The sequence below is a fragment of the Salmo salar genome, chromosome 12 (genome assembly GCF_965601325.2).
Source record: "Salmo salar chromosome 12, fSalSal1, whole genome shotgun sequence".
Classification (NCBI taxonomy): Eukaryota; Metazoa; Chordata; class Actinopteri; order Salmoniformes; family Salmonidae; genus Salmo; species Salmo salar.
In genome coordinates this window covers 61,792,014-61,913,789 of record NC_138302.1, presented here as the reverse complement: position 1 = coordinate 61,913,789, position 121,776 = coordinate 61,792,014, and the positions used below count along the sequence as shown (strand labels likewise).

General features: G+C 43.2%; 5 protein-coding genes across 5 annotated transcripts; 2 read left to right on the top strand and 3 right to left on the bottom strand.

Moving 5' to 3' along the window:
• Nucleotides 1–7,215: 7,215 nt before the first annotated feature.
• LOC106565389 (transmembrane protein 233) lies at nt 7,216–11,361 on the bottom strand. Its single transcript, XM_014132448.3, has 3 exons — nt 10,742–11,361; nt 9,083–9,217; nt 7,216–8,820 (listed from the first exon to the last, which is right to left on the bottom strand). Exons 1-3 carry the CDS (start codon nt 10,946–10,948, stop codon nt 8,809–8,811), a joined length of 354 nt encoding a protein of 117 aa, XP_013987923.1. The 5' UTR covers nt 10,949–11,361; the 3' UTR covers nt 7,216–8,808.
• A 2,205-nt stretch (nt 11,362–13,566) lies between these two features.
• On the bottom strand, nt 13,567–37,735 carry LOC106565386 (RNA-binding protein Musashi homolog 1). Its single transcript, XM_014132445.3, has 14 exons — nt 37,606–37,735; nt 37,074–37,114; nt 36,017–36,098; nt 35,762–35,846; nt 26,760–26,801; nt 25,986–26,078; nt 20,074–20,122; nt 18,946–19,028; nt 18,712–18,829; nt 18,201–18,281; nt 17,518–17,574; nt 16,717–16,773; nt 16,440–16,594; nt 13,567–16,106 (listed from the first exon to the last, which is right to left on the bottom strand). The coding sequence occupies exons 1-14, from the start codon at nt 37,665–37,667 to the stop codon at nt 16,065–16,067; spliced, it is 1,047 nt and encodes a 348-aa protein (XP_013987920.1). The 5' UTR covers nt 37,668–37,735; the 3' UTR covers nt 13,567–16,064.
• Nucleotides 37,736–52,320: 14,585 nt separating this feature from the next.
• LOC106565385 (protein unc-119 homolog B) lies at nt 52,321–62,102 on the bottom strand. Its single transcript, XM_014132443.3, has 5 exons — nt 61,690–62,102; nt 61,305–61,418; nt 61,037–61,136; nt 57,151–57,323; nt 52,321–55,307 (listed from the first exon to the last, which is right to left on the bottom strand). Exons 1-5 carry the CDS (start codon nt 61,922–61,924, stop codon nt 55,192–55,194), a joined length of 738 nt encoding a protein of 245 aa, XP_013987918.1. The 5' UTR covers nt 61,925–62,102; the 3' UTR covers nt 52,321–55,191.
• A 5,343-nt stretch (nt 62,103–67,445) lies between these two features.
• On the top strand, nt 67,446–110,944 carry LOC106565491 (uncharacterized). Its single transcript, XM_045691583.2, has 8 exons — nt 67,446–67,635; nt 69,763–72,674; nt 105,144–105,259; nt 106,136–106,235; nt 106,337–106,493; nt 106,991–107,124; nt 107,487–107,653; nt 107,904–110,944. Exons 2-8 carry the CDS (start codon nt 69,816–69,818, stop codon nt 107,977–107,979), a joined length of 3,609 nt encoding a protein of 1,202 aa, XP_045547539.2. The 5' UTR covers nt 67,446–67,635; nt 69,763–69,815; the 3' UTR covers nt 107,980–110,944.
• A 1,944-nt stretch (nt 110,945–112,888) lies between these two features.
• On the top strand, nt 112,889–117,837 carry LOC106565490 (beta-crystallin B3). Its single transcript, XM_045691585.2, has 6 exons — nt 112,889–113,042; nt 113,571–113,652; nt 114,386–114,504; nt 116,467–116,599; nt 117,108–117,250; nt 117,407–117,837. The coding sequence occupies exons 1-6, from the start codon at nt 112,903–112,905 to the stop codon at nt 117,648–117,650; spliced, it is 861 nt and encodes a 286-aa protein (XP_045547541.1). The 5' UTR covers nt 112,889–112,902; the 3' UTR covers nt 117,651–117,837.
• The last annotated feature ends 3,939 nt before the right edge of the window (nt 117,838–121,776 follow it).

Sequence of the window (121,776 nt, the reverse complement as noted above, 5' to 3'; positions counted from 1 at the left end):
CCCCTTGGTGTTTTTCCTCTTTTGTTGCATTACAACCTGTAATTTAAATTGATTTTTATTTGGATTTCATGTAATGGACATACACAGAACAGTCCAAATTGGTTAAGTGAAATGAAAAAAATAACTTGTTTCAAAAAATTAAAAAAAATGCCCCTTTGCTATGAAGACCCGAAATAAGATCTGGTGCAACCAATTACCTTCAGAAGTCACATAATTAGATTTCACTCAGGTGGACTTTATTTAGGTGTTACATGATCTGTCACATGATCTCTGTGTATATATACACCTGTTATGAAAGGCCCCAGAGTCTGCCACACCACTAAGCAAGGGGCACTACCAAGCAAGCGCCACCATGAAGACGAAGGAGCTCTCCAAAAAGGTCAGGGACAAAGTTGTGGAGAAATACAGATCAGGGTTGGGTTATAAAAAAATATCAGAAACTTTGAACATCTCACGGAGCACCATTCAATCCATTATTAAAAAATGGAAAGAATATGGCACCACAACAAACCTGCCAAAAGAGGGCCGCCCACCAAAACTCATGGACCAGGCAAGGAGGGCATTAATCAGAGAGGCAACAAAGAGACCAAAGATAACCCTGAGGGAGCTGCAAAGCTCCACAGCAGAGATTGGAGTATCTGTCCATAGGACCACTTTAAGCCGTACACACCAAAGAGCTGGGCTTTATGGAAGAGTGGCCAGAAAAAAAGCCATTGCTTAAAGAAAAAATAAGCAAACACATTTGGTGTTCGCCAAAAGGCATGTGGGAGACACCCCAAACATATGGAAAAAGGTACTCTGGTCAGATGAGACTAAAATGTAGTTTTTTGGCCATCAATGAAGTGCTATGTCTGGCGCAAACCCAACACCTCTCATCACCCCGAGAACACCATCCCCACAGTGAAGCATGGTGGTGGCAGCATCATGCTGTGGGGATGTTTTTCATCGGCAGGGACTGATGGATGGTGCTAAATACAGGGAAATTCTTGAGGGAAACCTGTTTCAGTCTTCCAGAGATTTGAGACTGGGACGGAGGTTCACCTTCCAGCAATGCAATGACCCTAAGCATATTGCTAAAGCGAAACTCGAGTGGTTTAAGGGGAAACATTTAAATGTCTTGGAATGGCCTAATCAAAGCCCAGACCTCAATCCAACTGAGAATCTGGTAGGACTTAACGATTGCTGTACACCAGCGGAACCCATCCAACTTGATGAACCTGGAGCAGTTTTGCCTTGAAGAATGGGCAAAAATCCCAGTGGCTAGATGTGTCAAACTTATAGAGACACCCCAAGAGACTTGCAGCTGTAATTGCTGCAAAAGGTGGCTCTACAAAGTGGTGACTTTGGGGGGATGAATAGTTATGCACGCTCAAGTTTTCACTTTTTTGTCTTATTTCTTGTTTGTTTCACAAGAAAAAATATTTTGCATCTTCAAAGTGGTAGGCATGTTGTGTAAATCAAATGATACAAACCCCCCAAAATCAATTTAATTCCAGGTTGAAAGGCAAGAAAATAGAAAAAATGCCAAGGAGGGTGAATACTTTCGCAAGACACTGCAAACAATATAGCGAAAAGCACTGCAATCTCGCTCTGGTTCTGCACATAAACGGGACCCACCCTTGGCCCTGCTCTACTCTGCCGATCCCCGTTAACACACTACTGCCATAGGACAAAATAAGGAGGGGAAAAGACAGGCAACATACAGAAAGGGTCGGGATAGGTTTTAGATTTCTAGGGTCTGACAAGGATCATATCCCCACAAAATAAAATAAACGTCTCTGTATGGCGATATCCAGATCCGCACAGCACCCTGTCCTGTTACAGGACAGGGTGCTGAGACTTGGTGACGTCACCAATGGAACCGTCTCCAGTGCTAAACGAAAGTAAGACAGACGGAAGGGAAACCACTAGACATTGGTCCAGTGTGATTACAGCAATGGTCCAAGACATGATCCCTTGTATAGGGTCTGATCCCCACGGATAGGCATTCTCCGCTCAACTCCCAGCCTCGAACACCACAAAACACACGACTTTTAATGGAAATGACAGCCAATCCCCAGCTTCTGATTTGCTAACTCGCTGGATGTGTGTCTGATCACACCAGCCCCGCCACCCACTTATCCACTTATCTACCAATCCATCTCGTGACATACATACAGTATGTACAAGCAAACATTTTGTTTGTACCCTTTGTTGGCACCATTATGTAATCCAAAAGCACCTATAACTTGTAGCAAAACACTTCTTGGATAACAATTTGTTTGATAAAATAGACAAGAAATGTCGAACAGAGAGATACCCCTTAGTTTTGTAAAAACATTTACATTTTAGTCATTTAGCAGACACTCTTATCCAGAGTGACTTACAGTAGTGAATGCATACATTTCAAGCATTTTTTCTCCATACTGGTCCCCCCTGGTAATCGAACCCACAACCCTGGCGTTGCAAACACATTGCAAACACCATGCTCTACCAACTGAGCCCCACGGGACCGTGTTTTCTTTTCCATAAAGCAAAACATATTATCGTACTTTACTCCACTAGGCTCTAATTTGAAACCACACTACCATAAAACATATCAGTATGTCTTATTTTCTGGTAGCTTGTGAAAAGATGATCCTACCCCAGCTTTCCTATATCTACCCTCCAGATTAGTCGGTGTGTGAGGTCTTAGCAGTGGCATCTTGAACATCCACAGACGACCGGGGATTTCTGTGACCAACTACCCAAAATCCACATCTTACGACTCTTCTGACAGTCTCTAACGATAGGAGATGGATATGCACTGATGACATGCTATTTTAGGTCAAGCAGGGAATGTGCCTGGGCAGTGTATTCCAGCGCATCTTATTACCAAAGGTTCTGTCAAACTATCCGGCCACAGACCATCATTGACCGTCTCCAGTGTGGCTCTCAGGCTTAAGCCACTGACTGCCTGTGTGCCCCACTTGTCTTAACACGTTCTCAGGACTATCCTCTTTCCCTCATCATCATCACCGTTAGGTTATAATGCTGCGTTGCGTGAGAAGCATGATATTGAGAAGTGTCCAGTGAAACAAACACTCAAGTGGACCGAACAGGTTACAACAGTGAAACTTGGTTGTGTGGAAACAGAAGCCTACATCAGTTTTGACTTGTGTGATTATTTCATGCATTAACTCATTGGCCAATAGAAAATAATTTGCACAGACCATCAACTTTCACTAGCCTGTTATAGACATTGTCATCCTTTACAAGGCAGACACTTGTCATTGCAATGCCATTGGCTGATATCCCGTTGACATACTGTTCCCCTGTTACTAGCAGAGGCCCATAACTGAACTCCATAGAAACCAGGCCTCCCACAGCAAAACAAGCGGAAATTTAGCCTCACATTGAAGTGTTTTACCATTTTATTTTCAGGACAACCAGGGCTACAAGTAGAATACAAAATAATTTGACATAAACAGTTGCATTTAGGAGTTTTATTGACAAATGTCAAGAAACAAATAAGGTCTGCTAAGCAAAAACCGAATAAAAAAATTAATTTATAAGAATGCCGTAAGTACAGAAATTGTTTACTCGGTGGGTAATGAATGTCCAACTAGTCAGTGACAACTGTGTGGAGTTTGGAGTTTGTTACAGCAAATATGTGAGCTTATTACAATATTATAGACATTATTTCCTGGGATTTCCTATGATCTTCTATGTAGAAGAACCCCTTACCTTCTAACGACTCTTGTGTAGCTTGTGAGCGCCATAGAGAAAAACCGTCAGAGTCTCAGCTTTTCATAGATGGTTCATAATAGTTTGTCGTTCACCATTCGGACTCTACAGACGTTTTGGTGAGAAGAACTGCCCCTTGACCCCGCCTCGGACCCCTTCTGCGCTTGTCTCACAAACACTGCTCTAACTCAGCCCCCGTTAATCACACATACTAATGGTTGGTATCAGCGGATACAGAAGAATAGACAAATCCAATGGTACAACTAGAAGACTGTAGCTCAAACACACAATGTTTAAAAGGTGTTAGTCCAAAACGCGCCAGTGTGATAGTGGGACTCAACAGGTAGTAGCTGAGTCAGCTCTTGTCCGTGTGAGCTACATTTGGCAGAACACAGCAGGCTAGCGTGTCATGCAGCCCAACACCTGCACACAGGGGGACATCTGTCCCTATATTTAGCCAGTGATGGGTGATACTGTTACATATCAAACTACAGGATCCTTCCAACTCAGCAGATTGCAGGGGACTAGGGGAGAGCCAGGGGGAATGGGAGATGGGTGAATGAGGGCCAGAGTAGGTTGTGGGCAGTAATTAAGACCATCTGTGTTCAACCTGAGTTATCTGAGCTACCAAAACTAAAAAACTCTCAGAACAACTCCTAAACCCTTCATCTTACTATGCCCTGTCAATGGCAAACATGAACATAAACCCAACTCTTAGGTTTTTTTAAAGACATTTGTTACTAATTCATCTTTATTATGTTGCTATTCAAATATATTACATTCTGTCGGTATAAAGTTTTTATTCCTGTATTGTCATTCTGGGGGGGTTTTTTACATGAGAAGAAAACACTCCTACACTTACAGTGCATTCGGAAAGTATTCAGACCCCTTGACTTTTTATACATTTTATTACGTTACAGCCATAGTCTAAAATTGATTCAATCGTTTTTCCCCCTCATCAATCTACACACAATACTCCATAATGACAAAGCAAAAACAGGTTTTTGCTTTTAAATTTGTAAAAAATTAAACTGATATCACATTTACAGGAGTATTATTTACTCAGTACTCTGTTAAAGCACCTTTGTCAGCGATTACAGCCTCAAGTCTTCTTGGATATGACGCTACAAGCTTGGCACACCTGTATTTGGAGAGTTTCTCCCATTCTTCTCTGTAGATCCTCTCCAGCTCTGTCAGGTTGGATGGGCAGGGTCGCTGCACAGCTATTTTCAGGTCTCTCCAGAGATGTTCAAGTCTGGGCTCTGGCTGGGCCACTCAAGGACATTCAGAGACTTGTCCCGAAGCCACTCCTGCGTTGTCTTGGCTGTGTGCTTAGGGTCATTGTCCTGTTGGAAGGTGAACCTTTGCCCCAGTTTGAGGTCCTAAGCGCTCTGAAGCAGGTTTTCATCAAGGATCTCTTTGTACTTTGTTCCGTTCATCTTTCCCTTGATCCTGATTAGTTTCCCTCTCCCTGCGACTGAAAAACATCCCCACAGCATGATGCTGCCACCACCATGCTTCACCTTAGAGATGGTGCCAGGTTTCCTCCAGATGTGACTCTTGGCATTCAGGCCAAAGAGTTCAATCTTGGTTTCATCAGACCAGAGAATCTTGTTTCTCATGGTCTGAGAGTCCTTTAGATGCCTTTTGGCAAACTCCAAGCAGGCTGTCATGTGCCTTTTACTGAGGAGTGGCTTCCGTCTGGCCACTCTACCATAAAGGCCTGATTGGTGAAGTGCTGCAGAGATGGTTGTCCTTCTGGAAGGTTCTCCGATCTTCGCAAAGGAACTCAGGAGGTCTGTCAGCCTGACCATCAGGTTCTTGGTCACCTTCTTGACCAATGCGCTTCTCCCCCGATTGCTCAGTTTGGCTGGATAGCCAGCACCAGAAAGAGTCCTGGTGGTAACAAACTTCTTCCATTTAAGAATGATGGAGGCCACTGTGTTCTTGGGGACCTTCAATGCTGCAGACGTCTTTTGGTGCCCTTCCCTAGATGTGTACCTCGACATAATCCTGTCTCGCACCTCTACAGACTATTCCTTCAACCTCATGGCTTGGTTTTGCTCTGACATGCACTGTCAACTGTGGTACCTTATATAGACAGGTGTGCGTGCCTTTCCAAATCATGTCCAATCAATAGAATTTACCACAGGTGGACTCCAATCAAGTTGTAGAAACATCTCAACCTGAGCTCAATTTTGAATCTCTTAGCAAAGGGTCTGAATACTTATGTAAATAAGGTATTTCTGTTTTTTGTTTGTAATACATTTACAAAAAGAAAACCTGTTTTCGCTTTGTGATAGTGGGGTATTGTGTGTAGATTAATGAGGACATTTTATAATAAGGCTGTAACATAACAAAATGTGGATAAAAGGAAGGGGTCTGAATACTTTCAGAATGCACTGTACATATTTGGCAGAAGTAATATCAAGTAAAAAAGCGAAAGACATTTATGACAGTAAACACTCGACAGTTACATGATTGACACATCAAACATCCCAAGTTGCACAATAATGCCACGTTCAAAACAACTGGGTATTTGGAAATCTCTGACTTCCAACTTCAGTTCAGTGCATTCAAGACAGCTGGAAAAAAAGAGCTCCGACTGGGAAAATAGTTTTGAATGGTCATCCAACTCGGAATTCCAATTCGGAAACTCGGGCATCCTTCTAGAACTCTGACTTTCCGACCTGAAAATCCCTGACTTCATGTTTTGACCTCTTTTTTTTCCAGAGTTCCCAGTTGTCTTGAAAGCACCATAAATACTGTAATTGTCAGCATGTTAGTGCTACAGTGACCACACAGTTACCGCTGCAAAAAGTAATTGTTCACTCGTCCAACAGCCCACGTTATCAATCAACGCACACAGGAATGGGCAGGTGTTTCTTCCTCGTGTGTGTGTGTGTGTGTGTGTGTGTGTGTGTGTGTGTGTGTGTGTGTGTGTGTGTGTGTTTAACTATCCTTGTGGGTACCAGAAGTCCTCACAAGGATAGTAAAACAAGGAAAATTCAGACAAGTGGGAACATTTTGCCCGTCCCCACGAGGAAAAACGCTATTGTAGGCTTAGGGGTTAGGTTTAGCTTTGGGGTTAAGGTTAGGCTTAGGGTTAAGGTTAGGCTTAGGGTTAGGATTATATTTAGAAGTTAGGGAAAATAGGATTTTGGATGGGAATCAATTACACTGCTCAAAAAAATAAAGGGAACACTTAAACAACACAATGTAACTCCAAGTCAATCACACTTCTGTGAAATCAAACTGTCCACTTAGGAAGCAACACTGATTGACAATAAATTTCACATGCTGTTGTGCAAATGGAATAGACAACAGGTGGAAATTATAGGCAATTAGCAAGACACCCCCAATAAAGGAGTGGTTCTGCAGTGGTGACCACAGACCACTTCTCAGTTCCTATGCTTCCTGGCTGATGTTTTGGTCACTTTTGAATGCTGGCGGTGCTTTCACTCTAGTGGTAGCATGAGACAGAGTCTACAACCCACACAAGTGGCTCAGGTAGTGCAGATCATCCAGGATGGCACATCAATGCGAGCTGTGGCAAGAAGGTTTGCTGTGTCTGTCAGCGTAGTGTCCAGAGCATGGAGGCGCTACCAGGAGACAGGCCAGTACATCAGGAGACGTGGAGGAGGCCGTAGGAGGGCAACAACCCAGCAGCAGGACCGCTACCTCCGCCTTTGTGCAAAGAGGAGCAGGAGGAGCACTGCCAGAGCCCTGCAAAATGACCTCCAGCAGGCCACAAATTTGCATGTGTCTGCTCAAACGGTCAGAAACAGACTCCATGAGGGTGGTATGAGGGCCCGACGTCCACAGGTGGGGGTTGTGCTTACAGCCCAACACCGTGCAGGACGTTTGGCATTTGCCAGAGAACACCAAGATTGTCAAATTCGCCACTGGCGCCCTGTGCCCTTCACAGATGAAGCAGGTTCACACTGAGCACGTGACAGACGTGACAGAGTCTGGAGACGCTGTGGAGAACGTTCTGCTGCCTGCAACATCCTCCAGCATGACCGGTTTGGCGGTGGGTCAGTCATGGTGTGGGGTGGCATTTCTTTGGGGGGCCGCACAGCCCTCTATGTGCTCGCCAGAGGTAGCCTGACTGCCATTAGGTTCCGAGATGAGATCCTCAGACCCCTTGTGAGACCATATGCTGGTGCGGTTGGCCCTGGGTTCCTCCTAATGCAAGACAATGCTAGACCTCATGTGGCTGGAGTGTGTCAGCAGTTCCTGCAAGAGGAAGGCATTGATGCTATGGACTGGCCCGCCCGTTCCCCAGACCTGAATCCAATTGAGCACATCTGGGACATCATGTCTCGCTCCATCCACCAACGCCACGTTGCACCACAGACTGTCCAGGAGTTGGCGGATGCTTTAGTCCAGGTCTGGGAGGAGATCCCTCAGGAGACCATCCGCCACCTCATCAGGAGCATGCCGAGGCGTTGTAGGGAGGTCATACAGGAACGTGGAGGCCACACACACTACTGAGCCTCATTTTGACTTGTTTTAAGGACATTACATCAAAGTTGGATCAGCCTGTAGTGTGGTTTTCCACTTTAATTTTGAGTGTGACTCCAAATCCAGACCTCCATGGGTTGATAAATTGGATTTCCATTGATTATTTTTGTGTGATTTTGTTGTCAGCACATTCAACTATGTAAAGAAAAAAGTATTTAATAAGATTATTTCATTCATTCAGATCTAGGATGTGTTATTTTAGTGTTCCCTTTATTTTTTTGAGCAGTATATTTGGTCCCCACAAAGATAGCAATACAAAACTGTGTGTGTGTCTGTGTGCGTGCGTGCTGTGGGTATCATGTGATCCAGAGGTCAGTGTTCCATACAGTCTTTCAAAAGCAGAGTCTTGCTTCTTAAGTGCTTCTCCCAGATAGAAGAGTAGGAAGGCTGGGTGTGGAGGACGTGTGACGGAGAGAAAAGATGGACACCACACCTGGGGTGGAGTCCCGTTCTTGAGGATGGAGATCCGGCACCCCAGAACCCTTGTCATAGTCCATTCAGAGGTGTCCATAGTCCATGTCTTTGAGAGCGACATTTACTTTGTTTCGCTTTCTCAAGGCATACTGCGCAACTCTTCTAAAATTTATACTAGAATAGAGAGAAAGATAAACACACAGATGAGACATAGGCATAGAAGTATGCAAATTATATTTATATATGGTTGAATGCCTGTTTGAATGTTTGTCTCTGTTTAATATTTGCATGTACTTTATGTCTGTTCAAATAGTTGTTGTTTTCTTTTAAATACTTTGAGCTTTTGATTGAGCCTGCCTGGAGTGGCAGATGAGCGGTGTTAGCACTTTATGGGATATCCCATTGGTTACATTGTGGGGAAAGGCTGCTGCATTACCGTGGTGAAGTGAACGATGATAAATATGGCGATGATGAGGAGGCCGATGATGATGGAGGCGATGGCCACTTGGAGAGCTTTCTGACCCAGTCGTCGCGAGCCGTCATAGTCTTGCAACTCATAACTTTTCCTGGACTGCATGGGGACAAGAGGGAAAACACTTCACTAAGACAGCGTTCAACTTCACCAGCAGCCATGGACTAAAATGTGTTGCTTTACCATGATCCTTTAAGGAGAAACATGTTCATGCCACATACCTACCTCATACTGAAGTAGACCTGTATTTGGAAAATAATTTGGAGTAAAAGAAACGTGTCATATTTACATGTGATACTCACATGTGAAAGCGGTACGGTACACGTAACACCACACATGGGTTCAAATAGTATCCGTTTTCTTTCTAATATTTTGAGTGTTTGATTGAGCCTGGCTTGAGTGCCAGATGGGTGGGATTTGCACTTTTTACTATTCCATTGATTACATTGCACCAGACAAGCTCAATCACGGGCTGTTTAGAAAAAATACTATATGAACCCAGGTCTGCATGACATTGTGTGATTGTGTGTTCGAGAGTGAGAAAAGAAAGGTGGGAAAGAAAGTAAAGGGAGTCCAAACCCTTTGGATGGGAAAGTGTGTCAGTGACGTGGTGTTTTGAGAGGTGAGAGGAGCGAGCGCGTTAGGAGGGCACATCGAGCACGTCAGAGGGCACTTCGATGAAACCCTTCCCTACCACAGACACATCTGTTCCTCTCATCAGACACATTTGGCCATTTTTTTCTTCCTCAAACACAGACACGTACACAGACAGACAGACCGACAAGCCATGCACATACACGCACGGCCACACGCAGATATTAAAGTAAATACGGGATTACCGGTAGACTCCTTCCCATATTACCAACACCACTTCTCTTTCTTGGTCCCACAAAAACACACACACATCGTGAGAAAGTTGGGGCAGAGATCCTAGTGTGATCAGCCAGGTCTCAACACCATATCTTATGACCTGACATGTAGCTTAAGAACATGTGAGAATTGCAACGGAGAACTGTTGTCCTGGCAAGCATTCAAAGCTGGTGCACCAGATATTTTTTTTACTGCTTGTTGCTAGAATCCCAGAATAGGATTTTTGTCCTTTAGAGAGGCAGCCAAAAGCTAGAGCAGAGCTGCCTTCCGCTCTCCTCCACTTTCCCAATGCTTTTGAATAACCGCTAACGGACACAATCAGTTTCCACTAGCATTGCTATATTTCATAAAATGCTAGCCAGATTATTCTGGACATTGCTAAATAATTAGCTAATGATTTTAAAAAATGGTTTGGAGGAAACAACATCCTAGGGAAGTTGAAAATCAGGTCAACTTCAAAAATGTGTACTGTCCCTTTATTACTACATCAACAGAACGTGATTAGGATTATTAGGATTATTTTATAATTGCAAAAATGGTGAAATACAACTGGCCGTATGTTTACAATGTATTCATCTTGCAACATTTCACTCAGCATTGGCTTTTTCCTTCATGGAAATTGACCTGAGGTACTTTTCACACAATTTTCTATATATTTTTCATTCAGTATTCTATACATTTATATCAGCTTTAAGACATATATTAGTCAGTGAGTAAACCGTTTCCCATATGCCTGTGATGTCCCTTACTCACCAGTACTGAAAAGACCAGAGCTACAATGTTGACTGGGTACGCGGGGCAGAAGCAGGTGAGGATTGTTAGCCACAGGTAACTGTGAAGGGGAGGTGGAGGATGCTGTTCCCCCATAAAACTAAGTCTGTCAAAGTCTGCACTCCCATTTAGGGAACTCTTAACACCCAAATGCCCTCTTATCGGCTCCAGAGCCAGAGGACGGGCCATGGTGTGGGTAACAGACGACAAGAGCGAAAACACAGCCAACGAGAAGAAAAGAGAGACGAGCCACAAAACAACCAATGGAGAAAAAGGGAAAGTTAAAACGGATGGAGATGAAGAAATCTCAGGCCAAAAGAAAACAGAAAGAAAAAATAATGGCCAAATGACAGAAATTCAGCCAATTGTAGGAATGGTACACAGCACAGGAAGAACCCCACTCAGAAGAGGAAAAAAAGGGGCGAAAATCTGACTTGGAAAAAGGAAGGATGGAGTAGCCAGTGAAGAAGTAGAGTTGAGCAAGCTTTCCGGAACTGTCCAGAACTGATTGAGGGGTCTGAAGAAGGGAGGCTGGTGTGGAATGGGGACGTCGAGAACTGTACCCTCGCGTAGAGCTGACCTCATTTTCTTTAGGGTGCGCAACATGACCACCCCGTCTCACACACCCCTCCCCAGGCAAGAGAAAGGAGGGAGACGAGAGAGACCAGGATCTGACCTCATATGCTGTGGCTAACATTAATCTCCCCCCTTCACACACACACACACACACTGGCAGCCAGTCCTGGCCAACACTGAGCAAAGTGTGTGTGTTAGTGGTGGGGGTCACTGTTTACCACTGGGACTTTGAACATTCCCAAATGAGTTTGTTAAGTGTATAACACTGTATTTCCCACGCTCACAAACAACATTTACTCACACTGCAATCAATTCATCAATAAGACAAGGGTGACTAGCCAACCCTACTGCTTCTGTTTGAGCAACACCCTGAGCACACCTGGGTGGTGTTCAGTAGGCATGAAGTGGGACAAAATGTACTGTACCTAGGAAAATAAAGGTGACGTATTAATATGTGCTTTGTCCTGCCGAGGTCAGGAACGGTGCTAGAGTCCTTCCAAAATATGTGTTGATGCTTCCCCTACATTTAAGTGTCCCCCACTATAATAGGGCTTTCCAGAGGCTAGTCCAAATGACATCAGTCACTGGGAGTGACGACACCGTAGCTAAGCACATGATGACATGTCATCGCATCGGGTGGAAGTACCTGTCCTGTGGGATTAAGTTTACATCAAATCTCAAGACATACAAAAAAAACTGAGGTAACACTGTGGCCTAATAATGCATTGTATGACTTGCTATAAGGCATAAGTAGGGCTATTATAAGACAAATAGGCCAAATAGGCCAGTAACCCTCAAAATACATAAAGGGTATAAAAGCTTATACAAACAGATAAATCAAGAATGTTTATAATTTAATGTATTTCTGTTATACCTCAATTTATGGAAGTAGATTCATGCCCCAAAAATATTGTATTGATTTGGCATGAATCTGCTTCCAAGTCATCTCTCAACCCTCTAGACTAGAGTCTAAACCGGAGGGGGGGGGGGGGGGGGGGGGGTCTAAGCTAACATGTAGAATTGTTTTAAGAAGGTCATACCATTTAGCTATGAATTTTAAGACCCCTTAAGGTATTAAAAAAATATATAAAAAATTATTGGCTAAAACATTGAATTTGGCATTACTGCTATTAGCCAATAGAAAAACATTGAATAACAGATTCACTACATGAAACAACAGATAGTCCCAAAAAATTGTAAGGAAGTTTGTTCTGAAGTGTCTGTCCTATATCTGAGTTAAGAAGCTTCTTAAGAAAAAAAATAACAATATCTTATGATTTTCTTACGAACTTCTCAAATATCTTTAAAAAACTTCTTAAGATGTTTGTTGCTAGGCAGACGTTTTAGCTATCTTTCTATATTATTATCTATCTAGCTAACAATGGCAATCAAGTTCACATATTTTTTACTAAGATTACAGTTCTAAAACATGTTCTTGGGTTTAAAATAATAAATACTGAAACTTTCAGATGTTTGTGAGTGAATTAAACATGTTCCATTGCTTTCATGAGCTTTTTCTGATTTTTATTTTTTTTAGTTTAAGACAAGGGTTTAGCTGTCTTATAATTAAGAACATTTCAATAACTTTATTTTCAAGAATCTAATTTCTTAACTTTTTGCTTAAGGAGAAACATAAGAAGTAGTGCAATACAATTTCCAATAACCTTTTAGAGGAATAGCAACGTTGCTTATCTTTCTTGTTAAGTCTATAGTTAAGATATCAGTTAAGAATACATTTCTTAAGAAGTTTTTGTGAATCTGTGCCCAGGAAACCATTTTTATTTAATCCTTTAATGTATTTATCCCCTTATTTTAGGCACTAAACTATCTCCATATATATACTTCCATTATTTTTTAAATGGTACCGGGACCTTCAGAAGAGTCTTGTGAGGCTTGTGGGCGTCCTAGAGCAAAACGGAGCATGCCATCATGTTTGAGTGTCTCATCTTTCAATATAGAGGTAGGCCAAACCGTTCGGACGCTACAGACGTTTTTGTGAGAAAACCAATTTTCAGGATGTCTCATGGTCTGACAAACACTGCTCTAGCTCTGCCACCTTTGACCAGAGATGCGGAAGGGCTAAAACGGCAGATGTGGTGGATTGAGACGCAGCCCAGATATCTCTAGCTTAAACAGACTGATTTTAATTGGGATTTTTGTATTATGTTAATTCGATTTCCGCTGGGCCTAAGAAATTGTAGGAGTAAAAAAAAAAAAACAGAACCACAATCTCAGTGGAATGCTTTAAAATAATTTATTAGGAATTTTAAAATGGACATTTCCAGAGGAGAAAAAAAAGAAAGAAAAAAAAGAAATACAATAAGATAAAGCGGGTGGGGAACAGTCCAAATAAAAGTTTAGTTACAGTGTTGGTCAAGACCTTGGAGTTGGAGCTTTAACAACCAAGGCCTTGCCCCTTTTCCGACCCTGAAGAAAGCGTCAACATAAACAAACAAAAAACACCAGCATCTTAAAAATCACTGAATCATTATTGTGCACCGGGAACGATATCGGACAAGAGAAAAATATAATTTCCTTTTTGTTCTGAAAAAAAGTCTTAATGCCATGGAATTATCCATACTCCCATTGCCATTAATAGCAGTATTAATATTCCTAAAATAAAAATTACGTATTGCTTTTTGTAAGTTAAAAAGTTACAGTGTTCGTGTCCAGCAGTAGTTTTGTGTAGTGCCCCAGCCAGTTTGAGAAGGGCAGTGCTAGCCAGTATAAAATGCGAGATTCCTGTTCATGTTTAGTGGAAGACTTTGTGGAACATCAACAAAATTCATTTGATTTTCATTGAAATAGCTCTGTCAAAAGAAAGGGGACAATTCAACTATGTCTCCTCCTCCATTCCAGCTACTGGTCTGTGTATACCTCTTTTCTGCACTGACTGGGACAGAGGCTGCATTCCATTTCAGTTTACCTAGCCCCTAGTCCCTAGATGTGAAAGGACACATAGGATACGTGGTGTCAGACCAAAATGGAACCAGCCAAACATATCAGTACCAAAATGGCAGTCAAAAAATGCATGTCATGTCAACTTTCGAATCTAGCTAATTCCATACGTCAGCTCACTATTGTGCGCGCACACATCACACACAAACAAACACACCTTCACACATAATGACACAATCACCTTCTAAGGTCATCAGAGGACAAATACAACCATGATGTAACCGTTTTTTTAAGAGTCAATTGCTTTGTTAAATATGTCCTTCATTTGTTTCTACGGTCCGTATGACCGTACATATAACAGCAAGAAAGAAACAAGAAACAAAATAAAACATAATGAAGGAAAATAGAGCAAAAATATATATACTTTCCCCCCCAAAACGTTGTATTAAATCCCACCCAATCCCCCTTAACCCCGACCATGCACCCTCACCATAGCCAATTAAAAATCCCCAGGGCCTCACTTCAGTTTTTCCTTATCTGTCAGGGATACATGGATGTCATGTCCATAGAAATAAAATGACTAGAACAGGTACACCCATTCAAGTAACTATATTTCTATGGTTATGTCACGTGGTAAGACCGTGCCTTTAAGGGGTCCAATTCAGCAGAAATCAGTTACTGGCATGTTCACAGTAAGAAACCAAATGAAAGGGAAAAGGACTCAACTGTGTGAGAATTCAAGCATGTTCTCTTTTTGATACCAATTTCTAATGAAAAGGGTCTTATCATTTCGTCTTATTTACAAATATCATCTAGTCTTCAACCCTGCTAATGCATGTTGTTGGCCTAAACACCAAACAAATGCTGAGGGGATAGCCACTTTCAAATAGAACATGACCTGCCACTGTACAACAGGTTTGTTGTAGTAGTTAAGCAGACTTCCAGTTAAATTGGCGCCGAACGATTAATAGTAACCCCGCCTGCCGATCAAAGTTCAACACCCCCTCCCTCCTCCCCTACACCACCCTCCCCTCAAAATCTATATACAATATTTTACAGGAAGAAAATAAAACATTCCTTTCAAAACCAATTACGGAAGAAAAGATCTAACCGATTTATCATCATTATTATCATTGCGTTCAATATTAATAACAATATTACAAATGTTTTGTTTTAAAAACTATCAAAATATACATTTTAGTTTTCTTTTCATGTTTTCTGTGACACGTTTGTTAAAAATGGAAATGACATCATTTCTTTGTTCTTCCTCTGTTTAAAGGGGTTAGGTACCCCTTTTTGACAAGGAGACCCATCCCACACACCAGTTCATCTCTCTCTAATCCTCCCTCCTCCTCCATCTCACCTCAGCAACACATTAAAGGGAGGTCAACGGAACAGACAATACATCAAAACATTGCGATTAAATAAAAAAAATCCTCAAATATAAAGCAAAACAAATCTGACAGAATCTGTGTGTTTGCCTTGAGCGTAACCCACAAATGTTATTTTCTCACTTATTTTTCTGCCACAGCGATATAAAAAAAAAAGAAACAGCATTGGGATCTAATTAAATAAACCTACGTGAAGGTAAAGGGTAGGGGAAACAAGGGATTGAGAAGAGGGAGTGATATTAATACAGGAAAACAGGATACAGAAGTAAAAAAAAAAAAAAAAGATCTTCAGTCAGTGGGTGGAGTCAGGGGGAGCCAGGGGGTGGGGGGTTTGAACTGTGGCCGCCAATCGGATTGTGCCATGGGTAGGCACACAGCAGTTTGATTGGCTTGTCAGCAGAAGGGACCTCCTCCCGTGCCTGGTGATTTTCTAAATCTGCTCAGTGGTAACCGTTGGTGAAGGCAGTAGCGATAAGAGGACCCTGGGATAAAAAAGACACACTGACTATTAGAGACAGAGCAGCTGGTAGATAGTTTGAAATGAAGAAAGGATATGGTTTACAAAATTGCCAACATTTTATTGATTTGTCATTATATAATTTACACTTCCATATTAAAAACTGGTAAGCAAATCCCTGGTTTCCCCTAGCATCAGATACATGCCACATAGCGGGCTCCTTTAGCTGTCTCTTATAGATCCCTCTTCACGATATTCCAACCATGGGTCATATTCATTAGGCACCAAAAGGAAGACAACAGACTAAAGCTGGGAGAGACTACTCAAATTTCCGTTGTGAAACATGATAGTGACGTACCCCGAGACCGTGGCCGAATCCTGAGTTGGGGCCAGGACTGGCTGCGCTGAGATAGCTGCTGAGTGCTGAGTCCTGACTGGCTGCCGCATACAGGTCAGCCATTGGCCCAGGGCTGCTGGTGCCCAGGTAGCCTGCGTTACGTGACTGGGTGGAACCTGAGAGCGAGAAAGATGGAGAGAGACAGAGCGAGAGAGTTGAGAGAGAGAGAGACAGTCAATCAGTCAGTCACATACACATAGACAACTGACAGACAGAATGATGAAGGAGAATGATCTACCTCTCATAGCCGCCGCTGCTGCCGCTGCCATTGGTCCGTAGGCTGACAGTGGAATGGCTAAGGGACAGAGGAGAGAGGGACAATTTCAGATGTCTTCTTTTACTTATACCAGTACGTCACCTTACAAAACAGTGTTTGCCAGTGTGTAAATTAAGTTCGGCAAACATTTCATTGGCAGGTAATTTCTCGTTTTTTTTCTTCCCAATTTCAATCTTGACTCATCACTGCAACTCCCAAATGGGCTCGGGAGGTTAAGGTCAAGTCATGCGTCTTCCGAAACATGATCTGCCTAACCATGCATTTTAACACACGCCCGCTTAAGCCAGAAGCCAGCCTGCAGACGTCAGCCTGCAGGCGCCCGGCCTGCCTCAAGGAGTCGCTAAAGCGCGATGAGCCGAGTAAGGCCCTCACAACCAAACCCTCCCCCAACCCGTACGACACTGGGCCAATTGCACGCCACCCTACTGGACTCGGTTGTGATACAGCCCGGGATCAAACCCAGGTCTGTAGTGACACCTCTAGCACTGCGATGCAGTGCCTTAGACCGTTCTGCCACTCGGGAGGCCGGTAGTTTACAGTTTTAAAGATGGTGAAACCGTGCCCAAAATATCCAATCGTAACATTGTTCGGGTCAATTCCATGATTCATCAATTTTATTTTATTTTTTAAATCAAAGTTAGGATTGAACCCTTCCAGATTGGAAAAAGGAGGGCCATTACACCATTCTGCCACAGGTTGGCGATGTTGCCTAATAAAGGCAGAGATTGTGAGCGACCTGTAGATCTTAGAGGAGTGACTGACCTGTGAGCTCAGATGGGTGGGATGATGTCAGAAGGGTGGTCCTCTCTAAATGGAATTCTAGAACAGAAATGTCAAGAAAGCGCTTTTTTAATACCAACACCATCCACGTGCCAATCGACTCACACACACACATACACACACACACACACACACACACACACACACACACACACACACACACACACACACACACACATACATACATGAACATGTGCACACACAAGCAAGCAATTTAGAATGGGTATGAGAGACTACAGGGGAGAAGGGTGGTAGGGGGAAAGGAGAGAAAGGAGGAGCAGTGAGGTCAGAGTCGAAGAAAGAGAAAACGGGGAGATAAAAGTGCAGCAGAGATTATTTCTCACGTGAGAGAGGAGGGGAAGTAGAGAAAAGGACTGGGGAGAGGAGCAGGACGTCAAAACCAAAATACAACTCTCTGAACTCTACAAGCAGCCAGACTCTGCCATATGCGTTTATACATGGAGTAAAAAGTGTAGGCATGTCTGTGTGTTTGGCACCTAACGTAAAACTAACGTCAGTATGTATCTGACATGATCACTAGGCCAATGCATTGTTTCTGTTGTCAGACCTAGTCAGTTCTTTGGATAATTAACAGACTCAAGTCGCCTGTACGTCTGTAACTCATACTCTACATAAGTGTGACAGAGAGAGCGATGCTCATATACCAGGGAACTGGTAGGTGTATCCAGGCGTGATGCTAGGGTAGCCACGGCTAGCATACGTAGCTGCTTGGAAGCCTGGGTAGCCTGTGAAGAGAGACAAATAAATACCCATCGGGATACAGCTGAACACGGTTGAAGGAGATGATGCTATTGCATTCATATTAAACCTCATGTAGCATGTAGCAACTAGCACCATAACTCAGTACCATGCTGTTGCCATAACTGACCTGTAGGTGGAGCAAGATACTATGACTTCACTGCGGGCCATAGCCTACTTGAATCCCACTGAAGCACATCCCCCTCTACATCTCCTCCCATCTCTTTAGCCCTGCTCTCCAGTACTGGCCACGAATTCATAAAGCGTCTCTGAGTAGGTCTCCCTGTTATATACTGTAGATCATAGTCATTGTTAAAAAGGCAAAACTGATCCTAGATCAGCACCCTTACTCCGAGAGGCTTTATTATGGTTCCAGAGTGTTTAGAGGCAGCTAAATGACAGTGTTATTGTTCTTACCAAGCATGCCGATCCCCAGCATGAAGGCGTCCATGCCATAGGGCATCACCCTGGCACGACCTCGAGCCGTACCCGTCGGTGACATCACTTCCTTGGGCTGGGCTTTCTTGCACTCCACCTGGAGTGGAATGCAATTGGTTTGAAATATTCTGCACATAGACACACACACTCCTCACTAACAACACTGACACACACATTCGCACATACATATGCACACACTGCCTGCCTACATACCATTTTGTTGTTGATTTCGTGGAAATGGATCTCACACACTTTCTCCACCATGTCTTCATTCTCGAAGGTCACAAAGCCGAAACCTGAGGGACAGAGGAACACAGACTGCTTTACCTTCCACTACGGCCCTTTGTTTCCATTTTCTATTAAACTGAACGCAATCATGACTTCACATGTCCAGTCCTTCCAGGTTAGGGGCCACCAAGGAAGAAAAGGAGATGAGGGAAGGAGGCGAGGAACGAAACAAATGATTGGGACACAGCCCACGTTTAATACTCACTTTGTCCTCTTTCCTATCCTCATATCCTGTACACTTCTTTCCCCCATCCTTCTCTCCCTCAAATCATATTATAAAAAAAAAATAGCTTACATCTATTCAATCCCTTTCAGATGACAGAAGATAAAGGTAGCAGAGACTCCATCAAAGTATTGAGACTCACCTGGTCTCTCCCCCTTTCTCCCCCTACTCCATTACATGTTCCGTCTCCCTTCCCTCCCCCACACCTCAAAAGGCTGTGAGGGGATTTAGCCGGGTTTGCGTGCCCTAACTGTCAATCTGTCGTCGTGGTAAAGGGGGATGGGGTAGAGTATTAGCTAAGGTTTTAGCCTGAGCCCTGATTAAACGAGCTGACCAATTAACCCTTCTCGCCTTCCTTTACTCGTTCCTCCCTGACTGATTCACACTATAGGGCCGACATGAACTGTACTCCGTTGGCTCAGATACTTTGTTTTCACATTGTCCTTTCCAGCATGGTTCCAACAACTACCAGGTCAGCCCAGTACAGCTCCTGCACATTAAAATACTGTGCATCAGCATGAGTGTGTGTTTATCTAAACAATGTGTGAGAGTCTGATAATGTGTGTTAATGTGTGTGTTATTTGTTTCCGCATAACATTACTTACACTACAAATCAATGTGTGCTATGCTGCCATTCCATGCGTGGCTGAACCAAGGATCAGGCTCTTCAAGACCTTCACAATGCAAGAGGTTTACTTTTGCACCAACAAACCAGCTAGTGTGGTCTGCCAACTGATCTGAGAGAAGATTATCACAATGAATTTTGTTTCTGTGAGTGTGTGTGTGTGTGTGTGAGTGTGTGTGTGTCGGCTGGTGTTTCGAGGCAATACCTCTGTGTCTGTTGGTGGTTTTGTCGAACATGAGCATGGCGTCATCGACCTATGAGAGAGAGAGAGAGAGATCGAGAGAGGTAGAGAGAGAGACAGAGAGAGATGAGCTTGGACAAACACACACAGGCCATTACACAGCATGGGGCTTCATTGTCCCTCCTTCAGGTCCTGTGCTTTGGAGCAAGAGAGGAGAGGGGGCTAACAGATGGAGAAAGAGGAAGGGAACGAGGGGGGTGACAGGTGACAAAGGAGGAGGAGAGAAAGAAGGGGGTACAGGGGAGAGGAAAAGAGCGTGGGAGAGAAAAGGGGAGAAAGAAGAGGTAGTCGTTCTAACTCTGGAAAGTTAACAGTGTCTCACTCCCCAAGTTCTAGGAGGGAATATTTTCTCTCTCTCTCTCGCACTCTCTATGTAAATATATATATATATATATACACAGAGAGAGAGTGAGAGTAATATATATATATATACACTGACTGTACAAAACATGAGGAACACCTTCCTAATATTGAGTTGCACCCCCTTTTGCCCTCAGAACAGCCTCAATTTGTCGGGGAATGGACTCTACAAGGTGTCGAAAGTGTTCCATAGAGATGCTGGCCCATGTTGACTCCAATGCTGTATCAAGTTGGCTGGATGTCCTTAGGGTGGTGGACCATTCTTGATACACACGGGAACTGTGAAGTGAAAAAAAAAACAGCAGCGTTGCAGTTCTTGACACAAACCTGGCAGCTACTACCATACCCCGTTCAAAGGCACTTAAATCTTTTGTCTTGCCCATTCACCCTCTGAATGGCACACATACACAATCCATGTCTCAATTGTCTCAAGGCTTAAAAATCAGTCTTTAACCTGTCTCCTCCCCTTAATCTACACTGATTGAAGTGGATTTAACAAGTGACATAAATAAGGGATCGTAGCTTTCACCTGGATTCACCTGGTCAGTCTATGTCATGGAAAGAGCAGGTGTTCCTAATGTTTTGTGCCCTGTATGTTTGGTGGGGGGGGGTAAGCTTTTGTGTCCTGTTCTCTAGCTCTTTGTTCTCCTCTCCACAAAGTTTACTATTCCCATGGAGACCCTGGAAATAATTTCAATTAGGAGAATTTACCCTCCTCTCACTACTCTCACTATGAATAGAACTACAGAGAGAAAGAACTGTGTGAGAAAGAGAGAGAGAGAAAGGGTGAAAGGGGGAATTGAGAGAGAGGGACAAAGTTGAAAAAGGGCTTACTAGAGGGAGAGAAAATGAATTTTGCGTGGCGACGCAGAAAAGAGAGGAGGCGAGAGATAGTTCAGGACAGAATAAGGATGGGAGGGGGATTGGTGCATACGAAAGAGTGGGTCGAGAGTGAAAAGGATAAAAGAGTTTGGGGGAGAGAGAGAGTGAGGGTTGGATGGACAGAAAGACAGACAGAAGGAGAGGCAGGGAGAGAGAGAGAGAGAGAGAGAGAGAACAAAGAGAAGTGGGGGCTTTGTCAACACGCACCCCTTTCATTCTTCCTTTCCCTCCGCTTTTTTTCTTTTTCTCCCACTCTTCTCCCTGCAGCCCTATTCATGCTGACCCCATCCTCTCATTACTCTCCTTTGCTGGTAAGAAAGTTAGCACAAACTCCTCTAATAGAGGAACTGGGAAACTACTCCATGTTCTGCCAGTGAGAGACATCATCAGTATAACTATTGCTTAAGACACACAGCATGACTGCATTCCTATTTTCATTACCTATCGGTGTAATGAAACTTAACACAGGGTGAAATGTGAGTGGAGGAAAGCTCTGGACTCCAGCTTGATGTTTAACCTTTGAGATCATCTGATGGTGTCATAATGAAAGCAGTACATATAACTAAAGTACTAAAGTACTTAAGAAAAAATACTTGAAAGTACTACTTAAGTCATTTTTGGGGGTATCTGTACTTTACTTTACTATTTCTATTTTCACTGACACCCATAAGTACTTGTTACATTTTGAATGCTTAGCAGGACAGGAAAATGGTCTAATTCATGCACTTATCAAGAGAACATCCCTGGTCTTCCCTACTGCCTCTGATCTGGAGGACTCCCGAAACAGTGAGAGTGTTGGAGTGTGCCCCTGGCTAGCCGTAAATAAAATAAAAACCAGAAAATGGTGTCGTCTGGTTTGCTGATTATAAGGAATTAGAAATTATTTAAACTTTTACTTTTGATACTTAAGTATATTTTAGCAATTACATCTACTTTTGATACTTAATTATATTTAAAACCAAATACTTTTAGACTTTTACTCAAGTAGTATTTTACTGGGTGACTTTCACTTTTACTTGTCATTTTCTATTAAGGTATCCTTACTTTTCCTCAAATATGACAGTTGGGTACTTTTTCCACCACTGGCAATATATTTTGTTTATTTGAATGATCTAAAAAACAAAGTTTACACAAGCTGTGCTAGTGAGTGTGTGTGTCACTGCGTGTGTGCATGGAATATATAAAAGGTCAGGGTTGGAGACCCGTTAGTCCAACAGAGCTATGATCTCGCTATGATCTCTCTCTCTCTCGCTCTCTCTCTCACACACACACACAAACACACAGCCCACCCCCCCACTCAGTCTACCCTCTGTCCTTCATTCAGTTTTTATCTCCCCCCCTCCCACTCTTCACCCTTCCGGTCCTCCAAGCCAATGACACAGCAAAGTCGGGACAGGGAGAGTAAGTGGACAGCTGCAGCACCAAAGACATGTTATCATAAGTGTTGTGTTACATGGTCAAGTAGGCAAGTAGACTCCAGTTAGCATTAGCGCTACTTATTCTAGACGCTAACTATTCGTTAGTATTAGACTGACACATGAAGGTGTGAACACAAAACAGTCACCTTTAGCCGTATTCAGTGAGGGTGGCTAACTGTGATTTATTCTAATTCACTTGCTAGCTAACATCTTGAAGTACGTGAGCTTTATTGTCTTCAGTGCTTAAAAACAAAAACTACCGGGCACAAACGTCAAATCAACGTCTATTCCACGTTGGTTCAACATAATTGAATTGCCACGCTGTGGAAACAACTTTGATTCAACCAGTGTGTGCCCAGTGGGAAGTGTTAGACCTACTGTTACAGAGCCTCCTCGACACAATCAGCAGGGAAACAACCTGTTGTCCACTGTGTCCAGAGAAGTGTAATACAATCTGGCTGAACTATAGCGTCTTGTATTTACCTCAGCACGGCTCACACTCACTGCCCAGCACCTTTACAGGACGTCACATAACAGTCTCATTTCGTAAAAATTGACAGGGAGCTTTTCAGGAACATTCTGAGAACATTTTCAGTCACAGAACTTTCTGGGAATGGTTTCAGAGAGCTGCTGGAAATGTACAGACAGACAACTTTTTCCACACAGAATGTTCTGTATCCGGGAATGTTCTCTTACCGTCAATTTCAAAGAAACTGGACAAACCAATAATATTTTTGCCGCCCTTTGTAAACATCCAGAGAAGAAAACTCTGTTCACTGTTTGCTGCTACGTTGGCTACGAGACAGTAGAAACCGTGACCTATTTGCAATGAACATGTGGGCTTCAATCCCTCAGTTCAAACACCCAAACACAGTCAGTGTCTAATTCACCTCAACCGTCTTCCTCTCTCACCTCTGTTTAACTCTTCCTTCGCTCTCTTTCCCTCCCTCTCTCCACCCATCTCTCCAAACAGGCCGGCAGACAAAGTGTCCAGTGAAGCCCTCTAATCGCCAACTCACATGGCTGACTGGAGCCCAACTTGTTCCTTTCTGTCCTATCCACCCCCCTCTATCTCTCCCTCCCCATCCCTCTTTTCATCCATTTTGGAAGGATGAAGATAGGCCTATAGTTTGTTGACTCTTCGAAGTGAAGCACCACTGCTGTGTTTTTACACTGTACTTTGAGGCAGGGTGTTATCCAATGGCTTCCCAGTACTGTTTGGGAGAGCAGGGCTGGGAAAAGGATAGTGGGAACATCGGGATAGAGTGCAGGGGAGCACAGCGGACCTCTGGCCGGGCACGGCGGGGGCGTAAATCGAGACTTGTCTCTGTGGGATACTGACCTGCTTCCCAGACAAACATGGCCGCCGGTGAGCGGTGGGATCAGCTCGTTTGGGGAACCCGTGTACGGTTACATCCGGTTGGTCAATCACACCAAAGAAAAAAAGGCTATCGTTTTGCACTAGACTGACATTGATGCCCATTTAAGCCCAAATGCTCACAGAATGCTAATCTGATTTTGAAGTGAACAAAACAAAATGGTAAGAAATCGTCAGTTCTCTCTGTGTGTGTGTGTGTGTGTGTGTGTGTGTGTGTGTGTGTGTGTGTGTGTGTGTGTGTGTGTGTGTGTGTGTGTGTGTGTGTGTGTGTGTGTGTGTGTGTGTGTGTGTGTGTGTGTGGCCGGATGATTTCACGAGACTGCCCATTTCTAAATCAAGTGACAAACTCTCTCCAAGACACTCTGCTGTGGAAATCAAATGCTGGAAGCGCAATGTGGAAATCTGCAATGATATAATTTGGCCCAAGCATCTCCTATGTTGGGGGGTTGATACTTCACAAGATCCAAGCCTCCATCAGAACGCTTTCCTCTAACCCTTTTCCTCTCCTTCTCTTACACCCAACGGTTTCTTCCTCTCTCCGCCCTCAAAGTGACATCATCAAGTCCCATTAAGGGGATGGTGATTCTGTCTTTCTAGAACGTTCTCTGTCCACTGCTGCTCAAGACAGTCAGGAATGTCGGTGAATGTTAGACCTGTGCGACTGCCCGACCAGTATGTGCGTTTGTGTTTATGTGTATAAGCCTCACACACATTATATATTATTATTTTTTGGGACGTAGATTGCTAAATTACCAAGGGACAAAGGCTAAAAGCAGGTCACCAAGGCAACAGGCTGAGAAGGATGCAGTGGATAAGAGTGTGTTTTGGGATGGGGGGGGGGGGGGGGACAACGAACTGAGGTTGGTTGTGTGTGTGCAGGGGGGGATCTTGTGGCAAGAGCAGCTGTTGCATTAGATTAGTTCAGAATTACAGACCCCCCTCCTCCTCCTCCTCCTCCCCTTCGCCAAGGTCCTCCCTCCCTAACTACACCTCTCTTCTAGGTCAAACTTCTTCACTCGTTCTCTCCCTAATACCTCTCCCTTGAAGAAGAAGAACCTCCTATTTTCCTTTTCCCATTGATTCCAGACAGTTTGTCAACTTTTTGGGGGGTCAGTTCAGATCTTCATCCCGTTACAATACTTTTTCTTCTGCCATCACATTTCCCCCCCTCCCTTCGCAGTTCTACGAGTTGGTTCTTCTCATTCTCATGCATTCCTCTCCTCTCCTGCAGTTTGAAAACACTTCCCTTCCGAGTACACCTCTCTCTCTCTCTCTCTCTCTCCCCAGGAGGTGCCTCTTCACTCTCTTCACCCCTCTTTCTCCCCCCTTCCCTCTTTCTCTCTTTTAAGCCATCCCTCTGTCATCCCAGCATGCGTTTGCCTTTCACTGCATTTCATTCAAATAGGCTTAACTGGCTTGAAGAAAAATGGAACAGACGAAGCAACTCAAACAACAGCAACGGGAGCAAAATGGAAGACAGAAATGCTAATATCGATTACAACTAACGCTGTTGTGTTCCCTCCCTCTTTCCCTCTTCTCCTTCACCCCTTTCAACTCTTCCCTGAAATTAGCCACGCTTACTGTGTCTCTTACCCAAATGTGGAATGAGAGAAACAGAAAGAGAAAAAAGAGAGAGAGAGAAACAGGGAGACAAATAGGCTGAGAAAACATGAGGGGACATTGAATGAAAAAACACAGAGGGCACTTAGAGAAACTTTGTCTGAAGTTGATCGTGGCAAAATGGAGAACAGCTCCCGATTCGAGATATAGAGTACATGTAATGTCATTTGCAGCAACAGCATGTCAACAAACGTGTCTGAACACAGTGCATCGTTTACCTTTCCAAACTGGTCAAAGTACTGCTTGACGTCTTCGATGGTTGTGTTCACTGAGAGGCCTCCCACAAAGATCTTCTTTGTCCTGGTCACCAACTAACAACACAGAGGAAGAGTACACACTATCATTAACAGCACATTGAAAAGGCTAGATGACTTAAGATAGTACTGTTAAGCAGTACAAATATATATATTATTTTTTATTTAACCTTTATTTAACTAGGCAAGTCAGTTAAGAACAAATTATTATTTACAATGATGGCCTACTTGTAAAGCCCACACGGCCAAACCCTCCCCTAACCTGGGCCAATTGTGCGGCGTCCTATGGGACTCAAAATCATGGGCAGTTGTAATACAGCCCGGGATCAAACCTGGGTCTGTAGTGACACCTCTAGCACTGCGATGCAGTGCCTTAGACCCCTGCACCACTAGGGAGCTAGGGAGGGGGTTGCCAGACACTCGGAACCACATAGTACAGAAATAAGATCATTTATTTCAATGCAAATACAAAATGTGACTCTGCAGGAAGACTTAATATTAAGACTGTGTGCGTCTGTCTATATGCGTGTATGTGTGTCTTTAGGCTGGCAGAGCCCCCCCCCCCCCCTTTCTTATGTATAGGGGTCGTATAGAAGTCGGCTGAGTGTGGGGTGGGGGGGATTGCTGCCCTTGTTGCCCTAAATCTGGTGCGGCAGGCGGGCCTCCCGTGATAGGACATGACGGCTGTGACGTCACCTTGGCCTCCAGGGGTAAACCCCATTAAGGATGAGAACTCACCTTGGGTTGGGCTCTACGAGGAAATGCCACCTTGGGATCAATCTGGAGAGAGGGGGGGGGGGGGAGAGAGAGAGAGAGAGAGAGAGAGAGAGAGAGAGAGAGAGAGAGAGAGAGAGAGAGAGAGAGTTAGAAACTGGTGGACAAAAACATTTGGAGACCATACTACCACTGACGAGTAATAGTGACTCACAGTTCAAGGCAACGGACCACAAACTTTAAGGATACAAACTTTTCCGGTATTTGAGAGTTATTCCATTCCATTTCTATGACAGCCCCCAAACCTGTGATACACTGGAGACATATTACTTTCTCCAATGCAGTGGCAGACTACACACCACTAGCCTGGTCCCAGATCTGTTTGTTCTGTCTTGCCAAGTCCTATGGTCAGGCTATATGAGTTAAAAAGACAGCATAAACAGATCTGGGACCAAGCTAGCATACCGCTGTATAATTGCAACACAACAACACTTTAAATTCATACAGTATATCAATGAATAGACTCATGTCGACACTGATATTCACAGGCGCTGTAATTCTGACTGGAGAAAAAAGCTTCTGTGCACAGCATCGTAAGCCATGGAGGATTTGCATAAAGGCTCAGGTTTCTCACGTGTCTTTCTAGTCAAATCATGGTCCGCGGTCTTGGAGGCTCAGTTGGTATGAGCATGGCTCAAGCAACGCCTGGGTTGTGGGTTTGATTTCTGCTGGGGTTACATAGTGTATACTAAAATCGATGTACTCACTGTACTGTAAGTCGCTTTGGATAAAAGTATCTGCTAAATGACATATATTATTTATTCGATATTATGGTGACAAGCTGAGGAGCAGCAATGGCTGCCGTTTGAGTGAGACGGAAGAGACTCCTCCTCACCCCGCGGTGTTAGACGGAGAGGAGGACTGTCCTCTCCAGCTGGCTTCAGACTTGACGAAGGAAGGTGACTACAGAGAGCGGCACAACAGCTCGATTGTGAAGCACCCAGCACCTTTCAAATTCTGTTCCCGTGTTTACTCCAAACACTGGGACGAAACCATGAACTCAACTGATTATCTCATCCTTGTCATGCAATACATATGTCTATAATGAGACTTATTGGGTCAAACAAGAGCCCGAGCATCCCAATAGTTAAGTGGCATTTTATTTTCAAAATATTCCTGTGTATGCACGCTCATGTCCCCTCTACTGCTCAGAAATCAGTAAAACAAAGATAGAAAAATACAACAAAGAGCCAAGGACCAACACCCCTAAATAGGTATATTTTGAACAAAGTGTTGACTACTACAGTAGAGCGCTATAGGCTACATCATGCCATGCTGTTTAGTATCATCACATTATAAAGTAACGACGGGGTACAGATCTACAGCACTTAGAACAGACGGTAGTCCAATGAAGAAGAGCACAGGTATAGATAGTACAGTGAACGTAGGCCTACAATATGGTCTCTATAGAAGACTCAGCATGCTACTCTTTTACTTCAGCCCAAATGGGCGTATTCCACAAACCAGGAGCAATGAGCCAGCTGACGTTCATAAATATTCAGAAACAACTCTGCATGTCCTTGATCGCGAAGAACGACAATGGTACAACTGACTTTTAATAGCTCATATTGAACGTTCTTTCTTCATAATAACTGATGTTAATATCGTTACAATGGAGTGTTTATAAATGTTAGCCGGCTGGATTGTTACATCCTGCTTTGTGACATACAACCCTGATGGGTTTCAGAGAGCAGAGAAGGATCCCATCAAGCCAGAGCCTATTGGTTTAGTTGTCCCATCAAGCCAGAGCCTATTGGTTTAGTTGTCCCATCAAGCCAGAGCCTATTGGTTTAGTTGTCCCATCAAGCCAGAGCCTATTGGTTTAGTTGTTTATGTTTAAGACAAGACCAGACTACATCCGATAGTCACCTCAAACTGCCAAACCCATCCAGACATGTTTAAAACTGAAACAAACAAGCAAAGTGAAGGCATTACAAATCATCATTAGCACATGGTCGCCAACACGTCGCGTCGCAAAGCAGAGAACCAGGAAAAAAAATGGTAATCTTACAATATTCACATTATACTCTCACAGCACTTCTGTTAGGCTACACTTTTGGTTTCCTTCGTTTAAAAAAAAAGTATTTTCATTGTGTGTATGTGCGGTTTTTAAGGAAAAGGGATGGGGGAAGAGATTGAATGAGCAAGAAAGGAAGAATGAGCTAAATAAAGACATAGTGAAGACGTAACTAAATCAAAGAGAGGAGTTTGATTAAGTGAAGGAGAGGGCGAAAAAGAAGCAAAGAGAGAAGGAGCTAGGCCTAGACCGAGGGAGACGGGGAAAGACAGAGTGAGAGAGGAGAGAGAGAGTGGCTATTCATTTTAAAACAAAAACTCCACATGAGAAAGTGGGCCGCCCATTTGTGAGCAGGGAGTCCTGGCCCAGCGGGCAGCCCCTCTGATTTCATTAATTAACAGGACAAAAGGGGACAAAACAGATGGACCCGCCGAGGAACAGGGGCTCGGCCAACTACTCCCCACTCACACACCCTCATCGTGCGGTTAAACACATAAAACACACACACACACACAACATGCACTGCTTTTACACACACAACACATTCACTCAATGAAAATAATGTGGCCAGGAAAACACAAACGCACACAAATAGTTAACGAAAGTGTGCTATTCTATCCTATCCTAATTCAAAACTTTATAAAATACACCTGTTTAGAAGCAACCGTACTAAGAAGTTTGGAAGGTAAGCTAGGCTAGCATGTCACTTTGTGGATGGCAATTTGATTTGGGTCTGGGCCATTGGGGTCAATCTGCACAGCTGAACAATTGCAGAGTAATTAGTTAACGAAGTCCACTAATGAGGCCCCCTACTCGACACAAAGTCTTGGCTAGGACAACCAATGTGTGTGTGCACGTACGTGTGTGCGACTTATCACTTCCTTCAGGAGGGCAGGTACACACTCAGGGATGAGGCTATACTTCGGAATCGCAATCCAGTTTGTTTCCTTCAATCCGATTAGGTGCCTTTGAGATCCACACTAATTACAGATGTAGTTTCTTAATTTGATCACCCTGTTGAAGGGGAACCTTCCTGCTGCAATGCAGGAAATGTAAAACTTGTACTATATTTGAGGTTTAAAAATACTTTTTTTTCTCTTACGAAAAATGTATCAACCTCTACAAAAATGTCCATTAATTAGAATTAACATGACAGGTTTTTTGAATCTGCAGGATTATTTTCCTGCTGTAGCAAACTGGCTCAAATTAAGATCCTACACCTGTACAGACCAGGGTTGGGACTCTCTCTTGCTTTTCCTTTCCATCTTCTCCTCCACCCCCCTCTCATCTCCTCTGCCCGTCAGCACCAGAGAGCTAATCTCCATAGAGCCATGACCTGGGACAGCGCTAACCGCTAATGCTAACCTAGTTCCCAACCCATACGGAGTCCAATCAATATTCAGTCCGTGAACAGACAAACAGTCCAATTCAATGATCAGATTTGAATCGTTGCAAAGTGTGGGTTTTGTTGACGTGCTAAATCTCTATTCTTGCTCTGAGTCTGGTGATGAGTTTTCCGTTGTGAAAAAAAAAGAATTATTCTCGGTGAGCCATTTAGCATTGCTGCTAACTAACTTTAAACAGGCCTAGCACTGTTAACAAGGCCTGTGGTTTCACTAAACTGGTCTATAATTGCTAACCATCAGTAAACTACCTATTCATGTACAGTACCAGACAAAAGTTTGGACACACCTACTCATTCAAGGGTTTTTCTTTATTTTTACTATTTTCTACATTGTAGAATAATAGTGAAAACATCAGAACTATGAAATAACACATGTGGAATCATGTAGAAACCAATAAATTGTTAAACAAACTTTTTTTGTTTATATTTCAGATTCTTCAAAGTAGCCACCCTTTGCCTTGATGACAGCTTTGCACACTCTTGGCATTCTCTCAACCAGCTTCATGAGGTAATCACCTGGAATGCATGTAAATTAACAGGTGTGCCTTGTTAAAAGTTAATTAGCGGAATTTCTTTCCTGCTTAATGCGTTTAAGCCAATCAATTGTGTTATGACAAGGTAGGGGTGATATACAGAAGAGAGCCCAATTTGGTAAAAGACCAAGTCCATATTATGGCAAGAACAGCTCAAATAAGCAAAGAGAAACAACAGTCCATCATTACTTTAAGACATGAAGGTCAGCCAATATGTAACATTTCAAGAACTTCGAAAGTTTCTTCAATTGCAGTCGCAAAAACCATCAAGCGCTATGATGAAACTGGCTCTCATGAGGACCGCCACAGGAAAGGAAGAACCAGAGTTACCTCTGCTACAGAGGATAAGTTTATTCGAGTTACCAGCCTCAGAAATTGCAGCCCAAATAAATGCTTCATACAGTTCAAGTAACAGACACATCTCAACATCAACTGTTCAGAGGAGACTGCGTGAATCAGGCCTTCATGGTCGAATTGCTGCAAAGAAACCACTACTAAAGGATAACAATAATAAGAAGAGACTTGCTTTGACCAAGAAACACAAACAATTGACATTAGACCGGTGGAAATCTGTCCTTTGGTCTGATGAGTTCAAAATTTTTATTTTTGGTTCCAACCGCCGTGTCTTTGTGAGATGCAGAGTAGAGTAGGTGAACGGATGATCTCCGCATGTGTGGTTCCCACCGTGAAGCATGGAGGAGGAGGTGTGGTGGTGCTTTGCTGGTGACACTGTCTGTGATTTATTCAGAATTCAAGGCACACTAAAGCAACATGGCTACCACAACATTCTGCAGTGATACGCCATTCCATCTGGTTTGCATTTAGTGTGACTATCATTTGTTTTCAATAGGACAATGACCCAACACACCTCCAGGCTGTGTAAGGGCTATTTGACCAAGGAGATTGATGGAGTGCTGCATCAGATGACCTGGCCGCCACAATCACACGACCTCAACCCAATTTAGATGGTTTTGGATGAGTTGGATCACAGAGCGATGGAAAAGCAGTCAACAAGTGCTCAGCATATGTGGGAATTTCTTCAAGACTGTTAGAAAAGCATTCCCTGTGGCTCAATTGGTAGAGCATGGTGTTTGCAATGGTGTTTGCAACGCCAGGGTTGTGGGTTCGATTCCCACAGGGGGCCAGTACGGAAGAAAAAAAAAACGTATGAAATGTATTCATTCACTACTGTAAGTCGCTCTGGATAAGAGCGTCTGCTAAATGACAAAAAAAAAATGTAAATGTAAAAATTCCAGGTGAAGCTGGTTGAGAGAATTCCAAGAGTATGCAAAGCTGTCACCAAAGCAAAGGGTGGCTACTTTGAGGAATCTAAAAGCAAAACATTTTGATTTTTTAAAACACTTTTTTGGTTACTACATGATTCCATATGTGTTATTTCGTAGTTTTGATGTCTTCACTATTATTCTACAAAATAGTAAAAATAAAGAAAACCCCTTGAATGAGTAGGTGTGTCCAAACTTTTGACTGGTACTTTCTGTATGAAAATAAGTAAATACATGTATGTATAAAGCAATATTACACAGGCCAGTAATCTGCCTCAAGCATAACCAACATTATTATGTATTAATCTAATGCAATGGTTAACTATGTACATGTAATAACATTCATGAGCAGGTTATGACCAGACCTTCAAACAAAATAATAAGTGTAACCAAAGATCTTTCTCACACTCTTCGTGAGGTATATTCAATGCAGCAACACGAACATACCCAATCAGCTGATTGGTAGAATTGGCTATGTTGGGCTAGAACAAAAAATATGATCAATTCTAAATAATTTGTGTATGCTTGGAATGTGACTACGTGGATAGGAAATCCATTCAATCCAAACTCACTTTGTACTAGTGACGCTGATTTGATGTGATAAAGTCTATTAGTAATAGACTAGATTTGTTTTGCATAGTCAAAATGGAACCAGGGCCGTGTTCATTAGGAACCAAATGGAAGAAAACTGACTGAAACAGGGAGGGTCTACCTGGACTATTCCAATAAGAAATACAAATGTTCCATTGCAAAATATTTAAAAACATTTTCCGCCGCGTGCCCTAATGAACACGACCCTGGATTGTTCTAGACCAGACGAAGCACCACATCACACTGCTGCCATATTCACTACATCACACTGCTGCCATGTGGTGAAGGCCTCTGAGGCAGCCAAACAAGTAGAACTCTGTCTTCATGCTCAAACAACATTACCAATCTGCCCCGCTCATAAAAAAAGCATACATTGGTCAATACTGGCATTGTCAATAACAACATGAAAGTTGTCTAGATGTTGGCTTCTGAGATCTCTAACTTGAGATATGGGCGAGTAACTCACATTTTCCCGCAAATCTCCCCTTGGCATCCCTGTATATTTTATTTAATCAAATATGATTTATCCGCAGACATCCTGGCCTTATATATGATTAGACAGTGCTATATTTTCCATCCTCATTACAAACAGTAACACAGACTTTCATAATCATGTAGTTGGTCAAAATAAAGCACCCCTCTTCTGTTTGTCCCTAGCTCTTTGTATTTACTGTGTCAAGCATTTTGTCGCCGCTTTTCAGAGTGCTTACACTTGGCCCAAATTCCTACTGCCAAAACCTCTCATTTACCTTGTCCTTTCTCTCGCTCTCCGTTTCTTTCTCACCCTCCATGGGGTGAGCATGAAATTAATTCCAGAAAGGAATTTCACTCTCCTTCTCATCTCATGCTGGTCAAACAATAGCCATCGACAAGGGGAGAGAGAGAGAGAGAGAGAAACGGTTTGGAGGGAGACTGTTGGAAAGGTAAAGGTTAATGAAAAAAGGAGAAGAGACGGTACAAGGGGACAGACTGAAAGATGTGAATAGTCTGTGAGAGAGAAGGTGAGAGTCATTGAGAAATGGAAAAAAATGTAAGAGAAAAAAGTGAGAGATAGAAAGGGATTTGGGAACAATGAAATGGAGTACACAGTGCCATAACTTATCAATTGACGTATTATATGTTATGCTTTTCCAATACTTAAAAAAAAAAGCAGCACACTGGACTATTTCAGCACACCAAACATAACGCTGTGAGCTGCAGAAAAATACTGTAATCTATCAAAAAACAATGGTATTTATCAAAAACGATGTCCCTGCCTAGTTGACCATTCAACCCTTAACACGGCCACAAAAACCTTGTTTCAAGATGTCCCATGCTGTGATTCCAGAGGCGTGGCCTCCTCCCACCCACCTACAGCCTAGCATTAGCATCAGACGCCCCGCTCATTCTCAAACATTACACTCTGCATCATCCAGACACATTAACACACTTATTGACCATCACACCTTTACACATGCATGCGTACACACACATCGACATAGTGGAGGCCAGGTCCTCAAAGCTCACCTACCTCATAAGATATTCAAGAATCAGACTTCTGACAATACAAGACCTACTGTAACTAGGATCCACAGATATATTGCCACGACACCCTACTTCTGCTGATTTCAAACCAGCTCTGAAGTGTAAAATACTAAAGGGTTACACAAAAAACACATTGCCACCTTGGTAAAGTGTACAAGAAAATATAAATGGTGCGATCTATTTATAGGATATTTAACTTAATAGTATTTGTCTTGAACAGGTGATACATTTGGAGTAGTGGTTTAGTCGTAGGAATCAACCTCAATGTCTTCACAAACATACTTCTATGTTCTGACAATATGTTCACTGTAAAACTAATTTTACTGTAATTACTCTAGAATCCAGATTGTAGCTATAACATCAGTGCATTTGCTCCTTTCTGAAACATCCTCCTAGGGGTTTTATTAGATCATAAAACGGGAACAACATTTAAGAGACTAATTGTAACTGAAAAACTCAAGTCCAATGCTATATAATGAAGGACCTGTAAAACAACGTACTACAACCACTGCTCTAAGTTATCGCCCTAGTTGCTATTGTCCATGGGTTGACTTTGCATTGTTGGTGGCAGTACATTCTGCATTCATCTTCAAATGCTAGAAGAGAGTTGTTATGGAGACATAAGTCCCACAAGGCTGTGGAGTCACCATAATATCCCCTGTGACTGATTTCACCCAGGGCAACAGACCTGCTTCGTGTAACCAAACTAGCCTTCCATGCTACATCCTCCCCCACTCGCTCTCACCTTTCACTGTCAAATGTTGTCCCTTTAGGGCCAGGCAGTGTGTGTGTATAACAGTACTGTGTGCGCACATATGAGAGTGTGTATTGAGGGGATTGGGGGATGGAGACACACCCACATGGCTGACAAAGCTGTATGCTGTAAGCTTCATCAACGATTATGTTACTCTATGTAGCATCACCAGTATGCTTCAGAGACTACAGTGTTATGCGTTGAATTAGAATGACATTACCATTCAAATCAACATTCTAATTATACGTTTTTCTTTTTTTTCTTCTTAAGTTATTCCATGCCCGGGACTGAACTCAGGGACTAGTTTACACCAATCTTCAGGTTCAACTTTTTTGTTGTTGAATTAACTTCATCTAAACAGTTCTTTACTTTTGATGACCCCCTCAAAACTTAATTTAACAGTTTTACAAGCGCACAACTCCAACTTCTTTAATATGTTTCACAGCCCTAACGTTTTTTCACTCTTCTTTCTTTTTGGTGTGAGAGAGAGCCCAGGCCTCTTCCTCCCCGTCTCGGTCCCCAGGTAATCATGGCGATGAACAGCAAGAAAGAACGCTTTCATGTCACGCACCCTAAACCAGGATTTGGTGGGAGGGGAGGAGAGGGAGGCGGCCATAGACTCTCCTAAACTTTCCTACCAGGCCCAACCTTTTCATACATCACATGGTGTATAACATTATGGCATAACATGGCAGAAGAAAAAAGACTTACCAAGAAAAACTGCATCCATATCAAATATTGACAATGTTATAGATGTATGCCATAACAAAATTATTTAGGACTATTATATATAGCATGTGAACAATTTCCCCATATGCAATAATAGTTCTTGTGCATTTAGGTGCAAGCATAAACTTACTGTTTTAGAATCCAGCTCATGTCTGTTTTGTGCCAAAACTTTATCCACACCAGCCTGGTCTATGTATGTTACAAACCCGAATCCCCTGGGGGGGGGGGGGGGGGGGGGGGGGGAAAGCACAATGCATTGAATTATAATAACAGTCCGAGACAACAAAACTCAACCTCTGACGGCAAAATCATGTTATTTTTAAAGAAAATAAACCCGTGAGTGCGCGCCTATGATAGAGATGCTGAGGCGCGCACGCCTCCTTACCTCGATCTCTTCGTAACGGGATCTCGCATCACCATACACTCCTTCACCTCGCCGAATTTACAGAAGTATTCATTCAATCCCTCTATAAAAAAAAAATATGGTCAAACACTTTTCCAAAGACGAAATGTCCTTTGAATGTATACTATAACAACTGATTTAGATAAACGAAAACAGACAACGCAAATGAGCAAGACCGCGATGTTGTTGGTCTGCCGCGACGTCATTCATTGAAAACAGGATAAGGTGGTCTTTTGCCTGCTAATGCCTGCAATGCAGTGAATAAAACGATATGACAACAATAACGTCTAAGGTAACTGGCCCCTCTAACAGTACAACTGGCCCCAGCTTGGCCCCCCCAGTTGAAATGGTCTAGAACCGCCACTGAAGGGTAGATTCAACTCTGCCTAGGTTGATAGTCCGTGCCTATAATATGATGAGACGACAATGTTTACTTTACAATTGCGATAACTTAGGGTATACAAATAAGATGAATATAGCCTATAATTTTACATCAACCTATAGGCAACACAGTTAACAAACACTGTGTTTTAGACAAACTGTATTCTTTTGAATGAATGGCGTTATTAACGCTGTAACAAGCATGACACCGCGATATCTCACACAAAAAAACCCGAAAGAATTGCAAAAGCAACGAAGTTCTGCTTCAATCAAATATCAAAATTTAAAAAAGTTGTTACATCGGGTAACAGACCCCCCAAATAACATACTATGATTTCAAAATAAAGCTAAATGATTTTATACTAATTTAGAACGTTAATCGCATATTGTCTAGGATCTCTGTTTGAGCATACAGTCTAAATCATGCGTAGGCCAGGCCTACTGATCCTCGTTGAATGAAAGCTTTGATTTCGGCAGCATATAGGCTAAACTATCAACTGTCTTTTTTTTAACAAACTTCCGGAAGCTTCACATAGTAAACAATGGGATTACTGACTGTATAAATAGAATATAAGCGAGTAATAATAACACTATACGTCTATGTAGGTATTATAATTGCATCCAGGGACTTTGAAAAGTCGCTCGCGGGACAGCTCACCTTGTGTTGTCTGCCAACTGAGACCCCCGATGAACATTTTGCTGAATAGGAGATAGAGGCGAGAGTAAGTGGTGTAGAACAACATATTCCCGTAAAACAGGCATCAGAGATTAAATGCAAACTACAATTAATAGATATATATAGGCCTACAAAATAACATAAATAAAGTAAAAAGAAAATCGGCCATGTTGTGAAGGCACGAGTGGTCAAATTGGGCCGTTATAATTCCTACGAGAAGATACTGAAACCAGCCGGTGCTCTCCAAATGGAAAGGAAAAGTTGTTGCAATCGTAGCCATCTCCTTACTCAAAAGAAAATCGGAGAAATAAACAAGAGATAGATCCTGCGCGGTTGAGCGGCAGTAATACACGGTTGAGCGGACCGCATTGGAGAGGTAGAGCACATCAGAACAAGCATGCTTGTCTTTTGTCTCCGCGCTCGGGTGGGCTCCACACAAACCAAACTCCACGGTTATCTCACATATGGAAGCAAGTAAGGCCGAGACGCAGGTGAGACGGTGTGGGAGCTTTACCAGGGGTCGTGGGGGGAGTTGTCCACGGAGGACAGGCTGATTTGGCTCCCTTCTGTATCCATTCCGTTCCTCTGTTCCCGACTGTGAGGTGAGGAAAGGCAGTGAGAGTTGCAGACTCAGTGGCTGAGGGGGGTGGTTTGTCTAGAGGAGGAGGGGCGAGAGAGCGCCCTGTGCGCGCACGCACGAACACACACGAACACACACACACACACGCCCCCCCCCCCCCCCCCACACACACACACACACACACACACGCACACAGAAAAGCAGGCCCCGCCTCTCCCTCGCTTTTCCGGTACTCCCGCCCCTCACTACACCGTCTTCTTGGCGCTCTCTTGTAGCGTTTCCCCGCTTTAGGACAATGATGTGTATAGCGGACGTTTTCTGGAAGTCTATTCAATAGGAATAAATTATTAGTAGACAGCATAGGCCTACTAAAATAAGGTCCCTGTCTTTCCTTATAATTAAGTAATTATAAAGTACATTCAATACCTAATTCGGAGAGTAGGGTGAATAGCCTACAGTGGAACATGGAAGGTATATTCTGATGCTTGGGAGAGAGGATGGAGGGGTATCATGGCAATTCTATGGATGTGATATGGGGAAATTCCTAGGGATTCATGACAACACCTTACAGACAAAGATACATATTTGTTTACACTATTGCGTTTACACTGCTGGCACATATAGTACCAGTCAAAAGTTTGGACACACCTACTCGTTCAAGGGTTTTTCATTATTTTTAGTATTTACTACATTGTAGAATAATAATGAAGACATCAAAACTATGAAATAACACATAACCAAATAAGTAACCAAAAAAGTGACCAAAAAAGTGTTAAACAAATCAAATTATATTTTAGAATTTAGATTCTTCAAAGTAGCCCCCCTTTGCCTTGATGAAAGCTTTGCACACTCTTGGCATTCTCTCAACCAGCTTCATGAGGAATTATTTTCCAAGTGCCTTGAAGGAGTTCCCACATATGCTGAGCACTTGTTGGATGCTTTTCCTTCTCTCTGCAGTCCAAATCATCCCAAACCATCTCAACTGGGTTGAGGTTGGGTGATTGTGGAGGCCAGGTTTTCTGATGCAGCTCTCCGTCACTCTCGTTCTTGGTCAAATAGCTCTTACACAGCCTGAAGGTGTGTTTTTGGTCAGTGTCCTGTTGAAAACAAATTATAGTCCCACTAAGTGCAACCCAGAAGGGATGGCGTATCGCTGCAGAATGCTGTGGTAGCTATGGTGGTTAAGTGTGCCTTGTATTCTAAATAAATCACAGACAGTGTCACCAGCAAAGCACCCCCACACCGTCACGCCTCCTCCTCCATGCTTCACGGTGGGAACCGCACATACGGAGATCATCCATTCACCTATTCTACCTCTCACAAAGACACAGCGGTTGGAACCAAAAATCTCAAATTTGGACTCATCAGACCAAATGACAGCTTTCCACCGGTCTAATGACCATTGCTTGTGTTTCTTGGCAAAAGCAAGCCTCTTCTTATTATTTGTGTCCTTTAGTAGTGGTTTCTTTACAGAAATTCGACCATGAAGGCCTGATTAACGCAGTCTCCTCTGAACAGTTGATGTTGAGATGTGTCTGTTACTTGAACTCTGTGATGAATTTATTTGGGCTGCAATCTAAGGTGCAGTTAACTCTAATAAACTCGTCCTCTGCAGCAGAGGTAACTCTGGGTATTCCTTTCCTGTGGCGGTCCTCATGAGAGCAAGTTTCATCATAGCACTTGATGGTTTAATGGACTGCTCTTGTAGAAACTTTCAAAGTTCTTGAAATTTTCCATATTGACTGACCTTCAAATCAAATCAAATGTTATTCGTCATATGCGCCGAATACAACAGGTGTAGACCTGACAGTGAAATGCTTACTTACGAGCCCCTAACCAACAATGCAGTTAAACATATATACAGTGGGGGGGAAAGGTATTTGATCCCCTGATGATTTTGTACGTTTGCCCACTAATAAAGAAAGGATCAGTCTATTATTTTAATGGTAGGTTTATTTGAACAGTGAGAGACAGAAGAACAACAAAAATATCCAGAAAAATGCATGTCTAAAATGTTATAAATTGATTTGCATTTTAATGAGGGAAATTAGTATTTCACCCCCTCTCAATCAGAAAGATTTCTGGCTCCCAGGTGTCTTTTATACAGGTAACGAGCTGAAATTAGGAGCACACTCTTAAAGGGAGTGCTCCTAACCGCAGCTTGTTACCTGTAAAAAAGACACATGTCCACAGAAGCAATCAATCAATCAGATTCTAAACTCTCCACCATGGCCAAGACCAAAGAGCTCTCCAAGGATGTCAGGGACAAGATTGTAGACCTACACAAGGCTGGAATGGGCTACAAAACCATCGCCAAGCAGCTTGGTGAGAAGGTGACAACATTTGGTGCGATTATTCGCAAATGGAAGAAACACAAAAGAACTGTCAATATCCCTCGGCCTGGGGCTCCATGCAAGATCTCACCTCGTGGGGTTGCAATGATCATGAGAACGGTGAGGAATCAGCCCAGAACTACATGGGAGGATCTTGTCAATGATCTCAAGGCAGCTGGGACCATTGTCACCAAGAAAACAATTGGTAACACACTACGCCGTGAAGGACTGAAATCTTGCAGCGCCCGCAAGGTCCCCCTGCTTAAGAATACATATACATGCCTGTCTGAAGTTTGCCAATGAACATCTGAATGATTCAGAGGACAACTGGTGAAAGTGTTGTGGTTAGATGAGACCAAAATGGAGCTCTTTGGCATCAACTCAACTCGCCGTGTTTGGAGGAGGAGGAATGCTGCCTATGACCCCAAGAACACCATCTCCACCGTCAAACATGGAGGTGGAAACATTGTGCTTTGGGTTTTTTTTCTGCTAAGGGGACAGGACAACTTCACTGCATCATTTGACGGGGCCATGTACTGTCAAATCTTGGGTGAGAACCTCCTTCCCTCAGCCAGGGCATTGAAAATGGGTCGTGGATGGGTATTCCAGCATGACAATGACCCAAAACACACGGCCAAGACAACAAAGGAGTAGCTCAAGAAGAAGCACATTAAGGTCCTGGAGTGGCCTAGCCAGTCTCCAGACCTTAATCCCATAGAAAATCTCTGGAGGGAGCTGAAGGTTCGAGTTGCCAAACGTCAGCCTCGAAACCTTAATGACTTGGAGAAGATCTGCAAAGAGGAGTGGGACAAAATCCCTCCTGAGATGTGTTCAAACCTGGTGGCCAACTATAAGAAACGTCTGACCCTTGTGATTGCCAACAAGGGTTTTGCCACCAAGTACTAAGTCATGTTTTGCAGAGGGGTCAAATCCTTATTTCCCTCATTAAAATGGAAATCATTTTATAACATTTTTGACATGCGTTTTTCAGGATTTTTTTGTTGTTATTCTGTCTCTCACTGTTCATATAAACCTACCATTAAAATTATAGACTGATCATTTCTTTGTAAGTGGGCAAACGTACAAAATCAGCAGGGGATCAAATATTTCCCCCCCCCCCCCCCACTGTATATGAATAAGAATAAGAAATAGAAGTAACAAGTAATTAAAGAGCAGTAGTAAAATAACAATAGCGAGACTATATACAGGGGGGTACCGGTAGAGAGTCAATGTGCGGGGGCACCGGTTAGTTGAGGTAATATGTACATGTAGGTAGAGTTATTAAAGTGACTATGTATAGATGATATCAACAGAGAGTAGCAGCAGTGTAAAGGGGGACACTGCAAATAGTCTGGGTAGCCATTTGATTAGGTGTTCAGGAGTGTTATGACTTGGGGGTAGAAGCTGTTTAGAGGCCTTTTAGACCTAGACTTGGCGCGCCGGTACTCTGCGGTAGCAGAGAGAACAGTCTATGACTAGGGTGGCTGTAGTCTTTGACAATTTTTAGGGCCTTCCTCTGACACCGCCTGGTATAGAGGTCCTGGATGGCAGGAAGGTTGGCCCCAGTGATGTACTGGGCCATTCGTACTACCCTCTGTAGTGCCTTGCGGTTGGAGGTCGAGCAGTTGCCATACCAGGCAGTGATGCAACCAGTCAGGATGCTCTCGATGGTGCAGCTGTAGAACCTTTTGAGGATCTGAGGACCCATGCCAAATCTTTTCAGTCTCCTGAGGGGGAATAGGTTTTGTCGTGCCCTATTCACGACTGTCATGGTGTGCTTGGACCATGTTAGTTTGTTGTTGGTGGTTTGTTCATGTCTTAAAGTAATGAGATGGATTGTCGTTTCTCTTTGCTTATTTGAGCTGTTCTTGCCATAATATGGACTTGGTCTTTTACCAAATATGACTATCTTCTGTATACCACACCTACCTTGTCATAACACAATTGATTGACTAAAAGGCATTATGAAAAAAAGAAATTCCACAAATTCACTTTTAACAAGGCAGACCTGTAAATTGAAATGCATTCCAGGTAACTACCTCATGAAGTTGGTTGAGATAATACAAAAAGTGTGCAAAACTGTCAAAGGCAAGTGGTGGCTACTTTGAAGAATCTCAAATATAAAATATATTTTTATTTGTTTAACACTTTTTTTGGTTACTACATGATTCCATATGTGTTATTATAAAATGTAGAAAATAAAGAAAAACCCTTGAATGAGTAGGTGTGTCCAAACTTTTAACTGGTGCTGTATACTTTCTTTTCACATCACAGTTCCAGCAACTTATGGATGTCTAACCAGGCCAGCGCAGTACAACTTGGATTGGCTCAACTCAGTACACTCCCCTTAGAACTCTTCCTCCTTGCAGAGACCCATCTAGGTCATGGCACCAATGGTACTGACTGGGTTCGAAACCTTCAACCCGGGACTCTTGCACACCACAAGACTGTGTTACCCTGCTGAGCTAAAGCCTATAGTAGGCATTCACTTTAGGAACCTCTGTGCTTGCGGGGTGCCAGAGGCTGGGATGTAAGCTACACAGTACTCTGCCTCTGCTCATTTTGAACTGTTTGAACTGTACATGCCTGTACTCAGTCGCAGAAGCAGCAGTTTGCTGTGTGTCTCTCTCTCTCTCTCTCTCTCTCTCTCTCTCTCTCTCTCTCTCTCTCTCTCTCTCACTCTCGCTCTCTCTTGTCAGAATTACAGCGCCTGTAAATATCAGTGTCGACATGAGTCTATTCATTGATATACTGTATGAATTTAAAGTGTTGTTGTGTTGCAATTATACAGCGGTATGCTAGCCTGGTCCCAGATCTGTTTATGCTGTCTTTTTAACTCATATAGCCTGACCATAGGACTTGGCAAGACAGAACAAACAGATCTGGGACCAGGCTAGTGGTGTGTAGTCTGCCACTGCATTGGAGAAAGTAATATGTCTCCAGTGTATCACAGGTTTGGGGGCTGTCATAGAAATGGAATGTAATACCTCTCAAATACCGGAAAAGTTTGTATCCTTAAAGTTTGTGGTCCATTGAACTGTGAGTCACCATTACTCGTGAGTGGTAGTATGGTCTCCAAATGTTTTTGTCCACCAGTTTCTACACTCCTCACTCACCACTCACTCACTCACTCACTCACTCACTCACTCACTCACTCACTCACTCACTCACTCACTCACTCACTCACTCACTCACTCACTCACTCACTCACTCACTCACTCACTCACTCACTCACTCACTCACTCACTCACTCACTCACTCACTCACTCTGCAAATGGCTGGGGGTTTAATTCTCCCAGAATGCATCCCAAAAGGTACCCTATTCCCTATATAGTGTACAATTTTTTACCAGGGCCCGTAGGGCTCTGGTAAAAAGCAGTGCACTGTGCAGGTAATAGCGTGCCATTTGGGATGCTGAACTTGCTTAGTCCTTATATCCTCCAGCCCTAGTCCTGTCCATGCCCCACACTCCATGCCCATGTGACTGCCTTAACCAACTAAGTGGAAGATTACCAGCTTTTCCCCTAAGTAGGCTACCCTCTTGGCTGGGCCAAGATGGTCACCTGAGGGCTTTAAACACATTGGTTGAACTGCTCCTATGGTAGAGTGAGGTGCACAATAAGCATGTACTACCCTACCAGCTATGTTTAATGTATTAACTGAACCTTTAAAAGTTTACTGGTCAGAACTGCAGTTTGTTTACTGCTAGTTACTGAGCAGTAATACTAGGTGCAGTTTACAGATGGCATCTATATCAATTGCAGAACACAAAGGAGGTGGGGTAACTACAAGTATGAAATAAGTTGTGCCACAGTATGTCCAGCTTGTCACTGTGAAATGAATTTGAAAGGTGGACCTTGAGCTGTAGCCTACAATATGTGCATTATGGAGACAAGTCATGGCAAGCTACCTTTTGCCTTTGAAATAGGCAACATCTAATGCATCAAAACACTAAATGGGCGAGAGAGAGGGAGAACGAGAGAGAGAGCGCGAGCGAGAGAGAGAAAAAGGACAGCGAGAAAGAGATGGGGCTCCAACAACTAAACATTCTAGTCCAGACTCTCTCCTTTTCCACACACAAACGTGTGTGTTTACAATACCCTCAATGCGTCGAACTGCACTGAATACACACACACACACAATAATGAGTGGTGGCTGTTTGTGTGCAGCCTCACGAGATGTGCTGTGGGGCGTATGTGTGTCAAATGGTTGCGAGAGGGACTGAGTGGCGGGCCCGGGAGTGGGGGAAGGGGGGCAGACGGGGGGAGTGGTGGACCATGGCGAGACAACAGTATGTAGGACAGAGCCTAGCTAGTGCCCTTCCTATTCTGACTGACTGGAGCCATGGGCCTGCTGAATTTCTGCATGCATGATCAATGGGGCTGAATAAAAAGAGAGAGCAAGATGGAGGGAGAGGGGGAGGGGGAGGAATTCGTTTTTTGGCCTTGGAGACTTAGAACAGTTGAATCAGCTACTTTAGTGATATGTGTGATTCAGTAATTTGGACATTTCGACGTACTCTGGTTTGTTAACCTCAACAACCCAAAATGGCTTCAGCTTTGATTAAAGAAGCTACGATCTCTCTCTCTCTCTCTCCCTCTCTCTCCCTCTCTCTCCCTCTCTCTCCCTCTCCCTCTCAGGAATAGTTTGTCCAATTTGACTTTTCTTTCTCTTTGTTTCCTTGACCACAACTGACCCAGAGTGGGAAGCCTATTGTTCAACCATGACCTTTGACCCTTTAGGTCCTGGGACCTGCTCAGAGAGAGCCTCAAGGGAGTTTGGGGTTGCTACAGTGGCAACTTTTGGCCATCTGAAAAGATTCACTGGGAGTGGTAGTGGCTAGGCCACAGGTTTTATAAGTTATACGGCTTTGGGTGCATCTTCAATTCAAATGTTACGCAGGCCAGAACAGATTGCAAGATCATTTGATCATATTATAGAGAATTTGGGGGGTATCCCTGACCGGGACTTGAACCTGGGTCCCGGCGACTGTCAAGCCAACACCTTAATCGTTACACCAAGAGGTTTGCATCTCTTGACGAGGTTGCTAGGTGTTGTGTTAACGTCGCGACATTAACCATATTGATGTGGTTGAACTGAGATGTTCCAAACTTCTCAAATCAAATCAAATGTTATTAGTCACGTACACATATTTTGCAGATATTATCACAGGTGTAGCAACATTCTTGTGATCTTCAAATCCACAAAATAAAAAGAAAGGAAAAATATAAATATATACAGTGCATCCGGAAAGTATTCAGACCCCTTCACTTTTTTCCACATTTTGTTACGTTACAGCCTTATTCTAAAATGTATTTTTTTTTAAATCCCTCATCAATCTACACACAATACCCCATAATGACAAAGCAAAAAGTGATTTTTAGATTTTTTTGCAAATGTATTAAAAAACAAAACAAGGAAATGTTACATTTACTTAAGTATTCAAATCAAATCAAATTGTATTATTAGTATTATATTCAGAATGTTTTCTCAGTACTTTGTTGAAGTACCTTAGTCAGCGATTACAGCCTCATGTCTTCTTGGGTATGACGCTACAAACTTGGCACATCTGTATTTGGGAAGTTTCTCCCATTCTTCTCTGCAGATCCTCTCAAGCTCTGTCAGGTTGGATGGGGAGTGTCGCTGCACAGCTATTTTCAGGTCTCTCCAGAGATCGGGTTCAAGTCTGGGCTCTGGTTGGGCCACTTAAGGACATTCAGAGACCTGTCCCGAAGCCACTCTCCTGTGTTGTCTTGCTGTGTTCTTAGAGTTGTTGTCCTGTTGGAAGGTGAACCTTCACCCCAGTCTGATGTTCTGAGCGCTCTGGAACAAGTTTTCATCAATGATCTCTCTATACTTTGCTCCATTCATCTTTTCCCTCAATCCTGACTAGTCTCCCAGTCCCTGCCACAGAAAGGCATCCCCACAGCATGATGCTGCCACCACCATGTTTCACCGTAGGGAAGGTATTGGCCAGGTGATGAGCGGTGCCTGATTTCCTTCAGACGTGATGCTTGGCTTTCAGGCCAAAGAGTTCAATCTTGGTTTCATCAGACCAGAGAATCTTGTTTCTCATGGTCTAACAGTCCTTTAGGTACCTTTTGGCAAACTCCTTTCACTGAGTAGTGGCTTCCGTAAAGGCCAGATTGGTGGAGTGCTGCAGACATGGTTGTCCTTCTGGAAGGTTCTCCCATCTCCAAAGAGGAACCCTGGAGCTCTGTCAGAGTGACCATCGGGTTCTTGGTCACCTCCCTGACCAAGGTCCTTCTCCCCCGATTGTTCAGTTAGATCTAAACACAATCATACCACAAAGCGACTTTTGTGCGTCTAGACCCGTCTTTTCAGTTCAATCTTGATATTCTGACAGCAGAAGTTGCATGTAAGTGTCAAGTTTAGACACGACCTCAGTCTCTCGGTCCCAGCTTCGATGCACCTGTTCTGTCTCTGCCTACTAGATGGTAGCGGGGTGAAGAGGCCCTGGCTCGTCGGCTGGCTGAGTTCCTTGATGATCTTCTTGGACTTCCTGTGACACCGGGTGCTGTAGATGTCCTTGAGGGCAAGCAGTGTGCCCCTGGTGATGCGTTGGGCTTACCGCACCACCCTCTGGAGAGCCCTGCGGTTGCGGACGGTGCAATTGCCATAAAAGGTGGTGATACAGCCCGACAGGATGCTCTCAATGGTGCATCTATAGAAGTTTGTGAGGGTCTTAGGGGCCAAGACAAATTTCTTCAGCTTCCTGAGGTTGAAGAGGCATCTCTCCAGGTGTTACAAAGATCTGGGCCCGGTTTCCCGATAGCGATGGAACTTAGGCTTATGATGCATCTTTCCTACAAAGGCCGGAGATGTAATGTTTCCCAAAACACCGCGCAGTGTGAACAGTCACTAAGTGCGTCGTTGGAGCATGTGTTATACATGATAGAATCGAAAGAAAGGGAGTGCTGCTCTCGGATCTTTCCTTAACATTAGAATTATTTCACAATACTGACGACAGATCAGCTTCTCGAGAGATATTACCACATACGGCTGCAAATATTGAGGTGGCTTATTACAGTATAATGTTTACCCAATGAAATGCACTAACTCATGAAAATATATATTTCACATCATGAAATATATTGAGACAAATTACAGACAATAACCTACAAGTAGCAACATAGAACTCAATTGATTGAACATGAAATGTGATTGAAATAGGCCTATAGCCCACGGTTTATATTTTAATGCAGTCATCTCGGTTTTCATTTCATGTTTGTATCTATTGCAAAGACATTGGCAACTTTGTATTTGTAGTCAACTGTCTTCTGAAGTTATCGGCAGTCACAGAGACGGATAAACCATGTAATTCTATGTTTAGCGGGGATTTTCTGTGTATAAAGTGACGCGGGAGGGCAAAAAAGCATTGAACGACGCACTTAGCTGTTCTACGAGTGGTCTGAGGCAAGCATTATTTTACGAGTGATTTCAAGTGCAGCTTGGGAAACAGCTCAGAGATTTATCGATGTTCTTACGAAGGTTCTAACAATGAACTTAGCCTTGAAGATGCTTTTGGGAAACCGGCCCTGATATTCTGTGCAAGCCTTTCTCAGGATTTTGTACCTTTTGCCGTTTAAATAAACAGAAGCAGGGAAATGCACATTTTTTTCTGAGTGAGCGATTTCCCTCCCAAATCACTTGGCTAATTCCACTGTGTTGTACGTTCACCGCACGTCAGGAAGTCTCTGCCTGCTTTGGGTACCTGGGAGGAAGCCAATAGACCAGGGTTACCCAAACTAGGTCCTCGGGTCCCCAAGGGCTGCACGTTTTAGTTTTAGCCCTAGCACTAGCACTACACAGCTGATTCAAATAATAACATAATCATCAAGCTTTGATCACATGAATCAGCTGTGTAGTGTTAGAGCAAAAACCAACATGTGCACCCCAAGGACTGAGGACTGAGTCCCAAGGACTGAGTTTGGGAAATGCTGCAATAGACCAAGAAGACAACAAGAGGAAACAAGCCATTCCCTTTGCTCAGGGTATTTTCACCTGGCAGGTGGCAAGAGGAGGAACTGAAGAGTAGGCTTTAGGAGAAGGAGTGAAGTAAACAAGCACACCTGTGCTGCTAGCGCAAAGAGCTCCACCTCTGTTCTCCTGCTATCACAATCCCTCCATCCACAGGGGAAGGTGTGGCAAGGGAACGAGACAAAGGGAGGAGAGAAAGACAGAGGAAGGGTGAGATTAAGAGGAAGGCTTCAGACAGCTTCAACGGTTGGTAAAGGTTTAATCTCACCAGTACAATATTTATAAACTGGATTGATATGGGGAGGGAAAGAAAGGGGTTGTTCGCACATTATTTTACAACTAGGTGGTTATTTTAGTTGCCCATTCTTTCAAAATAAGAGACTGGGAGTAACACACACAAACACACACTCCCACACAACCACACACACAACAGAGGCTTCCAGTTACAATGCAGCACAGCCCTAACATTTACCTTGAATATATACCACAAAGACAATGGTTATGGGAAACAAGGCACCATTAGGGAAACGTTGTATCCATCATTGTCTTACTTATTGCATTATAGTCACTCCCAACCAACCAACCAACCAACCAATAATGTAATTTCTATACATTGACCAACCTCATTTGCACTATTAGCTGTCCTAGGAGCATGTTGCACTTGAGCAATAGGCTTGCTATCAGCTACATTATCTTTGGAAAAGAAGACAATGTCAATAGAATGTGTTTGCTTGTTGAAAAAGGATTTGACATATCCTTAGTTGTGTGGTTCATGATAACTTTCAGGCCTGGGCACGTATCTACCACTAAGGCACCGGCATCTTCAGGTTAAGCAAACATTATACATCAGACCATTTACCTTTGGTTAACCATTGTACTAGAGCAGGAAATTCCCGTTTTCTTGACATAGTAATAACCATGTGCAATGTTGCTTAGATGTTAGCCCATCATTATGTACTTGACATTACAACAATGTCTTTGGTCATTGGTCACATGGTCAATGCAGTCTCGAAATGAGAATATTGGGAAGTATTGGTCTTGACCAATGAACAAGTGACAGATCAACCACCAAACAATGTTAATAATCGGTCAGATCAGAAACTCCACCCATAGGGACCTTCAGAGGAAAGACTTTGCCCAGTGGCAAAATCCACACTGCTCATCTACAAAGCACCTTTGCCAAAGACACACACACACACACACACACACACACACACACACACACACACACACACACACACACACACACACACACACACACACACACACACACACACACACACACACATACACACACACACACACACACACACACACACACACACACACACACACACACGTGAAGTCGGAATAGGGCCCTGTATCTCTTTTAATCCTTTTTCCACTCCCCCCCCCCACTTCCATCCACAGGGCCCATCAACGCCATTCCTCCCTTCTATTTATAGGATACGACTGTCCCCTCGTCCGCTTCACTGCAAAAGCAAAGACATGGGGGTGTATCTCAATAATCAACAGTGGCTACCTCTCCTTGTCTCCTCTCCTTTATCTGCACTGATCCCAACCAGAAGGAATAGGGTTGAAAGCAATGGCGGATGCCTATCAGGAACCATAATAAACAAACCCTGCATAGAAGCCCATGGTTATTGATTTATGGAGAAAGGGCAGATTGAGCTATCTGATTCAGAAGCCTACAGTTTGACTGTGTCCTGCTTTGTTGTTTGATTGATTGTGTGTGTGTGTGTGTGTGTGTGTGTGTGTGTGTGTGTGTGTGATACAGTATGAGAGCGAGAGAGAGAGAGAGATGGCATTTAGAAGAGAGCAAGAGAGGTAACAAATGCTGTAAATGTTGTGTATTCCAACATGTAGCATGAGCTTGTATATTTACATCTAACCCCTCTTACCTTTCACCATGGTAATGTGGCCCTCAGGCAAAGCCTTTTGTGTGACCTCACCAGTCAGGAAATATCAGATGGCAAAATCAAACAGGAACAGAAATTGTCTGGTAATATCACTGACGATTGCAGAAACTCTTCTGCAGTTTAGGTTTTGGTCACTCATTTGGCAAAATGCAGTAATCATATCTATGACCACATTTCAATATTAACAGGGGCAGTTCAGCTGGAGGGGCCATCTTGTGGACCGAACCGGAAGTGCAACATGAAGTTTAATAACTTATCAAACAGACAGAACGAATGTGTGACAATTCACACACACATACTAAAATGAAAATAAAACCATTCAACAGAAAGTGACATGGGAGAGAGTGAAAGAGAGATGCAGAAGAGAGAGAGCTGACAGAGGGAGGTAAAGAGACTAGGGAGAGCTCCATTGTGGGGATTTTGTGAGGCTCAGATTGTCTTCTCTGGGAAAGTGGAAACTCAACACTCCTCTCCAGAGGTCTGGTTACCAGGTGAGAGAGGAAGAAAGAAAGGAAAAACAGAGCGAGAGAGAGAGGAGGAGGGAGGGAGGAGCAAAGAGGTGTGGAGAGAGGGCTGGGAGATGAGGGAAGAGAACGAATGAGATTTGGACATGAGTTAGTGAAGTGGAAAGAGATACAAAGAAAGAGAGAGGGGAACGGAGAAAGGGGAAGATGTAGAGCCGTACATACAGATAAGAAAATAAAGAGTGAGAAAAAGGGAGGTTTTGTTTAAAGTCCCAGAGGACTAACATAGCTGGGGGTAACTGTTCCACAAAATCACAGAATAGGATACTCTGTTTTGTATTCCAAAATGTGTCACTTTACGAAATCCTCCTGTAACACAATCTGTATTTGCCATCTTATAATAATAATAAGCTACATCTAAATAAAATGTGTACAACCATACAGTTTGAGTTATGATAGAATCTCGCCGGAGGGGATGGCTGCTGTTTTACAGGCTGCTGATCACCAGCTGTTCCGGACAACTGTGTGATTACGTCTCCGTAGCCGATGTAAGACTTTTAAACAGGTTAACATTCGCAAGGCCGCAGGGCCAGATGGATTACCAGGACGCGTACTCAGAGCATGCGCTGAACCAGCTTCACTGACATTTTCAAGCTCTCCCTGACCCAGTCTGTAATACCTACATGTTTCAAGCAGACCACCATAGTCCCTGTGTCCAACAATGCCAAGGTAACCTGCCTATATGACTACTGCCCAGTAGCAGTCCCATATGTAGGCCATGAAATGCTTTGGACCTAAGGACCTATCATGGTCGAAACACACCAACTGAGTCGTGAAGCGCGCACGACAACGCCTATTCCTCAGGAGGCTGAAAAGATTTGTCATGGAACCTCAAATCCTCAAAAAATTATACAGCTGCACCATCGAGAGCATCCTGATTGGTTGCATCACCGCTTGGTATGGCAATTGCTCGGCATCCGACCGCAAGGTGCTACAGAGCGTAGTGCGTTCAGCCCAGTACATCACTGAAGCCAAGCTTCCTGCCATCCAGGACCTCTATACCAGGCAGTGTCAGAGGAAGGCCCTAAACATTGTCAGACTCAAGCCACCCAAGTCTAGACTGTTATCTGTGCTATTGCAAGCCGTACCGGAGCGCCAAGTCTGGGACAAAAAGGCGCCTTAACAGCTTCTACCCCCGAGCCATAAGACAGCTGAACAGTTAATCAAATGGCTACCCAGACTATTTGCATTGACCCCCTCATTTTTTGCACTAACTCTCTTGCACAGGCTTGATGTACATGCACTGGACTCTAACCACACACTCACACATACTAGACTGACACTCCAACACACACATTCCTTCACAGACGCTGCTGCTACTGTTTATTTTTTACGCATAGTCACTACCTACATGTGCATATTACCTCAACTAAACCGTACCCCTGAATATTGACCGGTACACCTTGTATATAGCCTTTTTATTGTTATTTTATTGTGTTACTATTTTTTCTCTAGTTTATTTAGCAAATGTTTCTTAATGACTTTTTAAAAACTCTGCATTGTTGGTTATGTGCTCGTAAGTAAGCTTTTCATGGTAAGGAATACCTGTTGTATTCAGTGCATGTGGAAAATACAATTTGATTTGATGGTTATCAATGGTTATGTTTCATTCATTTAAATGACATTTCAACAGATTGTGCCTTTAGTAATTGTTCTTGTAGTACAGTATGTTTCCATTCGCCAAAACAGACGTCTCCCTTGTTTCTTTCTTGTCCCATGACTCCCCCTCGTGGCCAACACCAGCCGTTACACTACTCTCTCCCTAGAAAAGGGTGCTTACACAATCTGGTAACACACATCTTACAGGTTGAAGGAATGAATGGCATTGCTGAAGCACTGCTGCACCTCATCAAATACATTTGAAAATGCACATACAGTATATTTGTTTATTTATTTTTGACAACATTTTTATTTCATACAACTACACACTTTATCCTGGACACCAGTAGTTAACAAAATACACAATAATACACCATTTGATTTCTATCTAACAAAGATCAATCACCAATTCCTTTAAATTTCCACATATTTCACACATTTTTATGCCACATGTGCTTTTGGTGTTTCTAGAGGAAACAATCCAAAACACTACAACATTTTACTTTAAAACATGATAAAAGTATTAACCTGACATATTAATACAATCAAGAGTTGAGTAATACACTGTATCCTACATGACTGCATATCTAATTATTGACTGTGAAAAAGATTTTTGATCAGAGCTGTCTTCTCAGTTTATATAAATAAAATAAAGGCTATGGATTTTTTAAGTCCCTTTCAAAACAACCAAAGACACAAAAAATAAAGGACATATTTGTGTACATAAAAATGTAAGTTCTAGTTATTTTACAACCTGTGACTTTCACTGCTTTAGATTTTTTTTCTTGATTTGAATGTAAACGTACGAGTACACATTCTGATCACCTTGTTGTGAAGCAGGGGTTGGAACCAAAATAATTTTCCAATGGTTTCGTTCTGAACAGAATCCACATTTTTTGGGGGTCCGTTCCACTATTCCGACCAGCAAAATAAAGTTTGAACCGGTTCGAACCCCAAAAAAGCACCGGGTTATATAGTTCCTTTCTGATCTTTTATTTCGACATCAAATTACTTCACCAATCAGTGTGGATAGAGCAGCTTGCAATGGGGCGGATAAGCTATTTCATCTTTATAGGAAAGTCGTTAAAAGCAAATTGTCTTTTGTCGTAACAGCATGGTTTAATCATAATGAAAGACAAACACACACACTGTGCTGCCAGTCACTATGGACAAGTGTAGGAGGCCTGGCTTGAAGGGCATCTTGTCATGACATGCATTATCTGAATTAGGCCCACAGAATTATACCTACGCAGGAGGTATAATTATACCTACGGAGGGGAACTTTGAATGACTTTGAACTTCAGAGAGTTGGCTTAATGTTGGACCAGAAATAACATTAGCTAACAAGCTTGTGTGTGCAGAGCAGCACTAGAATTAAAAACACGTCTTATCTTTTGTAATTAATAAATCCAATGTGAAACGGTATAACTATAGTATCCTTAACCAGCATTGAAAAGGTTAATCCATTCTTCTCTAATAAAAAAATCTCTCTCCCTAATTTCTGAATCACGCTTATAACGTCGTAAGTAGGCTACAGTAACATATGCTTCGGTTGGGAAGGGGCAGGTAGCCTAAACATGCACACAAACTGGCAAAGATTTCCAGCTGGCAGGCAGACTCTGGAATACGTTTCTGAGTAACAGAGTGAGGGCTTTGCATAGGCGCTTTGTTGCAATTTTTGTAGGAATGGAAAAAAATGCCCGGAACAAAGAAGAATGTTATTAACCAGTTCCCATGCGTTTCAATTAATGGTTCTATTCCGGAACAGTATAGATCACTTTCGTTCCTGGTTCTGATTCTGTTCCTCGAATAATTACAGTTGAAGACGGAAGTTTACAATAACGTTAGCCAAATACATTTGAACTCAGTTTTTCACAATTCCTGACATTTAATCCTAGTACAAATTCCCTGTCTTAGGTCAGTTAGGATACCACTTTATTTTAAGAATGTGAAATGTCAAAATAATAGTATAGAGAATGATTTATTTCAGCTTTTATTTATTTTATCACATTCCCAGGGGGTCAGAAGTTTACATACACTCAATTAGTATTTGGTAGTATTGCCTTTCAATTGTTGAACTTGGGTCAAACGTTTTGGGTAGCTTTCCACAAGCTTCCCACAATAAGTTGGGTGAATTTTGGCTCATTCCTCCTGACAGAGCTGGTGTAACTGAGTCAGGTTTGTAGGCCTCCTTGCTTACACACGCTTTTCAGTTCTGCCCACACATTTTCGATGGGATTGAGGTCAGGGCTTTGTGATGGCCACTCCAATACCTTGACTTTGTTGTCCTTAAGCCATTTTGCCACAACTTTGGAAATACGCTTGGGGTCATTGTCCATTTGGAAGACCCATTTGCGACCAAGCTTTAACTTCCTGACTGATGTCTTGAGATTTTGCTTCAATATATCCACATAATTTTCTTTCCTCATGATGCCATCTATTTTGTGACGTGCATCAGTCCCTCCTGCAGCAAAGCAACCCCACAACATGTGTATTTGACAGTGAGTGTGTGAGTGTGTGGATGTCTTCCCCATTCTCATCTTAATTATATTTCCAGAGTGGAGTGTGGGCCTGAGCACAGCAGGTTACGATAGAGAGAAATAGAAATAGGGAGAGAAAGAGAGAAAGATTGTTTGTCTGCCTGCCTGTGTGTGTGGTCATTGTTGGGTCCTTTACGGGTATGACTCACTCCTAAAAAGCTGAATTTGGTGGGAAACTAGTGCTTCTCATGGTTCAACAAAAGTGGGGAATATGCTTTCCCCTAAAAGCCAAGGAGGGCACAGTACATCAACTGTTCAACTACACACTAAAATCAACCATTTGGTTCGTTGAGACACATCATTGGGGTTCAACCTGCTTCCTTTTGGTGGTACAGAGAAAGCACTATTGGCAGAGTTTTGCCATACTACTGCCAGTAGTCTATGTGGCTCTATGCGGCTCTGTCCTGCTGTTTTTAAACTTTTCCATACTATACAGCTATACCATGACAATAACGGCTTTTTAACTTACAGTAATCAACACTCGGGGGAGAGTCTGTTTGTGTGAGTATAGGCTTGGGCACAGCATGCATGCACGCACACACACACACACACACACACACACACACACACACACACACACACACACACACACACACAAACACACTCAATGCCTGCCCCCGTTATAAGCGTAGTCTGCCTTGTTGTGCATGACCAGTCTGTTGTCGACAAAGTAGAAGCTGTCCGATCTCGTCTCGTAGGGATGTTCCACCATCTGACGAACTGGAAGGGAACATTTATTATTCTGTATTTCACATGTTATTCCAATGTCTGGATAATGTATTCAAAAGGTGATGTGCATTTCCTTCAGTAAATGATTGCATTTCCACATACAGTTGAAGTCGGAAGTTTAAATACACGTTAGCCAAATACATTTAAACTCAGTTATTCACAATTCCTGACATTTAATCCTAGTAAAAATTCCCTGTCTTAGGTCAGTTAGGATCACCACTTTATTTTAAGAATGTGAAATGTCAGAATAATAGTAGAGAGAATTATTTATTTCAGCTGTTATTTCTTTTATCACATTCCCAGTGGGTCAGAAGTTTACATACACTCAATTAGTATTTGTTAGCATTGCCTTTCAATTGTTGAACTTGGGTCAAATGTTTCGGGTAGCCTACCACAAGCTTCCCACAATAAGTTGGGTAAATTTTGGCCCATTCCTCCTGACAGAGCTGGTGTAACTGAGTCAGGTTTGTAGGCCTCCTTGTCGCACACGCTTTTTCCAGTTCTGCCCACACATTTTCTATAGGATTGAGGTCAGAGCTTTGTGATGGCCACTCCAGTATCTTGACTTTGTTGTCCTTAAGCCATTTTAACACAACTTTGGAAGTATGCTTGAGGTCATTGTCCATTTGGAAGACCCATTTGCGACCAAGCTTTAATTTCCTGACTTGAGATGTTGCTTCAATATATCCACATAATTTTCCTCCCTCATGATGCCATTTATTTTGTGAAGTGCACCAGTCCCCCTACAGCAAAGCACCCCCACAACATGATGCTGCCACCCCCGTGCTTCAAGGTTGGGATGGTGTTCTTTGGCTTGCAAGCCTCCCCCTTTTCCTCCAAACATAACGATGGTCATTATGGCCAGTTATATTTTTGTCTCATCAGACCAGAGGACATTTCTCCTAAAAATTACGATCTTTGTCCCCATGTGCAGTTACAAACCGTTTTATGGCTTTTTTATGACGGTTTTGGAGCAGTGGCTTCTTCCTTGCTGAGCGGCCTTTCAGGTTATGTCGATATAGGACTCGTTTGACTGTGGATATAGATACTTTTGTACCTGTTTCCTCCAGCATCTTCACAAGGTCTTTTGCTGTTGTTCTGGGATTTATTTGCACTTTTCGCACCAAAGTACGTTCATCTCTAGGAGACAGAATGCATCTCCTTCCTGAATGGTATGACGGCTGTGTAGTCCCATGGTGTTTATACTTGCGTACTATTGTTTGTACAGATGAGCGTGGTACCTTCAGGCATTTGGTAATTGCTCCCAAAGATGAACCAGACTTGTGGAGGTCTACAATTATTTTTCTGAGGTCTTGGCTGATTTCTTTTGATTTTCCCATGATGCCAAGCAAAGAGGCACTGTGTTTGAAGGTCGGCCTTGAAATACATCCACAGGTACACCTCCAATTGACTCAAATTATGTCAATTAGCCTATCAGAAGCTTCTAAAGTCATGACATAATTTTCTGGAATTTTCCAAGCTGTTTAAAGGCACAGTCAACTTAATGTATGTAAACTTCTGACCCACTGGAATTGTGATATGGTGAATTATAAGTGAAATAATCTGTCTGTAAACAATTGTTGGAAAAATTACTTGTGTCATGCACAAACTAGATGTCCTAACCGACTCTTGTTAACAAGAAATATGTGGAGTGGTTGTAAAACCAAGTTTTAATGACTCCAACCTAAGTGTATGTAAACTTCCGACTTCAACTGTCAATGTAATGTACACATTCTACTTATTTACTTCTACATTATTTCATTATGTAGCACTTTTCAAAAAAACATCAGTAACAAAGTGCTTAATTGACTAATGGTTGGGATGTAAAACTCACCCAAGCTCTCGGACAACTGAGGGAACTCGTAGATGTGTTCGCAGGTATTGCGGCTGTTTGGGATACAGAAGCCGAAGTCAAAGTCAAAGCTCTTCAGGAGGTGATCCCTGAAGTAGTGCCTCTCAATCATCCTGAAGCTGTTCAGAGGCCGGGTGCCAACTGTAAACTCCACTCTGACACACAGACAGAGAGAGAGAGAGACAGACAGACCGACAGAAAGGGGGTAAACATGCAGTAGGTACTGTACGTGAGTAAACGTGTGGATAGAAAAACTATGCTGTCTGTGCTGTGTGTGTGTGTGTGTCTTACAAGAAACATGGTATAGAGGAGATGGACCCACTGGTTGCCCTCTAGGTTACAGAGAGCTGGTAGTCCCATCCAGCAAACTACCAGGTGTGAAACAGGGAAGGGACTCAGGGGTTATGCTAATTTGGTTTAGAGCAGACCTAACTCACTCTATGAAATTAATCAACTGAGGAACATTTTATATTTGGCTAGAAATTCGAAAGTAAGTTATCTCAACAGAGAAAAATGTTCTCCTGTGTGCTACCTATATCGCCCCACTAGAATAACCATACTTTAATGAAGACAGCTTCTCCATCCTGGAGGGGGTAAATCAATAATTTCCAGGCCCAGGGACATATACTAGTCTGTGGCGACCTAAATGCCAGAACTGGACAAGAACCTGACACCCTCAGCACACAGAAAGACAAACACATACCTGGAGGTGACAGCAAATTCAAACAGAAAACTGAAGAAAATTAACAAAAATTACAAATGGTTTGATGAAGAATGCAAAAACCTAAGAATGAAATAGAGAAACCTATCCAACCAAAAACATAGGGTGGGTTGCACCAACATGGATTAACTCTTAAACTGGGTTAAATCAAGGTTTATCTATTAATCATGTGGTACCAAATTCTAAACCTAGTTTTAAATTAAATCCTTCCTCTAATCTTAAATTTAGTTTTCACTTTAAACCTAGATTAATTTTAAGCATGATTAAAATGTAATGACAATATATATACATGACAATATATATAAACTTAGATTGGAGATTAATTCTAAACTGCCACTTGAGGTTGTTTAACTGATAAAATGGCAGACCAAAACAAGTTCCTCCGAGAATAATTAGAGACAGGTTGAATCCTGTTGAGTTTTATGATAATTAACTAATTATTAGCAGGCTATTTACATGCCCATTTTGTACAACAATTGAATGGGGGCTTATGATATGTCCAGCCTTGGTACGAATGATGATGTTATGCAACATGCTGTAACGGGCCTGATAACGGTAACATTGTAGTGAAGTAGCATTAACATTAGTTTTAACGTGCATTATAGGCATTGATATTTCAAGTTGTCCGTCGTTATCATAGGGGTTATGGAGAGAGGCAAACTGCTGGGGAATCATCTCGCATATCTTCTGGGTGATAGGATCAATTCCCTTGGACGGAGGCCCCCCTCCGGCTCCGGTCTGAAATAGCCCCCGACTCTCCTCTGCCGCATCCTTTTTGGCTTTCGCTTTTACCTTTTTTTCCAGCACGCTTTCATCCGACTTGGGTCCCTCTTCTCTTTAATCCGTGTCGATCCATTACATTTGTCACATAAAATGGCCCAGGTGTCTTCCTTGTTTTTGACAGTCGTGTTGTCTGACTTTTTATCCTCCAGTACGTTACTAAATTCCTCCATCAGCTCCGGCAATATATATATATATATATTTTAATTTTAAGTTCTTTGACGTGCCATGATCAGGTGGCTAGCGGACAAATAATTAATGGCTAAATAACGTTAAGTAATGACAATAATGAATAATATTGTATGCTAGCTAGCTTGTTTTATAAACTTGCTAGCTACAGTAGCTAACAAACTAGTTTTCTTTTCTAGTACTGGCAAATAACGGATTTTATTTCAAATCAGCCAACCCATGAGAACCTTTCACGATGGAGTTGCAGTAGTTCTAACGTTGTTATTATTTTATCAAGGAACAGCAACTTTGTGGCCTCATTTGTCAAGTAGGCTAGCTACTTCGTTTCAACTCACGAAATACCCCATATATTGGTGTAACATGTCACTAATCATAGTTTAATTCCGGTAATCATAGATTTACTGATCCAGATTTAAAATGAAGTGGTGCAACACATCTCTGATTAATTATAAACCTAGATTTACAATACATAGATTTGCTCTAATCCTAGGTTAATTTAAACCATGTTGGTGCAACCCACCCATAGAGACCCAGAAAACCTGAGCCTACGCCTTCACTATGGTGAATCACTAAAACAATACAGAAATACACCACGGAAAAAGAAGGAACAGCAGTAATTGAAGAATCCATAGACTCTAACCACTTCTGGGAAAATTGGAAAACACTAAACAAACAACATGAAGAGTAATCTATCCCAAATTGAGATGTATGGGTAAACCACTTCTCTATAACAAAGAACAAACAGCAAAAACATATACATGATCAAATACAAATCTTAGAATCAACTATTAAAAGACTACCAGAACCCACTGGATTCTCTAATTACATTAAATTAACTACAGGACAAAATACAAACCCTCCAACCCAAAAAGGCCTGTGGTGTTGATAGTATCCTCAATGAAATTATAAAATATACAGACCACAAATTTCAATTGGCTATACTTAAACTCTTTAACATCATCCTTAGCTCTGGCATCTTTCCCAATATTTGGAACCAAGGACTGATCACCCCAATCCACGAAAGTGGAGACAAATTTGACCCCAACAGTGGGATATGCGTCAACAGCCACCTTGGGAAAATCCTCTGCATTTTCATTAACAGCAGACTGGTACATTTCCTCAGTGAAAACAATGTATTGAGCAAATGTCAAATTGGCTTTTTACTAAATTACTGTACGACAGACTACATATTCACCCTGCACACCCTAATTGACAAACAAACAAACCAAAACAAAGACAAAGTCTTCTGATGCTTTGTTGATTTCAAAAAATACATTTTTTTTTTTTTTTTAAGCCCGGACATAACGAGAATGCTATTTGGCCCTAAAGAGAGAGTACACAGTGGCAGAATACCTGACCATTGTGAATGATCCAAACTTAAGGAAAGCTTTGACTCTGTACAGACTCAGTGAGCAAAGCCTTGCTATTGAGAAAGGCCACCGTAGGCAGACCTGGCTCTCAAGAGAAGACAGGCTATGTGCACACTGCCCACAAAATTAGGTGAAAACTGAGCTGCACTTCCTAACCTCCTGCCAAATGTATGACCATATTAGAGACACATATTTCCATCAGATTACACAGACCCACAAAGAATGTGAAAACAAACTCAATTTTGATAAACTCCCATATTTATTTATTTGACCTTTATTTAACTAGGCAAGTAAGTTAAGAACAAATTCTTATTTACAATGACGGCCTACCGGGGAACAGTGAGTTAACTGCCTAGTTCAGGGGCAGAACGACAGATTTTACCTTGTCAGCTTGGGAATTTGACCCAGCAACCTTTCGGTTACTGGCCCAACGCTCTAATCACTAGGCTACCTGCCACCCCATTTGAGTGAAATACAAGTGTGCCATCACAGCAGCAAGATTTGTGACCTGTTGCCACAAGAAAAGGGCAAAAGTGAAGAACAAACAGTATTGTAAATACAACCCATATTTATATTTATTTATCTTCCCTTTTGTACCTTAACTATTTGCACATAATATGACATTTGAAATGTCTTTATTCTTTTGGAACTTTTGTGAGTGTAATGTTTACTGCACTTATTTTTTTTTTTCTTCTCACTTTTGTTTATTATCTACTTCACTTGCTTTGACACAATGTTAACATACGTTTCCCATGCCAATAAAGCCCTTAAATTGAAACTGAATTGAAAGAGAGAGAGAGTAACGCACGTGGCTCCCACTGTCCTCAGTTGTAGGAATGCTGCTGTGAACTGGTAGCGTACGAAACGTCCGGCACTCATGTCTCCCTCTCCATTCTCCTCGTCTTCCTCTGAGGTCAACAGACACAACACACACCAGTTGTTTTTACACCAATGGCACGGTGATGATTTCCAGTACATACAACAAACACAAACACATGATCATATTAGTCAGACATACTACAGTGGTAATACACAGACACACACACACACAAACTGAGAGAGAATATGGACTGTACCCGTATGAGGTGGTTTGGCGATTTCAAACAACACAGTCCCTGTCTCCAGGTCTCTGATTTTAAAGCGAATGAAATCTATGTTGAAGATGTTGTCCTCTGGTTTACACAGGTACCCTGGGATGGACATACAGATTATGGGTGTTCAGTGGCTGTTTTACAAGATCTAGAGTGCAATAAAATGATCTATCTTCTGATCTATCCATCTATCATAGCGACTAGGCAGGTAAATAGACAGACATTCGTGTACCAGTTTTACTCAACGCCACACTCAATGCTCAACGCCACACTCAATTACTCAATGCCACACTCAATTACTCAATGCCACACTCAATTACTCAATGCCACTGTATATAAATGCATCGTTCAGAAAATAGATGTAGCCTACCCCGTGTAGCAACCCGCAATCCTAGGACCTCTTCAGGGGTGATGTGGCCAACTTGTGTCCGCAGATCGTCTTCTGTGACGGGCCTACTATCAACCTGGCTTCGCCGAGACTTGAGTCTCTTCAGAACCCCTCCATTTGTTTTGCGCTCCCGCGCAGGAGCCGCGGAACTGTGCCCGGCGCTCGAGACATTCTCAGCAGCAACAGGCGGGTCGATGCGGGCTTTAGCTCCGCTCATAATTCCCAGCTATGATGGCAACCTTGTCTATCTGTCTCTGTCTCTCTCTACCTTAAAGCAATAAGATGGCGTCGTAGTTGTCGACTGACGAACCTCCGCTTCTCGTTGATGGGTCAAGCACTTGTTTTTTTAGGCACATGCTGTACAGTTGTCATGACAACTGTTCAGAGCGCAAGTGCAGGTGAAAGGGGGACTTTCAAAGGAATAACACTAGGTGGCAGGATGTTTACCACACCTGGCATAGGTTACACATGCGTGCTTAAACGCGCACTCCGATTTTTATGCGCAAAGGTCTTTTGGAGAGATTGCGCCAAAATGTATTTACGCATGTGGTGGGCAAAGGCACTCAACCAAGGCGACTACAGGTGTTGTTTTTAACCACCACTGATTCACAGTCCCTCAATATTTTAAAGTTACAATCAGTATGATGTATTGCTGTACCAGCATTGATTCAGGCAGATCGAGCCTCAAAGCGAATGTATGCTTTATCTGCCTATGTGGTCAGAGGCTCCGTATGGAGGGGTATGGGGTGTGTGACGCAATTGCGGAGCCTCCAGAGGCATGCAGAGGACAAAATCAGAACTCATCACCCATGTGCCTCCCAAATTTTGTAACAATGCAGAGGGATCCTTATAGCGCAGTATAGCTCCGCATTGACATGATTGGTTGACGGTAGGTGGGGACAGGAGGTCCAGTATAAGCACAAACCCACTTCCTTGACAACTTCAATCACAACAGGTTTGTTCAACAGCGCTGCGCTGCTCCTGGAGGCGCACAAATTCTGATGCCATATGTCCACCAAATTCTTATAGTTTTGCTGTATGTTGTTTTTGCCAGATGTCTAGTCCACATTTTCCGTACTTGACTCAAGGCTGCAGAAAGGTTTGCAGCATGGAGAAGGTAATGCTCGCTGTCTCTGGGTTCCCTGCAGTGTTTGACCAACGCGCTGATTGCTACCTGGACCTACGTGCTAAAAATGTTGCATGGAGACATTGCCTATACGATTGGATTACCTGGTCAGTTGAATTAGCTGGAAAGTGGAAGCTAGGTGCTGGCAATGTCTTAGCTAAGCTATCTAGCAAAGTGGTTCACTTCATAGTTAGATAGCTAGCTAACTGGCTTGACTGTTTATGAACTTATGTTTGTACCACCGCAATATAAAGCAATGCACGACTTGAAAATATTGAACGTATGCGGTACACAGAACGCACCGCAGTCTAGTGTGGCATTCCCAACGCAGCGCTGCGGACTGCTCCATTGAAAATGATTGACTTCTGTCGGAAGACAGAGTTCATCTGGTGGACATAAGGCTTGAAAGCCCTGACTTCTGCAAAGGCCATATCACCGTAAATGCTGCACGGCCAATGCAAATGCCAGATGGACCATGCAGCTTGCCTTTTCTGATTTTTAGGATGCTGTACTGTTTACATTAGCCAAAAATCGAAGGTTTTAGGCTATTAGCCTACTTGGCTAAGTTTTTTTTGCCTAGGCATAGGCCTACCAATTAGAGTTTCAAAACCGCAGCTACTAGCCTTCTTAATAGCAAATTGTGGTCAGAGGCAGAGGAAGTATACCAAAATCACCATCAACCCAGAGGGATTTGAGCGTCTTGAATTGTGAAATGAACCCTTTCCCTAAGTAGACTCAGAGGACTAATTTCCTGAGCCATTTCAGAAACTTTAGTGCCAAGGAATGTGTTTCTGCTCATATGGGAGTACTAATGCCCAGTTCACTGATAATATATATATATATATATATATATATATATATATATACATACATACACACAGTACCAGTCAAAAGTTTGGACATACCTACACATTCAAGGGTTTTCTTTATTTTTACTATTTTCAACATAATAGTAATAATAGTGAAGACATCAAAACTATGAAATAACACATATGGAATCATGTAGTGACCAAAAAAGTGTTAAACAAATAAAAATATATTTTAGATTCTTCAAAGTAGCCACCCTTTGCCTTGATGACAGTTTGCACACTCTTGGCATTCTCTCAACCAGCTTCACCTGGAATGCTTTTTTGAAGGAGTTCCCACATATGCTGAGTACTTGTTGGCTGCTTTTCCTTCACTCTGGGGTTCAACTCATCCCAAACCATCTCAATTGGGTTGAGGTCGGGTGATTGTGGAGGTCAGGTCATCTGAGGCAGCACTCCATCACTCTCCTTGTTAAAATAGCCCTTACACAGCCTGGAGGTGTGTTGGGTCATTGTCCTGTTGAAAAACAAATTATAGTCCCACTAAGCGCAAACCAGATGGGATGGCATATCACTGCAGAATGCTGTGGTAGCCATGCTGGTTAAGTGTGCCTTGAATTCTAAATAAATAACTGACAGTGTCACCAGCAAAGCACTCCCACACCATCCACCTCTTCCTCCATGCTTCACGGTGGAAACCACACATGCAGAGATCATTCGTTCACCTACTCTCCGTCTCACAAAGACATGGCAGTTAGAACCAAAAATCTCAAATTTGGACTCATCAGACCAAAGGACAGATTTCCACTCGTCTAATGTCCATTGCTTGTGTTTCTTGGCCCAAGCAAGTCTCTTCTTATTATTGGTGTCCTTTAGTAGTGGTTTCTTTGCAGAAATTCAACCATTAAGGCCTGATTCACACAATCTGCTCTGAGCAGTTGATGCTGAGATGTGTCTGTTACTTGAACTCTGTGAAGCATTTATTTGGCCTGCAATTTCTGAGGCTGATAACTCTAATGAACTCATCCTCTGCAGCAGAGGTAACTTTGGGTCTTCCTTTCCTGTGGCGGTCGTCATGAGAGCCAGTTTCATCATAGCGCTTGATGGCATTTGCGACTGCACTTGAAGAAACGTTCAAAGTTCTTGACATTTTCAGGATTGACTGACCTTCATGTCTTAAAGTAATGATGGACTGTCGTTTCTCTTTGCTTATTTGAGCTGTTCTTGCCATAATATGGACTTGGTCTTTTACCAAATAGGACTACCTTCTGTATACCACCCCTCCATGTCACAACACAACTGATTGGCTGAAACACATTAAGAAGGAAAGCAATTCCACAAACTAACTTTTAACAAGGCACACCTGTTAATTGAAATGCATTTCATATGACTACCCCATGAAGCTGGTTGAGAGAATGCCAACACTTTTTTGGTTACTACATGATTCCATATGTGTTATTTCATAGTTTTGATGTCTTCACTATTATTCTACAATGTAGAACATAGTAAAAATAAAGAAAAACCCTTGAATGAGTAGGTGTTCTGAAACTTTTGACCGGTAGTGTATGTATGTATAAAGGAGAGCTAGAGAGAATGGCGGAAACGGATACCGAGTTAGCTAAAACGAGATTGAGAAGGAAGGTGCTGAGAATACTGGATAGACTAGAGTTGCTAAAAGATGAATAAAGAGTGCTAAAATCACATTTAAAACGCTGTCTAGTAATCCTACTGCTCATGGCCCAACTACTTCACAGTTTGTATTAGGAGTGGGGTTTGAGGATAAGAAGATGTACTTGGGAGATTTGTTTGATGTTGCCAAGATGGTGAAGAAAGTGTTGGGTACTGTGGAATCTGTGAGGGTGACCAGAAGTGTAATTTTGTAGAATTGTTCTGTGTTGGGAGAAAAGGAGAGCACGTTCGCCTCACTAGAATCAAGGAGACAGATTTTCGTAGCAGTGCACCAATCAAGGGCGTGATTCTGGAGTCTCTGAGAAGACCAAGATACAAATTCCTGGAGTATTTGGGGGCATGACGATTGAGGTGTATGTTCAATGGAAAGATGATATAGACTACGTCTGTGTTGGTATTTTTGGATGAGTCATCTCCACACATGTCAAGATGGGATATGTGAGTTAGCCTGGGAGGGCATTTGTCCCCAGGTTACTGCAGTGTTCCAACTGAAAAGCATTTGGACATGTGTAAAATGTTTGCAAAGATAATGACTTGAGTGATTATTTTGCTCCGGAAGATGATGGTGTTGAATGTCGTAATTGTGGTGGGAAACATGCACATGAGTTCCCTGAATGTCCTGTAAGGGTGAAGGAGGCTGAGATTGCTAAGATAAGAGCTGTTCAGTGTGTCTCCTATGCCGCGACTGCAAGAAAAGGTAAAGAATGTTCTAGTGGTTCTGTTGGAGTCACCGCAGTCCAGTGCAGGGGCTGCTGTTCGCAAGGTGCAGGATCCAGATACCCTTGTCGTGAAGAAAGTAGATTTGTTTTGGCATTTATTGCTATGGTGATAAACTGCCCTGCAGGAGTGGATAAGCACTCAATATCAATATCATCGTATCTGCAGATGAACGCTTCTTGGGAATGCAGGATGTAATGGGTGAGGAGCTGCATGGTGTACTGTGGTTCCGTCATCTCAGGTCAACCAGATCTGAGTAGGGCTCTGAGTGTATTTAGGGCAAAGTAAAAAAAAAAAAAAACCCAGATGTTTTAGTGGATTAAATGTTTTAGTTGATTTCCCTTTTTGGATTTCTCATTTTTTTTATTTCCCGCATCCAGTAGTGGGTGGCGATACTGTAACGTGCGTCGTATAGAGGGGACCAAGGCGCGGCGTGTTGAGTGCTCATGATTATTCTTTAATGAAAAAACTTAAACAAAGAAAACAAAACGACAGCAAACAGTTCCGTCAGGCAACAGACAACAAAACGGAAAACAACTACCCACAAAACACAATAGAAAAACCCCCAACTTAAATATGATCTCCAATTAGAGACAACACGAACCAGCTGCCTCTAATTGGAGATCATTCCAAAACTCCAACATAGAAATAGAAAAACAAGAACTAAACATACAAACAGAAAACATAGAATGCCCACCCATATCACATCCTGACCTAACTAAACAGAGAAAAAACAGCTCTCTTAGGTCAGAGCGTGACAGATACACTGTTTCCAGTGAAGTCTGCCCTAAAACATCACTGAAGAAGAAGACGAAACACACACAGTTTGGCACAGTTGGTGTGCACGAGGCTTGACTGTCCGGACTGCCGCTCTAGGGACTGTCGAGGACCATCGTTCGCTGTGGCACAATAGTGTTCTTGTGTGGGATCTGTGTTGAATGACTTTGGAGAGAGACAAATTTGTCAAACAGTCTCTGTTCCACACATGCTGTAATCTGGAGATCCTGAAGTTTAAAGTCTATTCATATAAAACATCTGACTTGTCAGTTGGTCACAGCTATAAGTAACAGCAGCGTTGTCATTAAGCGGGGTAGAATGGTCCTTTTGGTTGAAATGTTTTCAAAGTGAAAGACTTATAGTCATTATCAAAACAGGTAGATTCTAAGTATATGATCCTAAAACGCTTTTCCTTTGTCACTATAGGCTAGGGATATGCAACAAGGAAAAGGGCTATTTCACTACCAGGAGTCCACATAGCAGGAAGTCATTCCAGGACTTTTATAATATGATTGTTATTATAGCGCCTTTATGGTTTTGATATGCCTCTATTTATCCGCTCTCTACCTGCTGTGAAGGAGAGATTAGACTACGTGAGTTCAACCACAGTGAGGTCATTGTGTGCTGCATTTATTGGTCACATATTAACACCAACTGAAGGTTACAGAGTCGAACAAGGGGTTTGTTTCGTTGGTTTTTCTTACAGCCAACCGTTAATTTCCAAAAGGTTTAGCACGTTGCTAAACTTTGTTATATGTTCTGTATAAAATAACACGTCTTCAACATCAGTCTGCAAAGGATAGACTCGGGCAGGTAAAGTGTGTTTTTTTGTATTTTCTTTTGTGGACTGACTGCAAACACATAATACACTATGTATTATACTAGGGGACGCTGAGTTGCAGGTGTTTTTGGAATTGCAAATACAGCAAGTATAAACAACATTTGACACAGGCATATTTTGGGATCTATTACACGGGGTGGAAGAGACCACTAGAACATTAGAGGCTGCTGCCTATATACATAGACTTCACTGGCCTCTTTAATAAATGGGACACTAGTAACTTTAATAATGTTTACATATTTTGGATTACTCATCTCATGTATGTACTGTATTCTATACTATTCTACTGTATCTTAGTCGATGCCGCTCTGACATTGCTCGTCCATATATTTATATATTCTTAATTCCATTCCTTTACTTAGATTTGTGTGTATTGGGTACATGTTGTGAAACTGTTAGATGTTACTGCACTGTCGGAGCTAGAAACACAAGCATTTCGCTACACCCGCGATAACATCTGCTAAACACGTGTATGTGACCAACACAATTTGATTTGATTTGATCATAGATAATGGCAATATCAGAATTGGCTGCTAGGTATTTGTCAGAAAGTGGTGACAGTCACCATTTGTTTGCAACAACAAGTGATTATGTTGCAAACATTTACCAATAGATCGTATCTAACTATGTGACATGCCTCCCAGTCAGACCTTGGGGCTCCTCACATGATTTTAAAGTGCTTCCTATATGGAGCAGTGGTATGTGGTTGGACTGGTTTATACTACACTCTGACAGCTGACAGGAAAAACCAGACAGGATGTACAACATGCAACTGGGACACATTTGTGTTTTGTTCCATTCAAATTTAGATGACATCACTCACAAATCAACCAAACAACCTGGCTTGACTCACTAGTGTCAATCTAAGTATGGTTAGAAATAAGAACAGCTTCCTGTAAACAACTCAAACAACTTTATAGTATAGAGATTTTGCGCAATCAGCTATCGTAGTATCAATCAGAGATAAAAAAAGCTATTTGGATTTGAGATTAAGGGCTCTATTAAATCCGTATCATGGAAGTTCAGCATTACGGCGTGATTTAAATTTAAAGGCAAAGTTCTTGAGTTAGCGAAGACTGCATTCACTGTAAACGCTGCATATGTCAGCTCAATCGGAAATCAATCTGTAATTCTTTAGTTCACAGATTGAATAGAGCCCTAGATCATGAATATCAGGCCAAGGAACAGTATCTCACTGGGCAAAGATGTCAGTTCAACGTCTAGTTTTGATTTACATTTGGTTGAGTTGTCAACTAATGTGAATTCAACGTGAAATCAACAAAAAATGACCATGACATTGTATTTAGGCTAAAAGTTGGGTGAGAAAAAAATACTAAATTCCCTTACATTGATAACTTTTAGCAAATACAATCAGTTTTCAACATTGATTCAATGTCATTACATTGATTTTTATGTTGTTGAAATGACGTGGAAACAACGTTGATTCAGCCTGTTTTTGCCCAATGGGATGTCACTGTTTATTTGAGCATAAGCAACAGCACTTTTTGTAGACAATCCCCGTATTTTAAGGGATGATAAGTATAGGATGTATCATCTTTAAGTGAATATAGTGCTAAAGGTTTGCATTTGGTGGCAAATCCCTCGCAGAAATAAGTGAGTTGTTCTACATAATGTAGAATTGGATGTCAAACAAAATGCAAACAACAGTCAGTCCGTTGACATTTATTTGACTGACATAACAATAATACTGTACAGTTGCGGTGTAAGAGGTAGCTTGTAGTATGTCTCACTTTGTTTAGTTTTAGAGGTAGGTATTTTTCCTCTGTAAAAATCTAATCCAACCAGCCTCTTCTAGCTTGGCCTTAGAGAGCCAAACCGACTGGCTTTTAACCCAGAGTATCACCAGAATATGTGAAAGTGATACGTTATGGTGAAAGTATTTGTCAGAGAGCAGAGTGACAGCTAAATGTGAAGTAAAGGAAATGATTTGTTTTCTACCTGGCTTCATGTAGCACCAGTAGCCTAAAATAGCCTTTCTTCTTCTCGCCTCTCTGTTCACTTCTTCCTCTCCCTCCCCTTCTGTCCCTTCTCCTCCCCTGCTTACCTCTCCCTTTTTCCCCGCCATTCACATTTTCCAGCCATTCTCCACTCCTCCCTTCGGTTTTTCTCTTCTCAAGAACGAAGTGAGGGCATGGCAGCTCGTATGGACATGGCGTCTGGTGAGGTGGGCCAAGCAAGAGGGGCTGGCGTCAAGCCTGCGCCCGGCCCCAAACCTCGCCTGCCTCCCAAACCCTTCTCACTGCAGAGGAACACCACCCTACGCTCCATCCTAGCCCCAAAGACACTCACAAGGACTCCACAGCCGTCTCAGACCCCACCCACTACACCCACTACCTCCAGCAAACCGGAGCCTAATCAGCCTATTAGTGGCCCTGTGTCTGACTCAAGCGGAGCTGTGAAACGCGATACAGTGAGCACCATGACACCTGAACCGACCAATGCTCTCAAAGCTCCTTCAACCATAACACCCCACACTGACTCAACCCACACCACTGAACAAAACCAAGCTGCTCTTTCCACATCCAGCTCCCTTACTGCCCCAACATCTGAGCCACCGGCTAGTACCATATCTGACCCCACTGGAACCTCGGAGGCAAATCAAGTCAGTGAATCTGAACTGGATGAACATGGCGACTCTGATTCAGGCCACTCCGCTACTGGAACTGAGGCTATACCATTACCATCGGTCACCTCGGCTCCCCTTCAACCCCAGTCTGAAGACACTGTGAGCGAGCCCACCTCTGCAATCGTCAGATGTCACGCTGGGGAGGATCAGGCAGCCCGCTGGGGAGGATGCAGGAAGCGGCTGTCCATGGAGCTCACCTCCAGGTTTGAGTCGGCCGGCCTCTCGCGCCCCTCACAGCCACCAGCCAAAGACAACAACCAGAAGCAGAAACCGGCGACCAAGAGAGAGACTGCAGTCCTCAAAGTGTCTGTCCTCAGGACCAAGGAGGAAGAGAAGATAACAGATTCACCAGAGACACCATCTGACCCAGAGTGCAGACTCAAGCACTCAGCACCGCTGAAGGAAGAGAGGGTTGGAGAAGGGGTAAAGGAGGCAGGAGAAGAGAAAGTGTGCAGCATACAACGGAGGATCAGTTTGCTGCTGGACTCCTCCTCGAGGCCAGAGCCTCTGACCAAGAGGGAGGAAGTACCTGGTCCAATTAAACAAGCAGACGGTTCTGGGGGTGTGAAACAGCGAATTAAAGACTGGGCATTAGACACACCTCCTGTTCAGGCATCCAATCAGAGGGTGGATGTTGCCCCTCAACCAATCCCTGGCAGAGTTCACCCTGCGTTGGGTGTCACTGGGGGGTCATTGGCGACGAGCGAAAGCGTTCAGCTAGCTCCCCGAGAGGACAAGGCTTCCACCCTATGTCGCTCAGGATGTTCTGGGATAAAGGTTAGTAGTGAGGAGATAGAAGATGAGGAAGAGGAGGGAGAAGAGGAGGGAGAGGAGAAGGGGGCCCAGGTGCCACTCTACAAACCAGTAGGAAGACTTCTTCGGATGGAAGATGGAGGGAAAAAACAAGAGCTAGTGATTGATCAAATAGAGAAAGATATGGAGACCAAGGTGCAACAGGAGGAAAAACTTAAACAGCTGGTGCTAGAAGAGAGACAAGCAGAGAAGGAGAGGGAGAAAGAGAGGCAACGAGACGTTGAGTTAGAGATAGAAAAACAAAAAAAAGTGCAGAAAGAAGAGGAAAGGGAGAGACAGAATGAGGAAGAATGGGAGAGGGAGAGACAAAAAGTTGTGGAGAGGGAAAGGGAGAGACAGAGCGAGGAAGAAGAGAGAAAGATGAAAGAAGAGGGGAGAGAAACGCAAAGTGAAATAGAGAGGGAATGGGATAGACAGAGACAGAGGGAGGAGGAAGAGAGGGAGAGAAAGAGGAAGGAAGAGGATAGGGAGAGAGAAAGACAAAGAGAGGAGGAGCGGGATAGGGAGAGACAGAGAGAGGAAGAAGAGAGGGAGAACATGAGGAAAGAAGTAGAGAAGGAGAGAGAAAGACAGATAGAACTTGAGAGGGAAAAAGAGATACTGAGAAAGGAGGAAGAGAGGGAGAGGAGGGAAGAAGAGGAGAGGGAGACAGAAAGACAGATAGAAGTGAAGAGGGAAAGGGAGAGAAAGAGGAAGGAAGAGGATAGGGAGAGAGAAAGACAAAGAGGGGAGGAGTGGGATAGGGAGAGACAGAGAGAGGAAGAAGAGAGGGAGAACATGAGGAAAGAAGTAGAGAAGGAGAGAGAAAGACAGATAGAACTTGAGAGGGAAAAGGAGATACTGAAAAAGGAGGAAGAGGAGGAGAGGAGGAAAGAAGAGAGGGAGACAGAGAGACAGATAGAAGTGAAGAGGGAAAGGGAGAGACAGAGAGAGGAAGAAGAGAGGGAGATGTTTAGAGTGGAAGAGGAGAGATTGAGAGAGGAGGACAGGGAGAAAGTCATAGAAGAGGAGAGGGAAAGGGAAAGAAAGAGAGAGGTGGAAAAGATGAAGGAAGATGAGAGACAGAGAGAAAAAGAGCAGGCAAGAGAAAGACAAAGAGCGGAAGAGAGGGAGAAAGAACAAGCGGAGTCCCCAGTCCAATTGATCACTCTTGAACCTGACCAATCTTCCAAGCCAGAGCTTCCTTCTCGTTCCCCTACCATCCCCATCAAAGAACCCATACTGAAAGATGAGGAGCAGCCTCACATCAAGGTGGTCTACAGCTTTTCTAACAAAGAGGAGAAACCTCTTCTCGAGGTGGTCAATGATAATTTCTCCATCAAGCTCGGGAGGTGGGGGTCTCAGGCCAGGCTCCTCGCCGACTGTGCCCAGGATGAGACATCTTCCCCTGGGAGGTTACTGGACCTCCAGAGAACCATTGTTAACACCCAGGAAGCACTCAACGTCAAATCTCACCCAGCCGAGGGGAATATAGAGTGGGTAGTCCCCACCCCAGAGAATAGGATGGAGAAGGTGGATGAAGAAGAGGAAGCAAATGTGGACACAGAGGAGGTAAGCAAAGGGAAGGTGGGAGGGAGAGAACTTGAAAATTATCTCCACAAAAAATGTTATTTCATGGCCCTTTTCCTTTGCAACACTAGTATGGGCAGACTTACCATGGGCTTAAAACCTGGTGTTATACTAGGGAAATTGTGTTTCCATAGCTAGGGCTGACACCATGGACAAGCAGAAACCACAAGCTCTGAATATTCAAACAGTTGCTTCTGAGGATTAAGCTCGTTTATGGGGGTAATATAGCCTCAAGCCATGGAGATACAGTGGCAAGAAAAAGTATGTGAACCCTTTGGAAATACCTAGATTTCTGCATAAATTGTTTATAAAATTTCATCTGATCTTCATCTAGGTCATGACAATAGACAAGCACAGTCTGCGTAAACTAATAACACACAAACAATTATACGTTTTCATGTCTTTATTGTTCACACCGTTTAAACACGGTTCACACCGAAAAAGTATGTGAATCCTTGGATTTAATAACTGGTTGACCCTCCTTTGGCAGCAATAACCTCAACCAATTGTTTTCTGTAGTTGCGTATGAGATCTGCACAACCATCAGGAGGAATTTTGGGCCATTCCTCTTTACAAAACTGTTTAGGATCAGCAATATTATTGGGATGTCTGGTGCGAACTGATCTCAAGGTCATGCCACAGCATCTCAATCGGGTTGAGGTCAGGACTTTGATTGGGCCATTCAGAAAGGCATATTTTCTTCTATTAAGCCCTTCTGTTGTTGATTTACTTCTGTGTTTTGGGTTGTTGTCCTGTTACATCACCCAACTTCTGTCGAGCTTCAATTAGGCGGACAGATAGCCTAACATTCTCCTACAAAATGTCTTGATAAACTTGGGAATTCATTTTTCCGTCGATGATAGCAAGCTGTCCAGGCCCTGAGGCAGCAAAGCAGCCCCAAACCATGATGCTCCCTCCACCATAATTTACAGTTGGGATGAGGTTTTTATGTTGGTGTGCTGTGCCTTTTTTTGTCCACACATAGTGTTGTGTGTTCCTTCCAAACAACTGAACTGTAGTTTCATCTGTCCACAGAATATTTTGCCAGTAGCGATGTGGAATATCCAGGTGCACTTTTGCAAACTTCAGACGTGCAGCTTTGTTTTTTTTGGACAGCAGTGGCTTCTTCTGTGGTGTCCTCCCATGAACACCACTCTTGTTTAGTGTTTTACGTATCGTAGACTCGTCACTAGAGATGTTAACATGTTCCAGAGATTTCTGTAAGTCTTTAGCTGACACTCTAGGATTCTTCTTAACCTCGTTGAGCATTCTGCATCGTGCTCTTGCAGTCATCTTGGCAAGACGGCCACTCCTAGGAAGAGTAGCAACAGTGCTGAACTTTTTCCATTTATAAACAATTTTTATCGTGGACAGATGAACATCAAGGCTTTTAGAGATACTTTTGTAAGCCTTTCCAGCTTCATGCAAGTCAACAATTCTTAATCTTTGGTCTTCTGAGATCTCTTTTGTTCGAGGCATGGTTCACATCAGGCAATGCTTCTTGTGAATAGCAAACTCAAATTTTGTGAGGTTTTTTTTATAGGGCAAGGCAGCTCTAACCAACATCTCCATTCTCGTCTTATTGATTGGACTCCAGTTTAGCTGACTCCTGACTCCAATTAGCTTTTGGAGAAGTCATTAGCCTAGGGGTTCTTTTTCCAACCTACACTGAATGTTTAAACTATATATTCAATATAGACAAGAAAAAAACTATGTGTGTTATTAGTTTAAGCACACTATGTTTGTTTATTGTTGTGACTTAGATGAAGATCAGATCAAATCTGATGACCAATTTATGCAGAAATCCAGGTAATTCCAAAGGGTTCACATATTTTTTCTTGCCTCTGTATATTGTTTTATTTAATTATGCCATACAAGCTATTATGAGATCTCAAGGCAGCCCACATAAAAAACACTAGTCTAAATACTGTAGTACTAGATTTATATACTATAGGGTTCACTGCAGTATTTTTGTGGACATGACTATAGTTTACTATAGCATTCACTGTTGTGTTTTTGCTGACTTTACTGTAGTGTTCACTGTAGTGGTTTTGCAGACTTCACTAGTTTTTTGCAGACATGACTGTAGTATACTGTTTTTGCAGACTTGACTAGTATACACTAGTGTTTGTGGTCATGACTAGTATACTGTAGTGTTTCTACAGACATGACTGTAGTAAACTATAGTATTCACGAGTGTTTTTGCAGACTTTATTGTAGTATTCACTATAGTGTTTCAGTATTTAATGTTTCCGTTTCTGGGTACATGACTGTGGTATTCTGCAGACATGACTTTAGTACATTGTAGTAACACTCGCCATCTAGCGTTAGCTAAAATGGCAGAACTACCGGACTACGCCAGTTACGGTTTAATGAGGGGAACGCCTCAACTAGAACATAAGACACAGGTTCGTGACAGGACACCTGTTGAGTTGGGTCAACAGCTCTGAGCAATGCACCATACAACACCTTAGCAACAATATATTATTTATTACAATTGTAACATCTAAACATTAGACAGGTTCTAGGCCCATTAAAGAGAAACAGTGCAGAGGCAGATAAAGAACAAACAAAGTTTGAAGCTTAGAGGATTAGGTTTGCTTGTTCGACACAGAAATAATACATTAAGAGTACACCAAAATGACTTAAATCTGTTACTTCCACTAGATAGCTTGCTGAAACATAACAGTGCTTTCACAGAGATTCAGCTGACCAAGTTCACAAGATGACCAAAAACAGTGACAAACACTAATTCGGATGGTAGAAAAGAAACGGCATTTACATAAATATTTTAGAGATACAAACGACCTCAAAGACAGTCGCCTTATTGCAGGGCACTGCCAATAAACTGCTTGGACCACAAACCAGCAAACCATCTGAAATGAAAGTATATTATTGCAGTTGCTTTACATAATGAACCTCTTGAATATTGTCACAGGTGAATAAACTCACTGATGGTCAAACTCAACACATACCATTCAGAACAATCAACCACACAAACATTTCTTCAAGACAGTATGGTCATAAAATGGTTTCGCACAGAAAAACCAGCAACATTGCACAGCCTATACAAACAAAGAACTTTCCAGGAACAATGCACTCACCTGAACATGACCAATGGGTGCTTTTATACATTTCCTGCATGTCTCCCTAATAAGCGTGCCTAGAGAAACACTGACCAAAACTTTAGTTCCTAGCCTGTCACAATATTCTTCAGTTACAAGATCATAACGGATTGAGGTGTAGGTGAGGGTTATGGTGATGCCCCTCTACTGTGGGATTCCAGTTAAAGAGCAGGCGGAGGCAGAGATGCAGTCCAGTTTAAGAGTCTATAGATTCAGGTAATGGAGACGATACATGGTAGGGAATGATTGAAAGTTGTTAACATGACTCTTGACTTGAGACTTGGTTGACTTTGTATGGAGCATGGTTGATCTAAAAGGAGACAAAGGTGCAAACAATAACGAGCAATAATAGCAATGAAAATACAATTAATCAATGAATCAATTACAATATGCAAATAAATTGGTAACGTTATGCATGAATGGCCAGAAAGGGGGTGCAATAGCATGAGGCATAGTAGGCCGAAGCTATTGCAGGCTGATTTATTAATGGCTACATAGCATAGCATTGCAAGCAAACAGACAATATAAAGCTAACAAAAGTAGCAAGCATAGCCATTAAGCAAGCCTAGTTAAATTAACAAAAGGCAATGCACAAAAACAGCAACAATTATTCATGTCTCCATTAACACAAGTAGCAGGAAGAACTGATCAATAGACTCAAAATGGCTGTTTGACTGACCCGTTAGCATTTCGCAGCCATTAGCGGCCAATGTCAACTATACAAAACTAACAATGGTACGGGAGTCCTCTTCTTATCCTCTACTATAAGATAAAGGATTGTACTCACATTTCAATGATGCATACTAGTTGTTCGTCGTGCTCAACTACCCAGCCCTGTCTGGGTGAAGGACACGGATTGAAAGGAGGCACCCTCAAACCTGACCGTATAAATACCTTGCCACAGAGTTATATAGAGGGCACACCTGCCACGAATGTCCTCCATCCTCGCTAGGGTTGAACATTTTCCCGGTATTTTACAAATGTTTTTATACCGAGAATTGTCATTCGGAAGTGTCATTCAAAAGCATTATAAAGTTTAGGCCTAAATCTGGATTAGATTACAGCTTTGATTGAAAATTCAAGCCTGATGCTACCTGAGCCTGATGAGCCACATTATGGACCCTAAATTAAAGACATTTTATGAGCCCATGTTCAAAAAAGCCGAAATGATTGTGCCTTTATCAAATACATACAGCGCATTCGAAAAGTATTCAGACCCATTGACTTTTTCCACATTTTGTTATTCTAAAATGGATTAAATAGTTTTTTCCCCTCATCAATTTACACAAAATACCCCATAATGACAAAGCAAAAACAGATTTTTGACATTTTTGCAAATGTATTTAAAATGGAAATATTATATTTATACATAAGTATTCAGACCCTTTGCTCAGTACTTTGTTGAAGCACCATTGGCAGCGATTACAGCCTTGTGTCTTCTTGGGTATGACGCTACAAGCTTGGCACACCTGTATTTGGGGCGTTTCTCCCGTTCTTCGCTGCATATCCTCTCAAGCTCTGTCAGGTTGGATGGGGAGCGTCTCTCCAGAGATGTTCGATCAGGTTGCAGTCCGGGCTTTGGCTGGGGCATTCAAGGACATTCAGAGACTTGTCTTGAAGCCACTCCAGCATTGTCTTGGCTGTGTGCTTAGGGTCATTGTCCTGTTAGAAGTTGAACCTTCACCCCAGTCTGAGGTCTGAGCGATCTGGACCATGTGTTTATCAAGGATCTCTCTGTACTTTGCTCCGTTCATCTTTCTCTTGATCCTGACTAGTCTCCCAGTCCCTGCTGCTGAAAAACATCCCCACAGCATGATGCTGCCACCACCATGCTTTCCCGTACGCATGGTGCCAGGTTTCCTCCAGACATGATGCTTGGCATTCATGCCAAAGAGTTCAACCTTGGTTTCGTCGGACCAGAGAATCTTGTTACTTATGGTCTGAGAGGCTTTAGGTGCCCTTTGGCAAACTCCAAGCGGGCTGTCATGTGCCTTTTACTGAGGAGTGGCTTCCGTCTGGCCACTCTAGCATAAAAGCCTGATTGTTGGAGTGCTGCAGAGATGGTTGTCCTTCTGGAAGGCTCTCCCATCTCCACAGAGGAAATCTGGAGCTCTGTCAGATTGACCATTTGGTTCTTGGTCACCTCCCTGACCAAGGCCCTTCTCCCCTGAGTGCTCAGTTTGGCTGGGCGGCCAGCTCTAGGAAGAGTCTTGGTGGTTCCAAACTTTTTCCATTTAAGAATGATGGAGGCCACTGTGATCTTGGGGACCTTCAATGCTGCAGACATTGTTTGGTACCCTTCCCCAGATCTGTGCCTCAAAACAATCCTGTCTCGGAGCTCTACGGACAAATTCCTTCGTCCTCAATGCTTGGGACCTTATATAGACAGGTATGTGCCTTTCCAAATCATGTCCAATAAATTGAATTTACCACAGGTGGACTCCAATCAAGTTGTAGAAACATCTCACGGATGATCAATGGGAACAGGATACACCTCAGCTCAGTTTTGAGTCTCATAGCAAAAGGTCTGAATACTTATGTAAATAAGATATCTGTTTTTATATTTAATAAATGTGCAAACATTTCTAAAAACCTGTTTTCGCTTTGTTATTATGAGTTATTGTGTGTAGATCGATGATAACATTGTTTTATTTAATCCATTGTAGAATAAGACCGTAATGTAACAAAATGTGGAAAACGTCAAGGGGAATACTTTCCGAATGCACTGTATGTTGCTCTAAGAGTTTGGCAAGGTTGGTAGAATGTTATCCAGAATGATTCACAGCTGTAATGGCTGCCGAAGGTGTTTCTACCAAGTATTAACTCTGGGGTATGAACAATGCTTAATTTGAGCCGGATCCATACCTCTCTCAGCATGTTTTTACAAAAAGATAGATTTAGAGATAGATAAACTTTGATTTTTCTGCAAGGACATATACAGGATACTACCCTCCACAACATAACCACTCCAAATCAAAACTCCAAACCTACAACCTGATTTTTTTTTTAATTACCTGGTAGGATTCCTACTACCAAATATTTTTATTTCCAAGGACTATACAGCAAATGCTCTGGCAAACCAACGACCAGCAAAAGAGGCACAACAGAAACCTGAAACCACCATTCAACCTGGAACTGAGTTTAGTCTGTTTTGTCTGAAGCTACTTTTTAAGCCAAGAAGAAAAATAAATTACAATGATATGTTACTTTATAAGGACTGAATACTCAGTTAAGGCTACCAAGCTTGCTAGCATAGAACAGATCCGGCTGCAACTTCATTTAGCACTGAGATGTGAAGTGAGAGGTGTCAAAGCTGTTGAGCCCAACAATGGCAATAGAGTTTCACAGCCTCCCCCACCCAAATGCAGAGGCTTTTGAAGCCCCCTCCCTCTGTGCAGAGGTCATTACAATACAGGAGCCCCTGGATTCATCTCTATTTTGAACTGATATGCAGCCAAGATACTTTAATTGTAAATTAACTCAATAATAAACAATATTGTTACTTGATCAGGAAGCGGCGCAAGTCCTAATCCAGGCACTTGTCATCTCCCGTCTGGATAACTGCAACTCCCTGTTGGCGGGGCTCCCTGCCTGTGCCATTAAACCCCTACAACTCATCCAGAACGCCACAGCCCGTCTGGTGTTCAACCTTCCCAAGTTCTCTCACGTCACCCCGCTCCTCCGTACACTCCACTGGCTTCCAGTTGAAGCTCGCATCTGCTACAAGACCATGGTGCTTGCCTACGGAGCTGTGAGGGGAACGGCACCTCTGTACCTTCAGGCTCTGATCAGGCCCTACACCCAAACAAGGGCACTGCGTTCATCCACCTCTGGCCTGCTGGCCCCCCTACCTCTGCGGAAGCACAGTTCCCGCTCAGCCCAGTCAAAACTGTTCGCTGCCCTGGCACCCCAATGGTGGAACAAGCTCCCTCACGACGCCAGGACAGCGGAGTCAATCACCACCTTCCGTAGACACCTGAAACCCCACCTCTTTAAGTAATACCTGGGATAGGATATAGTAATCCTTCTACCCCCCCCCCCCCCAAAAAAAAGATATAGATGTACTATTGTAAAGTGGTTGTTCCACTGGATATCATAAGGTGAATGCACCAATTTGTAAGTCGCTCTGGATAAGAGCGTCTGCTAAATGATGTAAATGATCACATCAGAAGATATCCTCCTCGCAATCTCCAAAATACAACAGCTACAGGACAACTTTGTTTGGATGTCGTAAAGTACCATTCGCCGAAACTGAAGAGATAGAGCTAGCTTACGACCTGCTTTTCCACATGGAAAAAAAATGGTGGACAGAGACTTGCTAGCTATGTTAGCTAGCTAGCTGGGATTTTCTACAAGGAATCTGCCTCCCAAAAACAGCTTCTCCCAAGCGGGTGTGACACCTACTCCCGTTGCCTAATGCACTGCTGCTTGGATTCCACTTGGCGATCTGTTCACCATCTGCCCTGGCCTGTCTCCCCCTGTCTAGTACAGGTACCCCGGCACAGTCCCCCCTCGCCTCCAGCACACACACACACACACACACACACACACACACACACACACACACACACACACACACACACACACACACACACACACACACACACACACACACACACACACACACACACACACACACACACCTCAGACTTTGGACTGATTGGAATTTTAGGTAGGGTAATTAACTTGTGAAGCTTATTATGTGAGCTTACTCAGAAACACTTTAATTAACTAGTATAAGACTACTATTTATTTATTGTATCTCATACTTTTCAAGCCTACTGGACTCATAGAGAGCTTCTCTCTCAAGTTACCTTGTTGAGGCGAGTGACTCTTTGAACTTACAATGGCTAGTCCCAAGTCGTTATATATTTTTCTTGTGCTTTATGCTATTTGCCTCGTGTGCTTTGTTGACTATGAGCTTGCTTGTTTACCCAACCGTGGCACAGACTATGTTTATTCCCACGCTCGGGACTCTGACTCTCTATTGGTTACACAGACTCTTGGCCTCCCATCCTATTCTAACCACCTCTTGCCGGCTTTGTATTCATGTTACCTGATGAAATTGCTGTACAATATGATCTTGTTGCCATCTGATGCACATTCAAATGTCATTAAAAAGAATAACTGCAGAGCTCTCCCTGTCCTCTGCCGTGCCCTAATTGTATTACTGATGATGATATCTGAAAATGAATATGTACACCCTGGCCCATCTACTGTTGCTAGCCCCAATTCGGACTTGTGTTCTGATATTTGCTTCACTGATTTCTGCTCTCATAAAAGCCTGGGTTTTCTGCACTTTAACACTAGAAGCTTATTACCTAAAATATATCAATTGAAAGTGTGGGTTCACAGCTCCAATCCAGATGTGTTGGTCATTACTGAGACATGGTTAAGAAAGAGTGTTTTGAACACTGATGTTAACCTTTCTGGTTACAACCTTTTTCAGGAAGACAGATCTTCCAAAGGTGGTGGAGTCGCAATCTTTACCAAGGAACACATTCAGTGCTTGGTTGTCTCCACCAAGTCTGTCCCCAAACAATTTGATTTGCTTGTTTTAACTTCTTAGGGCTAGGCCCCTTTTTTCTCCACTTCCTGTCTGAATGACGTGCCCAAAGTAAACTGCCTGTAGCTCAGGCCCTGAATCCAGGATATGCATATAATTGGTACCATTGGAAAGAAAATACTTTGAAGTTTGTAGAAATTGTAAAATAATGTAGGAGAATATAACACAATAGATATGGTAGTAAAAATCCAAAGAAAAACCAACCGGAAATCATTTTTTTGAGAAACCATTATTTTAGAAAGATTGAAAATTAGATTCCCTGCATGCAATTCCTATGGCTTCCACAGGGTGTCAGCAGTCTATGTTCAAGGTTTCAGGCTTGTTACTTCAATTACAAATAAGAAATATCAGTTTAAGTAGAAAGACAGTCTTTGAAATTCGTGTTTGCGCGCGCTATGAAGACATTACGCACCTGCTAAAATCGGTTTCCTATTGAACATTCTTCTTTCCGTAAGTAATATTATAGTTTGATTACATTTTAGGGTATCTGAGGAGTAAATAGAAATGTATTTTGATCTGTTGAAACAAAGTTTAGGGGTAGATTTTTGGATTCCTTTCTCTGCAAGTTGAATGAGTGGATTACTCAAATCGATGACGCCAATTAAACAGACTTTTTGGGTTATAACGAAGGATTTTATCTAACAAAACAACACTACATGTTATAGGTGGGACCCTTTGGCTGACAAATCAGAGGAAGATTTTCAAAAAGTAAGTGAATATTTAATCGTTATTTGTGAATGTATGAAACCTGTGCCGGTGGAAAAATATTTTGATGTGGGGTGCCATCCTCAAACAATCGCATGGCATGTTTTCGCTGTAAATCGGACAGTGCAGTTAGATTAACAAGAATTTAAGCTTTCAGCCGATGTAAGACACTTATATGTACATAAATGTTTAAAATCCATATTATTTATGATTATTTATTTGAATTGTGCGCCCTCCTGTTTCACAGGAAGTTAGCCCTAAGAAGTGCATTAAACTTTCAAATAGCTCTTTGTTGACTGTTGCTTTGTGTTATCGTCCACCATCAGCACCGGCCTGTACCCTACCTGCCCTATGCTCTCTCCTGGCCCCTTACACTAAGTCTGACTTTGTCCTGCTAGGGGACCTAAACTGGGACATGCTTAAACCAGTCCTAAAGCAATGGGACTCCCTAAATCTTTCTCAGATTATTACCAATCCCACAAGGTATGACTCCAAACAGTCATAAAAGGCTACTGTCTTTGATGTTATCCTCACAAATAATCCTGATAGGTATCAGTCTGATGTTTTCTGTAATGACTTTAGTGATCACTGTTTTACAGCCTGTGTTCGAAATGGCTGCTCAGTGAAACGACACGTCCTGATTTGTCACAGATGCTTGCTAAAAAACGTTCATGAGCAAGCCTTCCTTCATGACCTGGCCTCTGTAAATCAGCTTGATCCCCTCTGTTGAAAACGCTTGGACCTTCTGTTTTGATGTGTTTAGTGATATTGTTAACAAACGCCACCATAAAGAAAATGAGAATTAAAAAAAGGTTCAGCCCATGGGTTGGCCGTGATCTGGCAGAGTTACTCCACCTCAAGAATTCCATTTGGCTAAAGGCTCGGCACATGCATACTCAGGCTGACAGGCTCTCGTTCAGGCAAATGAGAAATAAGTGCACTCAGGCTATTCGGCAGGCCAAAGTTAGTTACTTTAAGGAGCAGTTCTCTCTCTTTGGGTCTAACCCCAATAAGTTCTGGAAACGGTTAAAGACCTGGAGAATAAAGCCTCCTCCTCACAGCTGCCCATTTCCCTTAATGTTGATGATGTGGTTGTTACTGACAAGGAGCACATGGCTGAGCTCTTTACGGTTGCAGCCCCTATCAAATCAAATCAAATGTATTTATATAGCCCTTCTTACATCAGCTGATATCTCAAAGTGCTGTACAGAAACCCAGCCTAAAACCCCAAACAGCAAGCAATGCAGGTGTAGAAGCATGGTGGCTAGGAAAAACTCCATAGAAAGGCCAAACCCAAGGAAGAAACCTAGAGATGAACCAGGCTATGAGGGGTGGCCAGTCCTCTTCTGGCTGTGCCGGGTGGAGATTATAACAGAACATGGCCAAGATGTTCAAATGTTCATAAATGACCAGCATGGTCAAATAATAATAATCACAGTAGTTGTCGAGGGTGCAACAGGTCAGCACCTCAGGAGTAAATGTCAGTTGGCTTTTCATAGCCGAACATTGAGAGTATCTCTACCGCTCCTGCTGTGTCTAGAAAGTTGAAAACAGCAGGTTTGGGACAGGTAGCGCGTCCGGTGAACAGGTCAGGGTTCCATAGCCGCAGGCAGAACAGTTGAAACTGGAGCAGCAGCACGGCCAGGTGGATTGGGGACAGCAAGGAGTCATCATGCCAGGTAGTCCTGAGGCATGGTCCTAGGGCTCAGGTCCTCCGAGAGAGAGAGAGAGAGAGAGAGAGAGAGAAAGAAAGAAAGAATTAGAGAGAGTATACTTAACTTCACACAGGACACCGGATAAGACAGGATAAATACTCTAGATATAAGAGACTAACCCTAGCCCATTGACACATAAACACATACTGCAGCATAAATATTGGAGGCTGAGACAGGAGGGGTCAGGAGACACTGTGGCCCCATCCGATGATACCCCCGGACAGGGCCAAACAGGCAGGATATAACCCCACCCACTTTGCCAAAGCACAGCCCCCACACCACTAGAGGGATATCTTCAACCACCAACTTACCATCCTGAGACAAGGCCGAGTATAGCCCACAAAGATCTCCGCCACGGCACAACCCAAGGAGGGGCGCCAACCCAGACAGGAAGACCACGTCAGTGACTCAACCCACTCAAGTGACGCACCCCTCCTAGGGACGGCATGGAAGAGCACCAGTAGGCCAGTGATTCAGCCCCTGTAATAGGGTTAGAGGCAGAGAATCCCAGTGGAGAGAGGGGAACCGACCAGGCAGAGACAGCAAGGGCGGTTCGTTGCTCCAGTGCCTTTCCGTTCACCTTCACACTCCTGGGCCAGACTACACTCAATCATAGGACCTACTGAAGAGATGATTCTTCAATAAAGACTTAAAGGTTTAGACCGAGTTTGCGTCTCTCACATGGTTAGGCAGACCATTCCATAAAGATTAAGCTCTATAGGCGAAAGCCCTGCCTCCAACTGTTTGCTTTGAAATTCTAGGGACAATTAGGAGGCCTGCGTCTTGTGACCGTAGCGTACGTGTAGGTATGTACAGCAGGTCCAAATCGGAAAGATAGGTATGCCCATGTAATGCTTTGTAGGTTAGCAGTAAAACTTTGAAATCAGCCCTTGCCTTAACAGGAAGCCAGTGTAGGGAGGCTAGCACTGGAGTAATATGATCAAATTTTGGGGTTCTAGTCAGGATTCTAGCAGCCATATTTAGCACTAACTGAAGTTTATTTAGTGCTTTATCCGGGTAGCCGGAAAGTAGAGCATTGCAGTTGTCTAACCTAGAAGTGACAAAAGCATGGATACATTTTTCTGCATAATTTTTGTACAGAACATTTCTTATTTTTGCAATGTTACGTAGATGGAAAAAAGCTGTCCTTGAAACAGTCTGGATATGTTTGTCAAAAGAGAGATCAGGGTCCAGAGTAACGCCGAGGTCCTTCACAGTTTTATTTGAGACGACTGTACAACCAACAAGATTAATTGTCAGATTCAACAGAAGATCTCTTTGTTTCTTGGGACCTAGAACAAGCATCTTTGTTTTGTCCGAGTTTAAAAGTAGAAAGTTTGCAACCATCCACTTCCTTATGTCTGAAACACAGGCTTCCAGCGAGGGCAATTTTGGGGCTTCACTATGTTTCATCGAAATGTTCAGCTGTGTGTCATCCGCATAGCAGTGAAAGTTAACATTATGTTTTCGAATGACATCCCCCAAGAGGTAAATATATAGTGAAAACAATAGTGTTCCTAAAACGGAACCTTGAGGAACACCGAAATTTACAGTTGATTTGTCAGAGGAAAAACCATCCAGAGACAAACTGATATCTTTCCGACAGATAAGATCAAAAACCAGGCCGGAACTTGTCCGTGTAGACCAATTTGGGTTTCCAATCTCTCCAAAAGAATGTGGTGATCGATGGTATCAAAAGCAGCACTAAGGTCTAGGAGCACGAGGGCAGATGCAGAGCCTCAGTCTGACGTCATTAAAAGGTAATTTACCACCTTCACAAGTGCAGTCTCAGTGCTATGATGGGGTCTAAAACCAGACTGAAGCATTTTGTATACATTGTTTGTCTTCAGGAAGGCAGTGAGTTTTCTACAATTTTTGAGAGGAATGGGAGATTAGATATAGGCCGATAGTTTTTTATATTTTCTGGGCCAAGGTTTGGCTTTTTCAAGAGAGTGTCACAGATTAAGTCGTGTAGAGAAGCGGACCAAGGCGCAGCGGAAGTGTGGACACTCATTCTTTTAATTGGTAAATGAAAAAAAAGCATCCACAGGGAAAACAAAACAATGAACGGTACTCACGATTTACAACAGTTTTGCAGGCTATCTAAAACGCAGTGCAAAAACAATTCCCCACAACCCCAAAGACAAACACACACACCTATATAGGACTTCCAATCAAAGGCAACTATACACACCTGCCTTCAATTGGAAGTCCCAATCATCAACCCAACATTTAACAAGCACAAACCCCCTGCCACATCCTGACCAAGACTAAGAAAAACGCCCTCTGCTGGTCAGGACGTGACAGTACCCCCCCCTCAAGGTGCAGACTCCGGGATGCACCTTAAAAAAGAAAAACACAAGAAAATCCCCAATACCCCAACAAAACCAACAAACAATAACCCCTAAACCATAAGGGAGGGAGGGAAGGGAGGGTGGCTGCCGTCACCGACGGCACTGTGCTACACCCTCCCTCCCCAACCCACATATCCTGGAGGTGGCTCAGGTGCAGGACGTGGACCTCGTTCCCCCTTTGGCGTTGCCCACTTTGGTGGCGCCGCTAGCTGCGCTGGGCAGACGTGCCACGCGGGCTGACCCTGGCAGACGGACCAATCGGGCTGGGCCGGAGGACAGGAGGGCCACTCGGGCTGGGCCGGAGGACAGGAGGGCCACTCGGGCTGGGCCGGAGGACAGGAGGGCCACTCGGGCTGGGCCGGAGGACAGGAGGGCCCCTCGGGCTGGGCCGGAGGACAGGAGGGCCCCTCGGGCTGGGCCAGAGGACAGGAGGGCCCCTCGGGCTGATCCTGACTGACGGGCCACTCTGGCAGCTCCTGACAGGCAGGGCACTCTGGCAGCCCCGAACAGGCGGGCCACTCTGGCTGATCTGGGCAGTTGGGCCACTCTGGCAGCTCCTGACAGGCAGGGCACTCTGGCAGCCCCGAACAGGCGGGCCACTCTGGCTGCTCCTGACAGGCAGGGCACTCTGGCAGCCCTGAACAGGCGGGCCACTCTGGCAGCTCCGGGCAGTCTGGCCACTCTGGCAGCGCCGGGCAGTCTGGCAGCTCCGGGCAGTCTGGCCACTCTGGCAGCTCCGGGCAGTCTGGCCACTCTGGCAGCTCCGGGCAGTCTGGCCACTCTGGCAGCTCCGGGCAGTCTGGCCACTCTGGCAGCTCCGGGCAGTCTGGCCACTCTGGCAGCTCCGGGCAGTCTGGCCACTCTGGCGGCTTCTGACTAGCGGGCGGCTCTGGCGGCTCCTGACTAGTGGGCGGCTCTGGTGACGTATGACTGGCGGGCAGCTCTGGTGACGTATGACTGGCGGGCAGCTCTGGTGACTGTTGACTGGCGGGCAGCTCTGGTGACTGTTGACTGGCGGGCAGCTCTGGTGACTGTTGACTGGCGTGCAGCTCTGGTGACTGTTGACTGGCGGGCAGCTCTGGTGACTGTTGACTGGCGGGCAGCTCTGGTGACTGTTGACTGACGGGCAGCTCTGGTAACTGTTGACTGGCACTCCAGTCTTGCCCCGTCAACCAGCCCTTGTGCCCCCCCCTAAAAAAATCTTGGGGGTGCCTCTCAGTCTCCCTTACCCGTCGTGTCTCCCAGTCCTCGCCAGCCTTCTTCCGCTGCTTGGTCCTGATTTGGCGGGGAATTCTGTCACAAAATCCTTCGTTGTGTTGCAGGGAAGACCAAAATGCAGCGGAGTTGTGGATACTCATATTTTAATTAACAAAAAAAGAGTAAAGCATCCACAGGAAACAATAAACGTGACAGCAGCAACAGTTTGCAGGCTAAAAAACGCAGTGCAAAAACAATTCCCCACAACCCCAAAGACAAACACACACACCTATATAGGACTTCCAATCAAAGGCAACTATACACACCTGCCTTCAATTGGAAGTCCCAATCATCAACCCAACATTTAACAAGCACAAACCCCCTGCCACATCCTGACCAAGACTAAGCAAAACGCCCTCTGCTGGTCAGGACGTGACAGAGAGGCTTTATTACTGCCACTTTTAGTGAGTTTGGTACACATCCGGTGGATAGAGAGACGTTTATTATGTTCAAAATAGGAGGGCCAAGCACAGGAAGCTGTCACAGTTGTCTTCGTCTTCAGAAGAAATAGAGAAGTCCTCATCTGACAAAGTAGACCAATACGCAGCGGAGGTCGCGTTCATCTTTGAATTTAATTAATCAATAATGTGAACACTATACAAAACAAGAAACAACGACAGTGCAACAGTTTTGCAGGCTATACAAACGCAGTGCAAAAACAACTACCCACAAACACAAAGACAAACACACCCTATTATATAGGACTCCCAATCAAAGGCAACTCAACACACCTGCCCGAGGGGCCGGAGGACAGGCGGGCCCCTCGGGCTGGGCCGGAGGACAGGCGGGCCACTCGGGCTGGGCCGGAGGACAGGCAGGCCACTCGGGCTGGGCCGGAGGACAGGCCGGCCACTCGGGCTGGGCCGGAGGACAGGCCGGCCACTCGGGCTGGGCCGGAGGACAGGCGGGCCACTCGGGCTGGGCCGGAGGACAGGCGGGCCACTTTGGCAGACCCGGGCAGTCGGGCCACTCTGGCAGACCCGGGCAGTCGGGCCACTCTGGCAGACCCGGGCAGTCGGGCCACTCTGGCAGACCCGGGCAGTCGGGCCACTCTGGCAGACCCGGGCAGTCGGGCCACTCTGGCAGATCCGGGCAGTCGGGCCACTCTGGCAGACGCACTAGATGCCTGATGCCTGGGGCTGGTATTGGATGTGCCAGTCTGGGCACATGCATCTTCGGGCTAGTGCGGGGAGCCGGAACAGGCTGAACAGGACTAGGCTGACTACTGGGAAGCTTGGTCTGGGTTGCTGGTATTGGTCGTGCCAGACTGGAGGTACTCACTTCCGGGAAAGCACGAGAGGCAGGAACCGGAAAGACTGGGCCATGGAGGCGCGCAGGTGGCCGTGATCGCACCGCCTGCACAACCCGTCCTGGCTGGATGGAACTAGTAGCCCTGCACGAGCGGGGTGCTGGTGCAGGGCGGACTGGGCTGTGCGTGCGTGAGGCGAGATAGTGCGCACCTCAGCAAAACACGGCGCTCTCACCTCCCTACGCATCTCCACATACTCACGGGTAGCTGGCTTATGGCTCTTCCTAGACCTAGCCAAACTACCCGTGTGCCCCCCCCTAAAAAAATCTTGGGGGTGCCTCTCCGGCTTCCTCGCCAGCACGTTCATGGCTTCAAAACGCCACCTCTCAGCCTTCGCTTCCTCGATCTCCTCCCGTGGGCGACGGTATTCCCCAGCCTGATGCCAAGGTCCAGCCCCGTCCAAAATCTCCTCCCAAGTCCATCTCTCCCCATAGTCCATATACTTAGCGTGCCGCTCCTCTCTCCGCTGCTTGGTCTTGGTTTGGTGGGTAGTTCTGTCACAGTTGTCTTCGTCTTCAGAAGAAATAGAGAAGTCCTCATCTGACAAAGTAGACCAATACGCAGCGGAGGTCGCGTTCATCTTTGAATTTAATTAATCAATAACATGAACACTATACAAAACAAGAAACAACGACAGTGCAACAGTTTTGCAGGCTATACAAACGCAGTGCAAAAACAACTACCCACAAACACAAAGACAAACACACCCTATTATATAGGACTCCCAATCAAAGGCAACTCAACACACCTGCCTTCAATTGGGAGTCCCATCCCAATTAACTATACATAGAAAACGAACCTAGAACCTATACCCACAACTAACTAACTAAACATAGAAATACATAAACACAGAGCAGTGCCCAAAACCCCCGGAATACATAAATAAAACGACCTACTACCTACACCACCACCCCAAACCATATAAAACAAATACCCTCTGCCACATCCTGACCAAACTCCAACAACAAATAACCATTAACTGGTCAGGACGTGACAGAAGCAGCTCTTTCAGTAGTTTAGTTGGAATAGGGTCCAGTATGCAGCTTGAAGGTTTAGAGGCCATGATTATTTTAATCATTGTGTCAAGAGATATAGTACTAAAACACTTGAGTGTCTCCCTTGATCCTAGGTCCTATCATTGCCAAGCCTATTGCTGACCTTTTTAACCTGTTGCTCCTCTCTGGGGAGGTTCCCATTGCTTGGAAGGCAGCCACAGTGTGTCCTTTATTTAAAGGGGGAGACCAAGCTGATCCTAACTGTTATAGGCCAATTTCTATTTAGCCCTCAAAAGTGTTGGATAAATGTGTCCATAATCAACTGACTGGCTTTCTTAAAACGTGTCAATAATCAACTGAATGGCTTTCTTCATGTCTATAGTATTCTCTCTGGTATGCAATCTGGTTTCCGCTCAGGTTATGGATGTGTCACTGCAACCTTAAATGATGTCACCATTGCCCTTGATTCTAAGCAATGTTGTGCTGCTATTTTTATTGACTTGGCCAAAGCTTTTTATACGGTAGACCATTCCATTCTTGTGGGCCAGCTAAGGAGTATTGGTGTCTCTGAGGGGTCTTTGGCATGGTTTGCTAACTGCCTCTCTCAAAGAGTGCAGTGTATAAAGTCAGAACATCTGCTGTCTCAGTCACTGCCTGTCACCAAGGGAGTACCCGAAGGCTTGATCCTAGGCCCCATGCTCTTCTCAATTTACATCAACAATATAGCTCAGGCAGTGGGAAGCTCTCTACAGTCTTATACTCAGCTGGCCCCTCCCCGGATTTTGTGTTAAACGTTCTACAACGAAGCTTTCTTAGTGTCCATCAAGCTTTCTCTGCCCTTAACCTTGTTCTGAAAACCTCCAAAACAAAGGTCATGTGGTTGGGTAAGAAAAATGCCCCTCTCCCCACCGGTGTGATTACTACCTCTGAGGGTTTAGAGCTTGAGGTAGTCACCTCATACAAGTACTTGGGAATATGGCTAGACGGTACACTGTCCTTAAATCAGAACATATCAAAGTTTCAGTCCAAGGTTAAATATCGACTTGATTTCCTCTATTGTAATCGCTCCTCTTTCGCCCCAGCTGCCAAACGAACCCTGATTCAAATCACCATCCTACCCATGCTAGATTACGGAGCCGTAATTTATAGATTGGCAGGTAAGGGTGCTCCCGAGCGACTAGATGTTCTTTACTATTCGGCCATCAGATTTGCCTCCAATGCTCCTTATAGGACACATCACTGCACTCTATACTCCTCTGTAAACTGGTCATCTCTGTATACCCGTCGCAAGACCCACTGGTTGATGGTTATTTATAAAACCCTCTTAGGCCTCACTCCCCATTATCTGACATACCTACTGCAGCCCTCATCCTCCACATACAACACCCGTTCTGCCAGTCACATTCTGTTAAAGGTCCCTAAAGCACACACATCCCTGGGTTGCTCCTCTTTTCAGTTCGCTGCAGCTAGTGTCGTGGAATTATTGTAATCAAAAGGAGAGACTTTTAACTTTCTTCAAAACAATAAAATTATATTATTTAATTACTGCAGTAATGGAGCTTGTCAACGACCCTCTCGTAGGTGATTAGTTGTGAGCCCAACGAGTGGATTTGAGCCACAGCATGTTATACCAAAGTCCATCCTCCTAGATGTTCATGACAATCAACAGATGTATGGAATGGGTCACAAGGTTAGGATTCGTATGAAAGATACTAATAATTCACAGCAAACAGTATCTGCTGTAAAGACTGTTCTCATTGTGTAGAGACCATGGTCTGGCCCTTGGTACCCCAGTACAGAAACATTAACTCATGCTATGAAATGCCGTCTTGTTAGGCTTATCACCCAAAGACATCATAAATCTCCCAGAGGCCCACTTTCAGTTCACACAGACACAATGGAGTTATAAGAACCCTCTATTCTGTTGCATACACTCAAGGTACTAATCGATATCATAACCGCCATCGATAAAAGACAGTACTGTGCAGCCGTCTTCATCGACCTGGCCAAGGCTTTCGACTCTGTCAATCACTGTATTCTTATTGGCAGACTCAATAGACTTGGTTTCTCAAATGACTGCCTCGCCTGGTTCACCAACTACTTCGCAGATAGAGTTCAGTGCGTAAAACCGGAGGGCCTATTGTCCAGACCTCTGGCAGTCTCTATTGGGGTACCACAGGGTTCAATTCTCGGGCCGACTCTTTTCTCTCTATATATCAATGATGTCGCTCTTGCTGTGGGTGATTCCCTGATCCACCTCTATGCAGACGACACCATTCTGTATACATCTGGCCCTTCTTTGGACACTGTGTTAACTAACCTCCAAACGAGCTTCAATACCATACAACACTCCTTCCGTGGCCTCCAAATGCTCTTAAACGCTAGCAAAACCAAATGCATGCTTTTTAACCGTTCGCTGCCCGCACCCGCCCGCGCGACTTGCATCACTACTCTGGACGGTTCTGACCTAGAATACGTGGACAACTACAAATACCTAGGTGACTGGCTAGACTGTAAACTCTCCTTCCAGACTCATATCAAACATCTCCAACTCAAAATCAAATCTAGAATCGGCTTTCTATTTCGCAACAAAGCCTCCTTCACTCACGCCGCCAAACTTACCCTAGTAAAACTGACTATCCTACCGATCCTCGACTTCGGCAATGTCATCTACAAAATAGCTTCCAATACTCTACTCAGCAAATTGGATGCAGTCTATCACAGTGCCATATGTTTTGTTACCAAAGCACCTTCCTTATACCACCCACCACTGCGACCTGTATGCTCTAGTCGGCTGGCCCTCGCTACATATTCGTCGCCAGACCCACTGGCTCCAGGTCATCTACAAGTCTATGCTAGGTAAAGCTCCGCCTTATCTCAGCTCACTGGTCACGATAACAACACCCATCCGTAGCACGCGCTCCAGCAGGTATATCTCACTGGTCATCCCCAAAGCCAACACCTCCTTTGGCCGCCTTTCCTTCCAGTTCTCTGCTGCCAGTGACTGGAACGAATTGCAAAAATCACTGAAGCTGGAGACTTACATTTCCCTCACTAACTTTAAACATCAGCTATCTGAGCAGCTAACCGATCGCTGCAGCTGTACATAGTCCATCTGTAAATAGCCCACACAATCTACCTACCTCATCCCCATATTGTTTTTATTTACTTTGCTGCTCTTTTGCACACCAGTATCACTACTTACACACCATCATCTGCTCATCATCATCTGCTCATCTATCACTCCAGTGTTAATCTGTTAAATTGTAATTACTTTGCTACTATGGCCTATTTATTGCCATACCTCCTCATGCCATTTGCACACACTGTATATAGACTTTCTTTTTTTTCTATTGTGTTATTGACTGTACGCTTGTTTATTCCATGTAACTCTGTGTTGTTGTTTCTGTCGCACTGCTTTGCTTTATCATGGCCAGGTCGCAGTTGTAAATGAGAACTTGTTCTCAACTAGCTAACCTGGTTAAATAAAGGTGAAAAAAAAATAAAACATTTGATGCAATTACAGTATTATAACACAATCTTACATTTTTCTCCCACACTAGCGACTTGAACGAGCTGCACAAAACACTCAAACTGGACAGTTTTATCTATTCATTCAAAGACTCCATCATGTACACTCTTATTGAGAGTTGGGGCTGCTTCGCATGATGTATTGTTGTCTCTACCTTCTTTCCTTTGTGCCGTTGTCTGTGCCCAATAATGTTTGTACCATGTTTTGTGCTGCTACCATGTTGTGCTGCTGCCATGTTGTGCTGCTGCCATGTTGTGTTGCTACCATGTTGTTGTCATGTTGTTTTGCTACCATGCTGTGTTGTCATGTATTGCTGCCATGCCTTGTTGTTGTCTTGGGTCTCTCTTTATATAGTGTTGTGGTGTCTCTTTTGTCATGATGTGTGTTTTTTCCCATATTTTTATTTTTAATCCCAACCCCTGTCCCCGCAGGATGCCTTTTGCCTTTTGGTAGGCATCATTGTAAATAAGAATTTGTTCTTAACTGACTTGTCTAGTTAAATAAAGGGTGGGGTAAAAAGACTAATAATTGTCACATTTTGCTATGTAAAAATTATAATGAATGCGATCGAATTTAATTCGTGTTGGCTCTTCATTAATTCTCGTTTCCCCTCCAGATTAGAGAAGACTCTAATCTGTCAACTGTAGGCTACCAAAATATTTGATTAAACTTCCAAATATTGAGAGAGAAAGAGAGAGAGGCTTTTTTCACGACCGCATATGCCATCACCAGCGACTGGGAACTCTGTAAAAAACGAGGTCGAATCATGACGTCAGTGATCTTCAGGTCGGAAAGTCGGAGCTCTAGAAAGAGGCCAGACTTCCCCACTTGGAATTCCAAATTGGATGACCGTTCAAAATGAATTTTCCCAGTTGGAGCTCGTTTGTTCCCGATTTCCCAGTTGTCTTGAACACGCTGATGTCGAAGTCGGAGATTTCAAAGCCCCGATTTCCCAGTTGTTTTGAAGGTGGCATTTAAAAAAATTATGCCAAAGTCTCCAGTCATGTAAAATGATGTAGAATTGCATGAAATGTGTTTATAAAAGGCCAAACATTTCCTGGACCCTAGGCCACAATTTTTTCCCCCCCATTTGTGCAACTTCTGTAAGTGGCTCTACTCTCTGTCCTATGCCACTACGGAAATTTGATGATATTATTATAATGGTGATTTTTCTTCTCATGCGTTCTGGTACCTCAGAACTCCTCAGGTCACCCCCCTCTCGCGCTCACTTTTTGTTCCAGCACCTCCCGATTTACAAATTACGCACTGGTATGAAGACATACACAATCAAACCAAATCATATTTTCTTGGTCACATACACATATTTAGCCGATAGGTGTAGCGCAATGCTTGTGTTCCTAGTTCCAACAGTGCAGTTGGAGTCAGTGTATCCTGATATAGTATTTCTTAGTCATTTAGAACATTTTCTACACATTCTTTTTCACTTTGAAAATGTGGACTATGTTGTGTAGATTGATAGGGGAAAAAAATCGAATTTAATCCCTTTTCTAAGGCAGCAAACAGTAAATGTGAAGACCGTGCAACGGGTGTGTAGACATTCACTAGCGACTGTACATAGGAAAAAGGAAAGGAAATTGAGAGTTACAGGAAGGACATACCGACCTAAGAGTGAGAGATAAAGGAGGAAGAGAGAAGAGATTGTGTTCAGAGACAGAGTGATAAACTGGTGAAGGAAGAAGAGAGGAGTAATGTGTCTGTCATACCTGAGGCTTCTATGGGTGAGTGATCTTTTTTTCTCATAGAAGAACAAACAGCTACATTGAAAGCGGTCACACTTTCCGTCAGTGTAAAATAGAACTAGAGAATTCAGGGCAGAGAACATGGTTAAATATGAATGTAATCTCTATTGATCCACACGCACCACACAAAGAATGTAGCTTTAATGTTGAATATCAGTCTGGTTCTACCCGCTAGGAAGAGTCACTGCTAAAAAAGTTAAGACATTCCACGCACATTGGTAGGATTGAGAAGTATCAACTAGCCACATGATCTAGTTAGTATTTTGATTATGCAAACACCAAACATTTTGAATTTGAATTAAGGGTTTGAGTGACAGATGTATATGAAAGCAATTCTAGAGCTATGCATTGTTTTGAACAAACATATGGAGACTGCTCCTGTTGCTTTGTATTGACATCACCACCGCATTTATGTGTAGCAAATGCTGTTCTACTTCAAGGTGGTATTTTTAGTAGGCTGACTAATGCAGAACTATTATTTTCAATGAGTCATGTTCTAAGTATTTCCCCTTCATCAGTGATTCACACTTTGTTTGCTTTTTTTTCTGCCTTACTTCCTCGTTCTTTCCTGTGTTTACATGAAAGTGCAGAGAGAATTTTTGTGTGCAAAACAGGTTTGTCATTCATAGAGTTTGATCGTGGGCTCTGCTTTGCATTTTTGCCATAATGGTTTCTGTGACAGGGGAAGGTAATGCTATATAGGGCATTCTCCATTTTAAAGCCCTCAATGGCGCTGCCTATGCTGAAACAGGCTTTGTGTCATGTGAGAAGTCTATCCAAGTCTATGTTATCCTTATATTTATCTCACTTCCATAATTCCCTTTTCTTTGAATGAGTGGGTAACCATTTAGTCCACTAAGTGGTGCTAAATAACCAAACTACATTTACTGGAATAAAAACTGAAGTTACCTTTCAGTGAGTCCAGTCATATTTACTGCACGCCATGGCAATCCCTCACACATTTCACTGGTTTCATGCAGATTTGAAAAGCTCACGATGAACATTGTCAAAAGAGGTTCGTTACTAGTTACAGCAAATCCCTTATCAATGCTGAATCATTATTGGCTGTAATTAAAATAGATAAAACAAAATGAAAAATGCTTCAGTGAAGATAAAATAATATGTTCTATTTAATATGATCTTTATAACTTTAGGGGTGTAGGTGAGTCAGGTTTCACCAGTAAGAGCTAGAGTAGAGTAGAGTAGAGCATGAGTAGAGTAGAGCTAGAGCAATACTAGAGTAGAGTAGAGCTAGAGTAGAGCTAGAGCAATACTAGAGTAGAGCTAGAGTAGATTAAAGCTAGAGTAGAGCTAGAGTAGAGTAGGCTTGAGCTAGAGTAGAGTAGAGCTAGAGTAGATTAAAGCTAGTGTAGAGCTAGAGTAGAGCAAGAGAGAGCTAGAGTAGAGCAGAGCTAGAGTAGAGCTAGAGTAGAGCTAGAGTAGAGTAGAGCTAGAGCAATACTAGAGTAGAGCTAGAGTAGATTAAAGCTAGAGTAGAGCTAGAGTAGAGTAGGCTTGAGCTAGAGTAGAGTAGAGCTAGAGCAATACTAGAGTAGAGCTAGAGTAGAGCTAGAGTAGAGTAGGCTAGAGCTAGAGTAGAGCTAGAGCTAGAGTAGTTTAAAGCTAGAGTAGAGCTAGAGCTAGAGTAGATTAAAGCTAGTGTAGAGCTAGAGTAGAGCAAGAGAGAGCTAGAGTAGAGCTAGAGTAGATTAAAGCTAGTGTAGAGCTAGAGTAGAGCTAGAGCAGAGTAGAGTAGAGCAGAGTAGGCTAGAGTAGAGTAGAGGGCTAGAGCAATACTAGAGTAGAGCTAGAGTAGAGCTAGAGTAGAGTAGGCTAGACCTAGAGTAGAGCTAGAGTAGAGCTAGAGCTAGAGTAGTTTAAAGCTAGAGTAGAGCTAGAGTAGATTAAAGCTAGTGTAGAGCTAGAGTAGAGCAAGAGAGAGCTAGAGTAGAGCTAGAGTAGATTAAAGCTAGTGTAGAGCTAGAGTAGAGCTAGAGCAGAGTAGAGTAGAGCAGAGTAGGCTAGAGTAGAGTAGAGCTAGAGCAATACTAGAGTAGAGCTAGAGTAGAGTAGAGCTAGAGCAATACTAGAGTAGAGCTAGAGTAGATTAAAGCTAGAGTAGAGCTAGAGTAGAGCTAGAGCTAGAGTAGAGCTAGAGTAGATTAAAGCTAGTGTAGAGCTAGAGTAGAGCAAGAGTAGAGCTAGAGTAGAGCAGAGTAGAGCTAGCGTAGAGCAGAGTAGGCTAGAGCTACAGTTGAGTAGGCTAGAACTGCAGTTGAATAGGCAAGAACTACAGTAGAGTAGGCTAGAACTACAGTAGAGTATGCTAGAGCTACAGTAGAGCTAGACCTAGAAAAGAGTAGAAGTAGAGTAGACTAGAGCTAGAGTAAGCTAGAGCTAGAGTAGACTAGAGCTAGAGTAGAGTAAGCTAGAGCTATAGTAGAGTGAAGTAGAGTAAGCTAGAGCTAGACTAGAGTAAGCTAGAGTAGAGTAGAGTAGAGTAGAGTAGAGTGAGGTAGAGTAAGCTAGAGCCAGACTAGAGCTAGTGTAAGCTAGAGCTAGAGTAAGCTAGAGCTAGAGTAGACTAGAGCTAAAGTAGGGGAAGCTAGAGCTATAGTAGAGTAAAGTAGAGTAAGCTAGAGCTAGACTAGAGTAAGCTAGAGTAGAGTAAGCTAGAGCTAGACTAGAGCTAGTGTAAGCTAGAGTAGACTAGAGTGAGCTAGAGTAGAGTAAGCTAGAGCTACACTAGAGCTAGAGTAGAGTAAGCTAGAGTTAGACAAGAGCTAGAGTAGAGTAGAGTAAGCTAGAGTATAGTAGAGTAAGCTAGACATAGACTAGCAAGAGTAGAGCTAGAGTAGAGCAGAGTAGAGCTAGAGTAGAGCAGAGTAGGCTAGAGCTACAGTTGAGTAGGCTAGAACTGCAGTTGAATAGGCTAGAACTACAGTAGAGTAGGCTAGAACTACAGTAGAGTATGCTAGAGCTCAGTAGAGCTAGACCTAGAAAAGAGTAGAAGTAGAGTAGACTAGAGCTAGAGTAAGCTAGAGCTAGAGTAGACTAGAGCTAGAGTAGAGTAAGCTAGAGCTATAGTAGAGTGAAGTAGAGTAAGCTAGAGCTAGACTAGAGTAAGCTAGAGTAGAGTAGAGTGAGGTAGAGTAAGCTAGAGCCAGACTAGAGCTAGTGTAAGCTAGAGCTAGAGTAAGCTAGAGCTAGAGTAGACTAGAGCTAAAGTAGGGGAAGCTAGAGCTATAGTAGAGTAAAGTAGAGTAAGCTAGAGCTAGAGTAGAGTAAGCTAGAGTAGAGTAAGCTAGAGCTAGACTAGAGCTAGTGTAAGCTAGAGCTAGAGTAGACTAGAGTGAGCTAGAGTAGAGTAAGCTAGAGCTACACTAGAGCTAGAGTAGAGTAAGCTAGAGTTAGACAAGAGCTAGAGTAGAGTAGAGTAAGCTAGAGTATAGTAGAGTAAGCTAGACATAGACTAGCAAGAGTAGAGCTAGAGTAGAGCAGAGTAGAGCTAGAGTAGAGCAGAGTAGGCTAGAGCTACAGTTGAGTAGGCTAGAACTGCAGTTGAATAGGCTAGAACTACAGTAGAGTAGGCTAGAACTACAGTAGAGTATGCTAGAGCTACAGTAGAGCTAGACCTAGAAAAGAGTAGAAGTAGAGTAGACTAGAGCTAGAGTAAGCTAGAGCTAGAGTAGACTACAGCTAGAGTAGAGTAAGCTAGAGCTATAGTAGAGTGAAGTAGAGTAAGCTAGAGCTAGACTAGAGTAAGCTAGAGTAGAGTAGAGTGAGGTAGAGTAAGCTAGAGCCAGACTAGAGCTAGTGTAAGCTAGAGCTAGAGTAGACTAGAGCTAGAGTAAGCTAGAGCTAGAGTAGACTAGAGCTAAAGTAGAGTAAGCTAGAGCTATAGTAGAGTAAAGTAGAGTAAGCTAGAGTAGAGTAAGCTAGAGCTAGACTAGAGCTAGTGTAAGCTAGAGCTAGAGTAGACTAGAGTGAGCTAGAGTAGAGTAAGCTAGAGCTAGAGTAGAGTAAGCTAGAGTTAGACAAGAGCTAGAGTAGAGTAGAGTAAGCTAGAGTATAGTAGAGTAAGCTAGACATAGACTAGAGCTAGAGCTAAAGTACAGTAGAGTAAGTTCGATCTAGAGCTAGACTAGAGCTAGAGCTAAAGTTGAGTAAGTTAGAGCTAGAGTAATGTAGAGTAAGCTAGAGCTAAAGTAGAGTAGAGTAAGCTAGAGCTAGAGCTAAAGTAGAGTAAGCTAGAGCTAGAGCTACAGAAGAGTAAGCTAGAGCTAGACCAGAGCTAGGGCTAAACTAGAGTAAGCTAGAGTTAGAGATAAACTAGAGCTAAAGTAGAGTAGAGTAAGCTAGAGCTAGAGGAAGTCTGTTACTGGTCTCCCACATGAAAAAAATACTATAGCATGCATACAGTACTATAGTATTAACTGTAGTGTTTTGCGGACTTTACTGTTCTGTTTACAGTTAACTATATTATAAATACTGTAGTAATGGAACTGTAGTATATACACTATAATAATTAACGTAGTGTTTTTGCAGATTGTGGTATACTGTAATATTTACCGTAGTGTTTTTGTGGACTGTACTATACTGTAGTATTTACTGTAGTGTTTTGCAGATATTACTTTCCATGGATACAATATATGGTCTATACTTGGCATGTAGGTTTCTCACTTATGGGTGGGACAAATTGTGATATAGGGGAGGGGAATGAGCAGGGTATATGCAAATTAAATACTGTAGTATTTACTATAGTTAAAAAAGTGTAGTGTTACTGTGGACTGTAGTGTTTTTGTGGAAAATACTGCTTTTTTGCAGATAATACTGTAGTATTACCTATAGTATTCTATGTATACTACAACACAGTATTTTATGTGTACTACACATGATCGAGGGATACTACAGTGTGTAGTATAGTATTCTACAGTATAATACAGTTCACTATAGAATTCTAGAGTAAGTATTGTAGTATTCTATAGTAAACTGTAGTAGTTTTTCATGTGGGCTGAGAGAGCATAGTGTCAAAGGGTCTTGAGTGTTTGCTATCCAAACCCCAGGCTGAGCAGCCAACCATGAGAGGTCCATTCAGACTGACTGATTCACTGATTGATGGATTGACTGTCGGACTGACTGACAGATAGATGGGCAGTATGTAGTAGTGGAAGGCATGCCAGCATAACTTAATAATAGATTATAATCCTCCCCCCGCCCTCCCATCTATCAACACTGTTCAACAACCCCACTTCTCTCAAGACAGCAATTCATAAATACCATACATGGTACTTCAAGCTAGCTCTTGCTCCCTGTCTCTCTCCCTCCGTCCCTTGTCACCCCACCCCTTGCTGAGAGAGTGCCGCCTTCACTCTTGCTCTCTCTATCTCTCCCTCCCTCTCACACACACACACACACACACACACACATATATATACACACACACACACACACACACAGCAAGAGAGGGAGGGCTCATGGACTGACAAAGTTCCCCCTTCTCTCCTTTTCCTCTTCCCCCTTTCTCTTTCTCACACAAACACTGTTTCCCTTTCCTCTCTCTCTCTCCCTCCTTCTACCTCACATACTCTCTCCACATAACTCTCTTTCTCTCTCCCTGTTTCTCTCTCTCTGTTGTCTCTCTCCCTACTTCTACCTCACATACTCTCTCCACATAACTCTCTCTCTCTCTCTCTCTCTCTCGCTCCCTCTCTCTCTCTCTCTCCCTCTCCTAGCCTGAAAAAGGTAGGCTTTTCATTGCGGCACCTGCCCTTACCTACAGCACAGAGAGAGGGCGAGAGGGAGGCGAGAGCAGAGCAGCACCTTGGCCCAGCCTCACCTTCCTGTGGGATTTTCCACCTTACTTCTTAACACAGAGCCCAGCTTTGTTTGTTGTTCTCTGGGAACGTTGGGAACATTCACTCAGCTCTGTGGAGATCAAAGCAGAGAACGAAGCTCATCTCACCTGGCTGTGCATGGATGGATACCCGAAGCGGTCAAGATTCCCATCTGATTTTCCCATTTGATCCCATTTTCCAAAAAGAAGTTTGAGGAAGGGTCAAAGAGAACCTGGGACTTCAGGGGGTTTTAACTGCAGGAGAGATGGACAGGTTTGGTGTGTGTGTGTGTGAACGAGGGAATGTGCCAGAGCAAGAGAGAGAGAAAGAGACTTAATAGACAAAGAACATAAGTGAGAGCTAAAGTAGTTCTACGTAGTCCATTTTTAAGGCTGGCTGGGCATTGAACGAAAACAATACATACAGGAGTCATAGATTTATAACTTAGTACGTTTTCACTTTCAGGCTGTTTCTTAGTGTTTGTCAGTCTAGTTGTCACTGTGTGTGCTCAGATCCATTGTAGTTAGCCCTGTGGTGTCATTGGAGGGTTCTGTTGTATTCTGAGCACACGGTTGGCCAGTTCAAATGATTGACAGGGCTAAAGAAGAAGAGTTGTTTCAGGAAGCGGGAGTGGGGCTTATACAGGAGGACATGGAGAGATAAGATGGATCCTGCCCTAGCAGCACACTTTGGACCTAAGTCAGACTTTGATGAACTCAACCTGTACTGGTTCCTGTGGACTTTCCGTGAGGAGGACAATTTCTACCACCGCCATCTTTGAACTTTGGCACCAGGAAGTAAAACACTGACAGGGGAGAGGGTTATCTCGACATCAACACCTCAAAACTTAATCCACATTTGTTTAAAGTATTGACGCTTGGTTACCACATTTCACTGGTTTCCATGGTGACCCCGTCAGCACGGTGACCTGTCAGCATATTCACGGTGGTAGCCAACAGCCATGCAGTACCTGGGTGGTAAACTGTCCTCCGCCCAGGTCCATGTCTCTGGCTGGGTGGGCAGCGTGCGTCGTTCCCTACAGGGGGCACTGAACTTAGTCTGGGGAGATGAGGAGGAGGTGGTGGTGGTAAAAGAAGAAGAGGAGGAGAAGGAAGAGGAGGATGAGGGAGAAGGTGGGGGAGGGGGCAGGAGGTTCGACAGGGCTGTGTTGCCTCTGCGTAGCTTTGCCTCCCGGAGCCGGCAATCCCTGAGGTTGTTCTCTGTCCGGAGTCGCCAGCGGATGACGCTGCGTAGACGGGCTGCAGACACCAGCGCTGTAAGAGAACCTGTCTGAACAATGTCATTATCTGCACTTTGACCAAAACCTTTTTAGAATGAACATGGACATAAAAGTGATACTTAGCCGAACAGCTTCTTTCCCTCCATAGTCCGTAGGGCCACTAATTACGCTTCTTTCTCCACCTCTATCCCTCCAACACCTTTCTACCTATTGTTGCTTATTCCAATCCTTCTTCTCAACCCCTCAGAGGCTTGTGTAGGCCTATGGCATATGCCAGTGTGTGTGTGTGTGCTGTTTATCAGTATGCACACGGTTAGCATTTCCCTCTGTCAGTGGTGTGAACGTGGGGACACAAGGCCTGAGGGATAGAGATAAGGCCCATGGAAACACTGCCGTGTGTGTTTGTTCCCTGCTATGAATTTACTCATAATGTGTCTGCTCATGCTAACCTCACTTTTAGCCAGTGATAGGGAAGCTTCTCTGAAAATATAGTTTACCAAGCTACTAATTGCTTCACACTGGAAAAAGTTAAGCTACACTAAAGCTACCCTTAAGAAAAATATAGTTTACTTAACTAAAGTTACTTTGAAAAGTAGTTCACTGCATCCAAACTACTTTGTGATTATCACATCTAAATCTGAAATGTCATAGACTACAAATTGCAAGAACAGTTTGCTCTGGACTCAAATGTTAACAGAATGTGTAATTTAGCCTATTAAACACAAGAACTGTTTCAAGTGAGAATAAGGCCGGTCTGATGCCAAAAAAGAAAGTAAATGCTTTCCTACTTCACCCATATTTTATTTTCTTTGTGGAAAAAAGGTAGTGTGTATTTCCAGTAGTTAGCTACACTGCTACATGGCAACAAAGTAATTAACTACTGAAAACACTACCTAGATTTTAATTTAGTTTAACTATCACCAAGCTACAGCAAAATGTAGTGAAATTACTATACTGAACAAAAACATAAACGTAACAATTTCAACGATTTTACTGAGTTAAAGTGGCTGGTCTCAGACGATCTTGGAATAGGAGAAATGCTCACTAACAGGGATATAAACAAATGTAGAGAAATACGCTTTTTGTGCTTCTTGTTTTGGAACATTTCTGAGATCTTTTATTTCAGCTCATGAAACACTTTACACCCTGCATTTATATTTTTGTCCAGTATAGTTGACCTACATATAGTTCTCTATTCCCCAGCACTGCTTTAAGCCACACCCCTTAGCGAGGTGTGTCTGTGCCAGTGGGATTTATTGCTGCATGTTTTAGAGGACATGCTAGCTAACATTATGTTGTATTTCAGTCTGGATGGCTATAAGCCCCCCAATACTATACTGTAAAGGTGTTCAAATGAGGTGTGACTGCAGAGCACTACCAGGAATTCTGCTCTGTCTTGACTTGTAACCCTCGCCCCACCCCCACCTATTATACTCGTGCTGTTTTGATCCCCGCAAAAATAGTTTGGCTGTGTCATAACATCTCTCCCCAAGATGTGAACATTATTCCCAGTGGTGCCACCCATACGATAACATCTGCATATACTACTTTAAGTCGCTTTGAATAGGAGCGTCTGCTAAATGTATTATATTTTTATTATAGAATGACTCCTTGTTTTGAAGGAGAATGACTCCTTATTTTTGAATGACTTACTGCAATCGATATACACTAGTTATGATATTATCGCTGTACACGTGGATGACTTGCCCTTAATGTGGCTTTAAAAAAAAATCAAATTTCATAACACGTTGCTAGGTCTACTCACTATAGCATATTGTACGAAGTTGTCCTATGTTCCTAATTTGGTTACATATTACTGCCCACCTTATACACTGTAAGCTTTCTATGTACACAGGTGGAGATTTGTGAACCTGCTAGGCTAGCTGCCTTCTGGACTGCTATACAGCTGTCGGTGCAACACTGGCAATTTAACTCAGCTACTGTACATACCAGACAGGGTTGTGAAGACAAAGTCAAAAGTAGTGCACTACATAGGGAATAGGGTGTCATTTGAGACAGGGCCGAAGTAGACCCAGTCCTCCTGTCTGTCACTGTGCTTACTCTATGAGGACATAGCCTGCTGTACTGTAGGCAAATCTCCTGATAGAGGTTTATTCATCTCCACAGTGACAAGGCCAGCCAGGCCAGACGCATTGTGCAAATGAAGTCAGACAGAGAAAATAGCTCCCTCTCTCTCTCTCTGTGTGTGTGTGTGTAGCCCGACTCACTCAATCAATCAGCAATTAAGGCAGTAAAGGAGTTATGAAGAAAGATGTTTACCAAATCAAAAGCTGTTCCTCTCCCACTGTATTTACACCGGGTTGGTTTCAGTGGAGGCTGGTGGGAGGAGCTATAGGAGGACAGGAATGGAATAAAATAAATGGAATGGAATTAATGGAACGGTATCAAACAGATCAAACATATGGAAACCCCTGTTGGACTCCGTTCCATTAATTCCATTCCAGCCATTACAATGAGCCTGTCCTCCTATAGCTCCTCCCACCAGTCTCAACTGGTTGGTTTTGTTGCTGGGTAACATAAAAACCACAGTAGATTGGCACGTGCACCTTGACAAACACTAGAGTGAGGTGAGGTCAAAGAATGTGTGTGACTGTCAGTGTGTCTGTTAATGTGTACATGCCTGTGTGTGTGTGTGTGTGTGTGTGTGTGTGTGTGTGTGTGTGTGGTGTGTGTGTGTGTGTGTGTGTGTGTGTGTGTGTGTGTGTGTGTGTGTGTGTGTGTGTGTGTGTGTGTGTGTGTGTGAGGGTGGTGTTTATTGAGGACTGTGTACCCTCTGTGACCAGCTCATTAAAATATGAATGCTTGGCTGGTTGTTTGACCTCTTTCTTTCTGTGTTGTGATGAACGCTCTTGGATTCACGTGCTCTCTTCAACATCATTCTCCTAGTCGCCCCACACGTTTAGGGGAATGCTCCTTACATTAACATTATATAGGCCCTCTAGGCTGAGCTGAGTATCGGTATCTGTTTTGCTCCCTGCATAGTGTCCCTCTTCATGAAACTTACCTAAACTTTTGATAACTCTCTCTTTCATCAGGAGCAGTTAAAGTGCTGTGTGAGGACGGGAGAGGGACATGACACAGAGGCTCTGATTGGTGGAGAGCCAGACAAGCAGTATGGGGGATGTGACACTAGACTGTCTGAGGATGACAGGTGGGTACAATAGAACCACTGTACAATAGCCCTATACTACTGATAACTACACTACGGGTGCATGTCAATATTCTTAAGGATCCCACACACCAGTAAGATTGTCAAATGTTTGCTTGCCGAGAGCACTCAGCACCTCTGAACAGAGTGTCGGCGGTCAATCTCTTTTGTGTTCACACCGCAAAGACTTTGAAGCCATCAGCCTTGTTAAAATACTCCAAACCAGAAGGTGGCAGTAGTGTTGCATTCTTAAGCTTAGTTTGGCAATGCTAGTCCCTGTGTATTTTGCTTTTTAGGTATCCAATGTTAGCTAACTAGCTAGCTGCACTAATGTTGCTATTGTTGTAGAAAGCCCTTGTTGATACTAGCCAGATGGCCACAGCTAGATATCTAGCTAGCAAGAGAGCAAAAAAACTATTTCATTTACTCTCCATAATCCCAAACTGCCAGTGTCAGCCCATAGCAATTTTTTCCCCTAGCTAGCTAATGTTAAATAAACCGTTAGCATGTCATTTGCTAGATAGAGTAACATATTTTTAGCTTTTTGTTGTCACTCCTGTCGAGTCCCCCACATGGAGATTTGTGCACTCTGATCGGCTCAAAGTCAAGCTGTCGGCCACTGAGGAGCATTGCGATTCTATAAGTAGGTAGCCTACCAGGTCGGTATGCAGAAGGTAGTTAATTTGTTCTACCAAGAGAAAGTGAAGGTAGTATACTTCTTCTGACATCTGCTGGTTGATAAAACATATTGCAGGGGGGGACACATGGATTGTGTGAACCCACATTGGAGCAGTACCAGATTAAGTGGACAAAGGTTTTCCGTGTTTATGCCCACATTTTAATTGTTGTGATCTGTTTTTTTATTCCCCACATCCTAAGTCTGCAGATGGCAGTGGAACAGATCTCCCCTGTCACACCAGATGAGCCTAACAGTACATCTCCACTAGAAGAAACAGAGGAGCCATTAGCCTTTCCTGATGTAAGTCTCTTGTCAAGGCCTATCTGTTACTTTCACTATGCATGTAGGCATTTGTAGGCTACAGTATTTTACTTTGCTTGTCCCTGCGTGTGTACACACAGATTTGTCCTCCTCTATTGGACACCAGTGCACAGCGTGCAAGGGCAAAGCTGAGGAAGAGTCGGAGGACCCGCCCCCCTCGAGCTGTCCATCAGAACTCTACCAAAGCAACGCTTGAAGAAAACCACGTTCACGACTGGAGGTTCTGTGACTCCTCAGGTTAGTAGACAATTCCATTTGTCTACTACCTACCCCCATTTTTTTCTATTTTGTATTTAACCTTTATTTAACTAGGCAAGTCAGTTAAGAACAAATTCTTATTTACAATGACGGCCTACACCGGCCAAACCCGGATGACGCTGGGCCAATTGTGCGCCGCCCAATCACGGCCGGTTGTGATACAGCCTGGATTCAAACCAGGGTGTCTGTAGTGACGCCTCTAGCACTGAGATGCAGTGCCTTAGACCGCTGCGCCACTCGGGAGCCCAATGCAGCTAAACCTGTAGAGATCATGTGCATTTGTTCTAGACAAAAGGTTGATAGCTACACCTTGCCCTCTAATAGGCTAGGTGGAATTTGCGGCATATATTTGTTACACCAATCTCATTCTTTCAGATACACAAGTGGCTAGGAGGTAGAGGTTAAGGGTCATTGCAACCATCCCTCATTAAAAGTAATTCACACAAGACCAAACATCTGTTGTACCCCTTTTTCAGATAAGGTGGACTCTCTAACAAGGGGAGATTGTGAGTCTGATGAGGAGCAGCCCAGAGGGAGGGAGGTATGTTCACCACCTTCCCAGCCCCAGAGAATACCCCTCTTTTCTGGAATGGACCCGTCCGCCCTCAAGGTACAGTATGTAGATGCTCTCAATCCACCGATGCTCTATGTTACACCCTGAATGGGGATTGACTGAGGATAAATGTGCGTCCCAAATGGCACCCTATTTCCTATTTAGGGTTCATAGGACCATAGGGTTCCGGTCAAAAGTACTGTACTATATAGGGAATAGGGTGCCCTTTGGGACGTAATCTTAGATGCAATCAAACCTGCACTGCTGGACATACTGCATGACAAAGTTCCTAAACCATAAAAAGTGCATATTGGGTGATAAGTGATTGTTTACTGCAGGATTTTTTCTTAGTAAGGAGTTCCCTGCACTATCAAAAACGTTTAGAACATGACTCGTTCTTACCTTCACTGCCTCTCCAGGCCCAGTTAAAGAAGCGAACAGGGGGAGGAGTTAAAGGAGCAGATACAGACAGTCAGACAGACAGTCTTGCTCTGTCCCCCTCTCAGCTCTCCCGCTCTCCCGGATGCCCCTCCTTCCTCCCCGGGGCGTCACAGATGCTACCCCCTGTAGGGAACAAAGATGGAGGGTAAGTTTAGTCCCAACATGCTGCTCTTATCTTACTAGCTTAAAACCACATTTTCAGCATTGTGAATTATTTTAGTAGTTTTAAAATGTTATTCAACATGAATCAACAAAATGTGATGAATGAGATAACAACTAGCAATGCAGATGACTGAAATAGTTAGCTGGGTAAATTAGTTAGCTGTTAGTACAAAATGTGCAACAATAGCTGGCTACAAGGCAAACCTTTTGATCTATGTTTGTGTGACCCTCAGGGGGGACTCGTCTCCTTCATGGCTGCAAGAACTCAAGTCTAAGAAGCGCTTGAGTCAATACAACAGTGAGGACTAGCTGAGTGGATGGACCTCATTTTTACACCAGCTATTACAATCAAAATACATATCTGATCACATTCCCCTTCCATACACACCTTAAAGTGTTAGTTAACTCCAAAGAAAGCCTATAGCTTGTTAAAAGTTTGCAGTCTGACGACGTCAAACACACTTTGATTTGAGTGAACTATCACTTTAAAATATGCCCTGTATCTGTTTCATGTAAATTAGCTTTTATTCCTGTTTACCTCTAGGAGATACCACCCAGATAGCACATTCGGTTCCTTGGAACTTGTAGGAACGTACGTTTTTGGTTTCCCATTGGTTCTGGGAACGAAGCCATAAGTATCTTGACCGGTAAAACGAAAAGTTCTGAGAAAGGAAGTGAAAACGCGGTCTGTTCTGGAAACTTACATTTTTAGGTTGTAGAGAGATTCTGAGAAGCTTTCCTGGGAGGTTTTATTAACGTTCTGAGAACGTAAATTATAGGTTATTTGAAGGTTGTGTGAAAAGTGTTTCAATATGACTTTTAATAACACTGATAGCTTAGTTTGAACTCCAAGAACATATAGGATACATGGAAATGCATTTTTTTTTAATTGTGCCAGAGTCTAACCTATGATCTTATGTTTTTTATCCATGGAATTAGTCAACCGTGCCACCAGGATGGAGCTAGCATGCCATGTTTGTTTTTTACTCAAACAAAGCTGATCATTTTAATCTATTCAAATAGACCCCATTTCAAAGGAAACAAGCACTAATTAAGATCCGGTATGGCCAATTAGTGGGCGCAGTGAACACATTTAACAAGATAGAGGATAGAGAGAGTTTTGTTAATGCTGAGAACAGAATTTATATGTTTTTTAAATAACATTCTTTAGAATGTTCTCTGAATGTTACTAAAGTTTTTGTATTTTTTATGGAAAATGTTCTTAACGTTCTCTGAACAATTTGAGAACATGAATTTAACTAGAACCTGTAGGAAACGTTTTGCTGAAGTACCAAAATTACCACAGAAAAATGTTGTTTCTTAATGTTCTCTGAACTATTGGAGAACATTCTCAATGTCAAACCAGTTGGTGAACGTTCTTAGAATGTTACCAAATTTGTAATGAAATATAACCATGTTTGAACTTTTAGGAAACGTTCTGTTAAAGTAATGAAATTCCAAGAAAACAATGTTTTCTTGTGAAGTTTCTTAAATGTGCTGAGAATGTTCCAAAGTCAAGCAACTATCCTGTACCATTCCCAAAAAGTTGTGGGAAGGATGCATGCAAAATAACCATAGGACAAACACGCTTTCACCAAGCTCTAAGAAACATATGGTTCTCAGAACATTATGTGCTAGCTGGGCATTGATTTGGAGATCATCCAACTGATGCTGCTGTTGTTGCTGACAAACACCCCTGTGACAAACACAGCTGTGAGCTGGACTCCCTCCAATCATGTGCCTTTCCAGAAACTTTTTATTGACAAACTATGCAAGACAATGGAGAAGCATTGGATACTTTCCTGCCCTGCGTTGTGACCATCTCTTTGACTTTTCTATTTTCTACACACACACACACACACACACACACACACACACACACACACACACACACACACACACACACACACACAGAGAGAGAGAATATTTGCAATATTTGGACAAGATCCGCTCATCCCAGGCCACTATATGTTCTAGAATGTATCTTTCCATCCATCCAAACTTGCATGTCAGATTCTGTGGGGGAGCTTGACGTAATTACCATACGTGTTAAGGTCATGCACACAAATATCCACAATGCCACAATGTTCACATACATACTTGAATTGTACATCTTTTGGCACCTAGCCAATGGAGCTTTCCTTCTTTCTCAATTGATCTCTTGTTTTGAACTAACCTGTCGGTTTCTTTTCTCTGTTATGTTATGCACTCACTCGCTGCTCTGATGAGCTGCTCTCGATAAAAGTATCTGGTAGATACATCGATATTATCTCTACTCTGTCCAAACAAGAAAATGAGAGGTATAGCTCTGTCTGCACACTTGTTGTGGTTTGATTAGAGACAATGTTTCAACCCCTGTGTACAATAGGTCTTTCATCTGATCTCAGCCAATAACAAACCAATACATATGTGCATACTCTGCCTGCCATGATACCCAAATCCTGCAAAAGTGCCATAAAGCACTTTAAGAGTGATCCGTTTACAGTAACAATGACAGGTGCACTAGAAAATCATTGTATACAATGCCATTCCCCGTCCATAGGTGCAGACTCACATTGACAAAATGATGTCTATCAAGTAATAAGTACTAATTTTACACATTCAGATTCAAGTATATTTGGGCAAGGTCCTATTGTAATTGCATTAGTAATAAACATGCTGATCTGATTTGTCTGTATGTATTGCTGTCAGCCACAGATAAGATCTTGTTTCTTCTGAGTGTTGATCAGCTGATATTGTTCATTGCTGCCAGATCAATTAAGGAGTGTTTTCTATCAGTATTTTTTGAAAGGGTGCAAATCTCTAACATTTTCACTTTCATATTATCTTCATAACGTTCACTGGATTAATAGAAAACACAAACAATGCACACACTCAGAAATGCAAATACTGTAGGCCTATATACAGTAAGAAACGTATTTTGAATGGCACCATAGAATGTTTTTGACACCTATACCTACTTGTCTACATTGACTGTGTGAAAAGTGGGTAACACCCCTTGACACCCAATTTCATAACACGTTATATGGCCATAACCATGTCATAACAGCTGACATAACTTGTCATAACTTGTCACTATATATATATATATCGCAACAGGTGTAAATATATATTTACACATTTATTCAAACAACGTTTTTGCATGCCAAGAGGTTTCCTTTCGTTTGAAAGTTTGTTTCTTAAATCCTTTGTTGTTGTTCTAATGAATTCTTTACATTCATGTTTTTTTCATCATATTTTAAATAACTTGTAGAAAATAAACTTTATGACACTGTCTTGAAGAACTGTGACCATCTTGTGTCACTTTACATGGACTAAGAAAATACACTTTATGACACTGTGAAGAAGCATTATGACCATCATAATCATATAAGCCAGATAGGCCTATCACGTACATGCCCTTATATCAGTCATTAGTCAAAAAGAGGGTGTCTTGTCCTGCTCCTGAAATCTGCTCCTGCATTCATCTCAGTCATCAGCAACAGAGCATTGGGGTAGGTGCATGTCTGACATCAATGTGTGCACAATTATAATGATAATTTAATATGGCCAATACATTTTTTATATATATACAGTACCAGTCAAAGGTTTGAACTCTGTGAAGCATTTATTTTGCCTGAAATTTCTGAGGCTGATAACTCATAGCGCTTAATGGTCTTTGCGACAGAAGTTGAAGAAACGTTAAAAGTTCTTGAAATTTTCCGTACTGACTGACCATCATGTTTTAAAGTAATGATGGACTGTCATTTCTCTTTTCTTTTTTGAGCTGTTCTTGCCATAATATGGACTAGGTCTTTTACCAAATAGGGCAATCTTCTGTATTCCAACCCTACCTTGTCACAACACAACTGATTTGCTCAAACGCATTAAGAAGGAAAGAAATTCCACAAATTAACTTTTAACAAGGCACACTTGTTAATTGAAATGCATTCCAGGTGACTAACTCATGAAGCTGGTTGAGAGAATGCCAAGAGTTTGCAATGCTACATGATTCCGTATATGTTATTTCATAGTTTTGATGTCTTCACTATTATTCTACAATGTAGAAAATAGTAAAAAAAATTAAGAAAAACCCTTGCATGAGTAGGTGTGTCCAAACATTTGACTGGTACTGTATAACATAAACAGACTGTTGGCACGCAGACTAATGAAATGTTTTGCCTTGTGTGGTAGGTTTTGTGGGTTTTGACACCCTTATAAAATAACTACCGAGGTAGGTTTTGTGGGTTTTTACACTCTTATGTAGGTGTCATAACCAGCCATAAAATAATGCAATATATGTCACAACTATGTGTCATGACAGTGTTATGGCCCTATTATAACAGGTTATGACAAGTTATGTCAGCTGTTATGCCATATTATGACATGGTTATGATCGTGTCATAACGTGTCATGACGCTGGGTGTCAAGCGAAGTGCTACCAGAAAGTGTGTGATAGGAGCATGTTGGTTCCATGCACCAGGTGTCAATAGACAGTATGACTACTGTATAGTAGGGAAGGCCTTCTCCAGATTCCCCCTGGAAAGTGCGCTTGCGAAAATGTCCAGTGCGTCAAGGGAGGCTTGTAAGAAGATTTTCAGGTTGTTTGCATGGCAAAGACAGATGTTTGACTGGGATCCTACTGATATAGTACTGACACCTGGTGCTTAGGACAGTGTCACACATATTAGGTCAACTGTGTCACACTTAGATTAGAGAAAGAGGTGAATAGTGGGATGCAAGGAGAGAAAAAGGGTAAGAGGAAAGAAACTTAAAGGATGAAGAAAGGACTGAAAGTAAAAGAGGACTGATGAAAATGAAGTAATAAAATGCATGAGGGAAGAGTGAAGGTAGGAGAAGGTGAAGGAGAGTAAATAGAAAGCAACAACAGAAAGCAGAAAATGTGGGTGAGATGGCAGGGCAGTGGACAGGCGGACGGATGGAAAGCTGAACAGACAGATGGGCAGTTGGGTGTGGCCAGTAGTGCTGAGTGGAGTTGATCTCGCTCAATCCTCTTGGCTCGCTGTCTGTGTCTGCCCACCATCGGGCCACTGGCAGGCTGGCAGCGTGAGCGTGGTCGGCCCGGGTGGCAGAGGGTGCCAATATGCCCCAACCGAGGGCACGCAGCCCTATTGAGAGGCAATGTGATGGACACAATGCGAGCGACAGACTTGCTGCATCAACAGCATCACCCGCCCCTGTTTTTTTGCTGCTGTGTGCCATTTATAAACCATAAATACCCCCCGGCTCCTAATGCCTGCTCGCCAGGCCTTCACACTCACACACCCCCATACAGAGACAGAAAGAGGAAGAGAAAAAGAAAAATTGAAAGAACAAGGAAAAACGGAGAGAGTGTGGCTCGTACGTGGTGCAGCGAAGCACAAGACATCCAGGTAAAAGACAGACAGATCCCTCTCTTTCCTTGGTGCTCTGACTGTCTGTCTTGTGCTGCAACGCTTGCTGTTTTCAATTATCCCCATTTATCGCTCTCCGTAACCATGTATGCACTGTTATTTTACCTGGAACTGAATATGCATCAATGTGTCAAATGCAAAAGTCCATTTGTGGAATCAGAATATGTAAGATTTTTTTTTAGGGGGGGGGGCCTTGCTCACTACTGAGATTACATTTTGGCCCACTGAGATTAAGGTTTGGGCACCCCTGCTCTCAAGGGTGTAGCTCAAGTCTGGATCGTCATTGGCCAGACCTGAAAGGAGGGAGGGTGCTACACTGCCATTGTGCTGATTGACTGTGTTTTGAGAATGTTTTGGAATGTAGAGGGTCAAACAATAATGTAATGGGTAAAAAACAACATTTCGGGCAAACAATGCCTTCTTCTTCTCCACCATGAAGTTACTATTCCGTTAGTCAGCACCTCTGAAACATTTTTGGGGGTTTGTCAACTTTTCTCTGGAATGCAGAGGGAAAATGTCGGAGCAGCAGGGTGCACCGGAGCAGCTAGCAGCTGGAAAGAGCCAAGGAGGAGCAGGAGCCACCTACAAGGTGGGTGTAGGGTGAAGTTGCTTCTAGACGCTGATCTTGGGTCAATTTTGCATTTTCCCCACTAGGACTGGGGAGGGAAAGCTGATCTTAGTTCTGTACCTACAATCCTTTGGTGGTGAAAAAGCGTATTCTTAGAATCTTTTAGTGATACAAGGGTTCCACGTAGAACCTTGTATTAGTAAAAGGGCATCCTCATGGAACCAAAAATAGTTACATTCAGAGGGTTCTTCTATGGGGACAATTGAAGAGCCCTTTAGGGTTCTAGGAGCACCTTCTTTTTAGTGATGAAAGGGTTCCACGTAGAACATTGTATTAGTAAAAGGTTCCACAGGGAGGCAAAAATAGTTATATTCAGAGGGTTCTCCTATGGGGACAATTGAACAATTCTTTATGGTTCCAGGAAGCACCTTCTTTCTTTTGTAGGGAAAAATTAACCCTAGAGCTACAAGGTGCCCGACATCCGTTGGACCTTATTTTAATCTTATTATATCTTAGCCTAAGATTCACTTGGTCTGACTTTTTATGAAATGTCACTGATACTACCAGTATGTATTTACAATGACATAAGCAAAATAACGCACAATAACACGGCAGTATAGTACAACACATTGTTATATTACAACTGTGCAATCTTCATGCAGTTTCTGCTAATGTTAATGTTGTTGTTAAGCCTATTTTATACTAATGTACTTACTTACCACTGACCCATGCCTCTTTCTGGCTTATCTTGTAGGTGGTGGTGTTTGAGTTTGAGAACTTCTGTGGGAAGAAAGTGGAGCTGTCTGCAGAGTGTAAGAATGTGATCGAAAAGGGATGTGAGAAGGTGGGATCTATCATCGTGGAATCAGGACCGTAAGTGTCACCAATATTGATTTTCTACATTTTCAATCATGCCTCATTTTTTTATTTTTTTTTTGTAATTTAGCAGATGCTCTTATCCAGAGCGACTTACAGTAGTGAATGCATACATTTCATGAATTTTTTTGTACTGGCCCCCCGTGGGAATCAAACCCACAACCCTGGCGTTGCACACACCATGCTGGCGCTGCAAACACCATGCTCTACCAACTGAGCCACAGGAAACCTCATTCTTGCCCACTTCCTGTTTACCTGTCTCTCCAATACTCTCCAACACTGCCGTTATTAAAACGTTACAACATTTATGAATCCAACTTCAGTCTCTAGACAATGAAATTCCATTCTTATTCAACTGTGTATACATTTTGATCACAGTTCTTATCAATTACCTTTCATGCAGTGGAGACCAAGGTTGGTTGTCTCATGGGTTGGTTTTCACAGTGCTAGTTACTCACAACCTAAATGGTGCTGTGTAATCATTTTAAAGTTAAAATCTGTGAACTATTTGAAAGAACTCATCCACCTGGTCAATTCATGTCAGCATGATAAAACATTGAGGATAGAAGAATTTGTGTTTTTCATAGGTGAAAGTACAAATATATATTAGTATGTTCTTTGTAAGTGTTTATTATGGAAGTATCCATGAACAATTATGTTTGTTGAAAAGAGGAAAGGGAACGCTATATTTCAAACCAATTTCTGAGTTCCTAGGCCAAGCCATGTGGTAACTAACATATTCATTAGCATTGGGGGGTGGTTGGGGTTGGTTGTCACATGGAACTTGGGGTTGGTTGTCACTATCAACGTTGCCACTGCCGGTATACAATACATCCCAAGCTCTTTTGTGCTATAAAGAGTTCTCTTTGTTGCCTCTCTCTCACACACACATGTTTTCTGTCACACACCTACACAGACACACATGCGTGTGCAAACACGCATACACATACAAATGTACTCAAAATGTCATATCCCACTGGACACAAACTGGTTAAATCAACATTGTTTCAGTGTAATTTGTCAAGGTATTGTGACGTGGAATCTGCGTGGAAAATATATTGGATTTGAAAAAAGTAATGTTTTGAGGTTAAAATTTTAACCACAGGATTATGTCATCATGGTAACCAATTTCAACATCGACAAACCTTGCATAAAATATGTTGAATTTGTACCTTTGGAACAACGTCAGATCTTCAATGTAATATCCACTAAAATCAAAAAGCAATAGGCTGGGCAGCACCTCCTACTGGAGAGTGTATCTATCTACAACTACCCTGTGGTTTTCCATCCAGGCCCTGCTTATCTTTGAGATTTGTCACTGTCTGTTACCAATGTGCTATTGTGAGAATTTGGATGTGCTTTTAGATGGTTAAAAGCATAGTGGTAACACATTGGGAATTCAACAAACTTTCAACTGTCTTTTTGAGTGGGTGAAAAAAAGTTGTAGTCACATTGATCAACGTATCAACCAAATATCAATTCTCCAAGTTGAAATGACGTGGTCTGCCCAGTGGGATATCATTCTCAAGGCATAAAATGCTGAATTTTGTTAGGAATATCATTCTATCAAAGAAAGGCTTCGCTACTTCTAAGACTTTTGGCTATATTGCTTCATTCCCTGTTACAAAAGGAATAAGTTACTAGCGAACATTGTGACAACCAACCCCATACTGTGACAACCAACCCCGTGATGGGGCTGGTTGTCACAAGTGGACAGAGTGTGTTTGAAGCCTTATAACTCCATGTTGAAATAAGATAATGATTAAAAAAGGTCCCAGTTTCAACCCAAGACCTTGGTCTTTCTCCTAATATTGAAAAGAGTCTTGTAAGACATACTGCTGCTGAGAAAAACACAAAAGAGTAAACAGTGTGACAACCAACCCTGGTCTCTCCTACTATCTCACAACTACTGTTTATGTACAAGAAATTGATCAATCGTAATTACCTTTGTGTTCTCAGCTGGGTGGCATTTGAGCGCCAGGCATTCGGCGGGGAGCAGTTTGTGCTGGAGAAGGGCGAGTATCCTCGTTGGAGCACCTGGACCAACAGCCAGACTAATAACTACCTGCTGTCCCTCAGGCCACTCAAAGTGGTCAGTATATCCCTGTAACTATAATTAGAATCAACATCACCTTGAACTGGGTATATTTACACGTTCCAGGAATCTGACATGGTGCAATGGTGCTGACAACCCCTTACAATAAACAGAATACACAGACGGAATGTAGCCAAAATTATTTACACATAATCTATGTACAGTATATAAGGATGTAGCCTACTGACCATAGCAACCCACAGTGGACAGGCATCCAACAGTCATGTCAATGAGATAAGACTAACCTGTCAAGCTAAAGGGCAAATCCCTTTTGTTTCCTAAGTTAACAGAATTCCACATAAGAAACCTATTTGTACCAAATGATTTGTGCTCCCAAGCCACCAAAAGTATTTATTTGATCATTATTTAGTTATTTTAAACTGCACTTTTTCTAAGTAGGGTTACCAGCCCTGGAGTAGTAGCTACCTTCCTTAAAAGTAAACACCAAGTAAACAGCAGACATGAAAACATAGTGTAACCACCACCCATTCCTGTTCCTGCCCAGGACAGTGCGGATCACAAACTCCACCTGTTCGAGAACCCAGGCTTCGCCGGGAGGAAGATGGAGATTATGGACGACGACGTCCCCAGCCTGTGGGTCCATGGCTTTCAGGACCGCGTGGCCAGCATCAAGGCTACGAATGGAGCGTAAGACACCTTTACACATCATTGAGATCAGGCATACAGTATCTGTCTACAGCTAGGTTACTGCAAGGTTATCTTTCATGCAAGTATGGCTCTGAAGTTCAACCGATTCTGTTCCATAAATGTCATTATAGCTGCATGTCCCCTTGTCCTCCCTAGGTGGGTGGGCTACATGTTCCCAGGCTACAGGGGCCGCCAGTACATCTTTGAGCATGGAGACTACAAGCACTGGAATGACTGGGGAGCATCGACACCTCAGATCCAGTCCGTCCGACGCGTGCGTGACATGCAGTGGCACAAGAGAGGCTGCTTCATTGCCCCCACCCCCACTCCTGCCCCCGCCCCTGCCCCCGCCCCCACACCCCCACCACCTGCCCCCCCTACCGCCGCTGGCACCAGCTGAAAGAGAGTGGCTGTGGCCCCAGGCCCCCTAAGAAGCCAAATCCGGGCCTCCCATCCATCCAGGGCTCCACCGAGCATCACCTCCTTGTCACAGAGGGCCAGCAAGAAACGACGAACTCGGAAATGAAGTGACCATCACTGACTTACCTATGTGTCTGGGGTGGAAATAATAAAGGCTTTGAACCCGATTTGGTTTGACCCAACTGGATGTTTTTGTCAGGCCCTCTTACGGAGTTGCTATGAAAACTTCTCTGAGGTTGTTAGAATAATATTATTTAGTGTGCCAACATCATACAATAGCAGAAATAATATTTGGTTAATGGTGCTGGTTTACATCTCCTTCTTTAGAATGGTTGTAGGGTAAAACACTGACCAGTAGATGGCGACATGAAACCAGAAGACATCAACTTGCATGGGAAGTTGAGTTGAGTGTCTAGGAGACGTCCAAGACTAAGTAAAACATTCAAATTTATTATCACCATAAAAATTATGCACTTTCACCCAACAAAGTTAATGTAGACTACGGGACATTCCATTGAAATGTTGCATGCACTCACACAGAAATACACACACACACACAGATCCGGTCAACAGGTACAGTACACCTTGTAGTTTTCTGTCAATTGAGATTTGAGTAAGCACTAATGTCTTCAGAGTGTATTGGAACAGGAGTCATGACATAGTGCACAAATTTGTTTTATTAGAATCATCAACACTTAAAAAAAAAAATGGTATTAATTTGTCATGAGGCTGGTGGTGATTGACCCAGATAATTTACAAAACCCAAAATATGAAATCAGTAACCAACAAGGCAACAGTAAACATGTTGGCCCCCACGAATGATGCAGCGCCCCCCTAATCAGTGTAATTTTGTAAATGAAGGATCTCTATGCCAACAAGCATCATTCACTCAAGTTTTGTCAAAATCGGGCCAGTGCTGTCTGAGATATCGCGTGGGTTAGCTAGACTCACATCCCTGAGCAAGTGTGCCATATTTCCTCACTGAGTCAAACAGATCAAGAGCTGTAAACATGTGCCCGTATTATAGAGCCACCTTGTGGTCGATATGAATGTTCTTGCATATGTTGAGTCTTTACAGTGTTTGCAACTTATGTACCGAATGTTGTTACAATATGAATATCCTGACTGATTTATATCGATTTGTGCCAGACCACGCCCACATGAATGTTTACTGGTCAATAGCAGCCATGTTGTTTTAGCTACTAGTCTGAAAAATGGTGTGTTTGGAGACCTTTCTCCATAGATGCCACACATCAAGTTTAATGCAGATCGGTCATTTGATGCCAGAAAAGTAGAGTTGTTTTTCACAAAATTCTAAATGGCGAAAAATCCATCTTGGCAGAACTTATGAGTCCCTGAGGCAAATTTGTTCCTTGTGAGTAGAGGGACGTATGTACCAAATTTCATGACTTTAAGGTCAAACGTGGTGAGGGGCGTGACCTTCCAAAGTTTGCATTTTTAATATTGTGTTATAGCGCCACCATCTGGACAGTCAGTGTAATTTTGTAAATGACAGATCTCTATGGCAAGATGCATCATTCACCAAAGTTTTGTCAAAATCAGGCCAGTGCTTACAGATATTGTATGTGACTAACGTTTGTTCGTACAAATGTACAAAGACAGATCCATAGTCCTCTCCCCGATTTCATCGTGGGGGACAATTCACTTTTCAACGTACATGTATTCTAATGACTTTCCGACACTGTGCAGAATAAGCTGCAAAGGTCTATTGCTGCGTTCATAACCAACTTGAACACCCCTCCAACTGGTAATTACAAGTGGGAAACTCATCTATCATCCCTGAGCTCCTATTTCTCCCACATGCTGACCTCTGACATCACCTACTAAGGAAATGACTTCAATAACAGCATTTTCAGCAGTTAAATGTAGCAACAAAATATTATTTATAAAATGAAAACTATTAATATGGTTTTTGAATACTGTAATTTGTTAAAAAGAATGATATCTGTACTTTTAGTTATGGATGACGCCAGCCAATAGCCAAGCGGTGTTTCTCAACAAGTCCAAGCACGTGAATGCATCCAACTGGTATTTATGAGTTCACAAAGAGTAATTACCACCTTCCCACTTCGTTATGAAAGCAGCATATGCCCCAGAAGCTGGGAAGGCTTTTTCAATTAGGGAGTTATTTTATGCTGACCCGGGTTGATCCAAGCAATGGCAGGGGCTTTTGTAGGATTTGAAGACATTTGGGGCTTAGCCCAAAGCCACTAGGGGGGTCCGGGGACATTCTCCCCCAGCAAAAAAAAGAGAGAAAGAATTTCAACAGCTAAATAAATGAATTTGGTGCACTTTGAGATGAACATTGAAAGATTAGAACATTGAGATTTTAGATATTTTTCAGGTAACTTGCACCTTCCCACCTGCCACAGCAGACACTGCCCGTACTCAATTATAGTTGCTACTGTGGGTCTCCTCTACTCTGGAGCACTCTCTACTCTCGAACAGATACATTTACAGTGTATTGTCAAAAACCACTAAACAACTTCAAACATAGACTATGACCTGTCCAATGAGCCAAACTGATTAAAGCATCCCACAGTACCCAAACACACTCTCGCACACACACAGACACGCACACACACACACACACTGCAGTAATTAGAATACATAGAGCAGTGTGCCCACCCCTTCTCTGCCTCTCTCCTGTCAAGGCTCAGGAGAAGACCCAGATGCAGACAGTTTCAAAGTAACAAAAGTTTATTACAAAAACAGGGGGGCAGGCAAACAACAGGTCAAAGGCAGGCAGAGGTCAGTAGTCCAGAGCAGAGTCCTAAAGGTACAGAATGGCAGGCAGGCTCAGGGTCAGGGCAGGCAGAGGTCAGTAATCCAGCGTGGTATAACAAAGGACAGAACGACAGGCAGGCTCAGGGTCAAGGCAGGCAGAATGGTCAAAAACCAGGAAAGATAGAAAACAGGAACTAGAGACAGACAGGAGCATGGGAAAAACCGCTGGTGGGCTTGACGAAACAAAACGAACTGGCAACAGACAAACAGACAACACAGGTATAAGTACACTGGGGATAACGGGGAAGATGGGCGACACTTGGAGGGGGGTAGAGACAAGCCCAAAGACAGGTGAAACAGATCAGGGTGTGACAGTACCCCCCCCCCCCAGAGGCGTCACTTGGCATCCTACTAGGCGCATACCTGGTTGACCGGGGTGCCAGCGTTGGAATTCAGCGATGAGGCCTGGGTCTAGGATGTCCCTGGCGGGAACCCAGCACCTCTCCTCCGGGCCATAACCCTCCCAGTCAACCAGGTACTGGAATCCCCTGCCCTGAAGTTGAACCTTCAGGAGGCACCTCACTGTGTATGTCGGTTGGCCGTCGATGAGATGGGGAAGAGGGGTGGGCCTAGAAACAGGAGACAATGGGCTGTGAGACATAGGTTTAATCCTAGACACATGAAAAGTGGGATGTATACGGAGGGTACAGGGCAACAGAAGACGAACAGCAGAGGGGCTAATAATATTGGAGATAGCGAAAGGGCCAATATAGCGGGGGGAAAGTTTGCAGGATTCCAACCGGAGGGGCAGGTCTCGAGTGGACAGCCATACTCTCTGCCCGAGATGATGTCAGGGACGATGCCAGTCCGGTGGCGGTCCGCTTGTTCTCGATACCTGGAGGTGGTCTTGAGAAGAGCCGACCGGGCTCTCTTCCAGGTACGACGACAGCGGCAGACAAACATCTGGGCTGAGGGTATGTCGACCTCTTTCTCTTGTTCCGGGAAGATCTGGGCTGATAACCCAGGGAACACTCAAAAGGTGGCAGAGCAGGGGAGGGTATTGCGGGTGTATTCAACCCACACGAGTTGCTGGCTCCAGGAGGTGAGGTTGGCAGAGACAAGGCAGCGAAGAGTCGCCTCCAGGCCTTGATTGGCTCACTCCGACTGGCCGTTGGACTGATGGTGGAACCCGGATGACAGGCTGGCCAACGACCCAATGAGTGTGCAGAACGCCTTCCAGAACCGGGAAGAGAACTGAGGTCCCCGGTCGGAGACCATGTCCACTAGGAGTCCATGGATCTGGAACACATGCTGGGCCGTCTCTTTGCCAGAGGGCAGCTTGGGGAGAGGAAGGAAGT

What these genes read in the sequence shown, in the direction of transcription:
- LOC106565389 (XM_014132448.3), bottom strand. Translation starts at nt 10,948, where the DNA reads ATGGCCCGTCCTCTGGCTCTGGAGCCGATAAGAGGGCATTTGGGTGTT. An exon ending in CTCTGGTCTTTTCAGTACTG is followed by an intron (nt 9,218 to 10,741) that starts GTGAGTAAGGGA and finishes GTCCCCATGCAG; the next exon opens with TCCAGGAAAAGTTATGAGTT.
- LOC106565490 (XM_045691585.2), top strand. Translation starts at nt 112,903, where the DNA reads ATGCCTGCTCGCCAGGCCTTCACACTCACACACCCCCATACAGAGACA. An exon ending in GCGAAGCACAAGACATCCAG is followed by an intron (nt 113,043 to 113,570) that starts GTAAAAGACAGA and finishes TCTGGAATGCAG; the next exon opens with AGGGAAAATGTCGGAGCAGC. An exon ending in ATCATCGTGGAATCAGGACC is followed by an intron (nt 114,505 to 116,466) that starts GTAAGTGTCACC and finishes TTGTGTTCTCAG; the next exon opens with CTGGGTGGCATTTGAGCGCC.
- LOC106565385 (XM_014132443.3), bottom strand. Translation starts at nt 61,924, where the DNA reads ATGAGCGGAGCTAAAGCCCGCATCGACCCGCCTGTTGCTGCTGAGAAT. An exon ending in CTGAGGACAGTGGGAGCCAC is followed by an intron (nt 57,324 to 61,036) that starts GTGCGTTACTCT and finishes TCTGTGTGTCAG; the next exon opens with AGTGGAGTTTACAGTTGGCA. An exon ending in TCAGTTGTCCGAGAGCTTGG is followed by an intron (nt 55,308 to 57,150) that starts GTGAGTTTTACA and finishes GTTCCCTTCCAG; the next exon opens with TTCGTCAGATGGTGGAACAT.
- LOC106565386 (XM_014132445.3), bottom strand. Translation starts at nt 37,667, where the DNA reads ATGGATACAGAAGGGAGCCAAATCAGCCTGTCCTCCGTGGACAACTCC. An exon ending in ATACACCTACCAGTTCCCTG is followed by an intron (nt 17,575 to 18,200) that starts GTATATGAGCAT and finishes TTTCTGTTCTAG; the next exon opens with AATTCCATTTAGAGAGGACC. An exon ending in GATTCGGCCACGGTCTCGGG is followed by an intron (nt 16,107 to 16,439) that starts GTACGTCACTAT and finishes TTTTTATCCCAG; the next exon opens with GGTCCTCTTATCGCTACTGC.
- LOC106565491 (XM_045691583.2), top strand. Translation starts at nt 69,816, where the DNA reads ATGGCAGCTCGTATGGACATGGCGTCTGGTGAGGTGGGCCAAGCAAGA. An exon ending in AGCCATTAGCCTTTCCTGAT is followed by an intron (nt 106,236 to 106,336) that starts GTAAGTCTCTTG and finishes GTGTACACACAG; the next exon opens with ATTTGTCCTCCTCTATTGGA. An exon ending in GTAGGGAACAAAGATGGAGG is followed by an intron (nt 107,654 to 107,903) that starts GTAAGTTTAGTC and finishes TGTGACCCTCAG; the next exon opens with GGGGGACTCGTCTCCTTCAT.